The sequence below is a fragment of the Jaculus jaculus genome, chromosome 19 (genome assembly GCF_020740685.1).
Source record: "Jaculus jaculus isolate mJacJac1 chromosome 19, mJacJac1.mat.Y.cur, whole genome shotgun sequence".
In the NCBI taxonomy this organism is placed as follows: Eukaryota; Metazoa; Chordata; class Mammalia; order Rodentia; family Dipodidae; genus Jaculus; species Jaculus jaculus.
Window position 1 is genome coordinate 41,846,134 of NC_059120.1, and position 144,179 is coordinate 41,990,312.

The 144,179-nt window shown below is 40.9% G+C and overlaps 3 protein-coding genes and 1 pseudogene across 15 annotated transcripts; 2 read left to right on the forward strand and 2 right to left on the reverse strand.

Moving 5' to 3' along the window:
- Positions 1 to 4,215: 4,215 nt before the first annotated feature.
- Dennd2d (DENN domain containing 2D) lies at positions 4,216 to 22,130 on the forward strand. 6 transcript variants are annotated; one of them, XM_004658997.2, is made up of 12 exons: positions 4,216 to 4,286; positions 8,509 to 8,684; positions 9,471 to 9,583; positions 10,424 to 10,493; positions 11,935 to 12,012; positions 12,909 to 13,049; positions 14,087 to 14,235; positions 16,658 to 16,835; positions 19,504 to 19,545; positions 19,914 to 19,998; positions 20,704 to 20,943; positions 21,658 to 22,130. In XM_004658997.2, exons 1-12 carry the CDS (start codon positions 4,229 to 4,231, stop codon positions 21,726 to 21,728), a joined length of 1,401 nt encoding a protein of 466 aa, XP_004659054.2. In that variant the 5' UTR covers positions 4,216 to 4,228; the 3' UTR covers positions 21,729 to 22,130. The 6 variants fall into 6 exon arrangements, with proteins under 6 accessions (XP_004659054.2, XP_044994417.1, XP_044994418.1 ...); XM_045138480.1 differs by lacking the exon at positions 4,216 to 4,286 and adding an exon at positions 7,577 to 7,906; XM_045138482.1 differs by lacking the exon at positions 21,658 to 22,130 and having other exon boundaries at positions 20,704 to 21,646.
- Positions 22,131 to 25,762: 3,632 nt separating this feature from the next.
- On the reverse strand, positions 25,763 to 70,277 carry Cept1 (choline/ethanolamine phosphotransferase 1). Of its 3 annotated transcripts, none has more exons than XM_004658998.3 (9): positions 70,204 to 70,277; positions 62,911 to 63,317; positions 55,233 to 55,380; positions 50,436 to 50,577; positions 35,780 to 35,864; positions 28,312 to 28,443; positions 27,703 to 27,861; positions 27,105 to 27,230; positions 25,763 to 26,554 (listed from the first exon to the last, which is right to left on the reverse strand). In XM_004658998.3, exons 2-9 carry the CDS (start codon positions 63,247 to 63,249, stop codon positions 26,435 to 26,437), a joined length of 1,251 nt encoding a protein of 416 aa, XP_004659055.2. In that variant the 5' UTR covers positions 63,250 to 63,317; positions 70,204 to 70,277; the 3' UTR covers positions 25,763 to 26,434. The 3 variants fall into 3 exon arrangements, with proteins under 3 accessions (XP_004659055.2, XP_012804378.2, XP_044994696.1); XM_012948924.2 differs by lacking the exon at positions 35,780 to 35,864 and adding an exon at positions 42,923 to 43,007; XM_045138761.1 differs by having other exon boundaries at positions 70,178 to 70,244.
- A 37-nt stretch (positions 70,278 to 70,314) lies between these two features.
- Positions 70,315 to 99,656, forward strand: Dram2 (DNA damage regulated autophagy modulator 2). Of its 6 annotated transcripts, XM_045138627.1 has the most exons (11): positions 70,315 to 70,403; positions 72,307 to 72,377; positions 74,524 to 74,667; positions 78,411 to 78,482; positions 79,656 to 79,800; positions 86,944 to 87,011; positions 88,275 to 88,414; positions 93,955 to 94,132; positions 94,711 to 94,793; positions 96,465 to 96,557; positions 97,183 to 99,656. In XM_045138627.1, exons 5-11 carry the CDS (start codon positions 79,670 to 79,672, stop codon positions 97,288 to 97,290), a joined length of 801 nt encoding a protein of 266 aa, XP_044994562.1. In that variant the 5' UTR covers positions 70,315 to 70,403; positions 72,307 to 72,377; positions 74,524 to 74,667; positions 78,411 to 78,482; positions 79,656 to 79,669; the 3' UTR covers positions 97,291 to 99,656. The 6 variants fall into 6 exon arrangements, with proteins under 6 accessions (XP_044994562.1, XP_044994560.1, XP_044994564.1 ...); XM_045138625.1 differs by lacking the exon at positions 78,411 to 78,482; XM_045138626.1 differs by lacking the exons at positions 70,315 to 70,403; positions 78,411 to 78,482 and adding an exon at positions 71,682 to 71,708.
- Positions 99,657 to 137,374: 37,718 nt separating this feature from the next.
- On the reverse strand, positions 137,375 to 137,540 carry LOC123456186 (annotated as a pseudogene).
- Between the last annotated feature and the right edge of the window lie 6,639 nt (positions 137,541 to 144,179).

Below are 144,179 nucleotides of genomic sequence, written 5' to 3' on the forward strand. Positions count from 1 at the left end.
TACTTTCTTTTAACCTGACATCCCAGGTTTTACTCTTCAATATCTATGTAAAGGTAGATGCACAGAGTGGTGCATGCATCTGGAGTTCATTTGCAGCAACAAAAGGCTCTAGTGCATCATTCTCATCCTCCTTTCTCTCTGCTTGCAAATAAATAAATAAAGGCCAGGTGTGGTGGCACATGCCTTTAATCCCAGCACTTGCAAAGCAGAGGTAAGAGGATTTCCATGAGTTCAAGGCCACCCTGAGACTATATAGTTAATTCCAGGTCAGCCTGGGCTAGAGCAAGGCCCTACCTCAAAAAACCAAAACCAAACAAGCAAACAGAAATGCCATACACACAGAAAGAGGATCGCCAAAGCAGATTGTTAAATACCAGATGAAAGGCGGAGACCTCTGTCTGGGAAAGAGATCTTAAATTTGCTCCCTCAGGAGCTCTTTGTGGCAACATGAAAGGTCATCTTTGCTTCTAACATTCAGATGTTCTTTCCTAGTCTGTGATATCATTGCTTGTTCCTGGCAGATTGTATAGGGCATTGTTCAAACTGTTTCTCACAGATCAGAAGCTAAGAAGTAGAAAGGCCTGAAGGATACATTGCTTTGACTTCTGTTCATCTCAAGATAAAGAGGAATAGTACAAGTCTATTAATGGTGTCACTGAACCCTGGCACTTCATGGTGGCGGCGGGGGGGGGGGGGGGGAGCAGGTGGTGGGAAAGCAGCATTGTTTTCACTGTTGTCCTGGTTATTTGCGAAAGGATCCTATAAGATGGGGTTTTCTTCAACCTAATAAATACTGCCATTGTGAGTCATCCTGGAATATGTGAATATTGAAGCAGGGTTGAGCTCAAAGATATCCCCACTAGACTAAGTCAGCTGGTCCCTGCCACATGTGGTTAGGTCAAGGGGTTGGCAGTGGCCAGAACGACACCTGTGAGTCCCCAAGAGCAGCGAGACTTCCTCTTCAAGTTCTCTGCTACGTGGTGCTTCTCTTATCACAAAGCAAACACTTAAATCCTTAACAAACTTATTCTTAGTCCACTGTGTGGAACTGAAAGTTAGGCAAAATGACACAGAAGAGACCCGTCAAAGTCTTTCTCAAGACAAAAGTGTTTAACTGCAGGAGTCAAAAATAATAGTTTTGGAGCTGAGCATGGTGGTTCATGCCTTTAATCCCATCATTCTGGAGGCTGAGGTAAGAGGATTGCTATACATTCAAAGCCAGGGGCTGCAGAGTGAGTTCCAGGTCAACCAGCCCTAAATCAAATATTTTAAAAAAGAAACCCTAGGGCTGGAGAGATGGCTTAGCAGTTAAGCGCTTGCCTGTGAAGCCTAAAGACCCCGGTTCGAGGCTCAGTTCCCCAGGTCCCACGTTAGCCAGCTGCACAAGGGGGCGCACGCGTCTGGAGTTCGTTTGCAGAGGCTGGAAGCCCTGGCGCGCCCATTCTCTCTCTCTATCTGTCTTTCTCTCTGTGTCTGTCGCTCTCAAATAAATAAATAAATAAAAATACTTAAAAAAAAAAGAAACCCTAATGCAATACCTGACATTCTGAAACTACTACCTATCCTGTGTTCCCAGCACCATTTGTTAAAAGAGGCTATCCTTTCTCCAATGTATGTTTTTGATATTTCAACAAAGGTATTTTGATACCTTTGTTGAAAAAAAGGTTGCTGATGCTATGTGTATAGACTAATGAAGTAGAATAGGGAAACCAAAAATAAACATATGTAGCTTGAGTTGAAACTTACACATGTCTCCTTTGTTTCCGTTTTCTTTGCTCAATATTATGTTTATGCATCATAAGCATACATAAAGGGTTTGTTCCATTTTACTGGTGCATAGTACTCCACTGTACAAAGATACCATACTCATCCATTTTATTGTTAATGGGCATGTGAGGTTGTTTCCATGTTGAGGAGTTTCAAATACAGTTGCCATGAACATTCTTGTCCTTGTCCTCTGGGTGCACATGGGCAGTCCTCTTCATCTGTTTCTAAAAGGAAGAAAGTAGTCTGGTTGGGAACCCCATAAAACAGGTTGGAGAAATTAAGACATGATAATAGTCAACCAGTTGGACAAACTTATCATGGCCAACTCCTGCTCTTATACAGAGATACATAAGCCATGGGTCCCACCAAGAGAAGCTTCTTGGGGACAGATGTATCCTTGCCTGCAGGAACTCAGAAAGCATGAAACAGAAATGGACTATATAATTAAGTGTACAGTTGCCTACACCCAAAGTAGGCAACTTTTAGAACCTCTGGATTCAAAGTAGACAGTTTAATACTAGGGCTGGCTTCCCTATTCCTCCCCGCCTATAGAGTTTAGGGCTCTGGAGTTGTCTGGAGGACAGGCCTGGGGAGATGGAAGAGAGCTGTAAATTTGGGACTCATTTCCATGGATCCCAATATATGTCTGCCAGTCTCCACTTCTCTTTGTTTCCCACTCGAACCGGAGGCTAAGACCGTGGTGAGTGTAGAACGTCCAGGGGACTCTGCCTATCCAGACCCTACAGGTATCTGCCCGAGGAGGAGGGGAGCCAGGACAGACCTCTCAGGAGCAAGCAGTGCATATCAAAATGTCATGGTCGATAATGGAGCTGGAGAGATGGTATAGTGGTTAAGGCATTTGCCTGCAACACCAAAGCACTCAGGTTCAATTCCCCCAGGACACACATAAGCCAGATACACAAGGTGGAGCATGTATCTGGAGTTCATTTGCAGTTGCTGGAGGCCTTAGCACGCCCATATTCATCTTCTCTCTATCTCTCTCTGCCTCTCTACTCTCTCAAATAAATAAATAAAAATAAAATACAAAAAATGTCATGGTTGATAATGAAAATTTTTGTTATTATTGTTTTATTTATTTATTTATTAGAGTCAGAGAGAGAGAGCAGGAGTGAGAATAGGCACCCCAGGGCCTCCAGTCACTGCAAACGAACTCCAGATGCATGTGTCCCTTTGTGCATCTGGCTAACGTGGGTCCTGGGGAACTGAACCTGGGTCCTCTGGCTTTGCAGGCAAGTGACTCAATGGCTAAGCCATCCCTCCAGCCCTATTATTGTTGTTTTTGAGACAGGATTTCATGTAGTCCCAGGCTGACCTCCAAGGAGGATCTTGAATTTCTTTTTTCTTTTAATAAACTTATCTAAAGATATTTTTAATTATACTAATTTGAGTGTGTGTGTGTGTGTGTGTGTGTGTGTTTCTTGCTGCTGCAAACGAACTCTAGATACATGGAAACTGGACCCAGACCCCATTAAGTAAGCACCTTTACACACTGAACCATCCTCCTAGCCCTGACCTTGAATTTCTGACTCGCCTGCTTCTACCTCCCGGGTGGACAGCAGGCGCACGCGGTGTTGGGAGCCAGCTCACAGCTGTCTGCATGCTAGGCAAGCCCTCTGCCTACTGAGTTACATCCAAAGCCTGAAAACTGAAGGTTTTCTGTTTCTCCCTCCCTCCCTCCCTCCCTCCCTCCCTCCCTCCCTCCCTCCCTCCCTCCCTCCCTCCCTCCCTCCCTCCCTCCCTCCTTCCTTCCTTCCTTCCTTCCTTCCTTCCTTTTCTTTCTATCTGTCTGTTTGCCTGTCAGTCTGGGCATATTTAAACAGTCAGTGAAGGTGAGAAGTGGGAAGGGCTGAAAGGCTTCATTGCTGTCTGGGGTTAAGAGGAGGGAGACAGACACAAGGATGGCAAGAACCCCTTCGATTTGTATCACATGACTGCTTACAAGAAGCTTTTTATTGTCTGACTTCTCGACTCTCTGGGATGGGGGCAGGGATTGCTCTCATTTGTGTATCTGTGCAAGAGCGCAGTTGAATGAAGTCTGGGTCGGCACCTTAACCCATCCTGAAGTATTGGCACCTTTGTGGGTGTTCCTCTGCAGGCACCTCCGAGGTGCCCCTCCTAGCCCTTGCCCTGGAGGTAGGGCGTCCCTGTCAGGCACTACCCCGTGGGCTTCCAAAAGTGAAGTTTCACAGCGGTGGGATGGAGGTGGCACTGCCCCTCCAGGACGCGCGTCGGGCGCCCTCTGCCACCCCAAGCCTCCCTTGCCAGCGGCCGGGGCGCAGCGGCCCGCCCAGGTGCGCCAGGGGTTGGGCAGGAGCCCGGAAGGTGCCCGCCCTGCCCCGCTCCCCCTCCCCCGCGTGAAAGTGAAAGTGCCGGTCCGCGGAGGTCGGGCGGGGGCGGGGCCGGCGCGGAGCTGGAGCGGGCGCCGGGCACTCGAGGGGCCATGGACGGGCTCGGCCGCCGCCTCCGAGCCAGCCTGAGACTGAAGCGCGGCCACGGGGGTTAGTGCCGGCGTGGGCGCGCGGGGCGCGGGCGCAGGGGGACCCCGGGGACCAGCGCCGGGCGGCGGGCGGACGGGTCAGCATCTGGGTGGGCTGGGCGGGAGGCAGGTGAACCGCAGGTAGAGGTGGAACAGGTCCGTGGAGGGGCACGGCCCGAGGGGACACCCGGAAGGCTGCATGCCAGAAGAAACCCGTGTGGGGCCCCAGGGCCACGTGTCCTTCCATCCAGGAAGCCTGTGGTGCAGCCGCAGCGAACTTGCAGCGCCCGGGCTGCGGTGGTGCCCTGGGGAGGCGATGCCCCGCCCCATGTCACTGCCTGGGACTCCAGGGCGGCCTTTGCTAAGTTGCTGGGAGCCATGCTAACTCCTGCCCCACAGATAGCCGAAGACCACAAAAACTGGTCTCCTGGACCTGCGGACACCAGTACCTGCCCAGGGGTGGCAGGTGGCCCCGGGCGCCCTGATGGTTGGAGTAGACCATCTCAGTGCGTCCTCCTCACCGTTTCCTCAGTGTGTCCCAGACTCCTGTGCTTATCCTACCCCTGAGCTCCCACCTACGATAGGGATCATTTCCCTCTCCACCAAGGATGTGTGTAAAGGCGGGGATTAAATGCGAAACATTCTCAGTTTCTTTTCATTCTTTTTAGCTGGAGCGCTGGGCTTCGGAGGGAAGGCAATTGGGATTTCATTAATAAGTGCCCGTTCGTGCAACAAGCGTTTGTTGTTGTTTATGGCTAGCCAGCGCTATATGGCTCAGCAGCCAGTGCTGACATGGCCCAGGCGGAGGCCCTGCTCCTTTCTGAGCAGAAGAGAGGACTGAAAGGTTTGCAGGAGTCGTTCCCATACAGGTCACTCTTTCCAACACTGTCCAGTGGAGAGGTCAGACAGCCCTTCTATAATGCCTCAGAGTTGGGAAGACCCCAGGAGTCAGTGCAGTGGACCACAGTGGCCCCCTCCCCCTGTCGTTTGCCTGGTCCTGCCACCCTTGCTCCTTTGCAGTCCTGGCTGTTCCACCTGCAGGGAGGGGGGAGGTCTGGGTCTATGCAGTGTCCTCTCTTCTATAGAGAGCGCTAGGCTGGTTTGCCCTGGCCCTAGCCAGTCCCTGGAAGGGCTGGGGTCTGTTCCTTGTGGCTCAGATGACACACTGTAGTAATCTCCGCACCCCACCCCACTGCACCCTGTCCCAACAGATGGCTAGTGACTGTGTTTGCAGGAGCTTCCTGGTGGTTGAGGAAGCAGAAGCTTTCTATATGCCTGTCCTGAGAGGGTTAGAACCTGTCAGGCCAGGTGGGTGTGTCTTCATCGGTTCATGCCTTCCATGTCCTGGTTTTGGAGGTGGGGGTGTTACTCTTACCTCTTTGACCTCCCTCCTCTCTCTCTCTCTCTCTCTCTCTCTCTCTCTCTCTCTCTCTCTCTGTGTGTGTGTGTGTGTGTGTGTGTGTGTGTGTGTGTGTGTGTGTCGTGGGAAGCAGTACTGTGGTGGTCCTGGGTTGACATCAGTTCAGCCAAAGAGCTTTTGAAAGGTCCAGCTTTCCAGATCAAGTTCCAACCAAAAAGTCCCCGCTCACGTGTTCCAGAGCTGTGGGATTTCAGTCAGGTGGCTTTGGGAGAGGCTTTCCTGGTAGAGGAACAAGTGGAACCAGACTCAACTTCCCTGAAAAAGGTGGCTCCCTCCTCAAATAAAATGGGATAATTCCTTTTCAAAGCATCGGGGATTGAGATGCATATAAAAAACATATAAACTTAGAGGCTGGAGGGATAGCTTAGCAGTTAAGGTGCTTGTTGCAGAGCCAAAGGACCCAACTTTGATTCCCCAGGACTCACGTAAGCCAGTTGCATAAGGTGACATATGCGTCTTGAGTTCATTTGCAGTGGCTGCAGGTCATGGTGTGCCCATTCTCTCTCTGTGTCTCTCACAAATAAATAAATAAATAAATAAACATGTGAGTTTAAAGGATATTAGTTTTCCTTATGCTTTTCTGTTGGCATCCCCTATTGAAAGAGGGCCACAGCAGTCTTTTGCTAGATTTCTTGGGCCTCAGCCCAAAAATCTAGTTACTTTTTATTTTTGTCAAGGATTTCTGACTTTGCTGTTCTCTTGTGTCTTCTGATAAAGCAGGAAGAAATGGGCTGAAAATGCTGCCCAAGGGCTTTAGGAAAGGACATGATTTCCTGAGGTCCGGACTGACCAGGGGAAAGTTGCTGGTTTCCCAAAGGCCTCTGCAAACCTGCGTGCTATGTTTTCTGGGGAATACACCCAGTCTGAATGTGGAGCCTTCATACTCCCCACTTCAATAGATCCTGTTAATTTTGTTTTCATTTTTAAAATTTATTTATTTGCAAGCAGAGGGAGAGAGAGAGAGAGAGAGAATGGGTGCGCCAGTGCCTCCAGCCACTGCAAAGGAAGCCTAGGAGCGTGCACAATGCACCCTATGCATTTCCTTATAAAGGAGTTTCTGTGAGAACCCTAGGTTGTCAATTGCTACCTTGCCCCTATTCCTCAGTCTGCAGACATAGCACTGGGCTAGCAGCTGCACTTGCTGACCTGACCCAACAAGGAGAAAGGCTGGGTGGGGCTGAGGGTGGGGGTAATCACCTGGATGTTTGTCACTCTCACTGCTGGCTGCTTATTCAACTCCCCCCCCCCCCACCACCACATACACACACTCTAGGCTGGGGACAGTCTCTTGAGTCACTCTTGGAACAGTTTTAATGAAAAAAAAAAAAAAAAACCTGTTTCAGCCTAATCATGTTGCAGGGGAGTGTCATCATTGTTGTTATTCTAGAAATCAGGACTCTCAGAGATGAGCTTCGTGCTTCACCATGAGGAGGCTCTTTGGGGTCCATATTGCTGTCTAGTGATCCAGCTCCTGCTAGAGTTAGTCCATTGAAAAATTAGTGTCAAGTCTACTTATCTTAACGGCACTGCCATCTTGGCTGCAGGAAGCGTTTGGTCCTGGCTCTGTGCTCTTGCTTGAGGTCCTGAAGCGGTAGATGCTCTAGAGCGCGGCAGGTGGCTTGATGGGAGTGTGCAGCTTCTGTTGGCCAAGTTCAAGAGTGAATGGTGAGCAATCAAAAGTTGTGGGATGGAAGATCCCTGCTCTGAAACACACGAGGTTCCAGTGCCCACGGTCTGATGCCATCGGGCATTCCTCACTGCCCTGAGGTTATAAATAGACTCTTGGGCACAGTCTGCAGCCTGGAATTCAAAGCCCTTAGCCCAGAAGCAGCTGGGCCTCAAGATGTTTGCTCAAGACTTTTTTTTTTCCTCACCACACCCTGGGGCTCCTGGGAGGAGCTGAGAGCTGAGCGGCAGTGCCAGGATGCTGCCTCTGTCAGTGCCCACATTCGGCTGGCTCCTGAGTCCCATCACATCCTTCTTGCTCAGCGACGGGGTGCACAGGATGGCAACTGCTCTCCCCCACTGGAGATAGCGCATGCGTGCGGCATGGTTTCTTAGAGTTGTGGCTGGAGAACATTGCAGCACGCCTTCTCAGACCTTCGGTAGCCAACTTGAAGGGCAAAGAGCACTCATGCCCAGAAGGCACAGAACCATGGAAGGACAAGGGGTAGGCCGGGCCCTCGGGCTCTTCCGAAACTGGTTGCCTCGACCCAGAGCAGGTCAGGACTGGATTGCCTACTTCCTTCTATTTTTGAGGGTGATCCTCTAAAGTGGGCTGTTTCCTCTTGGAGGCTGCTCCTCCCTTTTTCCCCTTGATATGCTGACCTGCCTGCACATGGTTTTCACCATGTGACTGGGCCTGAAGGATTCCCCTGCTGGTTTATAGATAGATAGTCATGACCTTTGGGCATGGGGGCTCGGTATCACAGTCATATGATATGCCCCATGGGCCTGTTTAATTACTTTATATAAGTTTATTTGGGGCTCAGAACATACTGCCCAAGACTTCCCAGATAGAAAGACTGCAATAGCTGGCACCTGTCCTCCAGGAGCCTCTGAAGTACATTTCCTGGGCTACCAATCAGTGTTGTTTTTTTTTTTCCTTCCCTCTGGCTCTCCATGGTTTCAAGTTTCTCAGGTCGGGTGTGGAAACTACCCACTTGGCTCCGGTCCTGTTTGGTGACCGGAGGAGCTGGTCAGGCTTCAGGTTTCTCAGCACTGGCATGGTGGCCTTGAGATGCGGAAGTCGCCCAGATTCTCACACAGACATCAAGGCATGGAAGGGTGAGATACTAAAGGGACCCTTGCATTTCGATTTCAGGACCTTCACAGAACAATCTTGGGGAAGCAGTAACAGAACCAGAAAGGACCCAGGATTACTCTCTGCCCAGCTTTGCTGGGGGGCAGCACTTCTTTGAATACCTTTTGGTAGTTTCTCTTAAAAAAAAACATTCAGGAGATGACTATGAACCCACTATCACCTACCAATTTCCCAAGGTAAGGACTGACAGAGATAATGGAGATGGGAGCAAATGGATGTTTGAATCGTGGTGGGGGCTTCTGCTTTCTGCGTCACCCCACAGTCGGGGTTGAGGTCTGAGTTCATTTTCATTTCCTTAGCTCAGCCCTCATTTTCTGTTATCGCTCACAGAATCTAGGTCTGACTGCTTTGAGAGGGACGACTGAGCCTCTGTAGCAGGAAAAGCGGGCTACTGTTCTTAGCCCTCTTGGGACCTCCTGATACTTCTAAATTCCACCACACTCACCTTTTTCTGCAAAGAAGCTACCTCACCTTCTGCCAGACCTCCTAAGAAGCGAAGGCTGCACCTTAGCTCTGTGAGGAGAGTGCTGGCAAGCCCAGGGCTCAACCACGGATCAAGCATGAGATTTCTTGAGCCCCCAGCTCCTTGTCTGATCCTATGTTGGGTGACTGGGAGACACCAGGGCACCCTTCTTGTTCACCTCTCACATAAACATGTGCAGTAGCTGGAGAAGTTGTTTCCTTCTCTGATGGGGGACCTCTGGTCTCACCCTCGGGCCTTTCTGACCTCCTTCATGAATATGCAAATTTCCAGGATGCTGAAGTTCATGTTGATATGGGGGGCTGGGGTGGGGGGGATTGTTTGGATTCATTCAGCTAGATCCAGAATGTATATTGCATGGAATACCAGCCAAAGGATGTCTTTGCCTCCAATGCCAATAGAAAAGCTTGCCCTCAAGTAGCTGTAAAGCTTCAGAAGAAGCCTGACAGCCTTCTGACCTTTCCTTGTCTTTTCCTCCTAGCGAGAAAACCTGCTTCGAGGCCAGCAGGAGGAGGAGGAGCGGCTGCTTAAAGCCATCCCTTTGTTCTGCTTCCCAGATGGGAATGAGTGGGCACCGCGCACTGAGTATCCAAGGTGACTGTTCACCCTGGGGCAAGGGCAGCAGATTGGGGAGAAGGGCAAATACAAACCTGTGGTTCTGTGGCCCTTCCCTTCCTGGAATACATGCTGAGTTCCTGCCAGGGAGGCATGACTGGGGGTTCTTAACTCCTAAGATTTTAGGTGTGACTTGCTATCTGTCCAAAGACTCCTGAGAATCTCTTACCTATCCCAAAAGCAATAGTCTTTCTTTTTTTTCTTCTTCCTCTCCTTCTTCTTCCTCTCCTTCTCCTTCTCCTTCTCCTTCTCCTTCTTCTTTTCTTTCTCTTTGGTTTTTTGAGGTAGGGTCTCACTCTCTAGCCCAGGCTGACCTGGAATTCAATATGTAGTCTCAGGGTGCCCTTGAACGCACAGTGATCCTCTTACCTCTGCCTCCCAAGTGCTGGGATTAAAGGCGTGCACCACCATACTTGGCCTAACAGTCATTTTTCATTCTGTTACTGGTAGAAGCTGGACTCAGCTGAAAGTCTTTGGCCTCTAAGAAGGCAATATAACAAAAGTCCTTATGTCATGGTTCCTGGAAGTTGAGTGGAAGTTTGAATTTTGGCCCTGGGTAAGAAATACCCTCTCAAAGCCTTAGTTCCTTCATCTTTAAAGTGGGAGTAATAACCTCCTTTATAAGGTTATTTTGAGAAGCAAGTGAGGTGATGAATTTAGGGCTTGACACCACCAAGCACTTAATAGGTTACTGGTGTCATTACTCCCATGATTAATCAGCAGCTCCCCTTTGCACTCCTCTCTGCTCCTCTGATACCGATCACCTTCCTGTTTTCGTGACCATGAGAAAATGACCAACCCTTGTCTGCTTTTTCTTAGGGAGACCTTCTCCTTTGTTCTGACCAATGTGGATGGCAGCAGGAAGATTGGATACTGCAGGCGCCTCTTGGTCAGTGCTTCTCGGAATTCCCCTTCTCTCTGCAGCCTCCTCAGCTCCACATAGGGGCTTGGCCAAGCCTCAGCGACATAACCCTGGGCTCTGTGGCAGTGATGGTTGGTTGTAGGGAAAGCACAGCTCAGCCCCTGCTGCCATGTCAGTGACACCCCCCCCAAAAACCCTCAGGCATGAAGAAGACACAATCCCTGCTCTCCCACTTCAGGAACCTTGGCTGGCCTCTGCTTTCCCTAGCTTATTATTCCACACACTGCAAGAGGCTCCAACCCTACTCCTCTTCCTGTCTTCTCTAGTAAGCTCGCTTGCTTTAGCCCCTGGGACCTCCCACAAGAGGCTGAGATGATAACTAGGTTCAGTTCTTGGGTCCTTAGCCATAGCCTCATGTCAAGATCTCTCTCTCTCTCTCTCTCCCTATCTGCCCTTCAGCTCACATTGATCCTAAGGCCTTGACTCTGGCCCTCAAAACTGCCACAGTCTGCTCTCCCTCTCATCTTGTTATGGTTCTTCTGTTTGATTCATTGTAAAAGATAATGTCCTTCATTATGTTTTTTTGTGCATGCATATCATATATTTAGATCATATTCTTCCCCATTATCCTTTCTTTTTTTTAAAAAATTATTTATTTATTTGACAGAGGGAGGGAGATGAAGAGGCAGATAGTGAGAATGGGAATGCCAGGGCCTCCAGCCAATGCAAATGAACTCCAGATGCATGCACCACCTTGGCTTACATGGGCACTGGGGAATTGAACCTGGGTCTTTAGGCTTTGCATACAAGCACCTCAACCACTAAGCCATCTCTCCAGCTCCCATTACCCTTTCTTATCTCAACATTTTTGGTACTCTTCTGCTACCCAAATGTTACTCCTACCTTCATGTCTTATTATTTTAAAAGCTGTCTTTTTCCCCCCCAAGGTAGGGCCTCTCTCTAGCCCAGGCTGACCTGGAATTCACTCTGTAGCTTCAGGTTGGCCTTGAACTCACAGCAATCTTCCTACCTCTGCCTCCTGAGCACTAGGACTAAAGGCATGCACTATCACGCCCAGCTAAACGCTACATTTAGCATATGAAGGAAAATAATGCTATTTTTCTTTCTCTGCTTGGCTGATTTTGCTTGATTACCAGTTCCATCCGTTTTCCTTCAGATGTCATAATTTCATTCTTCTTAATGGCTAATACTCCATTGTGTCTCTGTGTGTGTCATGTCTTCTTCAACCATTCATCTGTTGATGGACATCTAGGCTGTTTGCATAATTTGGCTATTCTAAACAGTAAGGCCATCTTCTTTTGACCTAGATTCCCATTTCCTGCTGCCTGTTCCATGAATAGACCTCTGTATAGTCAGGCCTTTCTTCATCCAGTCCATTAACTCAGCCCCAGGCGGAAGAAACCCCTGGAGAGGCTGCAGCCCTTATGGAAGCCCTGTCTCCCTGCAGCCTGCTGGCCCAGGCCCCCGCCTTCCCAAGGTGTACTGCATCATCAGCTGCGTCGGCTGCTTCGGCTTGTTCTCCAAGGTAGGGCCAGGGCTGGGATCCGCGGGCCTGTTCAGTCTCTGGGCTCTGCCTGTGCAACCTGAGCCCTTAGTGGAGCTTCTTCCCAACAGCCTGGCCAACATCAAGGACATGTGGAAAACCTGAGGCAGGGGGAGACTTGGGCTTGACCCAAGTTCAAGGAGATCTACTGCAGAGAGTCTTTGTCCCTCCCCACTGGCCAACGAAGAAAAGCAGTTGAAGCTGGACAAGGAGAAGAGCTTCAGGCCTTGAGTTTCAGTTTCCTCATCTGTCAAATAGATGTGATGATCTCTCACCTCCCTGTCTCCTGGGCTAGTGAGAGGTTCAAGGAGGTGACATGATAAGGCTCTTCATAAAAGGCAATCATGATGCAGTAAGAGCCTCAAACTCACTTCTAAGGTTGAAAAAGGTCCTGGGGGTAGTTAGAGTCAGAATCAGAGCAGAGTCCCTCAGAATGGACCAAGCAGATCTTAGTGGCCATAAGGACCCTTGGAAGAGAATTCCACCAGCACCTGCTTGGGTGGAGCTGTCATCTGTGCTGATTGCTGAGGGCCCGAGCCAGCCCTGACCCTGGAGGACAGTGACACCCAGCAAGTTAGGTGTCTAGGCTCTCACTCTAGACACTTCCTTCATAGACGATGACTTTCTGGAATCAGCAGGTTTTTGTTGGTGTTAGGGAGAAGGAAAGAATGTGGATTTGTAGAGACAGGATGGAAAGAAGGTTTGGCAAAAAGCAAATCTTGCTCAGGAGATGGAAAGCAGAGTATGTAGCATGAGACCATTCTCTGCTGGGAGGGGGAGTCTGGAAGATACCCGAGAATAAGCAGGACCAGTGTGAGAGTCTTAGGATGCTTGGTAGCATCCTTCTTAGCCTTCTTCCTGTGGTCCCTCATCTGCAGATCCTGGATGAAGTAGAGAAGAGGCATCAAATCTCCATGGCTATCATTTACCCATTCATGCAGGGGCTCCGAGAGGCAGCCTTCCCTGCACCCGGAAAGACCGTCACCCTCAAAAGCTTTATTCCCGACTCAGGCACAGAGGTGGGTTAGCAAGTGGGTGACACTCCACCTGGTTGGAATGGATGGGTTTCTGTGACACCGCTCACCACTGTCCTCCCATCCACTAGTATAGGGAAACTGAGCCAAGCACTGAAATTATTGGCACGGGTGAAAATCGGTTTGAATTTGCTGGTCCTGCCAGCGTCGAGCTACTGTTCAGTCCACTGAGTTTTGTTTGTGATGAACACATCATACAAGTTGAGGGGCCTGGTGCTGTTTGTTCCCAACCTCTACACTTCTTGTCTCCACCCTCTACCCTTGTCCTCCATCTGTTTACCTCTCGTTATCTGTCCCCACCTGTGACTCCTCACTCATGTCCCATGGGCTATGATTGTTCTAAGTCACTAAGCAGATGGAACTTGTTCTAAGAATTATGGTCCCAACACCTGGAGCTCTGAAGAGTTTGCGTGCACCTCTGAACCTTGGCTTCCCCACAGAAGAATAGAGGATGGCTAGTATTTTTTAGTTATTTAACAAGTACTGAATTACTCACTATGTGTCAAGCCATGTTATTTTCCGGGTTCACAGTGGTAACCAAAGGGGACATGACCCCAGAACACATGGAGCTAAAAGCCTGATGGTGGGGTGGGGGAGCACACTAAACAAGTCAGCACACCAGTGAATATTCAGTTAAAAAACGGGGCAGTTGCAGTGAAAGAAAAAGCAGGGTGCAACATGAGAAAATGGTGAGTTTTAACATGGCCTCAGTGGGCCTCTGGGGCCTGAAAGAGGATAATGAGTCAGGGGAGGGCTGACTGTGAGGGGCTCCAGGAAGTAAAGCTCACTCTGTTCTGGAACAGAGGGGCACATGGTGAAGCATGCTGGGTGGGGGGCTAGGATGGATGGACCTCCTGGGCCATGCCATCCTCACAGCAGGGGGAGCCACCAGTGGGCTTTTCGCACAGTAGAAGAGCCAGAATCAGGTGTTTTCCATGGAGAGAATGAGTGTGGCTGGTCTAGCATTCTGTGGTCTCTGATTCTGCACTGTGATGACACCTCCCTCTCTGGTTTTCCCATAGTTCATCTCATTGACACGACCCCTGGACTCTCACCTTGAGCATGTGGATTTTAGTTCTCTATTGCGCTGTCTCCATTTTGAACAGATTATTCAGATATTTGCTTCTGCGGTGCTGGAAAGAAAAATCATCTTCCTGGCAGAAGGTCTGAGGTGGGTCCAGCCGCTGACTGTCCACACTGGCCTGTTCCTTGGGTTCAAGGGAATGCACGGGGGGTTCTCAAAGGCAGTAGACTAGGACCCATGTGCCCATCCTAGGCTTACAGAGTCTGTATCTGCACTGTAGGCCTAGAGAAACAGCTACCACAACTGCCCTGTCCTGTCTCCGAGCTTGATAGCTGCCTGGCCTTGAAGAAGGTGCCTAAGCTCTGAGCAGGACATGAGATGTTCCTGTGCAATCTGGGCAGGGCCAGTGGGGGGGAATGCCGACATGATTCTGTCCTTGCAAGGCGAGGCCAAGGGAGGTAAAGGGTGGAGAACAGGAAAGGGAGGCGTATACTGGTATGGAGGATAAGCTCATCTACCCATTTATTCACTCATTCAACAAACATTTATCCTGTGTCAGCTGTTTGCCAGATGCCAGGCACTGGGAAGATAGTATTGTGACTTAGTGTTTTCCCCTGAGGGGTTAGATGAGATTTACTGGATGGTTGTAAACATATGTACTGAAATCAGTGGAATCAGTTTCCAATCCAGTTCTTCCACCTTTGGCTATGTGGTTTCCCTTCAGTCAATTTCTTAACCTCTTTTAAAAAGTATATATTTATTTACTTATTTGCAAGAAGAGAGAGGAAGAGACAATGAATGGGTGCTCCAGGGCCTCTAGCCACTGCAAATGAACTCCAGATGCACACACCACTTTGTGCATCTGGCTTTATATGGGTACTGGAGAATTGAACTCGGGGGGTGGGCATCTAGCTTTGCAAGCAAGCACCTTTAACTGCTGAGCCATCTCTAATCTCTTAGCTTCTTCTATAGAATGGGAATGGTTGGATTTACTGGCAGGGTTGTGGCAGGGATTAAAGGAAATGATATACCATAGACACGTAGCATCCTGGCAGGTGTATATTGGTTAGGACGAGCTGCTGCTCTCAGCCTGTTCATAGCCGAGTCTCCCTGTGTGTGGGAGAAGTGGGGTGCTGCCTTTCTTGTCTTGGTTTCCATTTGTGGGGGCTTTCAAGTATGAAAAGGACATGGGGATCATGTGACAGGCAGAGAAGAAAAGAAATTATAAAACATTAGGGGGTTGACCCTGTATTCCTCTTTGTGGAGGGTGAGAACCAGTGGTATTGGGATGACAACTCTGGTCCTGCCTTTGGGGAAGAAGGAGAAAAAAAGGAAGCCAGGGATCCAACAGAGGTCAGAGGGACAGGTGAATGTCACAGGTCTCAGAGGAAAGGAAGTTGGACAGACATTTGACTTTATTGAAAAGTCTAAGGAAATCAGTGAAAACCAAAATGGAACTAATCATAGGCTAATTCCCCTAGGGAGCAACATCATCTTTCGCTTTGAAAAGTGGCTCTTCCACTCCCAGCTATGTGGAAACAAGTTTCTGCTACAGCTGGGCTTGATGTTTGAGAAGAGAAGGCTGGTGCTTTACCTCTCGAGAGAGCGCCAGAACTTTCTCCAGAGAAACATCACCACTTCCCAATTCCTTTCCACATGTAGTTTTCGGATCCCTAAGGTTCCGGCTGGGAGGGGACTTCCAGTCAGCACGCTGTAGCTAGGCACTCAGCGACGATCTTCCTAACTCAGGAAGTGCTAACTTGATACCAAGGTTTCCACATCCGTGTTTTTATTGGCTTTGGCTTGGGGGGCAGTTTGGCCGGACAAATGAAGCAGCAAGAAAGCTAAAGGAGAACAGAGAAGCCAGAGGAGGGTCGCCGCGTGCACGCGTGTGAGTGTGCGTGCATAGCATGGTGGGGTCTCACTTGTGACTTGGGCAATGACATGAGGGAGGCTTTGTGACACAGCCTAGAGGAGCCACCTCGATGGGACTTTCCGTGGAGGAATCTCTGGGCAGTGATTCCTGGAACCTAGGAATTTCCCAAGCTAACTCAAGCACCAACAACCTGGTAACCTCAAGTGGCCCTGGGAGCCATGTGAGGTCAAGGCTGGGCATGAGGGTGGGTAGACACAAGAGGACGAGGCTTGCCTCCACCCAGGCCTGCTGGGGACAGGTTGTCTCTTCATTATACCGTGAGTTCCTTTGAAGCAGGGCCGGTGTGTTATCCTCCTGGGTATGTGTCCTTTGCCCAGTTATGAGTTTGGAGCAGGGGCTTCTCTGACTGAATGAAAGCATCTCTTCCTCCCTCCCCTCTTCTGAGCCAGTCTTATTTTTAGCCAGAGAAGACTAGCTGGGAAAAGAGATCAAAGGAGGCCCCACCCTACTTAGTGAAGCCTCAGCTCTCCTGGTTTCTTCCTTTCCCCTCCTAGTGACAAGTAACTACAGGCCCTGAGACCAGCGTGGCTCTCAGACATGCCCTTTTGCCCCATCACAGAGAGCAGTGGCAAGAACCTCTGTAGGGGTGTGTAGCTATAGGGGTCCCACTGACTCCATCTCTGTCTGTCCCAGTACTCTGTCTCAGTGCATCCACGCTGCTGCGGCGCTGCTCTACCCCTTCAGCTGGGCACACACCTACATCCCAGTTGTCCCCGAGAGCCTTCTGGCCACTGTCTGCTGCCCCACTCCCTTCATGGTTGGAGTACAAACGCGCTTCCTGCAAGAGGTCATGGACAGCCCCATGGAAGAGGTATGCTGTGGCATGAGTGCGTGGGTCTGGATCTCAGCTCTGCAGTACTAACAGCTGTGTGATGTGGAGCAAGTTACTTCATCTTTGTGAGCCCGAGCTTCCCCATCAGTACAACAGGGGATGACAGCATTCAGTTGTAAGCTCCTAGCCTGGCACCTGAACCATAGTGTGTGCTCAGGATGTGTAGGCTCTTCCCTCCTCAAGTGCTCTCTGGGCTTAGGGGACAGGATGTGGCTTATTCGGGCGTCACAAGACTGTCCTACTGGCTATCCCCAGTGAACAGCCTCAAGTGCCCTGTCTCTCAGCTCAGTGAGTGGCCACAGCTGGTCCATACAATACACACTCCACTGGAATTCATGTAGAGTCCCTGGAAGTGAGCCCTCTGTAAACTGAGTCTTGCAAATGCAGGGATTTTTTTTAAAAAAAAAAAACATTTTATTTTTATTTATCTATTTGAGAGGGTGGGGGGAGAGAATGGGCATGCCAAGGCCTCCAGCTGCTGCCAACAAACTCCAGACACATGGGACATCTCATACATCTCATTTACATGGGTCCTAGGAGATTGAACCTGGGTCCTTTGGCTTTGTAGACAAGTCCCTTAACCACTAAACCATCCCTCCAGCCCCAGGTTTTTTTTTGTTTTGTTTTTTGTTTTTAAACAATAAACACCTTGTATAGGTGATAAGTGAGGTTCAGAGAATCAAGTTACTTAGACGAGTGGAACTGAGCTGAGCATAGATGAGGTCCAAAGTCCTTCTGTAGACAGTGTTGATTGGGAGGAGAGAGTCAGGCTGAATTGCTTTTGCTTGTCCAGCTCTTTCCCTTCCTTGTTGCTGACTGAGTACACATGCCCTTTGAACCACCCTTAGCGTTTAACTAACTAGGGCAGAGTATTATAATGCCTGAAGTTTAGTAATAAAACTTAAAATGTCTCAACCCTAGAAGTTATGAAACTTCCCTCCTCGGAAGCTGGGGCTCCTCCTGTAATGGTCAGGCAGAAAGACAACTGAAGGCCAGTGAGCCTTGTCATATTTATCCCTCAGCAGCTGCTCTGAGAAGTGGGAGGGGGTGAGAAAGGAGGAGGGCCATGTGGCATGTGACTGTGTGTGTGTGTGTGTAAGAGAGAGAGAGAGAGAGAGATTCTCTCCAGATAAATTCTCTGAAAGGAATTACTCTATACACAACATTTCCGAATACTGAAAAGATTTCTGGGACACACACACACACACACACACACACACACACACACTCTCTCTCTCTCTTTCCTCCCAACTTCCCAAAATGGACAGGTTTCCCTGCATGAAGGCATCTGAGCCTAAACACACAAGTGGTTTCAGGCCTGGGCTTGCTCAATGTTTCTGTCCCGATGATGGGTAATTACTGTGTATGCTGTTTTGGCATGCTTTCCAGCTCCTCTTTCCTTATATTTGGAACATGTAGGGTTCCTTAACCCTATTGTGAAGACCTAGACCACAAACTAAAAAGAGATTCCCAACACAGGCCCCTAAATGCCTAGCATAGGATTTGGGGAGGGATAGTACATTGGTGACCATATGCCCTGCCTATAGGTAACTGAATGTTGCCCTTTAATATAAGGAATAGCCCATAAAAATGGAATGTGGTGGCTCTTGCCTATAATCCCACTACTTGAGAGGCAAGAGGCACGATGATTAGGAATTTGAAGCCAGCCTGTGCTTATGTGAGACGCCATTTCAAAATTAAATAAATAGGGCTGGAGAGATGGCTTAGTAGTTAAGGCACTTGCCTGTGAAGCCAAAGGACCCAGGTTTGATTCCTCAGAACTCACGTCAGCCAGATGTACAAGGGGGCACATGCATCTGTAGTTAGTTTGCAGGGGCTAGAGGCCCTGGCGTGCCCATTCTCTCTGTGTTTCTCCTCTCTATCTCTCCCTGTGCTTGCAAATAAATAAATAAAAATAATTTTAAAAAATTAAGTAAATAAAATATGAAAGAGTGTTAGAAACCATGACTTTATAGAAGTAAAAAAAATCCATCTCGGAGGTGGCCTACTGATTAAGGCACCTGCCTGCAAAGCCAAAGGACCCAGGCTTAATTCCCCAGGCCCCATGTAAGCCAGATGCACAAAGTGGAGCATGTGCCTGGAGTCTGTTTGCAGCGGCTGGAGGCTCTGGAGATCTCCTTCTCTATCTGTCTCTGATAAATAAATAAAAATAAAATACACACACACACAAAATACTCTGAGGACCAAAGAAACAGATCTGTTGGTTAGAATCAGCAATAGCATGCTTAAAACTCATGGCAATCCTCCTGCCTCCATCTATGAGTGCTGGCATTATTGGCATTACAGGTGTGTGCCACCATGCCCGGCATGATCAGTGTTTTATGCAGGGAGAGTAACTGGCTGTGGATTCCCTGAATTGTGCTCCCTTTCTGCCTTGGCTCTTTCTTCTGCCATCTCCCCTTTTTTTCTGCCTCCCTTTCTATATATACACCCTTATCCCAGTCAAGGAATTCATATTTCCAGAGAAAAATAGAAAGGAATGAGGAGGATACTAGATAGAAAATAACAGTTGAAAACGCTGATGTTTTTGTTACCTGGGCCTGAAGGTATAGCCAAGTGCAGAGATGGTGTTAGTATGTGCTCGCAGGATCTAAGAAGAGATAAAGCCATTCTGTGTTTACTTCAGGTCCTGTTGGTGAATCTTTGTGAAGGAACCTTCTTATTGTCAGTAAGTATCTGGGGTCAGGGACCCTGCAGGCCTACCACCAACTCAACCTCTGTAGGCTCCTCATATTCCACTGGTTTGGACACACACATTGAGAACTTGTGCTGCTGCCAGAAAAGGCCCAGGAACTTAAGACAGCTGGTGCCGTTGTCGCTATAGTGAGGGGTTGAAATCAAGTCTACAGGCACCGAAAGGCTTCCTTGCTAATGTCTGAACTCAAACATACATCATCTGTTGTCTTTTCCTATGTAGAATGGTGATTTGGGGGTAGAGTGGGGATATGAATTTGTGCCCCCCTCCCACTCTTCTGTGTCCCCTCATGCTACACCTCCTGACTACTTGACCTCTGAGTCAATTCTGTCCTGTCCTAGGTTGGTGATGAAAAAGACATTATCCCACCGAAACTTCAGGATGACATCTTAGACTCTCTTGGTCAGGGAATCAATGAGCGAATGAGTAAGTTCTAGAGCCCTCTTCTTTTGGATTTCTCCAGGGAGCCTGAGGGCTTAACTCCCAACCATTTCCTCCTAGAGCTAAAATGAACTCATTCCGTAGTCCTAGGCCAGATCTGGAGGCCTAGATCCTGAATATAAGATTCTGTTTTTCCTAAGCAATGGCAGAGAACCCATATATAGGTTCTCATTTTTTGTCTATTATTCATTTGCAAGGAAAGAGAGAAAGAGGTGGAGAGAGAAAGGCAGAGGGAGAGAGAGGAGATAGGCATGCCAGGAGGGCCTCTTGCCACTGCAAATGAACTCGACACATTTGGCTTTATGTGGGCACTAGGGATTTGAACCTAGGCCATCAGACTTTGCAGGCAAATGCCTTTAACTGACGAGCCATCTCTCCAGCCAAGGGGATAAGGATTTTTTATTTTTTGAGACAGGTCTCACACTGCAGGCCAGGTTGGTATGAAACTGTATATCCAGGCTGGCCTCAAGCTCATGCTAATCCTCCTGTCCCAGCCTCCTTGGTGCTGGCATTATAGGTATAATCCACTGCACTGGGGTCAGGTTTCCATTTCAGTCAGCTATTAGTAACCCTTCCCTAATGTTTTCTCTGGGAGTTTTTGGCCTACAATGGAAGCTGTAATTAGATGTGAATTTGGGTAATTTCATCCTTTTGTTCCTTTCTGAGATGGCTTTTCTGTGTCTCCTCCAGCTTCAGAACAAGTCAACGAGCATGTTTCAGGTCCTTTTGTAAAGTTCTTTGTCAAGACAGTGGGCCACTATGCTTCCTACATCAAGCGGGACGCTAATGGACAAGGCCACTTCCAAGAACGGCCCTTCTGTAAGGCTCTAACCTCCAAGACAAACCGCCGGTTTGTGAAAAAGTTTGTGAAGACACAACTCTTTTCCCTGTTCATCCAGGAGGCCGAGAAGAGCAGGAATCCTCCTGCAGGTACAGAGGTCACCTCTAGGATGAAGAGGTCTGGGACAGAATATCTCTGCAGTGGCTCACAGAACAGGTGTAAATTATACTAGTGGGGTGGAAAGGAAGGAGCCTGAACCATAAGAAAATATCTGAGGAAGATAGTTTGTAAAAATAATTTTATTTTTTCACCAATCAGCTGGACAGGGCACTTTTGTTTTATTTTAGAGCTAATTCTTGCTATTGCTTGTAGGCCTCCTTTTTTGTGCCAAACTGAATACTATGAGTGCCAGGAATCCTGGTCACACACACACACACACACACACAGGTGGTGGTGGTGGTAGAGAGAATGGACTATAGAATATATTTTTCTATTTTTTCTATTCTTTTTGGAAACAGGGTTTCATTATGTTGCTCCAGCTGGCTTCAAGGTTAGGATTCTTCTGCCTCAGTCTCCCAAGTGCTAGGATTATGGACAAGGGCCACCACTCCCAGTCCGTTGACTTTTTTGCATGTGTGTGTATGCATGTCCATATGCACCTGGGTGCAGGTGTGTATGTGTGTGTGGAAGCCAGTTAATGTTGGATGTCTTCCTCAATTGCTCTCCACCTTAGTTTTTGAGCCAGGATCCTGTTACTGGACTTAGCAATCCACTCGACTAGCTAGCCAGCAAGACCTGGGGATCATCCTGTGCCTGCGCCAAGCCAGTTTAGGTGCCACTAACATCTGTACTTGACCCCATAGGCTATTTTCAACAGAAAATACGTGAATATGAGGAACAGAAGAAACAGAAGAAATCAAGGGAAAAAAGATAAAAACTGTGGTGCGCAGGAGTGTGTACAACTAAGGCCAGTTTGGACTTTCACCCATGCCAGTATGACTCGCTGTCCCTGGAACCCACAGTCCCTTTCCAAGCCCTGGTGACCTGGTCTTGCTTCAAACTGGTGGGATGGCTGGTATCAGCTCTTGCAGGACTTCGAGTGTGCTGACTCCAAGTTCACATGACTGACCTTAAAGCTGCATTTTTGGCAGCTGATACAGCGGGAAATAGTAGTTCAGGTCCTGGGAGTGCTTGGTGAGAAGTCGCTGCAACTGCCACCTTCTGGGAACCATTATGACATAAACTTCACAACGAAGGCCACTGGAGCCCAAACGCTTGGCTCCCTATTCACAAAAGTGGGCCATGAACATGTGAGAATAATAAAAGTGAAAATCTTTTTTTTTTTTTTTTGTGGTGTGTGAGTGCGGGCACACCCTTGCAGCATGTGTGTGGATGTCAGAGGACAACTTTTGAATGCCAGTCCTTTCGCCTTGTCTGAAGCAGGGCCTCTTGCCTACTGCTCTGTTTCTAGGCAAACTGGTCTGCAAACTTCTGGCAGAGTCTCTGTCTGTGCGTCCCTGCTTGTGGTGTGCTAGGATTACAGATGGCTGTTAGAGCATCCGCCTTTTTACAGTTGCTAGGAATCCACATTCAAGCACTCACACATGCCTACGTCCTTTACCCTCGAGCCATCTCCCCAGCCCTGAAAATCTTATTTATGTGTCAACATATGCAGGCAAGGATAAACTGCATTAGAAGTGGAGGACTTGGTCATGGTGGTCTGTTTTGGAGTCACAGAATCACAGGGGTCAGCAAGTCCACTTTCAGTAGGAAGGGTAAGAGATCCTGGTGAAAGTAGACACTCCACCAGACAAAACAGGCTTTGGTCCTGCTCAGATGTACTTTCCCTAAATTAAAAACAAACAAACAAACAAAACAACCAAAAAAAATACAAAACAAACAAACAACTGGCTGCAGGTTGGCAGGAGGCAGCTGCAGCCCAGGATACCTTGAGGGGAGAATTGTCAGTTGGCAGAAGCCCTTGGAAGAGCACTCCATTGCTTCTGCAGAGGCTGGCCTATTGCTTTCTGTCCTGAACACTCTTCAGCTGGTTACTGCTTTGAGAAGCCCATCTTGATTCTTTAGCTAAAGGTGGGGGGATACCTGCACTGACACTTTTTATTTTGGGAAACAGAATTAAGACTCTACAGTGTTTAGTGGCCAGTTCCTCATCTTTCTACACATCTATTCAAGGCTTCTGTTTTTCTTATAATATTTATTTATTTATAAGTGCAGAGAGAGAATGAGAATGAGCAAGAGAGAATGAGTGTGCCAGGAGGCCTCTGCCACTGCAAACTCCAGTTGCATGCACCACTTTGTGCATCTACTTTTATGCGGTACTGGGGGATCGAACCTAGACGATCAGGCTTTGCAAGTAAGTGCCTTTACCAGATGAGCTATCTCCCTGCTGGAAGGCTTCTGTTTAAACATGGCTGGAGATGGGAAACACCTTTAGAAGCGTATTGTTCTTCAAGATTGCTACATTTTAGTTTTTTTTTTTTTTCCAGTGTGACCCTAAGGTTTCTAACTCTATACAAAAGATTATAAATGTTTTTGGAGGGTGGAATAAGAGGTTGGGCTACCAAATTGAAGTTAAAGTGATATACTCTGGTTTGGAAAATGTAAGTCTTCCTGCAGGTGGCCAAAGTTCTACTGTTCACATTCCATACCTAATTAATCTGCAATTCTTCAGTTTTTACAAGTTCTTCCTTACATCTCTATAGGTAGTATATAACATGGGTCTTAAACCTAGTTAGACCTTGAAAAGTTTCGAGCAAGGAACCAGAATCAGTCCTACGAAGCTTATAAAAATCCCAAGGCTCCATTTTACATCTAACAAATCATCTTTAGAGGTAGAACTTGGAAAACCTGTTGCCTTGGCACACACCTACAATCCCAACATTCAGGTGGCTAAATTGAGAGGATTGTGAGTTCAAGGGCAGCCTTGTGCAGAAAAGAAAAAAAAAATAGACCCTGGAAATCTGTATTTTTCTAAGTGTTGGGTGTTTTTTTTGCTTGTTTTGTTTTCAATTGTTGTTTTTTTAAATAAACGGTTTGAGTTTGTTTTTTTTTTAAAGTTGGTAAATTTGTATGTGTGTATATTACAGGTATGCCAAGGTCTCTTGCCACTGCAAAGAAGTGCCCATACAGCTTTACGTAGGTACTAGGAAATTAAAACTAGGCTGGCAGGCTTGTAAACATACACCTATAACCATTGACCCATCATCTCTCTCTCTCTCTCTCTATATATATATATATGTATATATACATATATATGTATGTATGTATGTGTGTGTATGTGTGTGTGTGTATATGTATGTATGTGTGTGTGTATGTGTGTGTATATATATATATATATATATATATATATTTTTTTTTTTTTTTTTGAGGCAGGGTCTCATCTCATTGGGTCTAGTTCAAGCTGGCCTCAAACTTAGAACAATCCTCCTACCTCAGCCTCCTAAGTGCTAGGCTTCAAGACGTAAGGCTCACACCTGGCTCATGCTGGGTGTTTCTGATACTCCACTAGTTATATAAACACAGTAATCAGGACCATGATGATGTACAGGGTTGAGTGAAGCACACAGAATGCTTTTCAGAGTCCTTTTATGCTGCAAAAAGTTCTAGAACACATGTGTTTATTTCAACTAGCTTTCAAGATCTAAGTTTACAGCTTTGGTCCAGTATGGTATAGAAAACACTGGGCAGAATCCACAAACATTTCAACTGCAGGTAATAAACACCTGCTGTATTTGTTCAAATATCAAATGAAACTACATATATGTATATCTGCACTAAAAGAGTTTCTCTTTTCAAAACTTAATCTGTCCAGCATTTTCTTGTAATTTATTCCAAATGTTTAAGTTGCTAGGAAAGTTAATTGAAGACTTCCTTCTCTACTATGACCTAGCAAAAAATAAAAAAATTAGCTGTCATTGTGAATAAAGAGCTACAATGAAATGATGGAACCGTTAACAGTTCAAGAAAGCACAGTTGGCTATAAGACAAGGTAATGCAGCTGTTTATTCCTCATTATGGAACAAGCTATGAAGAAGCCATTAAGATTCCTTGTTCAACATAGTGGCCTCTGCTTATCATCAATCCCAGAACTTGAGACCGAGGCAAAAGAATCAGGAATTCAATGCTATCTTCTGCTACATGAGACCCTGTCTCAACAGTATCTTATTCTGCCCCTAAACTTTACTGCTGTCAACCCTCTTCATTAATGAAACAGAACAACTAAACAACTGTATATATTCAATGGAACAGATCTGGTTCACAGAGGATATGTGACTTATTTCAAACCATGCATACATACTGAAAAGGAAAATACAATGTGACCCCCTCCCCTGCCAACCAAGAATATCACACAATGACTGAAAATGTGGGGAAGGGTCTGAGATTCCAAATGACTGATACCCACAAGGGAAAATAAACCTAATTCCCCTTTTTGCAAAAGTTAAGTGATTTTGACAAGATAGGAAGGTCATATATCATGACAACACAGCTTACCAAAGTTCCTTACTAAAAAAAAAAAAAAACACAAATAAATTTTACTTATTTGAGAGGAAGAGAGATAGATAGAGAATGATAATGGAAGCACCAGAGCCTTCAGCTGCTGCAAACAAACCTCAGACACGTGCCACCTTGTGCATCTGACTTAGGTGGGTCCTAGGGAATGAAACTTGGGTCCTTTGGCTTTGTAGGCAAGTGCCTTAACCACTGAGCCATCTCTCCAGCCCCGGACATAAATTTTAAGGACTGGAGAGATGGCTCAGCGGTTAAGACACTTGCCTGTGAAGCCTAACAATCTAGGTTTAATTCCCCTATACTCATTGTAGCCAGATGCAAAAAGTGGCACATGCATCTGGAGTTTGTGGCAGCTGGAGGCCCTGGAGCATCCATTCTCTAATTAAAATAAAGATATTTAAAACTTAGCTTATCTTTGAATAACACTGAGAAAAACACTGGCTTTTATATCATATATTTATTTAAAAAAATAAAATGGATTGACAAAGTTACCACATTATTCTGCATGCTAACAGAATTTCTCAAGGCCATGAGAAACACCATTTCTTGATCAATAGTAAAATTACTTCCTCAACAATATAAAGATAGGAAACCTTTCAATCCAAATTCAAGTTCTTTATCACTCTTTCACCTCACAAGCTAGTGGGATCTATCTGTCACAAGCTGAGCTCCTTACTAAAGAAAGCTCAAGAAGACATAAACAAGGATGTTACTAAAAGATGATTTGTTAAAATTATAAAGCAGCCATCTTTTGGTCTGCAAATACTTTACTTTAGAAATACCCACAACTGGGAATCTGCTCCTTTTGACAGGTTCACCATGAATCCAAGATAATCACAAACACATGGCTTTTTTTTTTTTTTTTTTGTTCTGCTGCATGCTTTCTTGTGTCAAACCCTGTTTGATAACACATTCAATTTACAGGATAGGATTTGAAATCCCCATTCTCACACAGGATAGTTAGGGAGCATTACCAATAACAAAGAATAAAAGTTATACAACATTGATTATTATAAATTATATTTGTTCTTATCCACCCCCATTTTCCTTAGTATGCTCGGATTCTTTCCTGCAGAAAACATGAGTTTCCTATAGAACACAACCACATCATTAGTGATGATTAGAATGAGCTGTGGAGACCTTGATTCGGAAGACATGTATGTGCAGGTGAGATGCAATCTGATTGCAAACGCTGACACAGTATCGGATCAAATCAAAGAATGAGAAGACCTGGAAAGAGAAGAGACCATTAGCTTCTCAACACCTGCTCAGGCCTTCCCTAAGCTTCCTGAAAGGGCAGAGGGGTAAAGCTGATTTTCTTCTCTCTTCAGATTTACCTTCTAGTCTATACAATTGCGTAACTCAATTTCCTCAGGGCCTGTCCTTCATACCAAGGATCAACAAACTCTTCCTTAGAGGGGCAGTAAGTATTTTAAGCTTTGTGGGCCATAGTGCCAGACACAGCTCTCAATTCTGACACAGCAGCATGAAAGCAAGGATAGACAGTTCATAAAGGAATGGCTATGGCTGGTTTGATGGGCTGTGAACCTGCAAAGTGTCTGAATTTCTGATACACAATTGGAAATTTGGGATTTATGGGTTTTCATGAGGCAGGACAAATAACACATGTAGAGCCTAAAATATGAAATCATAAAGACCCTAAGTATGTGGATTTCTGACATTTCCAGTCATTACTATCATTCTATGACCACTTCTCAGGAGTGACTCACTGAAACAAGTAGCTTGCAAATAATGAAATAAGACATGGTGCAATACTTACCAGGGCAATCCAAAGTACAATGTATTCATCAATGAAACTGTTAAAATATTGGTCCAGAAACAAAAGTGCCGGGCCTATGAACGCTGTGTCATGCAGGTGCATTTCACTTTTTGTCATGTGTGCAACCTATGAGTAGAACAAAATCAGTGCTATGGCATTTTCATATGAAAACTGTGAGCAACAAAGGAAACCACTATTGTGCTCAAGTATCAAATTTCAAGGATGATTTAGCAACAGTTGTGAAATTTCCACAGCTAACCCTCCTCCCCATACACGGTTAAAACTGCATGGGAAAGGTATATATCATGTCAACTAAGATGATGAAAAATGCTTTTTATAAGGGGGCTTAATGTAAGTATTCTGGCAAAGACTGAAGTGTAGAAATAAACTGACCACTGTTGTGTGGACATAATGGCAAAAAGCTGTACAAGCTCAAAGAACTTAGGGCATACTAAAAATGATTAGCTCCCATGTTGTTACTAAGAGATTTTTACTACAAGTTCTAGGATTACTTAGGAAGCTGAAGAAGGAGCCAGGTCCAGAAAACCAAAATAAAAGGAACATGAAAAACAACACAAGTGAAAACTGAAGAGCTTACCACAAGCTTATTAGTGATTTTAGCTGACACAAAACCAAAGGTCAGTATATAAAGACAGGGATGCTTTTCAAAAAGCTGAACGGCTGATTTCTTGTAGATCATAACAGCTAATGTAATCACTGATCCAATATGGAGAAAAGGAGAAAGGACACTTGTTCCCTGTACAGAGCAAAGAGTTAATAGTATTTAATACTTGTCAGATACTACATAGATCTACCATTAAACACTTCAACCCAAACTTTCTAGAACCACATGGTGCTTGCCAGCTAACAATTTCTGTAAGTTCAGACACTAATGAAAAGATGCACTATGAATTGGTTAGGCACAAACCAATGACTGCAGTTGACAGGCCAGGCTTATTTTTATACAGCAGACCAAACTTTCTAAAAGTATTAAGTGCATTATAAATGGTTGAGCGTACACAAAAATGTGCACATATAAGCTAATAAAAGTATGTATGAATACATAAAATAGATTATGGATATTTTATTAAAGGCCAAGTAGGAATTTTAAATTAACAAATGATTTTATACCTTTTAAACGAAAACCAAAGTAACCACAAAACAAGTCCTAGTTTAAAAATCACTGGACATCTTAAGATATACTCACTGCTATTGTTGATCCATTTTTGCCAACACCACCTGTGAAGATTACACGGAAGTAATTTGTACAGGAAAATATGGTCCCTGCCACAGTACAAAGTGCAGGAAAAAGTTTCATTTGAATATTCAGCACTGGAATCTTTAATGGGTAAAGAGAAAGAGCAATTAAAATCTAGATGAAGTCAAAGAAGGAAACAGTACAATCAAATATTAATATTTATACATGTTCCCAAATAGTCTTCATTCCTGCTAGTTTAGTTAATGTGATGGAAATTTCCTTCTCCTCTTCATTATAAACTAAGTAACAAGGCTCAAGAAATGAGAATTATCTTTGACATAAACCTTAAAAAATACAACTCTACTAATTTGCATCATATGCTAAATAAAGCTTCATTAATGCATCCCAGAGGTCTGGAAACAGTGAACTAGGCCACCTTCTGGCCTTAAAGGGGTGCCTTGCCCCTTTCTTTCTTTGTGAATTTTTTGAATTGTACCTCAAATCTGTAGATATTCCTAGTTGTTGTGGGAAAGAAAGAATAAAGCATAAAATAAAAGAATGCAAGAGATGTTCTATTCAGAAAAGTTCCTGACTCCAAACCTATCATGAAACAGGTGGCTAGTAAAAGCCGAGGACAACTGCAGTGACATTCATATTTAGCATAAGAAACACACCAAGCACACCCAAACCAGCACAGTTTTACAACTGCATGGCCCAAATTTTAACATACTTATTTCACGTTTCAGTAAGTAATATATGGGTACATGAGTGTATACTGAAAATGTGATTTACCTAAAGGGGGGCCTTGACTACACTGATAATGAACATTTCATTCTGCAAGCATTCCACCTATCATTTAAAATAAAAGATATGTGCATTACATTTTTAAAGTCACAGAAGTTTCTTTTGTATACCCCTCCTTTTGCTTTCCTCTTTTCAAAATTTGTTCACATGGATTGAAAGGATAATGTGAGATGAATTATGATATATTCTAATAATAAAAATAAGTGGTTATAAAACAAAAATAAATATACCCACAATGGCTTGCTAGACAATGAGTTACAATGGAAACATTTTAATCAGGACTATTTACACTATTCTGGACAGTTATTTGCCTGTAGCTTAAAAAATGGGTACAAGACATTTTTTTCTTTGTAATACAAAAACCCTAGTAAAACTGGCAAATGCAAATCTTTTTCTTTTACTTTCTTTTTTTTTTTTCAAGGTAGGATCTCACTCTAGCTCAGGCTGACCTGGAATTCACTATGGAGTCTCAGTGTGGCCTCGAACTCACGGCAATCCTCCTACCTCTGCCTCCTGAATCCTTGGATTAAAGGCGTGTGCCACCACTCCCAGCACAAGCAAATCTTTTTTTTTTATAAAACTATTTTTTAAATTTTTTTGTTTATTTATTTATTTGAGAGCAACAGATGGAGAGAGAAAGAGGCAGAGAGAGAGAGAGAGAGAGAGACAGACAGACAATGGGCGCGCCAGGACCTCCAGCCACCACAAACTCCAGATGCGTGTGCCCCCTTGTGCATCTGGTTAATGTGGGTCCCGGGGAATCGAGCCTTGAACCGGTGTCCTTAGGCTTCACAGGCAAGCGCTTAACCGCTAAGCCATCTCTCCAGCCCAAAAGCAAATCTTAATGCTTGGATACTCAATTTTTTCAAAACTCTTAAGAACTCAACTTTGTTTACACAATTCTATGACCTCTTGCAAAACTGCTGCCCTAAGAAGAAAATGGAAATCAACTGCTCAAATTTCAAGTTGTACTGTAGCAGTATTTGATTTTTTAATATGAAAAAAGGTTTAACATCAACTCCAGAACTTTACACAGCACCCTAATAGTCCCTTTTCTTCTCTGGTATCAAACCCTACAGACAAGTTGAAAACTTGTTTTCAAAAAAGGAGATCAACACCATGGCTGCTATGAACTGCAAAAGATTTTTGTGTTCTAGTTTAGAAAACAGGGACATAAGGAATTGGGAACTTAGCTCAGTGGATGAGCACAAGCACAAGGCCCTGATTTTAGCCTTCAGCATGGAAAAAACAAACAAACAAACAAAAGACATCCTAAACCAAACCAACCAAGTAAACAAAAACTCCAAAACCCCAAGGGAACTAGAAAACAGGGACATTACAATCTAAGTCTGATGCGCTGGGCTGCAACTCAATATTCTGCCTAGTTTCCTCTTCCAGGTCTCCAGCTACCCCTCCTACTTCTCCTGCTAGAAACAAAGGGCCTTTCTGGCAAAGGGAGAACCACTACACCTGCCCCAATTCTTAAGGAAGTGGAATGTTACTCCGTATTACAGTATTCCCATATTAGGGACAGAGTACTGAAGGAGTACCCCGAAAGAACCAATTGTGTCTATCAGTCATCTATGTGTCACACCTAAATTGACTGATAATGATAACTGTATTTATAATTTGGGGCAACTGGTTTTGGATCATGAAAATTGCTGATCTTTGAAAGAAAGAATAAATACAAACACTAGAAGAGCCAGGCAAATTAGTACATGGCTCAGGTCACAAAGGAAGCAAGCAGTGTAAGCCCTCTCATTTAGACCCTCTCATCATTCTGTCATGTGTGTTAGCTCTAGTCATCAAGACAGAAGTTCCTGCTATTGTAGGTTTTTATTTGAATTGAGTTTGGGATTATTTCTTGGATCTTGGTTATTGTTGGTGCTAAGCATATACTTGCTAAGTGAAGATTCAGATCTTGCCTCTTCCTCTGCATTTGCCAAACTTCCTGTTTGAATTATAAGAAAAGGTGAGACAAAGTAAGGGAAAGCTGCAGTCAGAAAAAAAATCCCAAGTCTTAACTAGGTGATCCCTTAAAAACTGACACAAAACAAACCACTTACAAAAAGTACTGCCAGTGCTATTATTTTTACCTCACATTCAAGTTTAAGGAGGTGGACATACGCTATCTTTCCCAATCTTTTTCTGCCATCATCTTACTGGCATACATTAAAGGCAGTCAAAGCCATATTACTCTATAGACATAGGCAAACAGCCATCTTGAAAATATCTCATCTCAAGCCTGCCTAGGGTTTCAGTAGTCTTGAAGGTCTGGGGAAATTAAGAATTTCCTCAGGTTATGATATCTTTTCGATAGTTAGGAGACAAGATGTTCTGGACCTGTGACATTAATGAATCTTCCCAAGAAACATCAGCAAAACATAATCCATTTTAAAAAGGTTACAGATAAAAAAATTATATCCACAGTATTTCCACTGGATTATAATGGCCATGTTTTTATTTAGGTTAGATTAATGCAGGCTTTGTAGTTTAACATGTAATTTAGCAGGTTTTGTAGAAATAGAAAATATCATTTTAAGATTAGGTATTTTATTCTATACAGCTTGTTTGTAAATCATTTCTGTTTGTTCTAGGCTGACCTTGAATTCACAAAGATTTTACTTCAGCCTCCCCAGTGCTGTGATTAAAGGTGTGAACCACCATACTCATTTTAATACAAATAAATTGTAAATCATTTTCATACAAGTGAATTATGTGAAATACAGTAGATACAATGTTCACCAAGTACTTAAGAAAAATCATCACCATGCCTGAATTATTAAGAACAGCATTTTTAAAAGTTTTTAGTTCAAGAGGTAGGAATGTAGCTCAGTGGTAGAATTCTTGAGAAGCATTGAGTCTGACCCTTAAACATTGCAAAAAAAAAACCATCTTTTACTTCAAGAGATAAATAATCTATACTGCATAAAGGCTCCAGTCTTGCAGAAACTTTCTGAAACTTCAGCTGCAGTAGGCTCACCTAGGTGCTTTAACTGAACTCTAAGGGGAGTGTCTCGTGACTCCAAATGTTTCATCAATGACTACACTGGAAAGATTCAAACATCCGTGAAAGTAACCATGAGTAAATTACATGTGGGTCTCTTCCAAAGGAAGGTTTTTTTTTTTTTCTTCATATTTTCTTTCTCTCAGTTCCAATACATCCCAAAAGGATATATTCTTTGGGGAGAAGCAATACCCATTTTTGTAATGTTGAAATTCTGTACCAACTTTTGTGCGTGGAACATTTTCTTTTTTAAAAAACAGAAAGAGGAGTTAGGGAGACAGCTCAGACAGTGTAAGGACCTGGGTTCAGACCCCCAGCACTCTTACAAATGCTACATGCCTAGAATTTAGTGCATGTGAAACCAACAGAAAGATCCCTGGAGCAAGATGGCGAGCCAAACTAGACAAATCTTGGAGCAAGATGGCTAGCCAGACTAGGCAAATCTGTGGGTTGTGAGTTCAGAGGGAGACCCTGTCTCAATAAATAAGGCGGAAAGAAATAAAAGAAGAAAGCCGACACCGCCCTCTGGTTTCCATACACATGTGCATGTGTAGACAGACAGACACACACACACTTGCAGACATATGTGCCCACATACTATGAACATGCATAGACACATGCACACACATTCACATACAAACCCTCCCAACAGAAAGAAAACAAAATAAAACCCCAGCAAACAGCAATAATGTTAACTATAGTCTTTAGTAAAAGCCCATCTCTTTGGAGAAAGTGATAAGGAATGGGTCATCCATATACAATACATGGAAATCACTTACCTTTGCAAAAGAGCTAATCCTTTAGAATCAACCTTAGGAAGACATTTGATTTGTAGTTTTTGCTTGTTTGTTCTTTTACCATAAATTTGCTTTCTAAATATCAGTAAAATCTTTTCATTTAACAAGGATTTAGAAACTGAGATCATACCTCAAAAAGAGACTACCAAAAACAAAACAAAACAAAACAAAAAAAAACAACTTTTCTCCACCTTGGCACACAAATGGGAACACTGTATGCAATGACTGTTTCTGAACTACCATAACAAAATTCAAGGCAACACACACACTAGTGAACCCATAATCTGAGGTAAAAGAAAACCAAAATACAAGGTTGGACACTCCCAATCCTCAAATCGTAACTCCCAAACTTGAGGCTCAAGACTTTTGAATTTTGTTACATTTCAGATTTCAAGCTTAAAGTTAGGAATATTCAACTTAAAAAGTTCTGCAAGTATTCCAAAACCAAGGATGATCCAAAATATTAGTTATGTACAACTTACTTGTACAAATCCTACTGCAAAAGGTAAAACACACCTAAAACAACTTACTGTCAGCTACTTTAAGAAATAAAGCTAGCAGCATGACATGAGTATAATTTGTTTAAAACCATGTTCCATATTAAAGAATAATTAGCAAATAAATCAGGTGCTAAGTCTGTTTTCAAAAGATCAAGCCAGAATTCTCATGCTTTGCAAGCTAGTATGTTAAACCTTTAGGTATTCTTTATGTGTTCAAGATATTCAAAATAATTTATTTGGGGAAATTCTGGTAAATGCAAAACTTACAAAATAATAATCAATACAGACAAGTGGGAGTTAAGTAGAACCTGGGTTTTATGACCTGGTTTTAGAAAAACAAATCTATTCTTTTGCTTCTACAAGATTAAACTGGGGAAAGAAAAAAAAAGAAAGGGGAAAAAAAGGGGGGAGGAAAAAGTAGCTAATATATTAAAGGATAAAGCCAATGAAATTCCTCTCTCTACACATTAATCTCAAAAGTCAATAGGGGTCCTCTATAGTGACATCTAAGATGAGTGAATAGTGGTATTATGAGCCTGAATGATCACTTTCAGGATTTTCCAGGTTGCCTGTTTTGGTAGTTTGAATGGCTGTCCCCCAATAGATTTGTGAATTCATTAAAGTTTCCAGCCTAGACTGGTGGAGGTGTCACTGTGAGTGGATCCTAGGGTCCAGCCCTAAAGTGTTACTGGGGGTGGATCTGAAATCCAGTCTAAAGATATGCAGAGAGCTTGAGTTATGCCTCGGGTTCCTGATGGTGCTGCTGGTGGTATTTCTCTCTGTGTGGACCTGTGAAAGGTGGCCAGATTCTTCCGCAAAGAACTCCCACTGGATTGGTAAATTTCAAGTAAATGCCCATTCCTCCCATAAACTTTGTCTGGTTTGGAGGTTCATCCCAGCTACATGCAGCTGGCTATGACACCTGTGGATTAGTTTTATTCCCTTATCTCTCTCTTTACAAGCCCATCCTCCCAACAAAAGGCAATTCATGTTTGGCAATATTTAGGGATTACATCAATTCCACTTTCTGAAGCATCTAATTTACCATCATAAAATGATTTAGGTAAGGGGAGTCTTCTCAGTAAATTTCCCTTCTACTTTCAAATTCTGAAGTGTAAGAATTGTTTATTTATTTAGACTTACTAAATGTTCTTGTTAGGAGCTCCTCAAGTAAATACTGAAGGAACAGTGTTGACCAGCAGTTAACTGATAATCCAAGGAGTAAAAACACTACTTTGGGCCCAAATCTTGAACAATATATTCAAACTATAAGGTAAAAGGGGTGCTAGAGTTTGAGGCACAAAAATATTAACTTCAAGCCTGGCTCTATCTCCAAAGACAAAACAAAACAAATCAAATAAAAAAAAAAAAAAAAACCAAGCAGAAATTAAACTGTGTGAGAGCAACATCAGTTTTTACCACATGCTTATTTGGTAAGCATTACTCTACGTGCTTTTCACATATATACTCGTTTAGTCCACAAAATAACTTGATGAGACTGGTCCTGTTCTTACCCTCATTTTGCACAGGAGGAAACTAAGCCAGACAGAGTAACCCAATAGATTAAGTTTGCACAGTGGGAATACAGGCTGGACCAAGTATAGGTAACCTGGTTCCAAAGCTAATACTCCTTCTTTTCAGAGGGTCATAGGGGGAAAAAAGTCAAAGTCCTGGCTTTAAAAATAATCCTATGGGGCTGGAGAGATGGCTTAGCGGTTAAGCGCTTGCCTGTGAAGCCTAAGGACCCTGGTTCGAGGCTTGGTTCCCCAGGTCCCACGTTAGCCAGATGCACAAGGGGGCGCATGCGTCTGGAGTTCGTTTGCAGAGTCTGGAAGCCCTGGCGCGCCCATTCTCTCTCTCTCTCTATCTGTCTTTCTCTCTGTGTCTGTCGCTTTCAAATAAATAAATAAAAATTAAAAAAAAAATAATCCTATGGCAGAGATTTCATTCAACATACATTTATTCTTTTTCTTTTCCACTTTTGGTACCAGCAATGTATAATCTCAAATTCATTATTCATCTTTAAGTATAGAAACCAGTAGACTCAGAGTTTAGAAAGAATAAAATGTAACTTAATTGTATCACTGTTTAACTTGTTACATTACCTGCTGTTTCTTTCTATGAAAATAGGATGACAATAATTACCATTCATATTCCAAATGGCCTTCAAAACAGACTGAATGTACACAACTCCAAACAGTAAATTCCACATGATCAAAAGAGAAGCTTGAGTCTTATTGTTCACATAACTTTTCATTTTCAGAAACAAAAATAATTTTAAACATTACCCTTGAACTAGACGATTGTTGATTAGAACACACAAGCACAAAACATGCATTATAGAGGATGGACACAATGTGAACAGTTACCATAGACTGCCAAAAAGGTGGTCCTCCAATCACTGCCAGCAAGTGCATGATTATTATGAAGATTTGCACTTCAGTCACATCAATTCTGATTAGGTATAAAAAGCCAAAAAAGCAGAATTACTCAAAACAATTTCAAGTGAATTATTTGCAAGCAAAGCAGCATTCCTCTATCATGCACAATATAAAATAAATCTTAAATATGGAGCAAAGGGGAAAAGGAGGCATCAAAAATTTTTATGAACTTTGATAAATTTTCAGAGCAATAAAAACCCCTCCTTTCCAAAAGAAATTTTTCAAAGTTTAACCTTTCCCACCAAGAAAAACATGTCTATATGTGCTAAATTTCGAGTATCAAGCAGAGAATTCATTACAATGCACTGCCATATCATATAAAATCTGGAAACAAGCTCTGTAGTGTCAATGAAAAGAAATGGTGAGTTTTCATTGAAGTAACATAAATCATTGAGACCTTGTAAAATGTAGTGCCCTTTAAAAATATTCATCTAATATTTGTCACGCTATGAATGTGGAAAAATAATCATCCAACTCATAAATTCTTATTCTTAGTAGGTTAATGAGCCTCACATTTCTGGAGATATACCTGAAAGCAGCCAAGAATTAGCTTTGAGATGGCTGAAAACAACCTTAGTGCCAAGAGACTTACACCATGCAAAAAGAGGGCAAAAGAATTCAGAAGCCCGAAAGTCTGGGGAAAAAGAACAGGAGCAAAAAGACTGAGGAGCAAGGCATGTGCATGTTTTCTTCTGTGTACTACACATGAATAACTTTGAGGTTATCACTCTTACTTCCTGGATCCAAACGTGCTTTAATGCTGGGTGTTTATCTTATAGATACACTTGTTTAGGCAAGGTAACCCACTAAAGAATTACTAATGATAGGAAAAAAAAATCTCTTGATGAGGGAGTGGTTATGTAAGTTACAGTATTCCATATAATGGAATATGCACAGCTTTTAGAGGTGGGGCAGAACAGCTCCCTAAATAATGATATGGGAAAGCAGAAAACATATTAAGTGAATGAAGAGTTGTAGAATATGTTTAGCCTACATTTTCTGAACTCAAGAAAACATTCTCCTCACCAATAACATCATAGCTCATTTCTGGAAGTAGACATTGCCAATTAAGAAAAGTGGTTACTTATTGGGGAAGACAAAGTGGAAACTGGACAGCTGGGAAAAAAGGACAAGGGGATTTTTTTTTTTTTCACTCTACAAACAAGTAAGTAAGTTATTAACAGTAACCAGTCTGAGAAAAGCTGGTATCAACAGTAAGGGGACTAATTTCTACATAACAGCTCATTTCTTAAGCTGATATTTAAAGTACATAATTTTTTAAAAAATTTTTTTTCAAGGTAGGGCCTTGCTCTATCCCAGGCTGACCTGGAATTCACTATGTATTCTCAGGGTGGGATAGAACTCATGGCGCTCCTCCTACCTCTGCCTCCAGAGTGTTGGGATTAAAGGCATGCACCACCATGCCCAGCTAAAGTACACAATTTTTAATGTGAATTTAGGATATGTAAGCTTTTATGCCTATAAGTAATTGGCTTAAAACCAGTCTTTTCCAACTAAAAATACTGATCTTTATTTGCTCAAGAATGTTTTTTAAAATAGATGTGTATTTAGCTGCAAACACTGATGTAATTATCTTGACATATACATTTACTAAATAAAAAATGGACTGAAATAAGCTAAAAAGAATCTGTAGAGCTGACCTGGTGAGTGGTGTTGCCAATAAGGGGAATTACACAGTAGCAGACTCAGGAGACTAAGCAGGTAGGTGTGTCAAAGATGATCGACTCTGTCTTGGGTGGAGGAGGGCAGACATCTTACAACATTTTGCTGGACATATGAAGTAGCCTTTTGGAGGGGAAGGGCCAGAAGTATAGAATTACAAAATGAAAATGGAGGGAACCTCATATAATTAATTTTTGTACCATGGATGACCATAAAAAATGAAGAAACATGAAACAGCTATAGTTTCAAAGTGAGATTCCTAGGGATTTTGTTTTTGGAAATTTTGGAAGACAAAATTTTCTAAACTATTCATTATGGTAACTGAATTTATATCAACAATGCATTAATGGTTAGAGGGAAAGCTAGGGAAAACTTACTTACCAATTGGTAGGTAGTTAGGAATATGTTTTCCTATTTGCTTATCTGGTTTATAGCTATCCTGTGAGCTCCCTTCATGAAAACTGTCTACTACTGCTTATAACTTCCAGTTTTACTGAGAATTGAGCAGGATGTAGTACAAAGCTATGCCTCCCCCCCCCCAGCACTGGAAACTACAGCAAGCAGAGAGACAGGTGGCAGGAATGATAAACAACAAATAAAAGGCAAAACGATTGTGTTTAGGAGACAGCCACTGCATGACAGTCCATTCTGCACCTTTCTCTAAAAGTGGGCTCAATTTACTGTGACAGTTATTAAGAAAGGGTTCATTTGAATATTTTTGTCCATGCAGGAAAGAACAGTCTCTAAATGGAAATTTATTTATAGGCATCAATTTGACATTTGTTATCACTTTCTTGTCCTTTTTATTATCTTAGAAAATGGAGAACAAGGGGTGATAATAGTCCCAAATGTTGAGACGAAAAAACAAAAACAAAGAAACTGACCATCACTTGAAGTCCTTCAAGTCAAGGACATGCCATATAATACCCAAAACACTAAAAGTGTTTTCTTTAGGGAAAAAAAAAAAAAAAAAAAGAAAAACAGAATTAAAAATAAAAACAAAAAGGAAAACCAATTTCTAATTTGTAGCATTAGATTTCCACAGTTAATGCTTTATAGGGAAAAAATATTTTCCTTATTCATAGATTTGTAGGCATTCCTTGACTAGTAGGTCTACTAAATTTAAGTACAAGTTGTCAAAGGACAGAGACAATTCTCCCAGTGGCTATGGACAACCCAAAATGTAGACTCTAGTCAAAACATTTAAATTACTACAAACTAGAAACATTGTTCAGATGGCCATCACAAAAGGAAGAGTAAATAAACAGCAAAACAAGCAATTAGTTGTAGAGTTCAAATTTTCCCACTTTTCTGATATGCTGTTGAGGGTGGCAGTCCAAGGTCACAATCACTTTTGACACTAATACAAACTCAAGGTTCTAAACCCAGGGCCAATCACTCCTTATGGCACCATTCTAATGGCCTACTGTTTAAGAATAGGCGAGAATAAACCAGGTATGGTGGCATAGACCTACAATCCTAGCACTCAAAGAGGAGTCAGTTTAAGACCCCAAATGTAAAGAAAACAACATGTCTTCAAATAAATATTAGGAATTTTTAACTTCTGACCCAGGGAACAGTCAATCTCTGTCAAGAGGAAGACTCTAAGGGCTCCAATTCCATATACAGTTGAGCAGGGCAGTTACTAAAGGGCCTTTAAAAGTGGTAACTTTGAATTGTGTAAGCTAGCTGAATATTAAAATTTCTGACTTCTCTCTCTCTGGAGGGCTGATCATAAACCCAGGACCTAACCCAAGTAAGGCAAACATTCTATCACTGAGCTACATCCTATACTGTGATGCCCTTGCAAGTTCCTTTCTTATTTCTCAGCCTTTAGAGGGATACCTAGTAAATGCACAAATGCATCTAGTTTGAATTCTAGATTTTTTTTTTTTTTTTTTTTTTTTTTTTTTTTTTTTGGTTTTTCGAGGTAGGGTCTCACTCTGGTCCAGGCTGACCTGTAATTAACTCTGTAGTCTCAGGGTGGCCTTGAACTCACGGCGATCCTCCTACCTCTGCCTCCCAAGTGCTAGGATTAAAGGCGTGCACCACCACGCCCAGCCTTTGAATTCTAATTCAATATCTAATGGGGGATATAAAAGTATTTGTAAGAGCATGTAAATCTTTTTTTTTCTTCAGAATTCTTAATGTGCCTTTTCCCTCTAAAATGAGAGAAGATAATTTAATCTTGCCTTCTACATGGGACATAAGCATCTTAAAGATATACTTACAGTTAATTTGTAAGTATAACCACTTCTGCTAAACCTTAAGTAGAAAATGACACTGTTTTATAATTTGGGTTAACAGAGAATTTGTAGTAGGAACAGACTCGCAATGTTAAAGAAACTCAGTTGGTACTATTTTACTGGAAAGCATCAATTTGAAGGAACCATATTCAAAGATTAGGTTACTACTAACTATAGATTTCTTTGTAAATGTATGTGAATTTCTAGGGAACTTCCGAATGACTAGAGCATGGCACTCATATCCTCATCACACTACAGGTGGGTGGAAGGGTTAATGGACTGAAGAAATTTAACATGTTCTAATTTTTTACTTCCTACCCCTGGTAAGAGGAAAACTGGGCATGACAAGCTTTGATAAATGTTAAACAATGCTGTTCATACAGCTCAATCATAACAAAGTATTTTTAGTTTTCTCTTTTTTCCAAGGTAGGGTCTCACTCTAGCCCAGGCTGACCTGGAATTCATGTAGTCTCAGTGGGGCCTTGAAGTCATGGCGATCCTGATCCTCCTATCTCTGCCTTCCTAGTGCTGGGATTAAAGGTGTCTATCACCATGCCTGGCACGAAGTACTTTTAACTCAAAAATTTATAGAGAGAACAGTCTAAGTGTTTATTAAAAGCAGTATCATCTACCACACGTCTGGATCCTCAGATTTTCTGAGAAAACTAAAAGGAGAAAGGCCCATTGAGTATGTGGAAAAAAAGTCTTCTAAAAGCAGAGGAACTAGAGTAAAGCTCTCCATTTGTAGGAACAGCCTATCCTTATTACCTTTGGAAACAAAACTAAATCCTTTCAACTCACTTAGCATCAGTCATGTATTTAACGGAATTACCGATATATTCTTCCTCTCTATCAATCAACTGCAGACTTTTGCAAACTACCAGAGTTCCAACAAAGGTCCTAACCCTATTCACCCTTTCTCTAGGAGTTAGGAAATACTATCACCATTTTGGACAAGGACACTTGTTCAAAAAAGCTAACTTTTTCTAAGTCATAGAGATAATAAGAAGCAGAACTCTGACAAGACAAAGGGAATGTTGTTCCTATGTGCTACAAATCAATCAGGACAGACATTTGTCTTGATTTTCTATTGCTAAGATATTATACAGTTTAAAATGATGCTTGTGTCTTTGAACACATTTTTATGAAAAATACTAGGTGCAACAGGCAACAGCTGACAGTTTAAATGCTGATAAACTAAATTCCTTTAGAAACAAACAAGTAACAACTATTTTCTTCCAACTTTGTAAAAAAGAAATGAGTATACCTGCACACTTATCTCAGTGATCAAAGTCATAAAAAAAATCTATGCTAGTTAGTATCTAATAAAAGTGAAGAGAGTATATCTGGAGAAAGCACAGCATATTTTGAAAACATTTTTAAGATGCTAAAGTGCATTACTTTCCAGAAACATTTTAACACAAAAGGCTTTGTAAATTTAGGATACTCCCTCCCTTTTTATTAGTGGTGGCAATCAAACTCAAGGCTTTGAACATGACAGTCAAGGATTCTACCAATTGCTATACTATGAGCCCAAAGGTTGGATATTTTGTTTATATAAAGAAACAAGCCAGACATGGTAGCACATGTCTTTAATCCCAATACTGAGGAGGCAGTGGTAGTAGGATCCTTTGAGTTGAAGGCCACCATGGGACTAAATAGTGAATTCCAGGTCAGCCTGGGCTAGACTGAAACCTTCTCTTGAAAAGCAAAAAACAAAACAAACAATAAAATGGAAGTGAAAAATACTGTCAATATTCTAAGTGTTCATTATTAGAATACAGGTAAAGATGTGTGCTCAGCTTAATGAGCAAAAATAAAAAATAAGTTATTAAAATTATAAATCTAGACAATTACACTGATGAGAAAGATCCAAGTCTTTGGAAAAAGTACTAGGGTTAGGATAAAGATAAGGAAAGGCAGAGTGAATTCCATAAATAATTATGCAAACACATTGTAAATTCAATTGAAAGTGTCATTTGTTTTTCTCCTGAAACGTTTCTAAAGTACTTTTCAGAATCTGCTAGGGTTATTCTGAGAAAGAAACAGTATACCCTCTACTAGCTGTCTCCAATACCATGGCCACTAAGTAACTGGGTTTATAATGCTGCAATGGATGTTTCAAAAAATATTCTGCTAATAAGGGATTTACTATTTCTATTTTATTACTGAAGCAGTACTAAAATGTCTACAGTTTTCTTTAGAAAAGTATTGCTGCCTATATGGTATGAATGATTTGTCAAGTTTTTGGTGGACAGCTCTCCAACATTCCCTGACATGCAAAATAACATGAATTTAAGCTCCACTTTTTCTTATAAATAAACTTCCCTATTATAGTTTGAAGGATTCTGGATTATCTTACTGGGAAAACATTTCACAAGTAAATGTTTTGAACTTCTAAAAGTCGTAAGTTCAAAATTACAATTCTAATATGAGAAGAAACCATGAATTTACACTTGCTTCTCTGGGGAAAAATAGATTTGCTATAAAAAGGATGAAAAGGTCAGGTATTCAAAGGATGACAATGGTGATATGAAAAACTAAAGATATTGAGTTTTAGAAGCACAACTAAAGGTGGAAAATGTTAAAACAAACAGAAATGAGAACAGCTTCTAGCATAATTTTTTTTTTTTGTAACACCAAGATCATTGTTAATCCAAGCAGAACGAGAATGCTTAAAGGACATGCAAAACAACAACAACAACAAAAAAAAAAATCAAGAAAATAAGCAGAATCTTTTTTATATTAGTAACATTTTCTCAACTCATTTATGTAAAACAAACAAAACACTCTGCTTGCTTTATTCTGATTCCAAATATAAGTACAAAAATTTTCTAATGGTGGAAAGGCTTTTGTCATAAAAATGTATTACATGGAGTAAAAACAATATTAGGCACTATAAGTACATGGAAGAGAGAACTGACATTAGCATCAAATCACCAGATATATTACATTTTGAAAAAATTTGTTATATGCATAGGGTGGATTTTTATTGCCCTATTATATTAATTATAATAAATTTATAAAATACCACCAAAAGACTTGATTTTCATTTTAAAATTACTCTGTGCATGACAAAGGTGCTGTCTTTATTGAGTTCACACCATTGTTCATTAGACAGCAGGAATATTCTAGCAGTTACCGTGAAGTTCCAGAACCAAGGCCCCAGGGTTCCGGAGAGAAGCTGGCATATTATAATTATGATCTGGGACTCTGTAACATCGAATCTATGCATAAGGAAACAAACATTTCAAAATAACTTTACTTAGAGCTTTTTCTAAAGAGCCCTAATAAAACAGGTAGCAAAAACTAGATTTCCAAGGAAACATTTCCTTATAAGAAAGACACCTACATTACAATATAATTCATGTGCTATTACACTATCTTTCTATATGCATCAACACTTTTTTTCAAATCAAATTATTAGGAAAGTTTTAACTGTAACACATTGAAAAAGTGACTTAAAAGTAGGCAACTGGAAACATTTCCACTAAACACATAGTCAACTCTCAATTAATTTCAATACTATTTGCCAAACAATTACACTATTTCACAGTGTGGGAACCTATGCAGACTTTCCTGTAGAAAGGAACTACAGCCCCAGATTCTAACTATTCTCCAGGTTCCATTTTTATTTCAGGGTTGAGATATCTAATGCATTTGGTTTGAATTCTAATAGATTACTTAATAAGGAATATGAAGGGGTGTAAATGATACTTTGTGAACACTGACATGCATGTTAATCATCTTCATCTAGAATCTTATTTGTCTCCCTACCTCCTAATGTTGAACATCAAACCCTGGGTCTCACGCATGCTAAGCAAGCACTATACCACTGGACTATATCCCTGTCCCTTTTCCAGAGTTTATTTGAAAAATCTTTCAGAGCACCTTAGGTTGGCCTCAAATTTATGGTTCTTCTGCCTGTGTATCACTGTGTATAGAGTACCATGACTGGAATCCCTCATCATTCCCCCCTCCTCGCCCAACACACACCACAACACAGTCTCCAGCCCATGCTGGCCTGGAACTTCACATGCAGCTGAGGATGACCTTGTATTACTGATTCTCCTGTCTCTACTTCCTGCATGCTGGGATTATAGACATGTACCACGATGCCTGGTTTATGTGGTGCTGGGGACTGAATCTATGGTTTCATGCAATGCTAGGTAAGCACTCCATTAACTAAGCTATATATCCCCCAAAAGTAAGAAAGGGGCTGGTAAGATAGTTCAGCGGTTAAGGCACTTACCTATGAAGCCTAATGACCTGGTTTGACTCTCCAGTTCCCACATAAAACCAGATACACAAAGTGATACATGCATCTGGAGTTTGTTTGCAGTGGATGGAGGCCCTGCACACCCATTCTGTCTGTCTACCTTCTATCTTTCTCTGCTTGCAAATTAATGAATAAAGTATTTTTTAAAAATTAAGAAAGAAAAGATAACTTAGGAATGTTTTTCTTTCCTGAAATAATAACAAACCAATGTTCTGACAGCTGCGGTGGCACTAATTCTATACTATAATCCCAGTACTTAAGAGCCTGAGGCAGGGGGATCACCATGAATTTGAGAACTGCCTGGGCTACCACTGGAGTTCCAGGCAAACCTGTGCTACAGAGTAGGACCATATCTCAAACAAATAATCAACAAAACCAAAGAACCCCAAACCCCAACAACAAAAACAAAACCATAAAACCTAAAACTAACTCCCCAACTCCAAGCCCCCAAATAAGCCTAGTGGTATATAATAGTAGTATTCCTAGCACCTGGGAGGTAGAGGAAGAGGATCAGAAAGTTCAAAATCGTCGTCACCTACAGGGTGATTTCAGAGCTAGCTTGGGCTACATAAGACTTGTCTCAACCTCACGAAAGAGAAAAAGATTGGCTTTTGTAGTATATAAGATTTTTTTAAGGCCCATGTACCCAAGAAAACATATTATTAAAAGACTGCTTAAATGATTTCTAGGCATTTCATTTGTAAAATGATTGCATAGAAACATTTATTACTTGAATCTAAAAATACTTAAATATCGAGGGTTTAGGACTTAAGCAGTAGAAATATGAACTTTCCATTTAGTGTGGTCCATAATCATTTTAAAGAATACTTTATAAAGAATGGTTGCACCAGGGCCTCCAGCCACTGCAAAGGAACTCCAGACATATGCACCCCTTTGTTCATCTGGCTAACGTGGGTCCTGGGGAATCGAACCTGGGTCCTTTGGCTTTGCAGGCAAACACCTTAACCTCTAAGCCATCCCTCCAGCCCAGAGATCTTGTTCAAGAAACAATGAACAAACTCAAAATAGGAATTAGAACAACTTGATAGAGACTAAGAACAAAACATCTTTTTTCTTTTTATTTTTTTTATTTTTTAAATTTTTATTTATTTCTTTGTGAGCGACAGACACAGAGAGAAAGACAGATAGAGGGAGAGAGAGAGAATGGGCGCGCCAGGGCTTCCAGCGTCTGCAAACGAACTCCAGACGCGTGCGCCCCCTTGTGCATCTGGCTAACATGGGACCTGGGGAACCGAGCCTTGAACCGGGGTCCTTAGGCTTCACAGGCAAGCGCTTAACCACTAAGCCATCTCTCCAGCCCATCTTTTTAAAAATTGTTCGTGCGTGCATGCCAGAGTATCTTGCTGCTCTAATCCCACCAGGCTTTGCAAGCAAGCACCTTTAACTGCTGAACCATCTCCCCAGGCCCAACTGTTATTCTCTCTCTCTCTCTCTGGAGATTGTCACTAGGTAGCCTAGGCTGGTTCTGAACTTATGATCTTTTCTTAGCCACCAGCATTCACCACCATGCCCTACTCTAAAAAGTTTATTTCATAATCATTCTATTTTATAAGGCTATTGAAAGTATAATAACTTGAATTTATTACATGTAAAGAAGTAATTCTAAGGACCGTTTTCATGTATGTGTGTAAACATCAAACTAACACTACTGAAATGTGTTTTATAAATCATATGCCTCATCTTCTTTACTCTGCTTTTACTTTCTCAGAGTAAAAGTCATATTTAAAACTTCCTTTGGGGCTGGAGAGATGGCTTAGGATTTAAGGTGTATGCCTGTGAAGCCCAAGGACCCAGGTTCAATTCTCCAGGTCCCACATAAGCCAGATGCACATGGTGGTGCAGGTGTCTGGAGTTCATTTGCAGTGACTAGAATTCCTGGCATGCCCATTCTCACTCTCTTCCCCTCTCCCTCTCTGTCTCTAATAAATAAATAAATAATTTTTTAAAAAAGCTTCCTTTGCTCTACAGTTGAGTTGACCATCTTCTTTATTAAGCAAACTAAATTTTGATACTCTCCTCCATGCATATAAAAGTTATTTGAATTTAGCATGTCATATACATTTATTATATATACTCTTGAAAAACACCTGAACTCTAATGTTTTTAAAGCTATCATTAAGACTCTAGGGTTATATTTATGTATTCTACATACCTCCACTATATTGGCATTTTGATGACTATCTCCTTAAATATACCTGTGGCATAGTTATATGAATGTTGTAGCCTTTTAATTTAAAGGAAATTCAGTATAAGTAGGATTTCTAAACATTGTATACAACTTCCTATATCAAAAGTCCACCCCTTATATTTAATTTACATTCAGATTATAATGTAAACTGGTCTTAATTGCTAGATTTTTTTAAAAAAAACAATTATTTAATTTAATTTATTTGTGAGAAGAAAGGAGGGGTGGGAGAGAAAGAGAGAAAGAATAAATGAATGACTAGGCACACTAGGGCATTCAGCTGCTGTAAACAAACCCCAGACACATGCGACCCCTTATGCATCTGGCTTATGTGGGGCCTGGGGAATTGAACCTGGGTTCTTTGGCTTTTCAGGCAAACATCTTAACTGCTAAGCCATCTCTCTAGCCCAATATTGCTAGATTTTTAAAATAAATATTTTATTTATCTTATTTGAGTGAAGAAGGGAGGAAGGGAGAGAGAAATGGGCACGCAAGAGCCTCTAGCCACTGCAAACAAACTCCAGACACATGTGCCACCTTATGCATCTGGCTTACACAGGTACTGGGGACCCAACCTGGGTCCTTTGGCTTTGCAGGCAAGCACCTTAACTGCTAAGCCATCTCTCCAGCCCTTCTTCTTCTTTTTGTGGTAAAGTCTCACTCTAGCCCAGGATCACCTGAAATTCACTCTAGTCCCAGGCTGACCCTCGTACCTTCATGAGTGATAGAACTGAAGGCATGTACCATCAAACCTGGCTCAGTATTGCTACATTTTTAAGCTTAACTATAATGAAATTTTTGGTGGTTCTGGTGATCAAATCCAGGGCTTCAAGCATGTTATGCAAGCACTCTACCACTGAGTTATATCCCACATGGATAACTCTAGGTCTTGTATCTTCAGCTATCTTGCTCCACAAAACATCCTTGTTCCCTCTTTCTCTCAGGGACTTTAATCTGTTTTCCAGGTAGGGGAGATGGCTTAGCAGTTAAAAGCCTGCTGGACCAGGTTCAACTCCTCAGTACCATGTAAAACACAAAACTGTACATGTGTCTGGAGTTTGCAGTGGGAAAAGGTCCTGGCATGCCCATTCTCTCTGTCTCTCTCAAATTAATAAAATATTTTTAATAAACCAATCTGCTTTCTAGGCTCATTTTTAAAAATCAAAAGACCCCCTTTCAACCTATATTCTCTTCTCCAATCAATTCCTTGCTCTTTTCCATCAGTCACAGATTTCATAAGTAATCTTATATAAGGTATAAGTAGCTTATTTATCCCACCTATTACAATCTGGTTTATTTTCTTGCACCACATAGAAACAATAGATGGCTGATACCGCCAAATTTCACTATATATTTTTCTGTACCCATTTTGAGTGTTGATACCACTTAACTGCTTTTAAAATTTATCCCTCGGGCTGGAGAGATGGCTTAGCGCTTAAGCACTTGCCTGTGAAGCCTAAGGACCCCAGTTCGAGGCTCGGTTCCCCAGGTCCCACGTTAGCCAGATGCACAAGGGGGCGCATGCGTCTGGAGTTCGTTTGCAGAGGCTGGAAGCCCTGGCGCGCCCATTCTCTCTCTCTCCCTCTATCTGTCTTTCTCTCTGTCTGTCACTCTCAAATAAATAAATAAATATTAAAAAAAAAATTATCCCTCTTCTGGTTTTCATCCCAGCATGAATCCTCCTATTCCGCTGTTCAGTAATTCTCATGTGCTTCTTCCCAAGCTTCCTTTCTTAAGTTTTCTGCCATTCTCATTCTATTTGGATATTCAGTATTCCTTGTATGTATTTTCTGGGTAGAACCTTCCTTTCACATAGGCTCCTTTTCTAGTAGTGCCTTTCTCCACCTTCAATGCAACTTCGTAAGGAAAGAGCTGTGGGAGTCTTTCTAGTCTGGACCCTCATTCTTTCTCTACACCTAAACAGACTATATACTATGGTTTCTCTCCAACAGCGCTGCTATCCTGTTAGTGCATCAGGCAGCGTCACTGCTCCTTACATTCATTACACTGAGCCCTTCTTTTTTTGTTATTAAGTAGAAACTTTGTGTGGACAGAGCATGTGTTGGTACCAACATTTCCCTCTTCCCTGCACCCACTCCACTGAGGGCCCTCCTCAGTGGGATTGCTGGTGCTACCATGGAGTCGTGGGTTTTGAGTTGTGAGAGCAGCAGTCAGTCATTGTGGGATAGTGGTGGTAGAGGAAATGCCTCTGATCTCTGGATATTCCCTCCCACCCTGTGGCTCTTACAGTCCTAACACCCCCATCTTCCACAACATTCCCTGTATGTGCTTTAAGTCTATTTTGGTGTTTAGCTTTCAGCAACTTCTGGATTTCTGCTTTGGAGCATTCTGAGTGTCCTCATTGTCTTGCTTCTGTTACAACCTACAGCAGCTCGCCCTCTGCCTTGCTTCCAGAGTGATTATCTAAAAGGTACTTTGTTATTTCCCAGCTTTGGATCTTGCTACAGTTCTCTAAAATTTGGCATAAAAGCCCTTATCCTTGACAGAGCACAGAAAGTCCCTGATTTTCTGAATCCTAGCTGGCCTTATCTCTTCCTTACAAGCAGTTTATGATTTAACTGTATGGGCCTGCTTGTGGATCTCTAAAATACATACTTTATCACAGGAAACATCATAAGGGAAATTCTAAGAAATAAAAGACACAAAACTGTGATTTCAAATCACTCCTAAGAGTACTGTTTTAACCCACCCACCCCTACTTCATGGCTAATTTTCTTTTTCCTTTAATTCTCACAGCACATGAATGGTTTTGTATTACTTGGAGGAGAAAGAAAATACATTAGGACTGAGTGGTAAATAAGCTTGGAAATTAACTGTGACATTCAATTCCCAGGAGGGAAAAAAATAAAAATCCCAAACTGTAACAAAAGACCTGTGAGATAATAAGCAATGAAACATAAATGATGTAAAATCTAAGCATAATAAATCCTACCATTTCTAAAAACAAGCATCACTAAAAATTAAAATTTAATTAAGAAAAAACAAATGATGATATATTTTTAGCATTTTGTGGTTTTATGAAGACTATGAAAACAATACTGAGAACAACTGTCTACATATTCAGCATTGTTTTCTATCAGAACTCTAACAAGTTTCTGAGCAGTGGTCACTTTATAAATAGGTGATGAAGCACAGACACATAACTTCTGCTCTCTAACAAGGATACCAACTTCAGGAAGGCCTTAAACATATTCTCTAAATCCCTTTGTTTTGAAATGATTCCAGGAAATTCTTTCTAGTTATGATCTATAATATAAGCTTTACTCAATTATTGCTATAAGGCTTTCTTAAGTTCTATTTAAATAAATTTAGCAAAAATCGGAGCTAAGCATGTAAAGAACAACTATTTCTAAGGAGCCTAGCTTTCTCTTACCAGGGATGTGGAGTTCACTATGTAGTCTCAGGGTGGCCTTGAACTCATGGCGATCATCCTACCTCTGCCTCCCAAGTGCTGGGATTAAAGGCGTGCGCCACCACGCCTAGCTTCTCAATTAATCTGACTCCACGAAGATTAACTTAAGTGGTATAAGTAGGATCTTTGATAATTCGTTAAAAACCATCTGGTGAATGCCATTCTTAACCACATTCCAAGACTGGTTTAGTTTACTTACTAATCCTTACAGAAAGGTACTGGCCAACAGTGTAGGACTCTCCATTTGGAGTTCAAAAGACATTTGTATTTGATTTTTAAAACTAGACATTTTGTTGGTAATAACTTCAGGGTGTGTCAACCGAATAAATAAAATGACAAAAACAAAACCTAACTATGATATTTAAAGATGAAACTTTATTTTTCCTTTCACTATGTTATCGTCCTGAAAATACATTTTTCTTTGTCCTGTTAACTAAAACAGAACTAAACTGAAAAATAATAGGGGAAAAAAGTATTAGGAAAGACCAATGAAGATAAATGAGAAGAAGCTACTGCTTTCCATATTACTTTAAAAGTACTGGCTGGAAAGTTCTGATATTTCCTTAAAAAAAAAGTTTAGGAGGTTTATGACAAACAAAAAGTGGTTTTAAATAATAGTTTAATTTTTAAAAAGTAAGCCAGTGTGGTGACTTGACCAATTCCTAATACATAATCCTTATAAGCACATTCTCCATATTTGAAAGCAAAAACAAAATCACCAGTGTCATGTTACTTACATTCCAAATCGCAACGTTCCAGAAACGTAAGTTTGCCAATGTGCACAATAGAACATGAATGTCCCAGCAAAACAACAAAAGAACATCCAATCAGGATTTGTGCCAAGTTGTACTGCAATACAAGTTCCAAGAACCACAAAAACTGTAGAAAAAAAGAATCAACGAAAATGGAACAACATGATTAACAGATATTAACTGAGCTGGTAATGATTTTAGAAGAGATAAAAGATACACTGTGATACAGTTTGTGCTATGTAATTGTTTTAAAACTTTTTATTTACTATTTGAGACAGAGAAGTAGAAGGAGAGAGAAAGAGGCAGAGAGAGACAAAGAATGGGCACACCAGGGCCTCCAGCCACTGTAAACAAACTCCAGACACATGCAGCACCTTGTGCATCTGGCTCATGTGGATACTGGGGAATGGAATCTGGTCCTTTGACTTTGCAGGCAAGCACCTTAACTGCTAAGCCATTTCTCCAGTACCCACATGCTATGTATGTAATCTTTTATAAGCACCACAATTTTAATATCTTTTTTCATTACATCACTTAATAGAAGTTTTCATTTGTTTGGTTTTTGAGGCAGGTCTCACTCTAGCCCAGGCTGACCTAGAATTCACAATATAGTCTCAGAGTGGCCTTGAACTCATGGTGATCCTCCTACCTCTGCCTCCCAAGGGCTGGGATTAAAGGCATGCACCACCATTGCTCAGCCTTTGAACTAAAGTTTTGAAAGCAACTATAAAAATACTATGGCATTTTTTCCAGTTATTCACCTAATTTCATGATAGTGGGTACTAATGAGCAGCAAAATGGTACAGGATAGCTGACTGTGCTAGCATATCTAATTTCAGAACTTGGGAGATTAAGGTAGGAGTATAAAGGGCTCAAGGACAATCTTCCAAGGTATACTAAAAGAGCTTGTCTTAACAAATAAAAAATGTTACAGGATAGTGTCAAAGGTAGAAGCAAAACCAAAATCAACAGCAATTAAAAAAAAAACAAGCAGGGGCTGGAGGGATGGCTTAGTGGTTAAGTGCTTGCCTGTGAAGCCTAAGGACCCTGGTTCGAGGCTGGATTCTCTAGGACCCACGTTAGCCAGATGCACGAGGGGGGGCATACATCTGGAGTTCGTTTGCAGTGGCTGGAAGCCCTGGCCCGCCCATTCCCTCTCTGTCACTCTCAAATAAATAAATAAAAATGAACAACAACAACAACAACAAAGCAGGTTGTTTAAAAGTACCTACTTGGGCTGGAGAGATGGCTTAGCGGTTAAGTGCTTGCCTGTGAAGCCTAAGGACCCTGGTTCGAGGCTCGGTTCCCCAGGTCCCACGTTAGCCATATGCACAAGGGGGCGCACGCATCTGGAGTTCGTTTGCAGAGGCTGGAAGCCCTGGCGCGCCCATTCTCTCCTCTCCCTCTATCTGTCTTTCTCTCTGTGTCTGTCGCTCTCAAATAAATAAATAAATAAATAAAAGTAAAAAAATAAATAAAAGTACCTACTTGCTTCAGACTGGTTAACTATCATTTCATATTAAGTAACTATCTGTCATGGGTGGGTGACATATGGAAAAAAGACGTCTATAAAAGCTTAGAATTCAGACTATAATGAGAATGGAATATCACTGCAAAAAATAAAGGTTGTAGGGGAAGGAGAGGAGAGAAATTACTGGCATTCTAAAGTTACCTTCCTTTCAAGCTACCCAACTAGCTTTTCATTCAGTGAAAATTTTATTTTTCTTATCTTGACTTAAAAGTTGTAAGAAGCACTTAAAAAAAGAAGAAAAATATTGTAAGAGCTTACTTAGCTGCTTTCCTAACAAGCAAGCTGTTGTCAGTATATACTGAAGTAATGATTTTGACATGGACCTACACCTGCAAACTTAGACTCACATAAAATTATCAGTTTTAAAAAAATTTAATTTATTTATTTGAAAGAGAGAGAGAGAGAGAGGGGAGGGAGGGAGGGGAGAACGGGCATGCCAGGGCCTTCAGCCACTGCAAAGGAACTCCAGTTGCATGCTCCACCTTGTACATCTGGCTTACATGGGTCCTGGGGAATCAAACCTCAGTCCTTTGGCTTTGCAGGCAAGGGCCTTAGCCCCTAACCCATTCCTCCAGCCCTATCAGTTTTTTTTTTTTTTAAAGAGTATTTTACAAGCTGTGCCAAATGATAAAACAACTGAGGAACAATTAAGGCAGGTGATATTTCTGTTAAGAAGACTAGTTAGAAAGAAATTTACCCTATTATGAAGCCTATGTTGGTAGGGGAAAAAAGAAATAAATTCATTTCTTTTGTCAATTACCTGTTTTGAGGTAATATCTTGTTATGTAGACTAGGCTGGCCTTGAACTTGCATTCTTCCTGCCTCAGCTTTGTGAGTGCTAGAATTATTTATAAGTGTACACCACCAAGTCCAGCTCAACTAAGTTAATTTCTAAATTTTTCTTTTTAAAAAGAAATACATGCAAGTATTATTATTGTGTGTGTGTACGTGTTTTTCAATGAGTGCAGGTATACCTCCGCATGGGTGTGGTCAGAGAACAATTTCAGGTATTGGTCCTTGCTCTCTACCTTGCTTCAGATCCCTTATTCAGAATGCATTTGCTAAGCAATCTGGTCCCCAAGCTTTCAGTATATAGTGTTGTCTCTGCCTCCCTTTTCACTGTAGGCATGCTGAGATTACGGTGGTTAGTCTTACAGTGTTAAGCTTTACATGGGTTCGGGGGATGTAAATTCAGGTACTTATGATGGCACCAATCATCTTACCCACCGACTCATCATCTCCCCAACCAACAAATTTTTATTATTTATTTGAGTGAGAGACAGAAGAGAGAAGAGAGGAGAGAGAGAGAGAGAATGGGTGCACCAGGGTCTCTAGACACAATAAATGAACTCCAGATGCATACGTCACCTTGTGCATCTAGCTTTATGTGGTTACTGGGGACTCAAACCTGGGTCCTTAGGCTTCCCAGGCAGGCACCTTAACTGGTAAGTCATCTCTCCAGTCCCCCACAAGCATTATTTGAAAAACATCTAATATAGTATAAATAAAGACATATGACCTACGCTTCAACTATAGTAACACATCCATTATTAGCACTGTTTTTTTTTTCCTAGTCTTTTTTCAAAATTGTATATACTTAAGTCATATAATATATTGCTTGGATATAGTGAAATGGTCACTACAGTTAACATAACTTACTCATCAACTTCCATAGTTACCTTTTACCATGTGGTGGGAACATATAAAATCTGCTCATCAAATTTTCAATATACAATTCAGTATTACTGTCATAGAACTAATGCTATATGTTAGTGCTCCAGGCTCATTCATCCTAATCTCTTTTATCTAAGTCCCTACCACATATTTATAAACCAAGTCTATAGTATAACCTTGAATGTCTATAAAGCTCATTTACATACAAAAGCCATGAATTACTAGTCTGCTACTGTTGTATTCCTATCCCTAATTATGACAGTTTTTTTTTTCCCCCTGAGGTAGGGCCTCACTCTAGCCCAGGCTAACCTGGAATTTAGTATGTAGTCTCAGTCCTCCTACCTCTGCTTAACCACGTACTGAGAATAATGATGTGCACCACCATGCCCACCTCTTTTTTTTAATATCTTAAAGCATAATTGCTTTAATCAAAAAATCTCTTAATTAGGACCGGGCCTGGTGGCACATACCTTTAATCCCAGCATTCAGGAGGCAGAGGTAGGAGGATCACCATGAGTTCAAGGCCACCCTGACAGTATATTCCAGGTCAGCCAGAGGTACAGTGAGACCCTACCTTGAAAAAACAAAATGAAATGGGGCTGGGATGGAGAGATGCCTTAGTAGTTAAGGTCTGTAAAGCCAAAGGACACAGGTTCAATTTCCCAGAAACCACGTAAAGCTAGATGCACAAGGAGTTCATCTGTAGTGGCTTGAGACCCTGGCATACTAATCCGTCTTCTCCCACCGACTCACTCTCTCCTCCTATCTCTTTTTCTCAAACAAATTAATAGGGTATTTTGATAATAATAATAATAATGATAATAATAACAACAACAACGAAAGAGGAGCCGGGTGTGGTGGAGCCTGCCTTTAATCCCAGCACTCAAGAGGCAGAGGTAGAAGGATTGCCATGAGTTCAAGGCCACCCTGAGACTCCATAGTGAATTCCAGTTACAGTGAGACCCTACCTTGAAAAACCAACAACAACAAAATAATAATAATAAAAGAGAGGGGCTGGAGAAATGGAGACATGGTTCAGTGGTTGAAGGTGCTTGCTGGCAAAGTTTGATAGCCGAGATCTGATTTTCCGGAATCCAGGTAAAGTCAGATGCAGCAAGTGGCTCATGTATCTGGTGCTCGTTTACAGTGCCAAGAGGCCCTGGCACACCCCCCCCCTCATTCCCTCTCTCAAGAGGCCCTGGCACACCCACTCCCCCTCTCATTCCCTCTCTCTGCTTGCAAATGAACAGATAAAAAGAACTGATGCAAGGCTGCTGATGTAGCTCAGTAGTAGTAGTAAAGAGTAGGTGGCTAGCCTAGTACATGCAAGGCCTTGGGTTTGATCTCCAGGCAAGAAAAAAAAAAAAAAAAAGCCAAAATCAAAACTTAAAGAGTTAAAAGTATAAATCAATTTATTTCCCTTAAAAATATTAATCTGATCCATCTTGAAAAATACTGTAATTTCATATAAAATTACTTGTTTTGAAAACAAACTACTTATTTACCTTAACAGTGGTTTATTATGTTTTATTAGTTAATAATAATAATAATAATTAACGTTAAAAATGCACCAATACCTGTTGAAAGTGAATCACAGCCATGATCAAAAAGCTCTCCCAAAGGAGAACTACTGTTGGTCCTTCTTGCCTGTTTCCCGTCTATTGCATCCAAAGACTGGTAAATGAAAAGGCCACATGCACAAGCAATATATGCCCACAGAGGTGCCTGCGAAATAAAATTAGACAGGCAAGAGCATTTAGATATGTCAGCTACTGTGAATGGCTAACACTTTTTTTTTTTTAACCTGCAGCTATTTTGCCTCCATTTTCTGGAAGTACTGATGGAAGAAAGCTGTGGCAGAGATGACCAAGGTTGCTACAATATGAGGAACTTACTGAACTACTTAGGATTGCTATAAAGTTCCTGCTTTTAGGGGTGTTCAAGTGGATGGTGATTAATTAAGTATATCCTCCATATCAAACTAAACCACTGAATCTGAAAACAAAAAATAATTTTTAAAAAAGGGCTGAGGAAATAGCTCAGTGAATAAGAGCATTTGATGAAAGCATGAGGACCAGAGACCACCTGAGTTTGACTACCCAGGACCCAGGTAAACAACTGGGAACCCCAGACCTGTGGGGAGCAGAGAGCAGAGAATCAGAGATTTGTTCGGGCTCATAAAAGCATCATACCACTTTCACAGACTCATCTCAATGAAATATGTGAATGAGCAATAGAGGAAGGACACCCAACATTAACCCCTGGACTCTATGCACAATGCATGTGCAAACATGTGAATATAGACCACACACAGAGCTGACACATACTACTTAAATACTTAAACGACTTTTAAAATTATTTAATTAAATAACACATGTACCTACTAGTTAAACTGGCATTTTCATTGTGTTAGATATTCTAAGTGACCTAGAGCTAGTTCACAGGCTATGGAAGGATACGTGTAGGCTGTATGCAAGCACTACCCATTTTCATAGCACCAAAGCATCTATAGAGTCTGGAATTTGTAGAAGGTTCTGGAACTAATCCCTCAGGAAATGACTGTACTTTCCAGGTTTTGTAGAAATTTCATGAGATTAGGTTATTGTCTCTAAATCCCTCCCAACATTTAGGTCTCAGGAGTGAATAAACAATCTAGCTAGGGATGGGCGCAGTCCACCTGTAATCCCAGCCCCTGGAACGTGGAGGCAGGAGGACCAGGTGCTCAAGGTCATCCTCAGCTACATAGGTACTTCATGGCTAGCCAAGGTCAGAGAACTCCTTGTCTTGTCTTGTCTTTTGTCTTGTCTTTTGTCTTGTCTTGTCTCTTGTCTTGTCGTCTTGTCTCTTGTCTTGTCGTCTTGTCTTGTCTTGTCGTCTTGTCTTGTCTTGTCGTCTTGTCTTTCTTTCTTTCTTTCTTTCTTTCTTTCTTTCTTTCTTTTTTGGTTTTTCGAGGTAGGGTTTCACTCTAACCCAGGCTGATCTGAAATTCACTATGGAGTCTCAGGGTGGCCTCGAACTCATGGCAATCCTCCTATCTCTGCCTCCCAAGTGCTGGGATTAAAGGCATGTGCTACCATGCCCGGCCTTCTTCTTTCTTTTTTTGTCTTATTATGTTTTTGAAACAGGGCCTCATGTAGCCTAGGCTGGCTTCAAGCTTGCTATGTAACAGCCAAAGCTGGCCCCGTATTCCTGATCTTCTCGCTCTACTTCCCAAGTGTTGAGGTTAGAAGCCTGTGCAGCCATATCTCAATATTTTTATTATTATTATTACTACAATTATTATTATTGGAGATAGGGACTCATGTAGTCTAGGCCGGTCTTGAAATCACTATGTATCTCAGAGCAGTCTTAAATTCCTGATCCTTTTGCCACAAATTCCTAAATGCTAGGATTATAGGAGTGTGCTGCCATGCCTAGTGATTTTGCCTAAAAAATTTTTATTTTAATTTTTAGTGTATTGAGGTAGTGTCTTGCTCTAGTCCAGGCTGATCTGGAATTCACTATGTAGTCTCAGGGTAGCCTTGAACTTATATCAGTCTTCCTACCTCTGCCTCCCTAGTGCTGGGATTAAAGGTGTGTGCTACATCTTGCATTTTTTTTTTTCTTCTAAAGGCTAGGGAGACTGCACAGTGCCTGAAATTACCCACACAAGATCAGTATAGTAGGGGGAAAATGATGACATTAAAATAGAAAAGAGACTCACTGGAAAGAAGAGATTCAGTGGAGAAAGGTTTGAGAGGGGGAAAATGGAGGGTTGTATATAATATTTAGTATATTCTGTACTGAGGAGGGATTTATCACTGCTAGAGATTTATTGATAATTTAGTATTAAAATATGATTTTCTCAAACACTTTCTTCATGTTCCATACTTCAGAATACCAAGGCAATAATTGTGGCTCAGTAACCATGTGTAACATGCAGGCACAATGAAATGGTGAACTAACCCTAACGACTAAATGTTCCTTTTTCCCTGGGCCTTAGATTTATTGTTTCTTATCCCTCAAAGAATGCAGTAACTCTAGGGTTGCACTGTGCTATATACGAACCATAAGCCTTGTGTTTGTTACTCATTGCTGGGACCACATACTTTATAGGAAGTAGCATAAAGGATAGGGTTCATTCTGGCTTAAGGGATTCAAGGGGGATACATTACATCATGGTAGGGATGACATAGCAACAGGTGGACAGGAGGGAGTCTGGTCACAAACTGCAGCTACCGTCAGGAAGTGGAAAATGAACAGGGAGCATAACCAGCTATAAACTTCAATGCCCACCCCCAAAGACCAATTTCCTTTTAAGAGGCTCCACATCCTAAAAGTTCCATATCCTTCCCAAATAGCACTAACAGTTGGGGTCCAAGTGCTGAAACACAGGAGCCTAAGAAGGACACTTCACATTCAAACCACAATACTATGTATAACTATTTTAGTTTAAATTAAGCAAAATCATCACATGTGGCTCCCAACCATAATAATCATACAAACATAGAATACTTCTACCATCACAAAAATTCTACTGAATCTACAGAACTAAAATAATAGCTGAGCTTTCTTATGGCTTATGCTTAGGGTTTTAATGGGCTGCAGTGTTACTATGAAAACAGAAGTGACTTCAACTATTAGCATACACAGAATCCCAGGAAACAGCAAAATAATTGTATATATAAAAATATAAGATAAAGTTTTGTTTCTTTTATTTTCCATTTTTCCCGTAAATCTATAGAATATCTAATATTAACATACTTTCTCCTTCCATGATTGCACAAGTTTCAGGGATGTTTTGTAAGAAAAGCCTTCTAATTCAAAAAGTATAATCTCAACTAAGTTAAGAGCCTGACCAAGATAGTGAATGAACACATGTATCTGTTGGATATCTATCATTAACTCATACAGATGAATGTGGAAAAAAAAACCAACTTGCAAAATCTTAAAAGAGATATTCTTACGTGCGTCAACTCAGAAGAAAATACAGTTTTACTGAAATTTTTCAAGCAGAACTGAAGGCTTTATATAATACAAACATACGTGTGTTGGTAAGGCAGCTTTTGGTTGTTTCTCAGATGCATATATCAAACCTTTAAACATTGTCATGTCTGAGGAGAGGGACTAAGGAATATGTAGGAAGAAAAGGAATGGGTGATGGTTCATCTTCACTATTTCTCCAGAAAGGCTTAACAGGGTGGGAAGACCCACGCTGCATGTGGGCAGCACATCTGGCGGGCTGAGGTCCCAGGCTGAATAAGAAGAAAGAGAGCTGAGCACTAGCGTTCACCCTGCTTCCTGACTGCAGCTGCAATGTGCCCAGCTGCCTCACAGTCCTCCAGAGCTCCCTCCATGAGGGATTGTTCCCTCAAACTATGAACCAAAATAAACCTTCCTTCCTGGCTTGGTCATGTATTTTGTTCTAGCAACGAGAAAAGTAATACAACAGGTTAAGAAAAATAAATTACTTCTTACTTGAATTTTTCTATATAATGTTTTCTTTTGTGAATACCAATAGAAATGATTATGCATAGAGATAATGGGTATTGCAGTATTTTATTTTTCATTTTTCTATGTCAAAAAAGTCACACATTATCTTTTAAACCAAAAGCACTAAACTTAGCAATATAAAGATAAAACAAAGATCATTTAAAACTTTATAAAGTTACAAACTTTATATTTAAAATTTAACAAGAACTTGTGACCACCACACCCTGCACAGCACATGTCGGATCCTACCTAAGCATGATAGTTCACACTTGTAATCCTATCACTTTGACTACAAAGCAAAGGTAGGGGGACTGAGAACATTCAAAGTCTTCAGAATGAGCTTAAGGCCATTTGGGACACAGTAAAATGCTGACTCAAACAAATAAACAAAACAACAAAAATAAAATAAAACAAAAAAGTTGAGTGTGAAGCCCTGCCTCAAAAAAAAAAAAAAAAAATCCAGCCAGGCATGGAGGCATATGCCTTTAATCCCAGCACTCAGGAGGCAGAGGTAGAAGAATCACTGTGAGTTCAAGGCCACCGTGAAACTATAGTGAATTCCAGGTCAGCGTGGACCAGACTGAGATCCTACCTCAACAAACAAACAAACAAAAATTCATGAGCTTATTTGCTGATAAAGTTTAAATACTTAGTAACTAATAGATCAAGAGGATATTTTGGTCCATCTGTAGAGTAAGAAGTCAGTATTTCTTTTCTTTTTTTGGTTTTTTGAGGTTGGGTCTCGCTCTAGCCCAAGCTGACCTGGAATTCACTATGTAGTTCAGGCTGGCCTTGAACTCATGGTGATCCTTGTACCTATGCCTCCTGCATGCTGGCCACCATGCCTGGCGAGAAGTCAACATTTCTATCTGTGGAATTTGAAAAATATGGTTTAATTTTCTTTACTATCTACTAGAAATTTCTTTTTTCTAACAACAGCAACAAAAATCAAGCTGAAACCATCCAAAAATGAACTACCTTTTCAATTAGAAACACTGGTATCAGAAAAGCTGATCTATTTAAAAAAATATATAGAAACATTTTATTACAGAGGAAGCCAGGAATGGAAGGGGATTGTAGGGAAGAACAGGTGCTATACTTTTTTTTAAACCCGTGAAACAATAACCATTTTTATCTATTGAGCACTATATGCTTGGCATCATCAGCATGAACTTTCTTAATTCTCGCAATACTACAAAATAAGATTATGAAAAATAAAATGTGACTTACTGAAAATCACAAAGATGACAGGGGGCCCATAATATTAGGAAGACAGCCATGACCTGCTTTAAGGCATTCTGAACTGAGCCTAGCAAGAATTTCTACAACTGTAAAAGCATCCAGACATCCTTTGGAGAATATTATCTTCTGTTGTAGAGCACCAAACAGCAATACAGTCATTTGTCACCTTGATTTTTCTTGTTACCAATTCTGAAAAGACCCCTGAGGTTAAGTATTTCTATTTAGAAAATCCCCCCAAAGGTTTAAGTGATTCTAGGGTGGCTCCAATAATTCAAGTCACTTAACAACAATGGCCAAAGAAAAATATTTTAGGAAAACATAGTTACTTAGAATACACTGGGGTGTTCAATGGATGATGATTAATGGCTGGCTGGACTACCTTTAAACCTCTCACTCCCCAGTTTGCTTCCTAGATCCTGTTTAGGACTATTGGAAGATTTCCAGTGAAATCAACCCTACCTCCCTGCTGTAAGGTAGGTAAGGTGCAGACCAAACTCTTCCACATGTAGGAGTCAGGGCTTTAGGTAACCCCAGGTGAAATGTTATGTGTTTCCACAACTGCATTGTTTTTTGTACTATAAGTGTCCTGACTGATGTACAGGAAGATGCTTGGGGCGGGGGGAGAGCCAAATTTGTTGGCGCACACCTGTAATTATTGGATAAGAGTCCTGAATATGAAGCCATCCTGGACTATACAACAAGACTCTGCCTCCCCCAACCTCTTTCAAAAAAGACAAAAAGAAATGAGTGAAGCTAAAAAACATTCTATATAACCCCTATTTGCATAATAAAAGAGGACTTAAAATACAAGATGGCTGAGGGAAATCCTGGAAGACAAAAATCTTTTATAAAATATAAATCTTTTATAAAAACCTTTTATAAGACAACTGTGACTTTCAATAACATCTGCTTTAAGAGATATATACAAAAATAAATGAATTGATGAAAACAGAATAGAGAATTGGATGTAGTACTTTTATCTCTAAGGACAAATCATCTGAAAAGACTACCTTTAAAATGGTTTTGAATATTATTGCAAGATTAAAACAAGGTAAGGAATGCTGGGGCACTTAGAATTTCATATTGTGCAGAGTGACTCTGACATCTTTAGCTGAAGATCACTTGCTACTTTCTTGGTTTACCTAAAACTGATTTGATTTAATAGAGAACAAATGTTTCTGATTTTCTTCAATCTACTTACATTGGCTTACTTTTTGTTGTCGAAACAGGATCTCTCTCTCTCTCAAACCTCATTGCTCAGGCCTCACCCTCTTGAATACTGGGATTATAGGTGTGCATCACCACACCAATTTCATTTATGTCTTGACAAGAAAAATTGATTATCTCTTTATTTTTTTGTGGTTTTTCAAAGCACGGTCTCTCTTAAGCCCAGGCTTTCCTGAAATTCACTATGTACTCTCATGGTGAACTTATAGCAATCCTATCTTTGCCTCCCAATTACTGAGATTAAAGGTGTGTGCCACCACAGCAGTGTAAATTTTATTTTTATTTGAGAGAAAGAGGCAACTAGAGACAGAGAGACAGAGACAGAGCGAGGAGAGGGGAGGGAAGGGGAGGGGAGGGGAGGGGAGGAAAGGAGAGGAGAATCGGCATGCCAGGGCCTCCAGCCACTGCAAACTAACTCCAGATGCATGTGCAACCTTGAACATCTGGTTTACATGGATCCTATAGAATCAAACCTGGGTCCTTTGGCTTTGCAGGCAAGTGCCTTAACTGCTAAGCCATCTCTCCAGCCCAAGAAAAATTTAAAATCAAAGAAATAAACATCAACTCATCCATTTTAATGTTTTAGATTAGCTTTCACATAATGAGTATAGACAGTAATAGACAGAGCAAGTCATGCAACAGAAAATGTGCTATTTAAAAAAAAAATTTCCTTTGCCCTTTTTAAAACAATAGTGATATACCTGAAGTCTATTAGCCACACATGGTAACAGGGAAGGAAAAGAGATACTCAACAATTCATGAAATAAGAGAGAAAAACTTTTGGCTTGTGTTTATTTTTCAGACAAGGTCTCACTAGATAGCACAGGCTGGCCTTAAACTTACTATGAATCCCTGGGTAGCCTCTAATTCTTGATCTTTTCATTTTAGTCTCAGCCTTCCAAGGCTCTAGGATTACAGGCATGTGCCTCCAAGCCCAGCTGAGATAGACACTTTTGTTAAGACTTGTTTACAGTCATGCTGTTTCAAACACCAATGACACTGATCATTTTAAACTTTACTAAAACTTCATTCACCCATCTCTAAAATTAAGGAATAAAACCCTAATAAAGAAAAGGTTGATAACACTATTTACCTATTAGAATCAAAATATACCCTTTACTTCTGGTTTGTAGTAAGCTACAGTCATATGAAATAGGTTATACTCATGTGACTTATTATAGCGTATGTGATAGGATATTCAATAGTTAACAGATAGCTGTGAGAGTGTGTTACCTTTACTTAAAATGACTCCACAATTCCAGTAACAATCTTTCTGGAATATAATAAGTGTTGCTGTAAAGAAATTCCTCTTACCTGCTCTGTAGCTGTAGGGCAGTAGAACACTAACAAAATAGTTGTACAGATGTTTATCGACAGTCCAATGATGGTGATGAGATTTGGGGCAATCCATGAAGGTACTCTTCCAACTAGCCATTCCCAATATCCTTGCATTAAGGGTTCTAGCAGGGACCGTCCAGCACTCTGATATCTGTGTTCTTCCAGCCGCTTTAGTTGGTGTCGTGATAATGGTGGTGTTGGTAACTGAAACAATTTATTTAATACACACCCTGTAGTACTCATGTGCCCGAAGCCCACAGGGGACTCCGGGTGAGAATCTCCACATCTTTTCCTCGTTGACCGATGCCCACTCATGGGTTTTGGTTTTCTTTTATTTGGAGATAGCAATCTATCTTGTCTTGTGGCCTTTTGTGGCTATTTACCTGAAAAATAAGATATATTTGTGGGTCTGGAGAGATGGCTTAGTGGTTAAGGCACTTGACTGTGAAGCCTAAGGACCCAGGTTTGACTCCCCACTACCCATGTAAGCCAGATGTGTAAGGTGGCACATGCATCTGGAGTTTGTTTGCAGTGGTTAGAGGCCCTAGAGTGCCCATCCTCTAATCTGTCTCTTTCTCTTAAATAAAAAATATTTTACTACTTATATAATCAGTACATTAAAAAAAAAAGTCACCTTGCTACCAGAATACCAAACAGCAATCAGAACTAGGAATTCAACTTTGGTTCTAGTTTTTATTAAAATTATATAAACTTACCTGTAAGTGAAAATTATTAAAGAGACTTTTATAGTTATATGTTTACCTTGTAATTTGAGTTTGCAACTTATCCTCTTTTCCTCTCACAGTGCTTCCAATTGACAATGAAACAAATGTTGGAAATGGTTTAGATACTTTTTACCTATTCACAGACATACCCAGACACACACACCCATAAGCTAGAAAATTACTATTAATATCAAAGGAATAACTGAGTTGAAATCTGTCTTAACTACATTTTCTTTTTTCTTTTTGGTGGTACTGGTAATTAGAACCCAGGACCTTATTTATGAATGCTATATTCCTAAGCCCCCTTTACAATACATTTTTACTTACTAATAATAATTTACATTTATTAAACACCTATACCCCAAAACTAAGCACCTTTTACAAATTAATTTCGCCCTCACAACAACTCTAGAAGAGAATATGAATTATCCACATATTTACAGAAAAGAATTTAAAACAGAGAAGCTAGTTAACTTGCCCCAATCATATAACTGGTAAGTGGCATTCAAACAAACTCAGGGTTTGTAATTAAGCTAAGTCAAAAGATAAACTTCCTTACTGGTGGAAAGGGATACACATGGTATCCTAGGTGAGGATAAACAGAAACAGAAAAAGTTAACTTTACAGACCAGTACTGTACATGTGTTATCAGCAGACTGTTCTGACAACTGCAGTAGTAAGGAAACAAAGATAAGTGAATTAAGTGATAACTGCTGCTAGATTTGAGCATTTAATTTCAGACAAGACTAAAGATAACAATTATTATAAGTAACTAAGCAGTATAAGAAAATAATTATAAGAGCATTTTCAAGATTAATATAACAGCTACATATACATGTTATTCAGAAGAGAAAATAGTAAGAACAATTAAAAATTAGCAGATGAAGCCAGGCGTGGTGGTGCATGCCTTTAATCCTAGCACTTGGGAGGCAGAAGTAGGAGGATCGCCATGAGTTTGATGCTACCTTGAGACTACATAGTAAATTCCAGGTCAGCTTGAGCTGCAGCCAGACCCTACCTTGAAGCCTCCCAACCCCCTGCCAAAAAAAAAAATAAAATAAAATAAAAAATAAAAAAAAAATTAGCAGATGAGGAGCTGGAGGAATGGCTTAGTGGTTAAGCCACTTGCCTGCAAAGCCAAAGGACCCAGGTTCGATTTCCCAGGACCCATGGCACCTATGCCCTTTCTCTCACTCTCTGTTAAGTAAACAAACAATTTATATTAAAAAGGTTAGCAGATGAGGGCTGGGAGAGATGGCTAAGAGGTTAAGGCACTAGCCTGCAAAACCTAAGGACCAGAGTTCGATTCCCTAGTACTCACGTAAGCCAGATGTGCAAGGGGGCACATGCATCTGGAGTTTATTTCCAGTGCCTAGACACCCTGGTGCATTCTCTTTCTACATGGCCCCCCTCTCAAATATATAAACAAACAAAAATATTTCAAAAAACAGTAGATGATCTCAACATGGTTACATACTCTCCAGAAGTCATGTGTAATTCCCAGATGTGGTACATTATCAAAGTAAAGAATGTGATATTGGGCTGTGGTAGCTTTACAGTGGCATTCCTATGAAAACATGATCAAATGTCCTTGTTTTTAATTTTCTGTAGTAAGATCCAGAGTGGTAGGTGCTACCTTGTACACCGGGTGGAGTGAGACATGGATGGGTAAATTGGAGGTGGGGAGGTAGCACAGGTTAGAAAACCACCCAGACATGACTGGACTGGACATGTGGATACAATGTTGGTGTCACACACAGACCAGAGCTTCCTCCCTATATCCACACAAATATACAGTTCTCATTTTTTAAAAAAGATTTATTTATTTATTGGAGACAGAAAGTGGGAGAGAAAGAGAATGAGAATGAAAGAGAATAGGCATCCCAGGGCCTCCAGCCATTGCAAAGGAACTCCAGATGTATGTGCCACCATGTGCATCTGGCTAATGTGGGACCTTAGGCTCTACAGGCATGTGCCTTAACCACTAAGCCATCTCTCCAGACCACAATTCTAAAATTTTCATGCTACTTATGTCTTAAGGTGGTATTCAAAACCGTTTCAGAAAATAGTCATTGCAGTCAAGCTAATTTCCTTAAGTAAATTACTATACCCCTCAAAAGAATAATAACCACAATTAGGAACAATATTTATGTAATGTTAAATAACTGATGAATGTTATTACATCAAATGACTGATAATCACCCTACTCTATAGTAGCCAAATTTATGTTAATATTCCAGCCTCAGCTTCTTGAGCACTGGAATTACAGACATGTGCTACACTGTCTAGCTATAGTAACCTAATTTTTATAGTCAAAGTGAATGATGCATTTTCATGTTTGGCAAGCTTAAATCTGCTATTAAGAGAATTACACTTGAAAGAGGAAAAAAAAGTTTAGTCAATCCCATTTGCATTTTGTTGTAGAGTTCCACTCTGTTTTATAAAAAATATTTTTTTATTTGAGACAGGGAGGGGGCAGATAAAAACAGAGAATGAGCATGCCAGGGCCTCTAGCCACAGCAAACAAACTCTAGACACATGTGCCACCTGGAGCACCTGGCTTACGTGGGTACTGGGGAATCAAGCCTGGATCCTTAGGCTTTGCAGGCAAGGGCCTTAACACTAAGCTATCTCTCCAGTCCCTACCCCCTTTTTAAGGTGATACACTGAGGGTACAAAGCTATTTTTGGCATTCAACAGCTACAAGCAACTGATCCTAATGGTTTTAGGTTTGAGTATTTGGCAGGATCAGCTGACAAACTGATACTTTCCTCCTCAGTTTTTCCCCTCATGACCTAATTTTTTAAACATTTATTGCTCATTAAAAGAAATACACATTTTAACAAAATGTTTTAGATCTAGCAGTCATATACATCACACAAAGAAAGAGACAATGATTTATGAAAGTTTTCCCTGCCAATCCGTAACACTGTGTCCATGATGCTATCAGCAGCAACACTGTATACGTAAATTCAGGCACATGCAGTCCCTGACATACTTTACTTCCCATATGTGGTAACACCCAGACAGGTTGTTGACATTGCCACAGGCCCATCTCCACTCTTCCTCTCATGAGAGAGAAACTGACATTAATACTACCTAAAACAACACACACACAGAGCTTCTCAATTTTAGCAATGGAAAGTAATTACATGTTAAGGAAGCAAAGCTAGAAGACTCAGGACAGCAAGGGGGAAAACAGGATGTGAGAATGGAAATATGGAAAGGCAGTACAAAAATGTTGGGGAAATTATTTTTTAAAAATATTTTTTAAATTTATTTATGAGAGAGAGAGGCAGATAGAGAGAAACAGAGAAATGGGTGCGCCGGGGCTTTTAGCCACTGTAAACAAACTCCAGATGCATGCTCCCCTTTGTACATCTGGCTTATGTGTGTCCTGGGGAATCTGGGGTCTTTAAGCTTCACAGACAAACACCTTAACTGCCCTTAACTGCTAAGCCATTTCACTAGCTGGGGAAAATTATTTTAACTGAGATTTTTATAGAGTTAGTCCTTTCTTACTACAATATTATTAAAAACAAACACAGCTAATACTTGAATGTAATGAACAAGACAGACATGGTTCCAGCTCCCACATCTGGTTGGGAACTAAATAATGGTAATTACAGGGTATGATAGACATGGTACAGAAAACAGTGTTGAGCCAGAAAACAGTTGGGAACACACATTTTAAGAGTGGTTAAAAACTCTGAAGAGCTTTTAGACTAAATCCAGTGGAAAAAAAGAAACCAGACATTTTAAGAGCAGGAGGAAGAATATCCAAAATGGGGTATGAGGCAGAAAAGTGTGCCTTGTTCAGGTACCTGAGATCAAAGACAGGGCAACAGAAAACCAGATGGAAGAGGGCCAGTGTGATAAAGTCTGCAGACAATGAAGAGGTGTGTAGACTACACTGCAAGTGAAGATTTTATTCTTAGGTAATAGAAAACCAACAATGAGCTTACAACAAACCCTACACTTTTGGAGCACAACCTGTTAGCTTGGAATAGGTTCTCATAAATTCATACCAGTACTTTATAAACAGTAAAAATTCCGTTGGAATTAGTCTGTAATATTGATAACTATTGCAACGGTATTCATCCTGTTTGTTTTGGCTCTAATGCCCTGCTCAGTTCTGTAGTCCTTTCCAACTTTTGAATTTTGTCTGTTTGCAGACTTTAAAAAAAATTATCCCCACAGTGCTCTGTAAGATCCATGAGTGGAAGGACCATGCTTGTTTTGTTAACATTCTTTGTACTTTGTTAACATGTACTTTGTACTTACTTTGCATCCATTCTCATACCATACTGAGCACTAGGTAGGAAATGAGTACTTACTGAGTGATGAACAAATATAATTCATCTACTATTTAATGAGCACTTAGCTGTTCTGGAAAGATTCAAATAAGCCAATCCATTCTCTCATGGCACTTAGAAGGTGGGGGAGATGACTAGTAAATAGCCTGTCAATAACCTTTTGAGAGTCTAAAAGAGAATACATACAGTTTGACAATGGCATGAACGTATTTGTGAAAATTCCAATGAAGGTACAAAACTAGATCTTTAATGAATACACTTACTAAGGTTACATTAATTTGTGGGCTTTCAAGTCTATCTATCATGTAGAACTATCTAACAGCATAGTTATCTTGTTCCTGCCATGGATTCCGCATGAGGAAAATCTGACTTATATCACATTGAAAACACAGGCACACAACAAAGCTCAGAGAACTCCAACTGCTGAGCCGACAATAAGGCAAACTTACACAATATCCAACCTGTTGTGTGAAATTCCAGAATTTCTATTCCTCCCCCCCATGTGTAAAGGTGCCAAGTTTTTATCTGCACTGATTCAGCAGTATGTTTACAAGCTTTCTACAGGGAAGGGGTTGGTACACAGCTGTTTCTCACCTCTGCCACCATTAAAGCAAAACACTAACAATTGACACTATTGGGGTGGGGGACACATTATCATTAAAAAAAAAAAAAAAGGAAGAACAAAGCGACCAAGAAAAGAAAAACCAACAGGGTCACAGGATTAAATTCAGCATTATTTAACAAATGACAAACAAAACAAGTTTACGAAAACAAAAGCCTTTTTTTGTGGATTTGGAAGCAACAAGAGTACTGTGTAATATAATTGGGAGCTAGTTTTTCTCTGAAGTGAAACCTCTGGTTCCTTAAAAAAACGAAAATGACTTTAAACTGGCGGAGGAAAACAAAACTTGGCGTCTTATCCGACTTTTTTTTTTTTTTTTTCTGTTCTCTCAAAAGAACACAGCATGACCCTCAAAAAGAACACCACCGGTACTTTGGGCCAGTGTGAAGAGCAAACATATAGCACAGAAAAGAAATGGCAATGCACCAAGATGTAACCGGTGTTAACAAGAGGCAGATTTATCTAATTTACTTCTTACAAGGGCTGCAATGACAAGTTGTCCAAGGAGTGTTAACTCGTTTTCCTAAGCACACAGGGAATATGCGGGAATATACAGCCACACGCTTCCAGAACATCAATCTCTGGAATTTTGTGCGAATGCCAGTAGCTCGAAACTGATAACGCTCCAAATGCCTTATCGCGGTTGTCCTTGTATTTTGAGTCAGCCACTTTAATACACAAGTATTTGCACACATCGCTGACAGTTTTCGGAGCAGGGACGAAGTATTCTGATCATTTGCAGGGAACGAACCGAACCTTGTTGGAAAGCCACTGTGAACTTGCCTACTACAATAACAGGGATTCTCTGGTGAACTAAATAAAAAAAAAAAGTTTAAACAAAACGACGTACTCGACAACAATGGTGCAGAATGGACAAAACGATACACAACTACCAAACACCGAAGTGCAGAAAGCCAAATACAGCTCCATGTAACACTTCCACTTCAAGCGGGTTTATTTTTTTTGGGGGGGGGGAAGGGACTGGGGAGTACACAGCAGAAAACCGCAGCTCTCCTCGGAGTCCTTCCTCCTTCTAAGAACACCGCCGAACTCAACCCTAGCTGGCAATCTCGGAGCCTGCGACGATGGGCTGAAATTTCTAGAAAAAGTTGCTGACCAAGAAGAGTGGCCCAGGCACGAACCCAGCACCACCACCGCACCATGGCCTTCCAAAGGGAAGGCCGAGCCCGCCACACGCGCGGTGGACCTGGCGGCGCCGGCCGGGCCGAGGAGGGTGTGGACCTCATCGGCAAGGTCGGTTGGTTCGGCGCGGGCAGCGCCCCAGCCTGCCGCTCGTCGCAGGCTGGCCAGCCGCGGGGCCCGGCCCCGTGAGCCCGAGGGTCGCTCCGGGCTCCTTCGCCCCGGGGGCCGAGCAGCGCCCCGCCGCCCCTCGCCTGGCCCACAAGCCCGCGCGCCAGGCCGCCGGTGCGCGCGGAAGGACGGCGTCCGCCTCCGCGAGCCTCCCCGTCATGCCCATCCTAGAGCAGGGCAGCACCCTCTCCCTCGCTCTCTCTCAAACGCCCCCGCCACCGCGACCTTGACTTCCCGCCCCCGCCCCAGACCGGTCCCGGCAGCCTTACCGCGGAGAACCCCCACAACCACACACCTAGAAATAGCAACTCTTGACTCCAGCCGACTGAGTGTCGGAACGGAGGCAGCAGCGCGCTCGCGACACTGTCGCGACTGCCGTAAAGAGAGGTGGGGGAAGCGGGGGCGAGCGCTCCCAGAGGGGCGCTGCTCGGGAGCGCGCCGCACGGCTCCGCCCTGGCCCCTGAGGCTGGCAGCTCGGCGGTACCAGTCTGTCAGGTAAGGAGGCCGCCGAAAGGTGGGGTGTGGGGAGCAACCGGAGGCTCCGCAGGCTGGAGGATGCGTCGGGGGTGGGACGGCGCGGCCTGAGGGAGGGGGCCCAGCTTGCAGCCGCTCCGGGCTCCCCGGCGCCCGTGACCGTCCGCGCCCCGTGACGAGCTAGAGACATGAGCCGGGTTCGAGTCCCGGCGCCCCACGTCTCCGTCTTTTTTTTTTTCCCTCCTGCGCTTCCGCCGCCAGCAGGTCCCACAGGGTGCTTAGTGCCAAGCTCGCTGTCTCTGGTCTTTCCCTAGCCCCGGGCAAGGCAAAGCCGAGGCGTTATCTCGACCACCAGTGGCCTAAAAGAAGAAGGAAAATCCAGCTGCGATCTAAGTGTTCAAACGGCCAAGGGGGACCTAAGCCCGTGTCCCACAAAGGCTACCACTAGAGTACATGTCCCTTTTTGTCATTGCTGGGCATTTGTGCATTGACGGTGGGGCCTGGGAGGAGTTTGAGGGTGAGAAGCTTGGTGACCTTGTGGCTCTCGGAGCTCAGTCTGCTCCCCAGAATTGTATCGCGGGGAGTGGCCTCAGGCTAAAAGGAAACTGCGAGTCCCGTGTATCCTCACAGCCCGGCTGTTCACACTGTAGGATGCTTGTGGAAAAGCAAAGAAGACACAACACAGAGATAATTTCTACGGTTCTTCCCTATTTTAATTTATAAAGTAGTACCACTCTAATTTGTGTTGCCTTGTCAAATTCTCATTTCTCTTCCATGTGACTGCTCTTTAGGATTTAGCTATTAGAAAATACTACTTTGGCTGGAGGCCATGTTAGGTTTTAGGAAAATAGCATTTTCTTTTGTGCTTTGTGTCAGATGACCCTCTGCACTTCTGAAAGAAGCTCAGGGCTTTCTGTTTGTTCACTTTGGACATCCATAGTTTACTTTCTTATTATTCCTTAGTACTCACCACTTAATTTTTAGAAAGGACAACATAAAGAAGTTTATCCAGATACCAGTAGCTTATAAATACTTGTGAAAAGAATTGTAACCGGAGTTCGAAGAAAAACAGAGAAGATGGGTGAGATGCAAGAAGTTTTGTTAAGCATTCCTACTGCTATGTGAAGTTTATTTCTGCATATTTTCAAGTATTTTAAAAGGCTTCTTTCTTTTTGGTACTGGAGATTGAACCTAAAGTCTTGAGCTTGCTAACACTCCACTGTTGAACTATATCCCCGGTCCACTTAAAAGAGTTTTTGAATTATTAATCGTTAACATTCTAATTTTGTCTGTCTTCTAGGTTTCCAAGGTGAAAATGCATAGAAAGTTAGTATTTCTCACCTTTTATGTATGCTTCCGTTTTTCAGTTGTTATCAAAGTGTTAAACTGAATTGTGTCCCACTTTGCCTCTGAATTGTCGGTTTCAGCAACTAGAACCCTCACAACCTAAGCAGATACACATACATTATACCTGGAAAGAACTCATACATAGAGATTGTATCCCGTGAAGGGGGGCTAGTTATGACAACAGAGTTAATAAATCAGATGTGATTGTATTTCTGTTTACTGTTTCACTGTAAGAAACAACCCTTTGAAGGAGTGCTCTGTTTCACACATTAAAACACTGTAACTCAGAAGTTAAGTTACTTGCCTGAAATCCAATAGCTGGAAAGTGGTAATGATGGTTGGAAGTTTTTAAATATTCATTTACTTATTTATTTTGGTCTGTTTTGGGGCCAAAGAAAGGTGAAAAAGGTCTGAAAAATAATCTAAGGGGCTAGGAAGAGGGCTTAAGTGGTTAAAAGCACTTGACTGCAAAAAAATACTCTATTCATAATGCTATAATCTGTTGTTCATTGGTACATTGGCCAAAAATTAATTCAATTATGTGAACTGAATAAATTTTTATTTTCTTTTTATGTAGATTTCAAGATTTGCAAAAGGTACAGGTTTGGGAAGTTCTGAAGACTGAAATTTGGTGACCTCATAAAATAGGTAATTTATTTTTCAGGTTCTAAAAGGGGAACAAGTGTTCATTGACTACATATGATAGTATCTAAGTATCTAGTATCTATGTTATGTCATCTAGCCTTTGAATAAACTTCATTGAAGCAGCTGTTATTTTCAGCTATCTAACAAATAATCATTAAAGGATACTGTTTATTATATATCAGCAGTGTGTAGGGTTTTGCTCACTGCTATCACTACAACCCCTCTAATCACTGCCTAGCAGTCTGATGGAAGTTTTCCATGATATAGATATGCCTGTATTTTTATCGTCCTATTGGTAGCCACTAGACACTTGTGGTTTTGAGCAATTGCATTGTGGAAGATAAAACAGAGAAAGTAAAAATTTTTAATTTTTTAAAATTTAGGTAGCTGTATGTACCTACTAGGTCTATATGGATGGTTCAATCTGTGCTGATAATACTCCCATTTTTCTGTCTCTAAAATTATCATTTATTTATGTGTATGTGTGTGCCAGAATCTTTTGTTGCTAAGAAAAAAGATGGTCTGGCTGTACATGGATGGCTGGGGAATTGAACCCAGGCTGATAGGCTTTGTAGGCAAGTACTTTTAATGCTGAGCCCTCTCTCCAGCCTCAATATTCCCATTTTCAAAAGAGAAATGGGTTCAGATAAGATGTGAAGCTTATCAAGATCATACATTTTTACTGTAGGAAACGTTTTAGGTGGAAGCATATTTGTTAATTTGGCAATACAGATATAATGGATGAAGGGAAGAAAAGCAGTTAGGTCAAGAGAATTGAAAATCTGAATTGAACTGTACACTGGGAAGAAAGATGGTTGTAAATGACTTTGTAGAAATAGAACTGTCATTGTTTGGAGACAGACTGTAAGGGCTTTGGAGAGAGCCTACTCTGAGAGAGTTATGTTCAAATCCAAGAATCTGAGTAACTTAGGGGGAATTGATGGTCTTACTAACTGATATTGGAAAACCAAGGCTACTTATGAGAATTAAGAGGACTTGGTGTTAGTTGTTGGTTCATTCAACATATATTGAGTGATTACTATGAATAAGATCCTTTGTTCTGTGTTAGGGAGAGTCTCTCTATTCACTTTAGATACTCTTAAATTTTCATTCCATGAAGAGCTATCACACATATGCAAGTTACATGTTCTCAGACGAAGGGATTCTTCCAGATACAAATAGGTTAGTGACTGCTGTAGATGGAAGACAACATTTATCCCCTGTTTTTAAAAGTGGGAAGGATCTAGAGGGGTGGGCAAAATGATTTGATTTGAAAATATCTGTTACCAAAATGCCTAAATGCTGAGGAGGTTATATTAGCTTTTCAAAATATTTTATTTATTTACTTATGAGGTAGAGAGAGAGAAGGGACATGCCAGGGCCTCTAACCATAGCAATCAACTCCACATGCATGTGCCACCTTGTACATCTGGCTTACATGGGTCCTGGGCAATCAAACCTGGGTCCTTAGTCTTCATAGGCAAGCAGCTTAACCACTAAGCCATTGCTCCAGCCCTCTATTAGCTTTTTAAATACACAGCACATTTTGTGGGAAAAAAGAGGGACAGATGGCTCATGCTTGTAATTCCAGCATTTGTGAGACCAAGGCAGGAACATCAAGTTTGAGATTACCTTAGACTATGGAGTATATCCCAGGCTAGTCTACAGTATATTATAGTAAGACACTGCCCTAGCCTCCCATCTTTTGAAACAAGAAAACAAGCAAAAATGATAAATCCTCAAGGCTGAAAAGTCAAGCTGTGAGCTGAAACCAGAGAAGTACACTGACAGCATTTGGCTGATGGAGAATGTGGCACAGTGGGAGGCAAGAGAAAGGCCCCCTGCTTCCTAGAGAGTAGGAACATAAAATTCCTACCCCTGTTATCTCCCACACAACTCTGGTAGGTACCATTCTCGTGGTAGCTTGTACAAATAGTGCCTGTGTTTCAGTGAGTAACATTTTCATCATAGAGAATGTCAGTATTTCTACTTGAAATTGCACAACTCATATCCTCAGAGAATTACTTCTTCTCTAGTTCACCAAGAATCTCAAGAGTCAATATACACACTCAGTGAAAGGAGGACCAGGAAAATCTCTCCCTTTGGGCAAAGAGAGATCACAAAGAAAGTTTGTCTGTTTTTACCACAGGGCCAGGGAAAGCGTAATGATTCCATCTGAGCATATGAAGCTGTGTACAGCACAGCCTGCCATCACTGCGATTCATGGCTCAAGTTAACATTCTACATGGTCTGAAAAACTGGAAGCCCAGGAATTAGTACAAAGTTGACCCAGGTTAGTAATGTGCCAAAGATCTTGACAAAAACAAATATAGACTCTCCCTGGAATAATTTACCCTTAAGTCTTTTAGAATAAGTCTTCCTAAACTTTTGCCATTCAACTACCTTTTCTTGCTTGAGAAATTATATACCATCTGGGCCATATTAGGCTATGAAATAGGCTTACAAATCAAATATTTTCTGATAGTCATAAGGAAATTTACTTTGAAACCATTCTTTTAAACTGGGCATGATGGCACATGCCTTCACCAGTACTTGGGAGGTGGAGGCAGGAGGCTCAAAAGTTCAAGATGATTCTTAGCTACATAGCAAATTCAAGGCTAGCCTGGACTACAGGAGCTCCTATCTTTAAAAAAGCAATTCTTTTGTATTCTGATCTGGTTCCTAGATCCAGATATGGGTTCCTATCCATGGAGAGGATCTCTTAGCCAATCTAAAAGTCATTGGTTACCCAGTGCCACCATTGCACTGGTATGTACTTCTTGTCAGGGTGTTTGCTTTTGAGTAGCTTAGAACTCTGGTTGCTCACACCGTTGTTGGCCATTTTCCACCAGTAGCTCATCCAGTACTTCCAGCACTAGATGGGCTAACAGGGGACTGGCTCTCTTCCAGATTCCAGGCAGGTCTCTCTGTGTTCTGTGTTGGCAACATACGTCTTCAGCAATGGTGTTTAGAAGCAAAACTGTAGTGAAGTTGTCCAATGTAACATGGGCGAGCACTGCTGAAAACAGCTTGTGGTTGGTTTTGAATTAATTTTTGGTGATTGTGCATTCAGAAACCTTTTACTATTGCCAGATTTTTTGTGACTCCTCTTACACATTATGTAGGCTATATGATCCACAGTTTAAGAAGCTGGGCTTTGGAATACTTCCAGGTTAAGAGCACAGTTGAAAACCATAAAACACATGCAAGGAGCCTGGGGCCAGGCACGTAGCTCAGTTGATTGTGTACTTGCTTACACGCAGGGAGCCCTGGGCTGGATCCCCAGTACTGCATAAACTGGGTGTGGTAGCACACACCTGTAATTCTAGCATTTAGACAATACAGGTAGGAGGTTCCGAAGTTCATTCTTGGCTATATAGCAAGTTCTAGGCTAGGCCCGGCCAGGACACATGAAACCCTGTCTCAAAGGAAAAAAAAAAAGTACTATATAGGATGTGCAGTTCTATTCAAGTTATACATTTCTAAGAGTTCAAATATTAAAAATAAATAACAAAAGCTGGGCGGGGTGGCGCACACCTTTAATCCCAGCACTCGGGAGGCAGATGTAAGAAGATCATTGTGAGTTAGAGGCCACCCTGAGACTACATAGTGAGTTACAGGTCAGCCTGGGCTAGAATGAGACCCAACCTCAAGGTAAGTAAATAAAATATAATGAGTTCCTCAGTGGAACTGAATTCTTAGGAACTTGAGATAGGAATTACTGGAAACAGAAGTTAAAATAATATTTAAAGAGAGAACAGAGGAAGAAAATTAAAGATTTTTAGAAGCACTTTAAACTTTGTCCAAATTAAGGAATATTCTCCCAAACACCTGTGCTGGAGAACGTACACCTTTAAGATCTTGACAAAGAATTGCCAAGATTAAATAGATCAAACAGTGAAAATGTTGATGGGATATTAAGGACTGGCCAAAGAAACAAAAGAAATTATGTTAATTTAGGCAGGAAATTATTCATACTGAACCTTCAGTGTTGACTTTTAGGGAGAAAGGAAGAGAAACTTATTTAGCAAGAAGTAAATATACTTGTTTAGCAACTAGTCATAAATGAAGCATATGACAAGTAAATGTGGAGATTTCATCACGTTGGAAGGTCAGTCTGAGATGAGCAAGTTGATAACAGTGAAAGATGGTGGATAGTAGGGATGGTAAGGGGTATGTACAAAGTTAATGGGCAATAACTAGATTCAATTATTGTAATTAAAAAATATTTTAAAAAATTAAACTTCAAAAAATTAAATGAAGATGTGGTATCTACTGCTTCACATTATTAACTTACGTAACATCTTCAGTCTGGAATTTAAGAAAGAAAGTGATATGTACTATATATGTACTTGGGTCACATAAAGACCCACTTGCATTGTTTATTTATTGTGTGTGTGCACGTGTACACTTCCACTGTGCCTGTGGTGATCAGAGGATGGGTCTTGGGGTCCATCCTTGCCTTCTTTGAGGCAGTTCTCTCCTGTTCACTCTGGAAACTTCTCCAATTCCCACCTCTCTTTTCACTGTAGATGCACTGGATTAGAGAATCCCACCAGAACCTCCAGCTTTGATGTGGAGTCTGGGGATCTGAACTTGGGTACTCAGGGTTAAGGAGCAAGCACTGTCTGCTGAGCCATCTCCTTAGCCTAGGGATTTTTGTTTTTTATGCTTCATGTTGGAACTGGAAACACAGTGGTGAGCAGAACAGTTGTTTCTTGTTCATCAAGCTTAAGTGAGGAAGTACAAGGTGCTTTCTGGAAACAGCAGGGACACTGAAGATTGGAACTTGAAAGCTAGATAGGTGTCAATGGGGAAGGTAGTGGGTAGTTAATCAAACAGCAGTGCACATGACGGTCTAAAGGCACGCAAGGGAGCACAGCACATAGGATCAGATTGCTTGAGTGTGAATTCTGTCTGTGCTATATTCTAGCCCTATGGCTTTAGGGAGTGTAGTGAGATCATGTATGGACAGTGTTTAGTAACATTACTAACACATAGTAGGCATTGCTCAGTTTTGGTCACATTAATGGACATGAGCATGGCTAGAGCAAGGAATTGGGAATAAAGACTAGCTAGAGGTGAATGTAGAAGAGTAAATAGAGATCTGCTGATGCAGAGACATTATGGACCATGTTAAGAAGCAAAGGCAGTGTGTAAGTTCTCAGGGGAATCACTGAAGGATTCTTTGCAGGAGACATAAGCTGTTCGGTTGGTATTTCAGAATTAGACTCTCTCAGGTTTTATGGTGGAGTCTAACTCGGTTCTGATCAAGATGGAGAAAGACTAAGCAATACAGGAAACAATAACAACAACAAAATCCACAACAGCCAACATAAATAGTTCTCTGGTTACCAAGAAGTGTGGGGATTTCTCTCCACTACAACCATTGAGTCCGTTTGATATCAGATACAAGCTTTTGTCTTTGGATCCAACTCTGACAATATACCCAGAGATAGCATTGGCTCTCATAGGCTGGAGGCTCAGCCCCAGAAGACTGCCCGTTTCCAGTGCTGGCAGAAGCCCCAACTCGTTTTACCTACACTTCTGACCAAATGTCTATATAAATGAGGGTTTCCGTGGTTCCCTCTGTGGGTTTGATGAATTTGCTAGAGTATCTCACAAAACTCAAGAAAACACATGTATCCCTTATTATAAATGATAGTACAAAGAATATAGAAAACATAAGCACAGGAGTGGGAGCTTGAATGCCTTATCAGAGTGTATCTTCCTCCAGGAACCCTCACATGTTCACGTATCTAGAAGCTATGCAAGCCTAATTCTTCTGAGTTGATGTTTGTGTTGGATAACATGTATATGTGTGTGGTATGCGTGCATATGTGTATAGTTGTGTGTGCACACAGGTATGCATGCACAGACATGGGAAGACAGAGGTTGACTTTGGGTGTCTTCCTTGATCACTCTCCCCCTTACTGCTGCAAAGCCTCTCAGTTGAACCCAGGGATTGCTGATTCAGCCAGTCTAGCTAGCTACCTACCTAGCTGACCCATGGACCCCTTCTCTTTGCTTTCCAAGCACTGCCATTACAGGACCTGTCCAGCATTGGTGGGTGCTAAGGATACAAATTTTGCTCCTCACTCTTGCACAGTAAGTGCTTTTCCCAATTAGCAATCTCTCCAGCCTCTTAGTTAGGTTTTTTTGTTGTTGTTTGTTTGCTTGTTTTGTTTTTTGAGACAGTATAGCCTGGAACTTAATATGTAGCCCAGGCTGACTTTAAACTTGTGGCAGTCCTCCTGCCTCAGCCTTCTGAGTGCTAAGACTGCCAGTGAGAGCTATCATGTTTGGCTTATTTTCTTTTTGTTTGGGGTAGGGTTTCACTATAACCCAGGGTGATCTGAAATTAACTATGTAGTCTCAGGCTGGCTTTGAACTCATAATGATTCTTCTACCTCTGCCTTCCAAGTGCTGGCATTAAAGGTGTGTGCCACTTGGCAGCTTGTTTATTTTTAAAATTTTTATTGTTTATTTATTTGAGAAAGAAAGAGAGAGAGAATGGACACACCAGGGCCTCCAGACCCTGCAAATGAACTCCAGACATATGTACCATCTTATGCATCTGGCCTATGTAGGTCCTGGAGAATTGAACCTGGATCCTTTGGCTTTGCAGGCAAATACCTTAACCACAAAGCCATCTCTCCTGCCCTTAATTTATTTTTATTATTAATTTTTTGTGTATCAACATGGCTTCAAAAAAGATTCATCTATATTGAAAATACACAGATATTTTTCTTGTTATTTTATAAATAGTACAATATTAACAACTGCCTACTTACACTTATATTATTATAGATATACTAGGCATAACTAATCTAGAGATGACTTAAAGTATATGAGAAAGGTATGTATGGATTGTAATAAAAGTCCTGTGCCATATTAAGAAGAGACATGAGTATCTTTGTATTTTGGTATCAGTGATGTGACTTGGAACCATTTCCCCTAGGATACAGAGAGATTGCTGTATATTTAGCAGTATCACAGTAGCCATTTAGAATCTGGCCAAGGTTATGTTGGTTTAGGTAGAGTAGTGGGGAAGAGAGGAGAGAGATATCATTAGTTAGTAGTTTCTGATAGTGACCAGTCAAATCATGGTTCCATTTACTGAAAAAAGTAAAGAAAAGGTGTTGTGATGTTGTGGGGAATGCTTGCTTTGGGGAACAGCTCAGAGTGAGAAGTCCAAGGTTGTGGTAGTAGATGGCTAAAGTGGAGTGGAAGAATCATACACATTATTGTTTCTGATATGGTTTTTTTTTTCTACTTTAGAAGATCTGTTTGAAATGTGGTGGTTCCAGCAAGGCCTCAGTTTCCTTCCATCAGCCCTTGTAATATGGACATTTTCTGCTTTCATATTTTCATACATTACTGCAATAACACTCCATCATGTCGATCCTGTACTGCCTTATATCAGGTCAGTGAAAATATGTTCATTATATGGGAGAGTCTTCTCTTTTCCCTTTTTCTTTTCTCAGTACTGGGGATTGAACCTATGGCTTCACACATGCTAGGCAAGTACTCTGCCACTAAACTACATCCCAATCTATGGCGATTCTTTGTGGTTTACTTACAGTTTGTATTACATTTCACATCTGCAATTTAAAATTCAAATTTTTATGCTGGGATTGCAACAAATAAAACATAAAGTGGAACTTGTATGTCTGATTTTGTGTAATAGAGAAGTGTGGAGAGTGGATGTGAGAGTCAGTGAATTGGTTAATTGTGAATTCTTGGTGCTTGTCTTACAAATAAGTGTCTGTAGGCACCTCAGATCCTAGAATTGGAATTGTTCTCCTTTTAAAACTTAAAAACAGGGCTGGAGAGATGGCTTAGCGGTTAAGCGCTTGCCTGTGAAGCCTAAGGACCCCGGTTCAAGGCTCGGTTCCCCAGGTCCCACGTTAGCCAGATGCACAAGGGGGCGCATGCATCTGGAGTTCGTTTGCAGAGGCTGGAAGCCCTGACGCGCCCATTCTCTCTCTCCCTCTATCTGTCTTTCTCTCTGTGTCTATAACCCTCAGATAAATAAAAATAAAAAAAAAAATTAAAAAAAAACTTAAAAACACTCTAAACATTTTCTAAATAATAGGAAAATATACTAGTATTTACAAACACTTATTGATCTACTTAGTGTGAATAAGATAATGTTCTGAAATATTCTTCATGCCTTAGATAACTGGATCCTTACAACAACCCCCCCCATTTGGGGGGGTGATGAGGCATTAGTTGGCTTTTAGTTCAATTTATAAAGGAAAAAGGCTTATGTTGACTCATACTTATAGGCATTTCAGTTCATAATCAATTGGTCCCATTGCCTTGGCCTGTGACAAGGCAAAGCATCTTGGCAACAGGAGGAAAAAGCACTACTTCATGACCTGGAAGCAAGGAAGGAGGAACCAGGGTTTTGTAACCCGCCTCAGGGGCACACACCCAGTGATTTAAAGACCTCACAGTAGGCCTCACTTAAAGATTCCACCACCTAATGGTGCCTTCCTGGATACAAAACATCCAAAACATTCAAGACCTATATTATAGAAGTGAAGCCTACGAAGGTTAGGATTTGCTCAGTCGTGTACAGTCTAGTATTTGTACTTGCACTGTTTTGCTCCATGGCCTGTGTCCTTGCTCTTTGTGACATGCTCATTTGTGATTTTTGACACATTAAGTATTAGTAGTTTTCAGAAAATATTTCTGAAATCTCAACATAAATAACATTTTAAGGATTGGTATTCAGTTACATGTGCTATGTTTGACCTTTTTTTTCAATAAAAAGAAATGAGTAATTATTACAACAATTTTTTAAAGGTTCATGATTAGTTTTACATGATTTTTAGATATTGTCGCTGTTGTACTCTGGGTACACTCTAGGTATTTTTAAAATTATTATCATGAATATATTTTGTATGGACACATCATGCATTGATACATCAGTTCCCTCTTCCCTGTCCCCATTTGGCTGAGGTCCCTCCTCAGTGGGATTGTTGGTATTCCCCATGGGGTTGTGAGTTATGCATGGTGAAAGCAGCAGTCAGTCATCGAGGAAGGGCCAATGCCTCTGGGTAAGCTGTCCCAACCTGTGGTTTATAATTGTTCCACCCCTTCTTAGCCAGTCAGAGAGCCATCGTTTACCCACCAAGGCTGTGTGCCACCATTGCGCTGATACATACATTTTGTCAGGCTGGTTGCTTCTGAGGATCTTTGGCCCCTGCTTACTCACACCATTATTGGATACTTTCCCCTAGTAGCTCATTAGTGCTTTCCAGCACTAAATGGGCTAGCCATCTGGTGACTGTCTCCCTTCCAGATTCTAGCCTGGTCTCTTGGTGTTCTGTGTCTTCAGCACTAGGGTCTTGCCTTTTACCTCAGGTGGGTAATCAAGTGCTTTGACAGAAGCCTGTCTTGTTTGGGGGACCTTGTCAATCTCCCATCACCAATTCAATGTAGGTAGCAATGGATTTTGGGTACTGGGAATTACAGGCATTTAGTTTTGTGTTTATTTTCCCCCAACCTCCCTTTCCCCTCCCCGCAAACTTTCCCATCCCTATTGTCTGGGCCTTGAGTTTCCTGTCAAGTATGGCAACAACTTAAGCTATTCCATGTTAGGAACCATAGATGAGTAAAAACATCTGGTGTTTGTCTTTCTGATTATGTGAGTTCACTCTGAATGATCTGTTCCAAGTCCGTCCATTTACCTACAACTTTCATTATATCATTTTTTCTTACAGCTGAGTAGAATTCTGTTCTGTAAATGTACCACATCTTCATTATACATTTGTCCAGTGATGGGCATCTGGGTTGATTCCAGTTCTTAGCTATTAGGAACTGAGCAGCTGTAAACATGGTTGAGCAAGTACCTCTGCAGTAAAGTGTGTAGCCTTTAGGGTAGATGCCCAGTAGGGGAATAACTGGGTCTGTTTAGAACACATTTTCAATGATACAGTAGTGCTTATAAAAATAAAGTGAGAGGCTGGAATAATGGCTCAGTGGCTAAGGCACCTGTCTGCAAAGCCTAAGGACCTGAGCTCAAGTCACCATTCTCTTTCTTTTATCTCTCTGCTTAAAAAAATAAACAAAATAAAAATATTTTTAAAAAGATAAAGTAAGAGGCTAGAGAGGTGACTCAGCAGTTAAAGGTGCTTGCTTGCAAAGCCTGATGGCCCAGGTTTGATTCCCCAGTACCCATATAAAGCCAGATGCAACAAGTGGTGCAGGCATCTGGAGTTTGTTTGTAGTGGCAAGAGGCCCTGGTGTGCCCTGAACTCTCAATAGAGCCATTGTGATGTCATGCACTCTGAGGAGACATAGCCTCATCCTCACTAGATCTACTTTCATGACATCACTGTGAGGAGACACTGACTGGGCTCTGTGAAGCAATGCACTATGTTCACTCTGTCTGCCTCTTTTCTCTGTCTCTCAAATAAATAAATACAGTGGAAGGCCCTTCCTCGCTCTTCAAGTTTCTGCTCCAGAGGTGATAAATGGTTTTGTAGCTTTCCTTCCAGAGTTTGTTTTGTCATACATGTCTATATGACATTTCCCCCCTGACCCCCATTTTTGTTTAAGGTAGGTGTCACTGTAGCCCAGACAGACATGAAGCTTATCAGTAGTCTCAGGCTATTCTCGAGCTCACAGTGATCCTCCTATGTCTGCCTCCGGAGTGCTGAGATTAAAGGTGTACACCACCATGCCTGGCTTTCTTCTTTCCTTTCTTCTTATTTTTAACATGTTTATAGGTTCTTAATTTTCATTTATTAAAAAGTACTAACATATTTGTTTACATAATGCTTGTTTATCCCCTCCCCATTTGAGCTCTTAGAAATAAAACATCAATAAGGACCCCAGGGCATAACATTACACACTTGTACTGCTGGTTAGTGTGTACTGAGGTATACATGCAGACTTGGAGGTGTTGGATAGGTAATAGAATAAGAACACTATTCAATGTCTAAAACTTTGTATCAGTTGTGTATTTTGAAAGAGAATATGAGAAATACCACAATACTCATGATTGGTTACTGAAATATTAAGCTTTAAACTTTTATGTAACAGTGAAGAAAGCCAGGATTGGCGGTTCACACCATTAGTCCTTGCACTTGGAAGGCTGAGGTAGGAGTGCCATGAGTTACAGGTCAACCTAGGCTAGAGTGAGACCCTGTCTCAGCATAAAGAGAGAGAGAGAGGGAGAGAGGTAATACAGACAGTTATAGAATTAGATTATTAAAGGTGATTCAGCACCCCCCCCCCCATGTTTTCATATAAAGGATTCTACCTGAAATATAGTAAGAAATAACCACCACTCCACAGAGACGGAATAAATTGCCTCTCTCCTTTATTTTTTTTAAACTGAATAGTGTACTTTGTTTTGTGTTTATTATAGTTGTTCCAGTTACTCATTTGACAGTCACCACTGTGAAGTCAGACAATTCCTTCGTAACTCCAGAGAAGGTGCATGTTGAAGGCTCATGAGGCCCATCAGTATTTCTAGTTCCCCTTCTTTGAACTTGTCCCCTTTCACTTTAAAGAGCTTTCAGTAATTTAGGAGCCACTGAGTTAGTTCTTTTTATAGTTCCAGTTCTGCTGGTATTGCATGTGATTTTCCAATAGAATCCTGGCTACTTCCTTTTCCTCCTTCCGCCTCTGCTTTCATTTTTCTGCAAACTTGGTATTGCTCTGGTGTTCTTTCTTTAGCATTTAAAAATACTTAAAATTTAGTTCCTACACTTCTCTTCATTTCCTTGATCTGCTTAAAAAAAAAAAAAAAAACCAAAAAACTAGATATTCTGCCAGAGGATTTCCTCTGTTTGTAGTTGTTATACTCCCAAGCATATAACAAAGTGAAAATTTCACTTCAAAGGCTATTGTTAGCACAAGTGTGTTTCAGGTGTTCTCTTTGTTTAAAGTGGTGGATGTTCAAGTGGGATATGTAAGACTAGCTGCTGGGATTTAAAAAGAAAACATTAACATGTCTATATTTCTTCATTGAAAATACTCGAATATTACCAATATTTAAGTTATGGAATAATTATAATAAACACAAGTATTTTGAAGTTAAGTGGTCAGACTTATTTTTGTGACAGTATCTTAATCTGATTTGGTGACTGTTGGGTTGAAGTTCCCTGTTAGTAAAGTATACACATGGCTATTAGAGCCATATATCTGATTTCTCCATCTGAATGAGCCAACAACAGTCTTGAAAATGCATGCTATTACTTAGATATGGAGCATGTTAGTTCCTTTTCGTGTTGCTGTGGTCAGATACCTGGCAAGAAGCAACTGTAAGGAAAAGGGCTTATTTTGGCTGACAGTTGAAGGAGATACAGTCCGTTGTGCTGGGGAGGTGTGGCAGCAGGGCTGGAAGCAGTTAATCCCATTCAGTCTGCAGTCAGAAAGCAGATGGTGACAATTTCTGGTGCCCAGCCTGCTTTCTCTCTCTTTTTTTTATTTTTTTGAGGCAGGGTCTCACTCTGTTGCTCTAGGATGGCTTTGAACTCATGGTGTTCCTCCTATCTCTGCCTCCAAAGTGCTGGGATTAAAGACGTGTGCTACCACATCTGGCTGCTTTCCCCTTTTTATTCAGTCCTTGACCCCAGCCTATGGGATGGTGCTGCCCACATGTAGGGTAGATCTTCCACCTGAATTAACCTGATCTAGAAACTCTCACAGACATGCCCCCCAAGTTTTTCCTCTTGATGTTTCCTGATCCTGTTTAGTTGACAGTATGAACCATCATGTGGAGAAATTCTAAACAGGGTCATCACTTGGAATACACTAGTAAGAGGAGGGCATTTGCTCCCTTTTGATTATAGCCTTGGTTCATGTCCAGTATAGAAAACTTAGAAGGTGGAAGAAACAAAGTGACTCTATAACCCCTATTCCAGAAAAGCTTCAAAGCTTAAAAGATATGTTTGGGGGCTGGCGAGCTGGCTCAGTGGTTAAATGCACTTGCTTATGGAGCCTGTCATCCCAGGTTAATTTCCCTATTATCCACATAAAGCCAGACATGCAGCATGCATCTAAAGTTTATTTGCAAGGGCGGGAGGGATGGCTTAGCAGTTAAGGTGTTTGCCTGCAAAGCCAAAGGATCCAGGTTTGATTTCCCCAGGACCTACATTAGCACAAGGTGGTGCATGTGTCTGGAGTTCACTTGCAGTGACTGGAGACTCTGGGACACCCGTTCTCTCTCTCTTTCTTGCTCTCTCTGCCTCTTCCTCTCTGTCAAATAAATAAATATGTACATAAATAAAATATTTAATGTTCATTTGCAGTGACAAGAGGCCCCAATGCATCTATTCCCCCTTTCCTTGCGAATGCATAAAAATACAACAGTATGAAAATATGTTTTTGATATTTTATTATTTTAGGTTTACAGAAAAAAGACTCATGGAGCTATATAATTTGAAGAAATAATGCTTAGAATTTTTGTTTGATCCTTTCCTTTTTCTAAACCCCCATTCTAGATGGTCACCAAACCTTAATTCAATACCAAAGATGTACAGTAATTGAGGTAAAGGAAAGGAGGTAATTTTTATGGGTGGCTCCGCTCTGTTAGACAGCTTATATATTATCTCACATTTTATTCCATCCTTATATTGACCCAACAAGGCCAGGATTAAATGGCTTGTTCTGTTTTGTAGATGAAAGAATAGTCTTAGGGAGGGGAGAGAATGTGCCTAAGGCTCCAAAGTTAATATGTGGTTGGTTTTCTCTCTTGGCCCAAGTGTTCCTTGATTCCATGAAAAACCAGCATATGAACAGATGCAGTGCAGTGCAGTGTGGTACGTGGGTTTGGAACGTCTGGACAGAGTGCTGTCAGTCATCTCCTAGAAGGATGGTCTGAGGCTGGTGAGAGGAGGATGCTTACAACTGGTCTTAAATGCCAGCTCCATGAGGGCAGGGGCTTCGTAGGATTTCTTTCTGTCTGTATCCCTCTCCTAGAAATGATGCCTGACAAATGGTAACTGCTTGATAAGTGTTTTTAATTGATCAGTAGGTGAACAGGAATTAATTGAAATACAGACAGTATCAATAACAGGTGCAAAAAGATAAGAGGTGTGAAAGGGCTTATAGTGTTTAGAGAATATTCTGGTAAGACAGATACATACTTATATTGTATTTTTTGGTAAATCTTTAACATAGTCTTAAAAACATATCAAAGATAGTCTTTTTTCTGTTAAGTGGAAAGGAAAAGATTGCAAATGATAGAAAAAAATTGGGCAAATATTTATAAGCTTAAATTATGTTCTCTTTATAAGTGTTTTAAGAGTTGAGGTCAAGGGCTTTTAAAAGTTAAAGGTTTGAAACATCTCCTGTTACTACTTAAATATTTGAACAAATACACATGGCTCTCTAGTATCAGAAATTCATACACTTTTTTTTTTTTTTTTTTTTGGTTTTTTTGGAGGTAGGGTCTCACTCTAGCCAAGGCTGACCTGGAATTCACTATGTAGTTTCATGTTGGCCTCGAACTCACAGCAATCCTTCTACCTCTGCCTCCTGAGTACTGGGATTAAAAGTGTGCACCACCACAGCCAGCTTCATACACTTTCTTTTTGTCTTTCAGTGATACTGGTACAGTAGCTCCAGAAAAATGCCTGTTTGGAGTAATGCTAAATATTACTGCAGTTTTAGGTAAGTAATGAGAGTAGTTTTAACAATCAAAATTCATAGCTAACTTGTTATTTTCTTCTTTAAGCCCTATCATGACTTATTATCTAGTTATGAAAATTGTATCACTAAATTATGCATCATAGTTATTTTCTATTGAAAAGAAAACAAAACTTTTGTAAAAATGCCACATTATAGAAATGCATCCTGAAGAAATATCAGTAGGGTTGTTTGGTTACTTACCCAAACAGGTTGTAAGCACAACCAAGTATTCTTAGAAACCTTAGGTGGACTTCTTAAACAACCAACAGGAAACCAAGAACTGACCACACGTAAATTCTTTTAGGATAACAATTTAGAAGCTTAAGAATAAAGGTGGAACTGTGTTTTCATTTTTGATTACCATTCTAATTTCAAGAAACCTACAACCATGTTTTGTGGTTCTGTTCATTTGTTTTTTAACAAATTTTTTATTGATTTACTAAAATATTTTTTCATTGTCAAATGTGGTTGTCAAATGTGGTTGTCCATACAATATATATTCTTTGCTTGTATAAGAAACAGAAATTAAGAAGAAATCATTCCATTCCCAAAAATTTCTTTCATAACTAAGTTCTTAAGAAACATTTGTTATGTTTCCTAGCCTCCTGACTTCTTTGACAATATTTCGGCAGTGGAAAGTTTAACTTGATGCTTTCTTGAAAACTGCATATAGGAATATGGGTTATATTTTTTTGTCTAATATTCTTCTCTATCTGATTGAACCTAGTAGTAGTAATTTTAATAAAATGTGTGAGTTTAGCTGGGTGTGGTGGCACACGCCTTTAATCCCAGCACTCGGGAGGCAGAGGTAGGAGGATCACCGAGAGTTCGAGGCCACCCTGAGACTACAGAGTGAATTCCAGGTCAGCCTGAGCCAGAGTGAGACCCTACCTTGTAAAACAATAAATAAATAAATAAATAAATAAATAAATTGAGTGAGGCAAAAAAATTTTTTTTGGTTGCCTGTATTTACTGGCAAAGTTACCTGTAAAGTTTTATACCAAGTATTTATAGATATGAGACCCAAAGAAGACAAATGACTTGCCTAGGCAAACAGAGACATCAGTAGTTCTGTGATACAACCATTAATATTGATTAAAACTCCATGACTGTTTCTTTGTTACTTTTGAATTAACTTTAAAAAAAGTCTGCTTCTGGATAGCAGCTGCCCTTTATGAACTCTTCACTGATCTTATCTTCCTGGCTATTCATTACTTTGTTATTTTTTGGATTGTCTCTTCACAGGCATTGCTACCATGTATGTTCGTTATAAACAAGTTCATGCTCTGAATCCTGAAGAGAATCTTATCATCAAATTAAACAAGGCTGGCCTTGTACTTGGAATACTGAGTTGCTTAGGACTTTCTCTTGTGGCAAATTTCCAGGTTTGTCTTTTGGCCTACTATAGGTATTTTGCTTGAGTGTGTAAGTATACATGTCAAAAGCAAAGCAGTAACATGCTGTTACTGTTTCTTTATATTAACAGAAAGAAACATACTGCTATTATAGTATTTATATTCAATAATCTGAACAAATATGTACTATTGTAATCTTTTCAGGATCCACAGACAATTCTGAGACTTAATTACAACTTTGTTGGAGGTTATTTCAAGCCAAAGAATTAGTATAAATTAGACTTCATTACTACATTGTTTGGTTGAGAATTAATATAAATTATCCATATGCCACTAGCCGTACACTAGAATTAACATAAATTACAAGGGACACAATTGCAGATTTCAACCTGGTTGGTTGTTTTTAACATGCCAAACAACCAGTAGTCTTTCACCTATGTTATACAGTTACTTGGATGTTTCCATTAACTGCCTACATTGATGGCATCCTCTTATGTCCATGTGGAAGTAAAGGAGGTTCAGTACCTTTTCCAGCTTTTTCTCAGGGAATTCATTAAAATAATAGTCAACCTTCACCAAGTACAGTCAAATAGAGCGTAATGACATGAATGCTTTCGAGAAAGATGTTTGCAGTTTTGTTGTACAAAATGTATATGCTAAGATGACTGTGATATCATTAGGCAATATACTCAAAGGAACTGCCATTTTAGATGCAGTCCATCATTGAGGGAAGTATCACTGTAGTACCCCTTGATGATTTAAAAACTTTATACCTTGCTGTCAGTGATTTTTCAAGAGTCATTGGTGGGGCTGGGGAAATGCGTTAGTAGTTAAGGTGCTTGCCTGCAAAGCCAGAGGTTCCAAGTTTGATTCCCCAGTACCCATGTAAGCCAGATGCACAAGGTGGGTCGTGCATCTGGAGTTTGTTTGCAGTGTCCCTGGTGTGCCCATGCTCTTTCTTTCTTTCTCTCTCTCCCTCAAGTAGATAATAAATAAATAAATAAGCCATGCACCACCATGCCCAGCCAGGAGTTTTTTTTTTTTAATTCATTGGTAATATTGGCCATATATTTGGTATATGGTGCTCTTTGATGAGTCTCATTTCAGTTTAGACACTTGATAACCTGCTTACCACCTAAGAACTATTGAAATATGAAATTACCCATTATATAAATGTACATGTGGGTGTATTCTGTGTCTGTTTAGTATCTTATCCTGTACTTCATCTTGGCCAAAAGACCAAGAAGCAATTAGCATCTTATTTTGTTTCTGATGTAGTATCTCCTATTTTTTTTTTAAAGTAATGGTTAGTATTTCTTACCCAGAATAGTTAGGATCAAAAGTGGTGTTCAGAAATTTTGGATTTTGGAACATGTGAATTTCTGGTTTTTTAGATTAGGGATGCTCAACCTAGAGTGGTTACTGTAAGTATGATCCAAATGGATATTAAGTAGGGTAATAATAATTGCTATAACAGCGCTCAATTTTCAGGTTATCACAGTAGTAATTTATTTCCTGATATATACATCATGAACTTTTTTTTATTGTTCTTTTGGTTGAAAGTTATCTCTTTTCAGTGACTACAAGCTCAGCCTCTACCCATCTTTGGACTGTGTCATGCCTTAGGGCCTAATTGTCTTTTATATCCACCTCTCTGAAACAGTAAAAGAGATGTAAAATTCTCATCTGCTTCTTAAAAACCTCAACCTATATCAAAAATATTATTTTAGGGTGTGGTGGTGCACGTCTTTAATCCCAGCACTCGGGAAGCAGAGGTAGGAGGATCACTGTGAGTTTGAGGACACCCTGAGACTCCATAGTGAATTCCAGGTCAGCCTGGACTAGAGTGAGACCCTACCTCAAAAACAACAACAACAACAACAACAAATACACACACACACACACACACACACACACACACACACATATATATAATTTTGTGATACTTACTAAAGAGTGGCTTGGGCTGATTTTTTTAGGACTATCTTTTTTTTAGGTAGAGTCTTTTTTATTTAACATTTTTATTTGTTTATTTGACAGAGAAAGAGGCAGAGAGTGAGTGAGAGAAAGGGAATGGGCACACCAGGGCCTCCAGCTGCTGCAAACAAACTCCAGATGCATGAGCCCCCTTGTGTGTCTGGCTTACATGAGTCCTGAGGAACCAAACCTGGGTCCTTTGGCCTTGCAGGCAAGTGCCTTAACTGCTTAGCCATCCCTCCAGCCCAAGGTAGAGTCTTTTGAGGTAGTTCCAGGCTGGCCTCAAACTCACAGTGCTCCTCCTACCCATGCCTCCAAGTGCTGAGATTAAAGATGTGTGCCACCATGCCTGGCATTTAGGACCATCTTGATAGATGAAGGGACCACTACTAAGGGAATGAAAAAGGGAGATTGGGCTCAACTTTGAATGCAAAGAAAAATAAATGAGAATTTATAGCCAAGAACCAGTGAGGCCAGAGGGTAGGAAATGACTAAGAACAAACATGAGGGGTAAGAAGGGATTCTGACTGAAAGTGACTGAGAACAGACTCCAGGGGTAAGGAGGGATTCTGACTGAAAGTGACTGAGAACAGACTCCAGGGGTAAGAAGGGATTCTGACTGAAAGTGACTGAGAACAGACTCCAGGGGTAAGGAGGGATTCTGACTGAAAGTGACTGAGAACAGACTCCAGGGCTAAGAAGGGATTCTGACTGAAAGTGACTGAGAACAGACTCCAGGGGTAAGGAGGGATTCTGACTGAAAGTGACTGAGAACAGACTCCAGGGGTAAGGAGGGATTCTGACTGAAAGTGACTGAGAACAGACTCCAGGGGTAAGGAGGGATTCTGACTGAAAGTGACTGAGAACAGACTCCAGGGCTAAGAAGGGAGTCTGACTGAAAGTGACTGAGAACAGACTCAAGGGCTAAGAAGGGATTCTGACTGAAAGAGGGCCAGGGTGGTTAGGCTTCATAGGGTTGTTGGGGGGAGGGGGTTAGCGGCTGAAGCATCCAGTCTCTAACCAAGTTGATTTAAGCAAGATTCATGCTGAAATTAGACAACAAAGAGATGAGCCTTTAACACTACAAGTCTTGCCTAATTTACAGTGGCGTTCAGAGGAACTCCAGTAGGACTTGATCAAGAAGAGATTCTGGGCTAGAGAGATTACTCAGTGGTCAAAAGGACTTGCTTGCAAAACCTGATGACCTGGGTTCATTTCTCAAGTACCCATTTAAAAGCAAGATGCACAAAGTGACACATGCATCTGGAGTTTGTTTGCAGAGGCAAGAGATCCTGGTGCACCCATATTCTATCCTTATCTTTTCTTCCTCTATCTCTTTCAAGTAAATTTTAAAAAAGAGAGAGAGACTTGGTTACCTAACAGTAGTTCTAGTCCCACTAATGGTCTCTTGCTTGAGAGTGTGACGTGGATGGGAGTGATGTGAAGCTGTGGTTTTGTTGGGCACTAGTGTCAAGTACTAGTCCTGTGCTATAGAAGAACTGGAGTTTCTGTGGACAGTAGGCGAGTTGGCTATGATAGAAATAGAACCCTGCTTTCCCTAGTAAGTTTCTGTAGCTTACTGTGAGAAATTTTTAATGTAGTTTTCAAGGGTATAAATAGTGTTTTATTTTGTAGTTGTCCTTTGTGCAGTTTGATGTTATCTATCACCTATGTGGTAAAACTGATCTCAAATGTATACTCAGCGCAGTAAATTCCAGTTGGAGTTCCTGATTATATCCACATGAGCTGTCTTTCTCTACCTTTCTCTCATTTGTCTACCAAGTCTTCATATTTTGGTGTTTTGTTTTCACTGTTCATTCTATTGTATGTTTACTATAGGAGTCCTAATTTGTCTTACAGTTTTGGGTTAGATTATTTTCTCCCTTGATTACATCTCTTCCCTCAATTTTGGAAGTCCACTGGATCTTTCACTGAAGGCTTCCTTGCTGGCCCTATTAGTCAGAGACCAAGATGGCAGCTTGCTCCCCTGTTCTCATGTAAGCTTTTTGGTAGAATGAAGTGGTGGTTTCATTGCCTACTTTTCCTCTCCTCCCTTTGTAGAGACAAATTCTAGTTGATTTATATGGAAAGACTGAACATGAACTAAGTCTACAGATGGCTTGCAATGGCTGTGTCATGGCTTGGAAAAGAATCTAGCACTGTGTTTTAGACAGAATGAGGATTTATTGGTTTCCTCTTAAATATTTCTTCAATAAATCCACTTTCCCTGTTTCCATCTTTACTTGCTTCTCTGCCTTCTCCTTTTGAATGAATTTATATTTCATCATTTATTACCTGGATCAGTCCCATTACCTCCTCAGTGGTTCATCTGTATTCTTCCTTTCTTTTTCCTTCCTTCCCCCCTTTCCCTCTCTCTTTCTCTTCCTTTTTTTCTTTATCCATTTATTTTATTTATTTTGAGATAGAGTCTCAAAGATGACCTTGAACTTCTTTTTTTGCTGTTGGTTTGTTTTTAGAGTTAGAATCTCACTCTTGCCCTGGCTAACCTGGAATTCACTGTGTAGTCACAGGCTGGCATTGAACTCACAATGATCCTGCTGCCTCTGCCTCCAAGTGTTAGTTAGGATTAAACACCTAGCTGACCTTGAACATTTGATCCTACTGACTCTATCTCCCATATGCTTGGATTACAAATATACACTACCATATCTGGTTTATGGTGCTGAGGACCAAACTCCTCAGGGCTTTGTGCATATTAAGTAAACACTCTAACCAGCTGAGCTCATTCCCCCCCTCACAACAAACCCATCTCTTAGGTTTTTCCTTATATTAGTTATTCATATTGTAGTCATATCTTGTGAAAATGTGTCTATATATCTTACCCATTTCATTGTAGTCTGGCTTAAAACTCTATGAAACTTACATAACACAAAGCAAGAGGAAAAGGCAATTTGATATTTTATAATTCAAGAAATTATATAATCTGGTTCTCCTTAGCCTCTTCCTCCCTCATTCCTCTTCTTAGTGTTTCCTTAATATGCAGCAATGCCCTTTTGTTATTGTTGTTCATTACATAAGACAAGTTTATGTAACCCTTTTCATAAGCTATTGGATATGCTACAAGCCCTACGCCTAAGTAGATTTAGGCATCTTAGTTTTCAGTGCAGACCATATTTCCTTAAGAAGTCTTTTCTGTCAGCAACTGCTGTAATATGTTTTGTGTTTTACTTTTGTGTTGTCTAGCCTCTGAAAACTAATTCTTCATAGCTCTAATTATAGTCCAATTTTATATCAGTAGCTGTTTATATTTACTTCTTTAAAATTTTTTTTAATTTAGTGTGTGTGTGTGTGTGTGTGTGAGAGAGAGAGAGAGAGAGAGAGAGAGAGAGAGAGAGAGAGAGAGAATGAGCACACCAGAGCCTCTAGCCACTTTTGTACATGTCTCAAAGATTTAACTGAACTTATTAATGCATGATGGAAATAGCATATATGATCAACCAGTTGAAAAGAATAGCATTTGAGGTAAAGGGAATGTTAGAATGAACTGCAGAGCTCTACTCAATGATTGTCCCATTGAAATGTTAATGTGTTGCATTTTTCTTACTGACTGACTTCTTTTTTCTAACACTCAGAAAACAACCCTGCTTATCGCACATTTATGTGGAGCCATACTTACCTTTGGTATGGGTTCATTATATATGTTTGTTCAGACCATCCTTTCCTACAAAATGCAGCCCAAAATTCACAGCAAACAAGTCTTCTGGATCAGATTCGTGTTGGGTATCTGGTGTGGAGTAAGTGCATTTAGCAGTATCCTTTGTTGTAAAGTGCAGCTACAACTGGAGAGGAGCTGAACAACAAAACGTGGGTGAACACAAGCGGTGCATCATAAGTAGCTTTGTGGGAGCGTGTCTTAGGTGAGCAACCCTAGGCTGAGGGGCTTGACACAAGAAATGCATATTGAAATTTAGTAATGGCTAGGAATAAAACACAATATTTTGTATGATAATAATAAATAAATAATATTAAACAATAATAAATAATTTAGTAAAAGAAATTATCATAAAAATAAATAATAATAATACTTCAAAGAAATGAAGAAGTAATACCCTCCCTACAAATGATCAGTTTTTCAGTAGAAGTTTTTGATGGCACTGCTGATTTTTCAAGTAAAGAAGGAAGGGAATGACTGAGGTCTGACTCATAGTGACCCTCTGGGTACAACTTTAGTTTAGTTTAACTGCTATGTGACATAAATCCTTTAAGGAAATGGATGTGGACCTTTACAAAAGACTTGTGAGTTAATCTTTAAAGTGGTGTTTGGTTTGGATCTGAAACTTGAACTTACAGGTCTTCTCTGAGAGTCTTCCTTGACTCAGTTTTCATAGTGCTGATTTGCTCTTCAATTTTGCACAGTGGTCATTTTGGTAACGATTTAGCACGGAAACTGCACTGGAACCCCGAGGACAAAGTAAGAGCTTGATGTCTACAAAATATGTACATACATGCAGGCACACACACAAAGGATTTTTTAAGTTAGCATACGAAGTATTGGATTTCACTGTGGTATTTTTCATGTATACATATTACTGTACTTTTAACTTTATTTTTTAAAAATACTTTATTTATTTATTTGAGAGAGAGGGAGAGAGAGAGGAAGAGGCATATATAGAGACAGAGAGAATGGGTGTGCCAGGGCCTCTAGCCACTGCAAATGAACTCCAGACACCTGTGCCCCCTTGTACATCTGGCTTATGTGGGTCCTGGGGAATCAAACCAGAGTCCTTAGGCTTGCAGGCAAACACCTTAACCACTAAGCCCCTTTTAACTTTATTTTTATATTAAAGATGACTATTTTGGTTGGTTTTATTTTTTTTCATTTTCATACATTTTGAATATTTTTACCACCTGCTGTGCCAAGGTTTTATTTTTCTAATTTATTTGTAAGGAGAGAGAGGCTGAAAGGGAGAGAGAGAGAGAGAGAGAAAGAGAATGGGCACGCCAAGGCTTCTTGCCACTGAAACTGAATTCCAGAAGCATATGCCACTTTGTGCATCTGGCTATACATAGGTACTAGGGACTCAAACCCAGACAGGCAGGCTGAGCCATTTCTCTAGCCCACAAAATTTTATTTTACTTGGTCCAAAGCCTGGGAGGGGCTCCAGGACAAATATAAAACTGCCTAGTGGATGGAGAGGCTTAGGCAGAGAAACCCCTGGAAGGTGTTGGTATACCTAGGGAGCTTTGAGTTTTTGATACCAGGCCTCAAAAGCCTTGGCATTCTTTAAACTCACTGTGTAGCCCAGCTGGCCTTAAACTATGGCTATCCTCCTGCCAAGTTCTGGGATTATAGATGCTAGCTTATAGTATCTAGCTTTATTACATGGGTTCTGGAGACCCAAACTCAGGTACTGGCTTTATCTCCAGAGATTCCTCAGCCCCACATAAAAAAGATTATTATTAAAGATCATGCTATAAGGGATTAAACCCAGAGTTTTCACATGCTGTGTACAACATATTTTTAAAATTTTTCAGAGAAGCAAGTTGGAGAGATAATGGTTAAGACGCTTGCCAGCAAAGCCTAAGGACCCAGGTTTAATTCCCCAGTACCCACGTGAAGCCAGATGCACAAGGTGGCACTTGTATCTGGAGTTTGTTTTCAGGGGTTAGACGCCTTGGTGTACAAATTCCCCCTCCCTCCCCCCCTCTCTCTATCTCTCTGCTTAGAAACAAATAAATGAAATGTTTAAAAAAAACTCAGCAACAGCTCCTCACTATGTTGGCCTTGAATTTGCAGTCCTCCTGCCTTAGCCTCCCAAGTACAAGGATCATCAGTATGGACCACTATGCCCAGCTTAATAATCTTAGGGCTTTGGGAAAAGCCATAACTCCTTGGGTGTAGAGTAGAAATTATGTTTGGTCTTAGTTATTTAGTGGAAACATTATGTGTTCTAAGTGAAACTGAAATAGCATCATTCAGGTGGCACTCTCAACATCTCTTCTTCAGTTCTCAAGATAGGTTCAATAAAGCAGGAGTTAAGTTTCAGAAGGCTGAATGGTCTGTTAAGACTTTGTTTTACTAGAGAAATATAGTTTATTGAAATAACACTTTACAAAACTGTTCTTTTCTCTGTCACTCAAGGGCTATGTGCTTCATATGGTCACTACTGCAGCAGAATGGTCTATGTCATTTTCCTTCTTTGGTTTTTTCCTGACTTATATTCGTGACTTTCAGGTAAGAAAATATATGGTTAGATTTCTACAGTGCAGTATCTGTGAATTGGAGCAACAAAACTTTTTCTTGGAAAGTTTCTAGTCTTTAAAAATGGTGTACTATCTGGCACCATAGAGAGTGACACAAGAAGACTGGTTTCTCCAGTGACAGTGTTTGTGAGTTTGGGGAGGTAGTGTGTTGCCAGCAAGGTTCACCCTTGATGATGGAGCTGGAAAGCATAATTTGAAGAAATACTCTCATAGACTTTTAATACTCTGTGTATATAGGCCAGCCTTAACATTTAGTTTTACATGGGTCTTAATTTAAAAAAGAAAGAAGAAAGAAAGGAAAAGAAAGAAAGAAAGAAAGAAAGAAAGAAAGAAGGAAGGAAGGAAGGAAGGAAGGAAGGAAGGAAGGAAGGAAGGAAGGAAGGAAGGAAGGAAGGAAGGAAAAAACCAGGGGATTTTGTGAAAGAAGAAACTGGCTTTCCCATATCGTCTGGTCTCCGGATGGTGCCTTTGGCATTGTAGCAGCTCTTACTCTTGTCATGCAGTGGGATGCTGTATTCATATAAGGTATGGAACATAAGAAGAAGTGATTTCTCCAGGACCCAAACTTCCCTATATAATTTTCTTTTCTGTTCCAGAAAATTTCTTTACGCGTGGAAGCCAATTTACATGGATTAACCCTCTATGACACTGCTCCTTGCCCTGTTAGCAATGAACGAACACCACTGCTTTCCAGAGATTTTTAATGAAAGAATGAAACATTTCTATTATGATTATGATTCTCAGGGATTGGAGAAATGCTCACAAAGATTGCTTATTGTACTCGAAAGTTTTTAACCAGCTAATCAAGGTTGATGGTGACATTAATGAAGAGTGATAATCACAGGACATGAAATAAGCCATTTGATAAGTTATCTTAAACTGTGTCATCAAGAGGACTATTGAAAAACACTTATGCCTATACTTTTTTATCTCAGAAAATAAAGCCAAAGGACTATAGCATTGTAGTTTTTTTTTTAACCTCATTGAAGAGAAATAGCTTGAAGTGTGTACCAAGTAGTCTGTGTAACCCAACCTTACACACTTCCTAGGTCATGTAAAAACATCATTTGTTAGAAGCTCTTTTTTGAGTGACATTGTCCATGACCCAAATCATCCACGTCATCAGATCATTCCATTAGGTTTGAAATTAAAGTTTTGCCATATTAATATACTTAATATAGTGCCTAAATTTTTGTTGTTGTTCTGAAATCTCTCTGTTAGTAGGACATGACCTGAATTCATGTGAATTCTTTAGTGGCTTAAATTTTGTAGTAGGCATTCAATAGGTATTGATTTGATTCTGTCCACCAGGGCCAGGTACTATAGTAACTGGTCTGTCATACATACTTATAATAAATTCATAAAGATTAGTCCCTCAGATGAGATTTTTACTTACCAGTAAAAATTACCAGAGTGGTACTATAGTAAATTTTTCTCATCATGCGTTATATGTAAAATAAAGGTTAATATTCTTAACTAAGATTGACAAGTTTGTGAAAAACAACAGACATGTTTAATAACAAACAAAAGTCACCCTAGACTAGTTGAGATACTCTTGGATTTACATGTATAGCACATTATAATTATTAGTAAAAAGTAGTCTTAAGCAAGTGAATATTTAGTCTTTCTAATGGAATATGATCTTTTTAGAATGTGCATTCTGGAGAAAATTTTCAGAAATTCAAAAACAATAAAAACTGAGGTACAAGATATAGTGACACAGGACACTATCAAAACAGTTTTCTCTGACCACAGAAATGACTCTCTGTGTAGATGAAGAATGGCTTGTGGATCCCCAATAAAACTGACAGCAAGAGGATGCTGACCTCGAAAGTGCCAGTTTCAAAAGTGTTTGTAAAACCAACTGAAGAATATTAAGCTAGTTTGTATTTTTAGAAGAGATAGGTTCAAGGTCAGAAAAAAAGATGGCAAGAAAAAGTCTAAACTGTAAAAAGAAGCAATTAAATGAAAAATATTGACATGATGGAACTATAGTCTTTAAATAAGCTGCATGCAGTAATTGGTAACTTTCTGAAGAAATCCTCTAGAGTAATAGAAAGAAATTTCAAGCCATGATGAGTATGGGAGATACTTCAGTAAACATGAATGTGACTGGAGGGGTGGGGGACTTAAGAAAAACTATCATGTTTTTGAAATTCATGATGCAATCACACATAGAAAGCATCTAGTTGTGCTTGCTATCCATCAAGAAATTAATTAAGTGTCCACAATATGGTGAAAGGAAGTTGGTAGAATTAAAATTCATAAACATCTAGAAAGTGGTTCAGGAAAAAATATAACTTGGTTTATATTGTCTGCTCCTAGAACACTGATCTTAGAGTATGTACTACACATTAAAGCTGTTGTTTTAAAACAAAGGGGGTTGGTAGAAGATAGCTCAGAGGGTAAGATGCCTGCTTCACAAGCCCAAAGACCTGAGTTCAATTCTCATTGCTTACATAAGAAAATGCTGGGCATGGTAGTCAAGAATAGCATCCCTGAAGATAGTACCCGAGTGCACAACACACACATACATACACACACACACACACACACACACACACACACACACACACATGCAAAAGTTAATTAAAGCATTAAAAAAGACAAGGTATTACTGTGATTATGTTTAAATTCCATTAGTTAGCCTTTACCCTTAGAAATAACAGACAGAAAGTAGCAATAGGTTTAAAGAAAGGATTATAAATCAAGAGAAATAAGGAATGTGTGTTCATTATTAACCTTAAGGCTGAACTTATGGTAGGCAATGGTACTCCTCCAAAACATCCCTTGCCTCTATTGTCCAGTTCAGTAGTTTGGATGAACAGATAAGATCCTTTGTTTAATTCAATCAATATTTCTGTGTTGAATGTTTAGCTTTCCAAGTAAGGGGTCTTAAATTAATGAAATTGATGAGTTAGAAAAATCTTATTTCCTCTTTTTCTTGGTTACACAGAATGACTACATTTCCTAGCTTTCTTTGTAACTATGTACACACGAAACTTCAGTGTAGAAAATGTGATGAAAGTGTTACATATTTTTATAGTAATGCATTAAAAATAGAAATGTGCCCTTCCAGTGTTTTCTTTTTGTGTGTCTTGAATACTGATAACAACACTGTAAAGGCTAGCAAATAGCTAGGCAAAATTAGCCCAGACTAGTCCACTTTTGGCCAAATTTTAGAATATTAAACCTTAGGACTGATATAATTTAGGAATTTAATATTTACTCCTGGGGGTTACTAATACTGTATTGTATATTTCTTGAGTGGTATATGTTGTAGATGCTCAATGCATGACAGAAATTTTTCTTGCCTCTTCTACAGTGACCAGTATAGGCTCCCTACAGACTGACAGCTCAGTAAATACTAGCTTATGAGTATCATGTAAGTCTCATGATGTATATATAGCTTGTTTTCATCTAGCTCTACTGATGTTAGAAGAGGTATATGCATCTATTAGGAATGTAGAACAGACCAGGCCTGGGGTGATGGTTCAGTGGTTTAAGACCCTTGCTTGCTTGCAAAACCTGCTGCCTCAGTACCCATGTACAAGCCAAATAGCTATTCTATTGCATCTGGGCATGTGCATGCACACATACACACACACACACACACACACACACACACACACACACACACAAATAAATAATTTTAACAGTGTTGGATATGGGCTGGGAGATGACTGAGCAGTTAAAGGTGTCTGGCTTGCAAAGCCTGCTGTCTTGGATTCAATTCCCCAGTACCCATGCAAAGCCAGATGTATAGAGGGACACATACCTGGAGTACATTTGCAGTAGCAAGAAGCCCTGGTGTGCCCATATGCACTCACTCCCTATCTTTTCTTACAAATAAGTAAATAAAAATATTTTTTGAAAAGAATGTAGAACATGATAAAACAAAGGAAAACTCTGAAGGTTTTTTTTTTTCTTTCGTTTTTTTTTTTTTTTTCATTTTTTTTCCTGAGGCAGGGTCTTTCTAGCCCAGACTGACCTGGAACACACTCTATAGTCTAATGCTGGCCTTGAATTCATGACAGTCCTCCTACCTTACCCTCCTGAGTGCTGGGATTAATAGCATGAATCACCATGCCCAGCTGGATTTTTCATTTTTAAGACAAGAGTTTGGTTTGCAATCTAAGCTGATTTTAAACTTGTTATGTAGCCCAGACTGGTGTCAACTCACAATTCTGCTGTAGCCTCCCAGATGCTAAAACTAGAGGTGTGTGCTGCCATACCTGGCTATTCAGAGTTTTATTTTATTTAAAATTCTTTGTGTATATATGTGTGTGTGCATGTACATGTGTGTGTTTGAGGCCTCTTACAATTGCAAATGAACAACATACTTGTACCACTTTATTACTTATTTATTTATTTGAGAGAGAGAGAGAAAGAATGGGCATGCTAGGGCCTCTAGCCATTGCAAATGAACTCCAGGCACATATGTCACCTCGTGCATCTAGCTTTACATGGGTACTGAGGAATTGAACCTGGGTTCCTTGGCTTTTCTGGCAACTACCTTAACCACTAAGCTATGTACACTATGTACTCTAGTCTGCCACTTTTTGCATCCAGCTTACACAGTTGTCTTGGGAGTTGAACCCTGGACATCAAGCTTTGCAAGCAAGCACCATTAACCACTTGGCGATCGTCCTAGGCCCCCACCCTAGGGTTTTTTTTTTTTTTTTTTTTCTGAGGTAGGGTCTCACTCTAGCTCAGGCTGACCTGGAATTCACTATGTAGTCTCTGGGTGGCCTCGAACTCCTGGAAATCCTCCTACCTCTGCTTCCCAAGTGCTAGGATTAAAGGCGTGCACCACCACGCCCAACTGACCACCCTAGTTTTTTAATAGTATAAGCAACTGTATCATCAAAGGGCATGCTACTTGACTAAGACAATTACCCAGAGGCACAGAAACCAAAGACACGAGTACATTATAAAGAGAATGCCCCACATATCCTCAAATGTGCAACAGGGATGTGATGCAGATGGACGTTAATTGTTGAGAAAGCTGGCGGTTCAGCTGAAAAGCAGATTCCACTAGAACTTTACCCATTCTCACTCAGATGCTGATGCCTGCTGAAGGGAAAGCCAGTGCAAGAATTCAGAATAATTGAAGGGAAGGATACAGTGAATCAAAGTAGCTGCAACAAAGTCCAACACCTTCTCAAGTGCAGAACAGATTGGTTGACCTCTCACTCCAAGCCTGACAAAAAAAGGGGTATGCTATTTTCTGGAGGTAATAATTAACCTCTTTTCCTTCTGTAAAAAAAGATATCCAGCACACAGTAAAACACTGTAAGGCATGTGCAATAGGAGGGAAAAATGATCTGTAAAGGAAATAGATGAAAACTCAGAGATTACCCAGATGTTTGAATTATCAGAGGATGATAACAGTGCTGAAAGATGTAGAAAAAACTGTGTATGAAGCAGTACAAAATTTTACCAGAAACATGGAAACTTCAAAACAAAACACAGGAAAAAAGTATGGAATTGGATATATTCTAAAACAACACAGAGAAATTAGTCAATAATCTTGAAGACAGGACATTTGAAAATACAAAAAAAAAAAAAACCCACAAAGGAAAAGGAATGGAAATGCAATTCATAAAACATCTGAACATTGAAGGCAATGATAAAAATGGCCTATTAATCTTACAATTGATTCGCAGAAGGAAGAAATTGAAAGAATGGTATAGGGATTTGAAGTGATCTTGAGTAAGATTTTTGTTGAAATTGATGGAAATTAACACAAAAGTCAACATGAAGAGTGGGTTTCAAAAGTTATTAAAATTGACAGGGTGTGGTGGCACATACGTTTAATCGCAGCACTTGGAAGCTGGGATAGGAGAACCACTGTGAGTTCAAAGCCAACCTAGACCTACAGAATGAAATCCAGGTAAGTCTTGGCCAGGTAAGACTCTGTCTTGTAAAACAAGTTGATGAACACAGTAATACTAAGTAGTATCTCTCCCCAAATTTTATGGCCATTTGGAGGGTGACTTTGAAAATTTAACTAGTTAAGTTTACACAATATTAGAGTGCACCCTCAACTCAGTGACTGGTATCCATGTAAGAAGGTTCTGTGAAGATGGGACAGAGGAGTGAGGTAGCAAAACAAGGAATGCCAAAGATTTCCCACAGATGGTAGGTAGAGGCAAGGGAGTTTCTTATAGTGCTATCCAAATCCACTTTGATTTTGGACTGCTACCTGCAAAAGCAGATTGCTTTCTGTTGCTGTAAGCCATCCACTTTATCGTGATTTGATATAGCAGCTGAAAACAAGAAAACTGGTCAAGCTAAAGGGGGAAAGCAAATTATGATTGTGTTTGGCAATGTTCTGTACAGGAACAGAACCTATAGACTGTCTATATAAAATTTGATCTAGAAAGGAAACAAAAGGGGATCTCTTCCAATTTACATTGTAGCTGGGTTGCCCAGCAATAACCATTTGCATGCTAGAGGCTGGAGAACCCAGTAGCTGCTCAAGTCCACCAAACAGAATATCTCAGAAGCCCTAAAGTAGCCGAAATTCTAAAGATTTTAGGAGAGTTGGTGGTTTTCAGTCTACATTGGAAGGCTGGAGAAGCTGGAGTCTCATGTCAGGAATGTAACAACTAAAATACAGGCAGAGCAAGCACTGGTATTCCTCAGACCTTTATTCTTGGGCTTCCCAGTAGAAGGTGCTGCCTACTCTGGGCGAGTCTTCTCAGTTAATCCTTCCCAGAGGCATCTGTCTTTGTTGATTTCAGAACCCATCAAGTTGAAAATCAATTCAGGGGGACATCTCTTCATAGCTTATTTATATATGTTATGAACCACATTATGCCAATAGACTTAATAACTTACATGAGTTGGATAAATGGTGTTTGAAATATAGCTAGTCAAAAACATTGTAAGAGTAAATTGAAAAACCTAAAAATACACTATATTTAGTGTGGATGAACTGGGAATATTTCTTATGGACCTTACAGATAACTTTTCTGAGATTATTGCTGGGAGATGCTAAATTCCTTATGTGTTACTTGTCTAGAAGTTAATCTCACAACTATCTAATCTGCCTGCTTAAAGCAGTGTGACTACATCTCCTCAGCCTTGGTGTACCTTCAGCCTGAAAAGCGCAGGTGACTAATGTTAACAAGCAGTGTTCTGTTTTCTGTGTTTGTTTTTTGAGGTAGGGTCTCACTCTAGCCCAGGCTGATCTGAGATTCACTATGTAGTCTCAGGCTGGCTTCAAACTCACAGCAGTCCTCCTATCTCAGCCTCCTCAGTGCTGTGATTAAAGGTATGCACCACCTTGCCAGGCTGACAAGTAATGTGTAAAGATACTAACTTGGAGCTGGAGAGATGGCTTAATGTTTAAGGGACTTGCTATGAAGCCTCAGAACCCAGGTTCAATTCCCCAGAACCCACATAAGCCAGATGCACATGGTGGCACATGTGTCTGGAGTTTGTTTGCAGTGGCTAGAGGCCCTGGCATGCCCAAACTCTCTCCTTCTCTTTCTAATAAATAAAACTAAAATATTTAAAGATGGTGACTTCCTGTAAGCCATGCTCATTGCCCACTTTATACAGTGACCTGATTGGACTCTTGTCTCAGCAAACATACATACATGAGAAGTGCTGACTGTAGCACTGAAGACAATGAGATTAGTAACTATGGGCATACAAATATGGTGAAGGCAACAGGTGGACTTACTGTGATTATGTTTGTGATCAGATTGTACATGTGTTCTGGATCAGCAGAATCCAGCAGGTCATACCCCTAAATTCTTTCCTTTAACAAATGTTAAGGATTATCCAAAGTCAAAAGTACCTTACCTTTACTTGTATAATGTACTACTTATTCATGCACTACTGGTGTAGTGGACAGTTCCAGGTTGCTGGGACCAACATACAACCAAACACAGTGTTATGGGAGGAAAAGATTTATATCAAGCTTACAAATCCAGGGGACGTTTCATCAGTTGTGGAAGAAGCTGGCTGTCATTCATAAATCCAAGCAGAGAGAAACCACCAGCAGCCAGCAAAGGACCCCCATAGCTGAGACCTCTCTGCAAACCTTCAGGCTCGAATTCAGATCCACCCCCCCCCCGTGACACCTTGGACTGGACTCCAGGATCCACCCATAGTGATACCTCCTCCAGGTGACTGTAGATCCAAGTTGCAAGCTTAATTTTAACACCTGAGTCAATGGAAGACATACATTCAAACTGCCACAACTGGTTTTTGGCTGTTGAATAAAAATGCCAATGACCCTACCTTGAAAAACAAAACATCAACAAAAAATGCCAATGAGGGCTGGAGAGATGGCTTAGTGGTTAAGCGCTTGCCTGTGAAGCCTAAGGATCCTGGTTCAAGGCTCGATTCCCCAAGACCCACATTAGCCAGATGTATGAGGGGGCACATGCATCTGGAGTTCATTTGCAGTGGCTAGAAGCCCTCTATCTGCCTCTTTCTCTGTCACTTTCAAATAAATAAATAAAAATAAAATACACTTTTAGAAGTGCCAGTGAGTACTTGTGTGCAGAAGAAGCCAGAGGAAGATCAGAACAGTGGTGGCAGCAGATGCAGTGGGTTGCTAGTGGCTTGAACTAACTTCTCCTCAGGCTTCTGAATCCATCTGCCCACCTTTGAGTATAAAAATAATAAAAATTAGTCTGTTTCTCAGGCTCTGCCCTAGAAGCAGTTTGCCTACTCCTGGGTAGAAAAATTCCAAAAGTCAGTCTTCTCTAAATCCCTAGCTCTGTCCCACAAATAGGACATTTACTGAAATAACTGAATTGTTAATTACAAACTTTGCCCAAAGGAAAATTTTAAGCTCTCATGACTTCACTGGAAAATTCTGTCAAATACCTAGGTTATAAATAATAAACTACAAACTTGTTTAAAAAGCAGAGAAGCCGGGCGTGGTGGCACATGCCTTTAGTCCCAGCACTCGGGAGGCAGAGGTGGGAGGATCACTGTGAGTTGGAGGCCACCCTGAGACTACATAGTGAATTCCAGGTCAGCCTGAGCTAGAGTAAAACCCTACCTAATAAATAAATAAATAAATATTAAAAGTAGAGAAGACAATTTTTAATTTGTTGTATAAGATCAGCATAGCACCATAAGAATGCTTAACAGAAATATAAGATAGAATATAAACAGGAATATAAAAGGAAATTAAAAGTCTGTGGGATGACTCAGTGGGTAAAATGCTGTAAAGCTGAGTACCTGAGTTTAGATTCCCATACCACGCAGAAGCCAGAAGCTATAGCGGCTTCTGTAATCCCTGTATGCCTACTGAAAGAAGGAAGGTGGAGACAAGAGAATTTCCTGAAAGCTCCTGAATGGAGCAGTGAGCCACAGTAAGGGACCCTGCCTCAAATGAGGTGGAAGGCAAAGACTAGCCTGAAAGTTGACCTCTGCATTTTCATCATAGCATACATGTTCCTGCTCTCATGAACACAAAACATATACACAAACAAACCAAGCAAATGAAGATAAAACTTTTTTTTTTTTTTTTGACGTAGGGTCCCACTCTAGCCCAGGCCGACATGGAATTCACTATGTAATCTCAGGGAGACCTCGAATTCTCAGCAATCCTCTGGTAAAACTTTTTTGAAATAAAGATTAATATCCCTTGTGAATATGTATAAAAATTCTTAAAACTAAGATTTTTAACAGTATAAGAAAGGTTGATAATAGCTAAGTGTGGTGGCTTATGCCTATAATCCCAGCCCTCAAGTGGCTGAAGTAGGAAGATGGCTGTGAGTTTTGGGCCAGCCTGTGCTACAGAGTGGGTATAATTAAATTGTAATATAAATAATATAAATAAGACAAGTGAGCCTTAACCTAGCAATATAATTTAATTAAAGACATGTAGTTTATGATCAGATCTGTATTAGTTCCTTTCCTCATTGCTCTGGCAAAAGCAACTTAGGAAAGGAATGGTTTATTTTGGCTTATGGTTTGAGAGGTCCAGTCCATCTAGGCAGGGTATTAATGGCATTAGGAATGTGATATGATTGGTTACATTGCATGTGCAGTCAGGAAGCAGAGATTGAGTGCTGGTGTTTAGTTGGCTTTCTCCTTATTCCCTTTACAGTCTGGAACACCAGCCTACAGGATGGTGCTGCCCCCACTCAGGGTAGTGTTTCCCTCAGTGAATGCTATCTGGAGGTACCTTTATAGGTACTCCCAAATCTGTGTCTCCTAGGTGATTCCAAATCCAGTGAAGGTTAACCATCACAAGTCCACCTCTTGTCAACTTATCAAACACCTCACTTCTTTCAAGTATAGAATTCCTCCTCTGGTTCTCAAAGACTCATGACCAACTCATAATACAATTTTTATTAATGTATAATTTTATTTTTATTTATTTGAGAGAGTGAGAGAGAAAGGCAGACACAGAGAGAAGGAGAGAACGGGTGCGCGAGGGCCTCCAGCCACTGCAAATGAACTCCAGACGCGTGCGCCCTCTTGCGCCTCTGGTCGTGAGGAATAGAACCAAGGTCCTTTGGCTTTGAAGACAAATACCTTAACTACTAAGTTATCTCTCCAGCCCATCATAATACAATTTTAAAAAATATTTATTTATTTATTTATTTATTTTAAGAGAGAGAGAAAGATACATAGAGAGAGAATGGGTTTGCCAGGGCCTCTGGTCACTGCAAATGAACTCCAGATGCATGCACCCCTTGTGCATCTGGTTTATGTGGGCACTGGGGATTTGAACTTGAGTCCTTTGGCTTTGCAGGCAGTTGCCTTAACTGCTAAACCATCTCTCCAGCCCCAATACAAAAAATTTTAATTCATCTGTAAGTGTCCTCAAAATCTTAGCAGTTCTAAAAATTCTCAGAAGCTCAAAGTCCAAAATATTTTCTGAAACTCAAGGCAGTCTCTTTAACTGTGAGTTCCTGTAAAATAAAATAAAGGTGGCATGCATGCATATACTATATAATGCCACAGAGTAAACATACCAAAAGGGATGAATGAAGATGGCAGGGAAATCCCAGGCCAATGTGATACTGAAACCCAGGAGAACAAACAGCCCTATAACTCCAGCTCAGGTCTAGGGCTCATAGTGGGAGCATCTGGTCTATCTTGGTGTTGGGCAAGGCCGGACCTCCAGTTTTGCCACCTGTAGCACATGTAGCCTCTTGACCTGACTCCATTCAGCAGATGTCCCACAGTCCTGGAATTTCCGACATCCTGGAGTATCTGCTGGCCTTCATCTTCACTGCTTTATGTAGTGGCCTCTCAAGGCTTCCATGCAAAGAATCTGACTGTGTCCCAAATTGACTGTTCTCAGTGGGTTTGTGGAACCTCGGTATAAGCCTTCACGATCACTCACAGCCCTTGTATTTTGCATGCCTGCAAAACCATGACCATGCTGCCAGCTTGAGATGTAGTCGGGCTCTCGGTAACTTCTAGGTGCCTTGCCAGCAGAACCTGGAAAATGCTTTCCTAGGAAATCATTTTCTAGCAGGGATGACTGGTAGTGGCATTCTCAATTGAGACTCTTAGTTTTTACACCTTGCAGCCTTCAGTGGATGGGGTCTGGCCCTCCTGGCATCTTTTACATGGCTTCAGTGAAGAGTACAGGGTGCTTTGTTTATAAATTGGTTCTTTTAACAATGACAGTTGCTTTGTATGCATCTGTCTTGTTTGCATCTTTAAATTTCCTCATACTTTTCCTCACCAAAATTGCACATCTTTCATATCTACTCTCTCCTTGTATTTCTAAGAGCAACGAGCAGTAACCATGCCATGATCTAAATGTTAATCTGTCTTGACATTTCCTCCACTAAACAACGTAGTCCATTACTTTGAAGTTCATTCTCATTCAAATTTTCAGGACACAAGTAGAGTATACCTAGATGGTTTGCCATAATGTAATATTCATGGCCTCCAGGTCAATTTACATTCAAGTAAGGACAGATTTCAAAGTAGAAGGATAATATTAGGAAATAGAATGGGGACCAGCAGAAAGTGAAAAGAGGCACAAGAGGGTAACGGGGGTGAATAAAATCAAAGCACATGATATATATGCATAAGAATGTCATGAAACCCATTATTTTGTATGAAGATGTTCTATAATAAAACATTTATAGAAAGGGCATGGAAATCTTCAAAGAATTAAAATAAAAGTCAGTGTTATAAGACAAGTGTTTTTCTAATAGCAACAGTAGAAATTTGAGGACAATAGTGTAAAACATTTAAAGATACAAGCTTTCCAACTCGGGGTTGGGTCAGTGGCTCAGTTGGTAGAGTGCTTGTCTATCATACATGTTTTGGGTTAGATCACTAGCACCACATAAACTTGGCACGGTGGTACTGAGGAGATGAAAGCCAGATCAGAGTCCTCCTTGGCTACATATCAAATTCAAGGCCAAGTTGGGCTACATAAGACCTGGTCTTGGGGGGAGGGAGGTAGACGAGGGCTGGAGTGATGGCTCACCAGTGCTTCCTGTGCAAGCATGAGGGTCTGAGGGGCCCTGAAACAGCCCAAGTTCAAATTTCCAGATCCCACCTACACTGCTGGGCATCCTCACAAGTATACGTAACCCCAGTCCTGCAAAGGGGAGTAAAGGCCAAGGAATTGCCCAGGCTTGCAAAACTGCCAAGCTCTAGTATCATCAGTAAGAGACTCGAGCTCCAAGTAAGAATAGGAAGAAGAGCAACAGAGCAGGACACTCAGTATTCTGCTGTGGCCCCTGACGTCAAGCACCAGCCCCTCAGGCAAGCTCATGGAGCACTGCAGGAGTACACACGTTACACACCGCATTACAGAATCAGGCCAGAAAAGAGGTTCTGGACAGTAAGTGCTTGCGTGCAAAACCTGACATTCCCAGTATCCACGTAAAGCCAGTTACACAACGTGGCACATGCGTTTCGAGTTTGTTTGCAGTGATAGATGGTCCTGCTATGTCCTTTCTTTCTGATTCTCTCCCTCATCTCCTCTCCTCTCTTTGCAAATAAATGCATAATTTTAAAAAAACGAAAACAAAAAAAGAGAGAAAGAAAACCAAAGAATACAACTTAAGACAAAGGTAACTTTCAGATCTACAAGTGCTAAGAACTTTTCACAATTTGGCTCTCAAAGTTGGAAACATTAAAGGATATTCAAGGAGGGTAATATGCTCAGAAAACATAAATTGTAATTTGGAAAATTTCAGTGCCAGGGGTGGGATATCTTCCAGCCAATTGGTCAGGGTGGCTCTTGATGCCCCTAAAACATTGCAGGCCTTTGCAAGTCTTTTTGTTGCCCAAAAGAACTACCTGGCAAGACCCTGTTGCTGAAGACTCCACATATATGGGCTGCAGGTCACAGAGAAATCAAGCTGGAGATGAGCTGGAAGCCTCTGCCCTGTTGTAGCTGTCATAATACTAGAAAGAGCCAACCAGCTGTTAGGGTAAAAAGTCATCAATGGTCTTAACTTGTAGTAGACTCTACAAGCTTTATGGCTGGACAGCCAGGCCAGATATACCAGGTGGTGCAATGGTGGCATATCTGTATCAGAGGAAACAACTGCCTTCTGACTAGACTTGAGGCCCACTCCATGAGAGGACATTCCTGCCTAGTACTTGAAAAGCTAATCAACAGCCTATTTCTTGGGAGGTCATAATTTCTAAGGGGCAAAGTACTACTACTGTCTGGATAAATGGAATATTATGCCCATCAAAATGCCCTCTAAGTACTTGTGTTTATGCTCTTGGCTAGAGAAGCTTCTTTATTTTCAGATGGTGGTGACCACTGCATGACCCAAAACTCACTTAAGTGTGAGAAGTGGCAGTGGAGTTTTCAGCACTGGATGAGATATCTCTATCTCACAATTTTTTTTAATACAAGAATTTATTTGCAAATTAAGAGAGAGAAGAGAGAGAATGTGAGCACCAGGGCCTCCAGCCATTGTAAACAAACTCCAGACACATGCACCACTTTGTGCATCTTGCTTTAAATGGGTACTGGGGAATCAAACTCAGGTCATTAGGCTTTGCAGGCATCTACCCTAGTCCTTGAGAAATCTCTTCAGCCCTATTGGTCATTTTTTTTGAAATAGGGTCTCACTCTAGCCCTGGCTGACCTGGAATTCACTATGTAGTCTCAGGGTGACCCCGAACTCACAGCAATCCTTCTACCTCTGCCTGAAAGGCGTGTGCCAATACACCCAGCTCGGACAATTTTTTAATTGAAGAATAGTTTAAATACAATCTGGCATAGTCTTTAAAAATGTGAGAGTCCTAAACTTATATCTCTGAATAGAATCTCAGATCTTAGAAGCTCAGTGGTCCCATCTCAACAACTCACAACACACACACACACACACACACACACACACACACACACACACACACACTAGAATATTTTAAAACATGGTGTATGTCCAGAGAACAGAGAGCTACAAAAACAATGAGTAACAGAAGAGTTGGAATTGCAGCCAAAGAATGCTCATGCTATTACTCTTCCTACTCATTGCCTAATTTTACTCATGAACAATGTGATTAGTTTTGCACAACGTGACTGGTGCAGAAATGAGACACAAGCAAGCTTCTAACATTTGACTAAAATACAGCAGCATATTGGAAAATTGAGGTACCCCACATGCATTCTATACCAATTACTGATACAACAACTAGAACAAAAATATTGGGATATGAACATTTGAACATGTTTCATAAAATCAATGTAATTAACATATGAAAGCTGTATCTAACAACTTGAAATGTAAGTTTATTCCACATGAATACAGACAATTTATGAACATAGACAATATATTGAGTCATAAAAACAAGTTTTGGGGTGGAGAGATGGCTTAGCATTTAAATGCTTGCCTGTAAAGCCTAAGGACCCCGGTTAGTGGCTCCATTCCCCAGGACCCATGTTAGCCAGATGCACAAGGGGATGCATGCATCTGGAGTCCATTTGCAGTGGCTGGAGGCCCTGGCACGCCCATTCTCCTCTCTCTGTCTGTCTCTGCCTCTTTCTCTCTCTGTCACTCTCAAATAAATAAATAAAAATGAACAAAAGAAAAATAAAACCAAGTTTCATGATTATCCCTAAAAACTGCAAAGTAAGTCTACCAAAGAAGGCAAATGGCTGTTAAATATAACAGGAAGTAGAACATGTACAGTTAAACCACTACCTAGGTTTCTCAGCATAATAAATTATCAGAGTATAACATAAATCAATAGAAGATAATGCAAACTGAAGCACATAGAGAAAATGTAGAAAATAGTCTAAAAGATGTGAACAATAGTCAGGCAATATAGTGTACACAGGAAAGAGTGAAATGGACAGAAGTAACGTTTTATAAGGGTAAATTATACTCGAATAATGACAACATCAAGTACAATACATTTATAAGGATTTGAAGCCAGTTACAGTGGCACACACCTTTAATGCCAGCATGCAGGAGACTGAGATAGGAGGACTGCCAGCCGGAGTTACAGAGTGAGTTCTGGGTAAACTTGAACTAGAATGAAAGTATGCATAAAAAAGAGTTTGATTTATTAAAGCACTGAAAATAAGCACTTGTCAGGTGCTTAGCACTAAGTGAGATATCTCTATTGTGTCTTCTAAGGCTTATGGAACATGCAGGAGAGCGGACAGAATATAAAGCCAGAGGGTTGGAAAGCAAACTGTGGAATGTTGTCTTTCAGACATGACATGGTTATTGTATTATTACCTCACAGCAATGTCTACCCGCACAAATTTTGCAAAAAATTGGGACCACCAACATTCCATTGTGGATGGTATTGCAGTCAGGTTCACATTGCTGGTAGAAATCACCCAACCAAGAGCAGCCTGTGGTAAAAAGATGTTTAGTTTGGCTTACAGGCTCGAGGGGAAGCTCCATCATGGCAGGAGGAAATGATGGTATGAGCAGAGGGTGGACATCACCCCCTGGCCCACATAAGGTGGACAACAGGGACAGGAGAGTGTGACAAACACTGGCAAGGGGAAACTGGCTATAACACCCATAGCCTGCCCCCATACACTGCCTCCAAAAGGTGTTAATTCCCAACTCTCCATCAGCTGGGAGCCTAGCATTCAGAACACCTAAGTTTATGGGGGACACCTGAATCAAACCACCACATTCTGCCCCGGCCCCCATAAACTGATATCCATACATGATATAAAATATAATGCATTGAGTCTAACTTTAAAAGCCCCCATGGTTTTTGTTAATTCCAGTGATGTTCATACATCCTCATAATCCAAGGTCTTTTAAATGAGCCATTTACCAAAGCCATTTACCTCAAAAAAAATAATAATAATAATGGCACAAAATAAGCATTCACACACTGCAAAAGATGACATTGGGCAGAACAAAGAAATATTCAACTAATACAATATTTAAAACAACCAGGGCAAACACCAAACTCTGTAGCTTCAAATCCAATAACTCTAGCCAGTGACAAATCTCCAAGTTCAAGAATTCTAAGCTGGGCATGGTGGCGCGCGCCTTTAATCCCAGCACTTGGGAGGCAGAGGTGGGAGGATTGCCGTGAGTCCGAGGCCACCCTGAGACTCTGTAGTGAATTTCAGGTCAGCCTGGGCTAGAGTGAGACCCCACCTCGAAAAACCAAAAAAAAAAAAAAAAGAATTCTAACCAGCAACAAGTCTCTGGCTTTCCCATTCCACCCCTCCAGCTAGGCTACTCACAGTCCTGGAGAACTTCATCTGGGACGGCAGCTCTCCATAGCAGCCATCTCGTGGTCCTGGCATCTCCACTGGGTCTTCACTGCAATCCACACTTCATCCTCATGGCCCCATGGGGTCTCCATGCAGGCATCCAGCAAATCTGCTTCACACTGCCCATGGCCATTTCCAAAATGCAAGACTGTGTTGAAAACTCAATGACCCTCTCTTTCCTGCATTTCTTGTACTCCACAATTCCGGGTAGGGTACCAGTTTATTAATCCAGGGGGGAATAAAATAGACTTTAAAGAACAGGACTCCTCTTGAGCACTCAGAGTCTACATTTTTCCTGTTGCCCCAGTGCAGGTCAGCTGGCCCAGTTTCAAAGGTTTCAATCTTTCAATTGCAGCTAAATGGGCAGCAGGTTACCGAAAGATTTTTCTTTCTGTGCCATATCCCTCTGCTCACACCAGTTTGTCCTATGCAAAGCAACCCTGCACAACTTCTCAGGACACAGGTATAACAGCAAACTTCTCACACAAACTGCCAGCCCAGTCTATGCAAAGCTCTTTCTCACCCTCATAAGCCAAACCTCACAGTCCATAGTTCTTACTGCATTCACGTCTTTCAACTCTGACCAGAATAGTCCAGCAAGCTGTGCTTACAGCACTGCAAGGCATCTCTTCGGCCAATGTTTCAAATCTTTCCACATTCCTCTTGCAAATCATCTCCAAAAGGCCAAAGCCACACAGTCAGGTGTCTAGCAGCAGTCCCACTCCTTGGTACCACTTTACTGTTGCAGTCAGATTCACATTGCTGGTAGAAATCACTCAATCAAGAGCAGCCTGTGGGAAAAAGAGGTTTATTTTGGCTTATAGACTCAAGGTAAAGCTCTACGATGGCAGGGGAAAATGATGGCATGAGCAGAGGATGGACATCATCCCCAGGCCCACATAAGGTGGACAACAGGAATGGGGGAGCTGGCTGTAACACCCATGAGCCCACCCCCAACAATACACTGCCTCTAGGAGGTGTTAATTCCCAAATCTCCATCATCTGGGAACCTAGCATTCAGAACACCTAAGTTTATGGGGAACACCTGAATCAAACCACCACAGATGGTGAAGGAGGGTAAATATAGTCACCAAAGAAGAAGCGATCAGATGGAAAGAAGGGGTTCAAAGGCTGGAGAAATAGCTCCGCAGTTAAAGCACTTGTCTGCACAGCCTAATGACCCGAATTCAATTATCCAGTACCCAAGTAAAAGCCAGATACACAAAGTGGCACATGCATTGGAGTTTGTTTGCAGTTGTGGGAAGCCCTGGCATGCCCATTCTCTCTGTCTGTCTTTCTGTCTCTCTCTATCTCTCTCTGATTACAAATAAATTTAAAAGGAAGGGGCTCAGTAGAAGGGGTGGGGAGGAAGAGGGCAAGGGAAGGTAATAGGAGACAATTATGATAAAAATACATGTAGGAATATTGTCAATCAGTTTAAATTTTTAAAAATTTGAGGGTTAGAAAGATCCCTTGCTTGCAAGGACTGATAGCATAGGTTCAAGTCTGTAGTACCCACATGGACCCAGATGTACAGGGTGGCACATGTGTCTGGAGTTTGCTTCCAGTGGCAGAGGGCCCAGCATGACCATAATATATCTCTCTCTCAAATTAAAATATTAAAAATAATAAAATAAAAAACATTCTGAATTATGCCCAAGAGATAAAAATCTATACATAGACAAAATAGTTAAATTATTGAAAACTAAATAAAAAGAGAAAAATCTTAAAATCAGATGGAAAGTTGGGTGTGGTGGCAGCTCATGATTTTACTTCCAGCACTTGGAGGATTGCCAAGAGTTTGGGGCTAGCCTGGGCTACAAGGTGAATTCTAGGTCAGCCTAGGCGTAGGCTGGAGTGAGACCCTACCTCAAAAAAATCAGATGGATAAGAGATAGTATCTTCAAAGGAACAATGCAAAGATTTTCAACTGACTTTTATTAAAATGAATAAAAGTCACAAACAATGATAGAACATAATTTTAAATAGCTTCTATTGTAATGTGCTGATGTGTGCAATGTTGTTTTGTTGTTTGAACTATCTCAACAAAGATGCTTCAGACTTTCCTGTGTTCATCCCTTTTCATTTATCTTGAGAAAATATCTAAAATTTTGTTATAAGACAGTATACTTACAACTTTATAGTATACTATAAGAGCAATTTCCAGAGGGATTTTACCCTGTCACCAGCAGTGTATTGAAGCTTCAGTTGCTAAACGTGTTTCTAACCACCATTGGTATTTATCTATAGAGCAGTTTGTTTGAATATCAAAACCCTGTATTTCTTGGGCTGGGGAGATGACTCAGCAATTAAAGGTACTTGCTTGCAAAACCTGCTGGTCCAGGTTTGATTTTCCTGTACCCATGTAAAGCCAGATACACAAAAAGGCACATGTATCTGGAGTTTGTTTGCAACATCCAGAGGCCTTGGCACACCCATTGCCACTTCTGTCTTTCTCTGTCTCTCTTAAGTAAATAAATAAAACAAAAACATTTGAAAACCTACATTTAGCATTTCATGTAACTAAAGGAAATATTGATTAAATTGAAGAAATAAACCTTAGTATAATAATATTGACCTGAAAATACGTCTTATTTCACTAGGTGCTACACTAACTTTAAAAAAAAGAATTATTATTTGACAGAGAAAGAAGGAGAGAGAGAGAGAGAATGGGTGTGCCAGGGCCTACAACCACTGCAAACAAATTCCAGACACATGCTCCCCCTTGTGCATCTGGCTAATGTGGATCTTGGGGAATTGAATCTGGGTCCTTTGGCTTTGTAGGCGAACGTCTTAACTGCTAAGCCATCCCTCCAGCCCCTACCAATAACATTTTTCTGTTTTAAGATCTAACCTAGGATCCTGTTACCATTAATTCATCTTGTCCCCTTAGAGATATGGTGAGGATAAAAATAAAATAAGGGACTGAGGAGATGGCTCAGTGGGCAAGAGTTCTTGCTGTGGAAACATGAGGACCTGGGAAGGCCTTATTTGCCCTGCGTTAAATTTCCAGGACCCATGTGTCCTCTGGGTACAGAGACGAAAGAATCACTTGGAATCACTCTCGAGCAGTCTGACAACACGTTCCACCTTCAGGTTCAGTGAGAGATTCCATCTCAAGGAAACAAGCAGAAAAGTAGTGCAAGAGGACATCTGACCCTCTGGCCACCACAGGCATGCATATGGGGTTGTACATATACGCATCTACCACTCACAGAAAAGTGAAAATAACACAGTCAAATAAATACGATAACCTTCCAATCTTCCATTTGCTTTCCAAAATTTTAGGCTCCCATGGTCAACTGTGGTCAGAAAACATTTCATATGAAAAATACCAGCAATAAACAATTTGTAACTTTTTAATTTTTCACTGAGCAGTGTAATGAAATCTTCTTTTTCTTTACTTTTTTGTTAAGAATATGCTTTGTATGGACACATCATGTATTGGTATCATCATTCCTCCTCCCTGCCCCCAATCTGCTGAGAGCCCTCCTCAGTGGGGTTGCTGGTATTCCCCATGGGGTTGTGGGTTATTCATTGTGAAAGCAGAAGCCAGTCATGGGAGGGGAAAATACTTCTGGGTATGCCCTCCTGACCTGTGGCTCTTACAATCTTTCTGCCCCCTCTTCTGCAAAATTTCCTGAGCCACGGTGGGTGTGTTTTAAGTCTACTTCAGTGTTAATCTCTCAGGAGCTCCTGGATTTCTACTTTGGTAGGTGTTTAGTATCCTTAGCGTCTATCTCCTTTAACCTGGTGCAGATTGTCAGGCTCACCATGGAAACAGCACTCTTGTTCATCTCACCAAGTCCTCTGTGGTTTCACCTGGACCTTGGCTGAAGTGTCGGGGGTAGTCTTCTGAAAAAGAAGAACAGATTCTCTGATGGAGAATAAACTCAACATCAGTAAATGGGACAAGCATTGTTAATTTAGGTTTTGATGGATGTAGTCCCACTTTGGGCCAAGACTAGTGGGAGCTTGTCATTGGAGACCATAATCTTGGTCTCCATGTGGTTTTGACCTGGTTCTTAGTTCCAGATATGGGGTTCCTTTCCAGTGAGCAGATCTCTTAGCCAATCAGAAAGCTATTGGTTACCCACCAAGGCTGTGTGCCACTGTGTGTGTACATCTTGTCAGGCTGGTTGCTTTTGAGTAGCTGTTACTCCTGCTTGCTCACAACATGGTTGGCCACGTTCCCCAGTAGCCCATGTAGTGCTTTCCAGAACTAGATGGTCTAGACATCTAGAGACTGGCTCTCTTCTGGATTCCAGCAGGTGACTCAGTGTTCAGTGCTGGCAGTATGTGGTGTCTTCAGAAATAGGGTCTTGCCTTTTATCTCAGGTGGCTCGCTCTTTGTCAGAAAGCTGCCTTGTTTTGGGGACCTTGTAGGTCTTTTCAATCAACAGCTCAATGTGGGTAGCAACCAATTTCTGATACTAGGTGTTACAGGTCAGAGCTAAATATTTTAAGGTTAGGCTTCATCCCATCTTCTCCAGAGCCCTTCTTACCAGATGATCCTCCCATACTCCTGTTGAGTGTTACAACCTTTAGGTCACTATCAAGGAGAAAGCTTTCTATAGTACCATTTCATTTTGGGCTTAGTTTTGTGTTTATTCCCCCCCCCAAAAAAAAAACACCATTCCCTCACCCTGGACCCTTCCATCTCTATTGTCTGGCCCTTGAGTTGCCTTTCAGATATTCCAGTAGCTCAAACTGTTCCAGGTTAAGAACCACAGACAAGTGAGAACATACGGCATTTATGTGTTTGTGTAAGTTTGCTGAGTGTGATCTGTTCTAAGTCTGTCCACTTTCCTACAAATTACGTTATATCATTTTTTTACTTTTGAATTGTTTGCCTGAAATTTTATATAATTTATTATTATTGGAATTTATTACTGTGGATTAATAATTGTTATTTTATTATATTTTATTGGGGTTGTTTTTGTTTGTTTTTAGAGGTAGGGTCTCACTCTAGCCCAGGCTGACCTGGAATTCAAGGCTAAGATGACCTGGAACTCACTCTGTAACCATGGCTGGCCTTCTGAGTCCTGGGATTAAAGGCATGTACCACCACATCCAGCTTTGAATTAAATTCTAAAGGTGATATGTTGCTTTTATTTATTTTTTATTAGTTATGGACATATTCAGTATGTAAACAGCACATATTGGTACCATCCTTACCCTCATCCCTGCTTCCCCCCAGAAGGGACCCTCCTTGTTGGGGATGCTGATTATCCCCATGGGGATTGTGGGTCATGCATTGTGGGGGTAGCCATCAGTTATGGGGAAGAGGAAATGGCTCTGTGCATAATGTCCCAACTTATGGCTCTAACAATCTTTCTACTCCCTCTTCCATGAATTTCCCTGAGCCATGCTGGGTTTGTTTTAGGTCTGCTTAAGTGATGGGCTCTTTGGAGCCTCTGTGTCTCTGGATCTCTGATTGGTAGGAGTTGAGTGTCCTCTGTGTCTATCTCCTTCACTCTTGTGCTAATATGAGGTTCACCAAGAAAGCAGAACTCTTGTTTATTTCCCCAATTATTCTATGGTTTCAGCTGGGCCCCTGGTGAAGTATGATGGGCTGAGTTCCTCCTCAGGTCCTGTGTCCATCTGAAAAAGAGAAGCAGACACTCTAACAAAGAGTAAAGTCAGAACTGGTTAAGTGGGATAACCATTGTTAGTTTAGAGAGAATTTAAATAGGTGTAGGCCCTTTTGTAGCCTGAGATTGATGGGAGATTGTTTGGATATGATTTTGACTTTTTTCCCAGTTCCAGCTATGGGTTCTGTTCCACTGAGCAGATCTGCTAGCCAATCCAAGAGCAGTTGATTGCCCACAATGGCTGTGTGCCACTATTGCACTTGGGTAAGCTCTTATTTTTCATGGATTTTTTTGGTTGTTTTTGTGTTAGGATTTGTACTCATGAGGATAGGTCATTGGCTGAATTTTAAATATTTAAGCCATCTTTATTCTTTCACTGGAGGTGTTAGCAATATTCAAGAGAGAACACGTTATAATATGGTTGAAGTGCCATTTTCCTCTTTTATACTAGTGTTTTGGAAACCTGTCTTGATATCCAGTACTCTCCCAGGAATACAAAGCTGTCTGCAACAACAATTACTATAAAGGGGTTGACTCACTGTGAAAATATAGTCATAGTCAAATATAAGCAATAACCCCTTAGGTACCAATCATTTTAGAACGTAAAGGTGCTCATACTTCTGCATTCAATGCTATATTAGTTACTTTGTGTATGAGCAGCAAGGAAAAAGTGTAGGCTTAGGCAAGTAATAAGTATCGGGCTGATAAAAAGTAGAGGTGAGGAGCATAAATATAAAGGGAAATGTTAGATGAGAGACAGTTAGGGAGTTTTGGCTACACTTATACTGAAAAGAAAGAGGTGGAAATTGAAATCAGATACTGTAGAATGGTTCCAGCTCTAAAGGAGTTCCAAAAACTAGACCAGTTGAGATTCTTTAAGGAAAGAGTAAGAAGAAAAAACCGAAAGGTAAAAAGAAGAGATATAAGCGAGGACCAGAGCAGGACCAAGCTGCCCTGATAAATTGATGATATAAAGGAGGAATCAATGTGAGGGAGAAAGAGCAGGGTTGAGATAAAACATGAGTGCTATCTGGCCTAAATACTAGTTTCATTCTGTGTTAAATTTCTAGGTGTTCTTTTTCCTTGCCCCCAGAATCCTGTCTCAGCACTAGGTATCTCTTTCCATTTCAGGTTTCATACCCTGTTTAGCCCTGTCCTCATTTCTTTTTTTTTTTCTTAATTTTTATTAACATTTTCCATGATTATAAAAAATATCCCATGGTAATTCCCTCTCTCCCCATCCCCACACTTTCTCCTTTGAAATTCCATTCTCCATCATATTACTTCCCTATTACAATCATTGTACTTACATATATACAATATCAACCTATTAAGTACCCTCCTCCCTTCCTTTCTCTTTCCTTTATGTCTCCTTTTAAACTTACTGGCCTCTGCTACTAAGTACTTTCATTCTCACGCAGAAGCCCAATCATCTGTAGCTAGTATCCACATATGAGAGAGAACATGTGGCGCTTGGCTTTCTGGGCCTGGGTTACCTCACTTAGTATAATCCTTTCCAGGTCCATCCATTTTTCTGCAAATTTCATAACTTCATTTTTCTTTACTGCTGAGTAGAACTCCATTGTATAAATTTGCCACATCTTCATTATCCACTCATCAGTTGAGGGACATCTAGGCTGGTTCCATTTCCCAGCTCTTATAAATTGAGCAGCAATAAACATGGTAGAGCACGTACTTCTAAGGAAATGAGATGAGTCCTTTGGATATATGCCTAGGAGTGCTATAGCTGGGTCATATGGTAGATCAATCTTTAGCTGTTTTAGGAACCTGCACACTGTTTTCCATAATGGCTGGACCAGATTGCATTCTCACCAGCAGTGTAGAAAGGTTCCTCTTTTTCCACATCCCCGCCAATATTTATGATCATTTGTTTTCATGATAGTGGCCAATCTGACAGGAGTGAGATGGAATCTCAATGTGGTTTTAATCTGCATTTCCCTGATGACTAGTGACGTAGAACATTTTTTTAGATGCTTATGTGCCATTTGTATTTCTTCCTTTGAGAATGCGCTATTTAGCTCCGTAGACCATTTTTTGATTGGCTTGTTTGATTCCTTATTATTTAACTTTTTGAGTTCTTTGTATATCCTAGATATTAATCCTCTATCAGATATATAGCTGGCGAAGATTTTTTCCCATTCTGTAGGTTGCCTCTTTGCTTTTTACACTGTGTCCTTTGCAGTGCAAAATATTTGTAATTTCATGAGGTCCCAGTGATTAATCTGTGGTTTTATTGTCTGAGCAATTGGGGTTGTATTCAGAAAGTCTTTGCCAAGACCAATATGTTGAAGGGTTTCCCCTACTTTTTCCTCTAGCACTTTCAGAGTTTCAGGTCTGATGTTAAGGTCTGTAATCCATTTGGACTTAATTCTTGTGCATGGAGAGAGAGAACAATCTATTTTCATCCTTCTGCAGATATATATCCAGTTTTCAAAACACCATTTACTGAAGAGGCTGTCTCATCTCCAATGAGTATTTTGGGAATTTTTATCAAATATCAGGTGGCTATAGCTACTTGGGCTTACATCTGGGTCCTCTATTCTGTTCCACTGATCTACATGTCTGTTTTTGTGCCAGTACCATGCTGTTTTTGTTACTATGGCTCTGTAGTATAGGTTAAAATCAGGTATGGTGATACCACCAGCCTTATTATTGTTGCTCAGTATTATTTTAGATATTCGAGGTTTTTTTGTGATTCCAAATGAATTTTTGGATTGTTTTTTCTATTTCCATGAAGAAAGCCTTTGGAATTTTGATAGGGATTGCATTAAATGTGTAGATTGCTTTTGGTAAGATTGCTATTTTCACAATATTGATTCTTCCAATCCAGGAACAAGGGATGTTTCTCCACTTTCTAGTGTCTTCTGCAATTTCTCGCTTGAGTGTTTTAAAGTTCTCATTGTAGAGATTCTTTACTTCCTTGGCTAGGTTTATTCCAAGGTACTTTATTTTTTTTTTTTTTGATGCAATTGTGAATGGGAATGATTCTCTGATTTCATCCTCTGTGTGTTTGTTGTTAGCATATATGAAGGCTACTGACTTCTGTGTATTTATTTTGTATCCTGCTACATTGCTGTAGGTTTTGATCAGCTCTATCAGTTTGCTAGTAGAGTCTTTAGGGTCCTTTATGTATAGAATCAGGTCATCTGCAAATAATGATAACTTTTCTCTTCCATTACAGTTTGTATCCCTTTTATGTGTGGTTCTTGCCTTATTGCTATGGCTAAGACTTCCAAAACTATATTAAATAAAAGTGGGGACATTGCACACCCTTGTCTTGTTCCTGATTTTTAGTGGAAAAGCTTCCAGTTTTCCCCCATTTAGTAATATGTTGGCTGTAGGCTTGTCATAAATAGCCTTTATTATGTTGAGATATGTTCCTTCTATTCCCAGTCTCTGTAGGACTTTTATCATGAAGGGATGTTGCTTTCTCTGTATCTAATGAGATGATCATGTCATTTTTGTCCTTCAACCTGTTTATGTAATGTATTACATTTATAGATTTGCGTATGTTGAACCATCCCTGCATGTCTGGGATAAAGCCTACTTGGTCAGGGTGAATGATTTTTTGATATACTCTTCTATTCTGTTTGCCAATATTTTGTTGAGAATTTTTGCATCTATGTTCATGAGGGAGATTGGTCTGTAATTTTCTTTTTTTGTTCTATCTTTGCCTGGTTTTGGTATCAGGGTGATGTTGGTCTCATAGAAGGAGTTTGGTAGAATTCCTTCTTTTTCTATTTCCTGGAAAAGCTTAAGAAGCAATGGTGTTAGCTCTTCCTTAAAGGTCTGGTAAAATTCAGCAGTGAATCCATCTGGGCCTGGGCTTTTTTTAGTTGGGAGATTATTGATAACTGTTCGAATCTCCATGTTTTTTATAGGTCTATTTAAGTGATTAATCTCATTTTGATTTAATTTAGGTAGGTCATATAAATCAAGGAAATCATCCATTTCTTTCAGATTTTCATACTTTGTGGAGTATATGCTTTTATAGTATGCCCCTATGATTTTTTGAATTTCTCTGGAATCTGTTGTGATGTTACCTTGTTCATCTCTGATTTTATTAATTTGTGTCTCTTCTCTCTTTCTTTTGGTCAGATTTGCTAAGGGTTTATCAATCTTGTTTATCCTTTCATAGAACCAACTTTGTTTCATTAATTCTTTGGATTGTTTTTTTTGTTTGTTTGTTTCTATTTCATTAATTTCTGCCCTAATCTTTATTATTTCTTCCCATCTACTGATTTTTGGTTTGCCTTGTTCTTCTTTTTCCAAGGCTTTAAGGTGAAGCATTAGGTCATTTACTTGCGACCTTTCTAATTTCTTAATATAGGCACTTAAGGCTATAAATTTACCTCTTAGAACTGCCTTCATTGTGTCCCAGAGATTTTGGTATGTTGCGTTCTCATTATCGTTTAACGCTATAAATTTTTGGGTTTCCTTCTTGATTTCTTCATTGACCCATTCATCATTTAGTAGTGTATTGTTTAGTTTCCATGATTTTGTGTATGCTCTATAGCCTTTCTTGCTACTGATTTGTAGTTTAATTCCATTGTGGTCAGATAGAATGCAAGGAATTATTTCAATTTTCCTGTATTTGTTAAGATTTGCTTTGTGTTCTAATATATGGTCTATTTTAGAGAATGTTCTGTGTGCTGCTGAAAAGAATGTATATTCTGCAGCCTTTGGATGAAATGTCCTGTATATATCTGTTAGGTCCATTCCTTCTATGACCTCATTTAGTCCAGATGCCTCTCTGTTTATTTTTTCCCAGGATGACCTGTCAATTGATGAGAGTGGGGTGTTAGTCACCCACCACCACTGTGTTTGGTGTTTTCTGTGACCTTAGTTCTAATAGTGTTTGTTTGATGAATTTGGGAGCCCCCATGTTAGGTGCATATATGTTTAGGATTGTAATGTCCTCCTGTTGGAGTGTGCCCTTAATCAATATAAAGTGACCTTCCTTATCTTTCTTGACTAACGTTGGACTAAAGTCTACCTTGTCCGATATTAGGATAGCAACCCCTGCTTATTTTCTAGGCCCATTTGCTTGAAACACCGTCTTCCAACCTTTCACCCTAAGATAATGTCTATCCTTTGTAGAAAGGTGAGTTTCTTGGAGACAACAAATTGTAGGATCCTGCTTTTTTTACCCAGTCTGCAAACCTATGTCTTTTCGTTGGGGCATTGAGGCCATTGATATTAGGAGATATTATTGAAAGGTGTGTATTTATGTTTGCCATTTTTTTTTTTTTTTTTGTGGTTCTGGTTCTACCTGTGCTCTCTTGTGTTAACTAGTATTTGAGTATTGCTTGTTTTTTCTAGGTTCCTTATATGTGTGCTTTTCCTTTTCTTCAGCATGGAGGATTCTATCAAGTATTTTCTATACAGCTGGTTTTGTCTTCAAATACTCCTTTAACATGCTTTTGTCATGGAATGTCCTTATTTCTCTGTCTATTTGAATGGATAACGTTGCAGGATAAGGTAACCTTGGTTGACAGTTGTTATCTTTCAGAACTTGGAATATATCACTCCAAGCCCTTCTGGCTTTAAAAGTTTGTGCTGAATAATCTGCCATAATCCTGATGGGCTTGCTTTTGTAGGTAACTTGATTTTTCTCTCTAACTGCTTTCAGTATTTTTTCTTTGGTGTGTGTGTTTGGAAGTTTGATTATAATATGGCGAGGAGAGGTTCTTTCCAGTTTTTGTCTGGCTGGGGTTCTAAAGGCTTCCTGTATCTGCATTGGCACCTCTTTCCCAATTTGGGGGAAATTTTCTTCTATGATTTTGTTGAAGACACCTACTATGCCTTTGGAGTGGAATTCTCTTTCTACTATGCCCTGGATTCTTATATTTGATCTTTTCATAGGATCCCGAATATCTTGAAATTCCCACTCATACTTTTCTATAAGTTTGTCTTTCTCTTTGTTGGCCTGTATTAGATCTGCCACCTGTTCTCTAGCTTAGATATTCTGTCCTCTCCCTCATCCATCCTACTGGTGAGATTTTTCTACAGAGTTTTTTATTTCATTAACTGTGTTCTTCATTGCTAGTAATTCTGACTGGCTTTTCTGTATTGTTTCTATTTCCTTATTTCTGTCTTGTATTGCATTCTTTATTTCATTAAATTGGTGTCCTGTGTCTTCTTTGATTACTTTGATTTCCTCTTTGATTCTTTTGATTTGTTCTTTGACCTCTTTGAACATATTTATAATCATTCTTTTGAACTCTTTCTCAGGCATTTCCTCTAACTCGTTCTCCCTGGAGGACATTTCTGATGCATTAATACTTTTAGGTGGATTTATATCGTCTTGCTTTTTAGTGTTTCTTGTGTTATAATGTATATATTTTTGCATCTTGGATTAAGTTAATGCTTGGATTTTCTAGCTAGCTGGGTATTCTTAGCTGTATCAATTGATTTGATGTTATATATTTTCAGGGTAGGAGCTTAAGGTGTTAGGTGTGGCTCTTAAGACTCTCAGAGTATTTACAAAGGTGTTCCTAGGGGTTGAGTTTCCCTACTATGGGAGTATTCAAGCAGGCTGAGTGGAATAAAATACAGGTAGATTCTAAAGTTTAACTAAACACTGTACCCATTCAGTCAAAAACAGCCCCAAGTATGTATGCAAGAGTAGTTATTATAATGACCAGATCCTCTATCAACAAAGAGGTTAAGATTTCTGGTCTGTTGAGGGATCCAAGTCAGCTTGCGACCAAGTGAGACACTTCCCTGGTGCAAATCCCAGTTACCTTGGATGATTTTGGTCTCAGTCAAGTTGCTTCCTGGGTCGTCAGGCTGCTGTTCTGATTTCTGAAGCTGAGCACTGGCTTTTCCTGTGGGGCAAACCGAGCCTGGAAAGTGTGGCCCTGCAGATCAGCACCCCTGCTCTGGAACTGCTGCTGCTAAAGCTGCTGCTCCTGGGTCTGTAGCCACTGCTGCTGAAGCTGCTGCTGCTGGGCCCACCACTGCTGCTGCCTCTGCTGTTGCTGTAGCTGGCACAGCTGGAGCCACCACTGCTGCTGAAGCTGCTGCTGCTGTGTCCACTGCCACTGCTGCCACTGAAGCTGCTGCTGCGGGATCTGCCGCTGCTGCCCCTCCTGGGTCTGCTGCTGCTGGGTCTGCCACTGCTGCTGCAACTGGAGCTGCTACTGCTGTACCGCTGTTACTGTTGCCGGAGCCGCTGATGTTGCTGCTGAACTCTGCTCCTGCTTGGGTTCCGCTGTCGGCTCAAGTTGGTGCGTCCGGGTCCCGGGACCGCTGCTCTGTTCACCGGAGCTGGGCTCAGGTGGTGGGGGAGGGGAGGGAGCCACAGCTGCTCTGCATCTCTTGCTGTTCCACGTGTTCTTCTACCTCGTGGTCTGCTCCTCCGTTGCTCACTGCCACTCTCCCTTCACGTTTCCTGAGCTGCAGAGCGTGCCAGTGTGAGTGGAAAATCCCCGCACCTGGCTCTTCCTGTGGCTGGAGCCGAGCCTGGCCACTTTCTGGTGTGCCACTGCCGCCACGGTTCGCAGAGCTGCCGGGGCCGCTTTTGCCGGCCTGTGCGGGCTCTGGATGCTCTGGATCACTTCTACTTCTCCGCTGCTGCTTCAATTTCCTATACACCTCACTTTTTAGTAAAAGTGTGTATTTTGCTGAGAGTTTTTGGTCTTTTTTCCCCCCTAGGCTGCTTTGGTGTGGTAACTACGCCACCATCTTCCCTGTCCCCATTTCTATAGAGGATCCAGGTTTCAGATGCTGGTTCAATCCATGGGCAGCACTTCACAGGTGAAATCTCAGACACTAGTCACACCTCTGAATGGTCTTTAGTAGTCTGGTTGTGACTGCTTGCCCTGTCCTGTGATACTTCCTGTTGTCCATGGTGCTGGTTGGACTCTACATGAAGGCTCCTCTGCAAGCTCTGGCTCTGATCAAGTTTCAGCTCTGTGAATACTGTGGTTTGATTCAACACTTCTTCCTTGTGGTCTAGAAATATTCTTCTGGCACAATATCATCCCATGGCACATATTTTGAGTTTCTGAGAATGCAGCTTACAGAGAGTCTCAGGCTGCCAAGCTGCTAATGCATCAAGCTTTTTTTATTGTTAATTTTTAAAATCAGTTTTTTATTCAGCAAATACAGGCAGTTTGGTACCATTATTAGGCTCATCTCTGACCTACCCTTTCCCCATTGGCCCCTCTTTGCTGAGGTATATGGGTCGTGCATTGTGGAGTTAGCCCACAGTTATGAGTAAGATAAATGTCTCTGCATATCATGACCCAACATGTGGCTCTGACATTCTTTCCGCCCCCTCTTCCGCAAAGTTTCCCTGAGCCATGTTTGGTCCATTTTTGGTCTGCTTCATTGATGAGGTGTTGGGGACCTCTGAGGCTCTGGCTCTCTCTGATTTGCTAGGAGTTGATTTTTCTCTGTGTTGGTCTCCTTCCCCCTTGTGCTGGTATCTGGTTCATCAGGAAAACATCACCCTTGCTTGCTTTGCCAATTTTCCTTAGTTTCAGCCAGGGCCCTTTTGAGGTATGATGGGGTGGCTCTCTCCTTAGGATCTACATCTATCTGGAAAAGAGAAGCAGATTCTCCAACAGAGAGTAAGTTAGCACCAGGACAAATGAGATAACCCTTACTTTTTTTTTTTTTTTATAGAGACTTTAATAGGTGTAGGCCTTCTTGTAGCCCATGATTGATGGTAGCTTGATAATGGAGAGCAGGCTTATGTTTGGATATGGTTCTGACTTGTTTCCCAGTTCCAGCTATGGGTCCCATACCACTGAGGGGATCAGTTAGCCAAATCAAGAGCAGTTGGTTCCCCACCATGGTTGTGTGCCACTATTGCACTTGTGTGAGCATCACACCAGGTTATTTGTTGCAAAGTAGGTTAGACCATGAGTTGCTTGGACAGATATTGGTCATTTCCCCCAGTCACCCATGTAGCACCTTCTGGCACTAGACACATGACTGTCTGGGGACTGACTCTGTCCTGGCTTCCAGCCGTGCCATTCCATTTTATTGTCAGCTGTATATGGTGTCTTCAGCAATAGGGTCTTACCACTAATCTTTGGTGGGTCATCAAGTACTCTGACAGAAATTTGTCATTCGTTTAGGAAATCTTGTAGGTTTCTCTGATCAAAATCTCATTGTGGATGATAGCCCCATGCTGGTACTGGGAGTTACAGGTCAGTGCCCACTAAGAAAATGAGGAAAAAGATAACTAATATGCAAGAGTTAGAGAGATGAGAAAAAGAGGGAGATTGAGAGGGAGGGAGATAAGATGTAGAAGATTTAGGTTAGACTTAATCCTACCCTCTCCAGTGTCTTGTGGTTCAGGTGTTTCCTGTAAGGGCCTGGTGAAGGTTCAGCCATTTGGTCTGCCTTTTAGGAAGTAGAATTTTATGGTACCATTGCCGTTTAGGTCTAGATTAGTGTTTCCCACCCCATTGATGCCCCCCCCATCCATCCTATTAAAAATATTTTGTAATGGCATCTTGTGGGTCCTCAATGGAGTTCTGAGTGCCAAGAACCATGATTTTAAAAACATTTTATTTATTTATTTATTTGACAAAGAAAGAGGGAAAGAGAGAATGGATGAACCAGGGCCTCCAGCCACTGCAAATAAACTCGAGATGCATGCACCCCCTTGTGCATCTGGTAACGTGCGTGCTGGGGAATCAAACCTGGGTCCTTTGGCTTTGCAGGCAAATGCCTTAACCACTGAGTTATTCCTACAGCCCAAGCACCAAGTTTTGATCACCCATTGCCAAGGAGACTTCCAGGATTGCTTTATGCCAGTGCCACTACTACCTATGTCCATCTCTTTTTATACTCTTTAGAAAATTCAATAACTGAAGTTACAGTGAAGATTTCATAAGCTTGTCAGGCTCCTGCAGTATATGGTTGGTACTCCTTCTCTCCAGGAATGAGGACTTTTCCAAACTGACCCAGTCCTTTTTGAACAGAGACTTTATCTAGTTCGTTGTTAAGTTCTCAGTTTTACTTTTCTATGTAAGACATATGCAGGTGCCACCACCTCTTCGAATAGCTGTTATTCAGCTTCTCCTAGGTTGTTCCTGGGAACTCTGGGAGATCATGACTGGGCATCACCTCCATCTTCCATTTCCCTATTTTACTTCTTTCAACCAGATTCTATTAGTTCTCTTGTACACATTGCTTTTTTGTTACTTATTAATTCGTTTGTTTGAGAGAGTGATAGAGGGAGAGGGAGGGAGAGGGAGAGAAATAAAGAAAGAGGGAGAGAGGATATGGAAGCCACACCCCAGGGCCTCTTGTGTTGCAAATGAACTCCAGATGCATGGACTGTGGTAAATTGAATCCAGGTTGTTAGGCTTTGCAAGCAAGTGCCTTTCACTGCTGATCCATCTCTCCAACCCACTCTTGCACACATTTAATGGTTACTTTGAAATCTTTCCTTTTTGGATGCAACATCTAATCATTTTCATAGGTACTTGCATTTTCTCTTTAGATTTGTTTCCATTGCATGATCTAGTTTTTCATGTTTCCTTGTATGCTTTGTAACTCTTTTTATCTTGGAAATTGTAATGTTTTATGTATTTATTTAACTTTTTATCAACAACTTTTTTTACGTATACCATGATCAAATTTCCTTCCCACCACCCTTTATTTATCCCCTTCACAGAATCCCTTCTTCTTTCTAACAAGACTGTCTTCTATTTAGATGTCACCAGTTTTACCTACTATTACACAGGTCTTGTGTAGGTAGCATCAGCCATTGCGGGGCCATGAATACTCTTTTCTTTACTCTTATATTCTTTTTTTATTATCAGGTATAGACATATTTTGATTGTAAACATCACATGTTGGTACCATCCTTTCCCTCCTCCTTGCCCTTTTTCTGAAGAGGCCTTCCTCATTGGGAATGCAGGTCAACCCCATGGGTATTGTGGGTCATGCATTATGGGGGCAGCAGTCAGTTATGGGGGAGAGGCAATGGCTGTGTGCAAAATATCCCAACTTGTGGCTCTTACAGTCTTTCTGCCCCCTCTTCTGTAAAATTCCCTGAACCATGCTGGGAGCATTTAAGTCTACTTCAGTGATGGGCACTTAGGAGCATCTGGATCTCTGGTTTAGTAGGTGTTGAGTGTCTTCAGTATCTTTCTCTGTCACCCTTGTGCTGATATCAGCTTAACTAAGAGAGCAGCATTCTTGCTCATTTCCTCAATTCCTCTGTGGTTTCAGCTGGGGCCAGGGTTGAGTATGCGGGTCATTTATCTGAAGTCCAGTTTCCATCTGAAAAAGAGAAGCAGATTCTCCAATGGAGAGTGAAATCAGCACCAGTTAAATGGGATGACCATTAATTTAAAGAGAATTAAAGGGGCTTAGACACTTTTATAGTCTAAGGTTAGTGGGAGCTTGACAATGAAAAGCAGAATCATTATCTGGATATGATTCTGACTTGTTTCCCAGTTCCAGATATGGTTTCCTTTTCACAGAGCAGATCTGTTAGCCAATCCAAGAGCAGTTGGTTACCAACCATGGCTGTGTGCCATTATTGCACTTATGTGAGCATCACATCAGGTTGTTTGCTTCTGAGTCACTTAGACTTTGAGTTGTTTGGCCAGTTTCCCCTAGTAGCTCATGTAGCACCTTCCAGCACTAGATGGGCTAATTATCTGGGGACTGGCTCTCCTCTGGATTCCAACCAGGTCTCTCCATGGTCCATCTTAGATATATATGTTCTTTCTGCCACCTATTCTGCAATAGACCCTGAGCTTTGGAGGGTATTGCAGAGATGTTTTATTTAGTGCTGAACTGTCACTTCTCAGCACTTTGGTGAGTTTTGAATCACCCCACTCATCATCACCATCTGAAAAGTGAAGCTTCTCTAACCAAAAGTGAGAGTAGCATTAATATATGGGCATAAACATAAGAATCCAGAGGGCAGTTTCATGGGAATATCATATTCATTTATCCAGACAACAGAAGTAGTTTCCCACCTAGGGCTTATGACCTCCACAGCCATAAGCTTTCAGTACCAGGCAGGAATTCCTTCTTGTGGAGCAGGCCTTAAGTCCAATCAGTCGGTTTTTGGTTTACCCCAAAGCAGACATACCACCATTGTACCAGTTGGTATATTTGGCTTGGCTGGCCAGCTGTAAAGCTTGCAGTGTCTGTTGTTGGTTAGGAACATTAATGGCTATCCCCCCCCCCACGTGCTCGCCCTCCAAACAGGCTGCATAGCTCTTTCTAGCATTCTGACAGTCAACAGGGAGGAGCCTTCCAGCTCAGCTCCAGCTTGATTTTTCAGTGACCTGCAGTCCTGGCATGTGGAGTCTTTAGCAATATCATCTTGCAGCCTAGTCCTGGCAGGCAACAAAGAGCTTTGTTGCTAGCCTGTAATGTTTGGGGGTCACAGGAGCCCCCTGGCCAAAAATTTGCTAAAATGTATTTCACCTATGGCACTGAAATTTTTCTAATAATGATCAGTGGCTTCTGGGCACAACATTATCCATCTCTACAAAATACTTCTGCCCATACTCTCTTATTTAACATATATATTATTAGCTAGGAAGTATATATCCAATGAGTTATTCATAAAATTTTAATTTTGATTATTTTTTATTTTAGAGAGAGTGAGAGACAGAGAGAAAGTGAGAGAAAGAATAGGTGTGCAAGGGCCTCAGACACTGCATTAGAACTTCAGATGCTTGTGCCATCTAATGTGTGTGAGCTTGCCCTTGCCTCACCTTTATGCAACTGGCTAACATGGGATCTGGAGAATAGCACATGAGTCCTTAGACTTTGAAAGCAAGCACCACCTTTACCACTAAGCCATCTCTCCAGTCCACATTTTAATTTTTGATTATCCTTTATCCCACCTACTCTTCTTCTCTAAAACTATAATATTTTGGTGATATATCAATTCTATGTAATGACTATTCCCTACACCTCCTTAGAAAGCATAAAACTGCTTTATCTTGTTTAATTGTACAGTGACTGGATTCTTTTAGTTGTTTCACAGCTACCCTTCCCAACCAGTGTTAAGTCTCTGATATTGATCCTGGGGATACATATTTCTAGGTATTCTCATAATCACTCTGGGATGACAGTGATACTGCTAGGCTTCTCTTTCATTTCTTCCACATCCACAACCAGCTCAAAGGTACACTATTTACTAGCCATAGGCTCTAACCCTCAAAATGGTGCTGGGACACACATTCCTCCAAAAATTAATCAAATTGCTTGTTCTCAGAATAATTTATGAAATAAATGTTTGGTATTTATTCAGACTCAAAGAAGCTGTCTCCGTCTGTCCTACTCCCAAGATCTTTCCCAAAAACTAATTTCCCTACAACCTAGACTGTACCTTTATTAAATACGCACATCTCCAAATTCATTTTCCCTCAGCATCTACAATTTTTTTTAAAAAATTCATGTGTTGGCAATTTCAAACAGGTAAGTAATGTATTTTGATGACATCCACCCATTACCCTCCCCTATCCTGCTTTCATTCCCACTAGGCCCCTTCTTTCCAACTAAGCCCCATCTGCTTTTATGAGTTAAAAATTTTCTTTTTATTGACAGTTTCCATAAGTATAGACAATGAAACCATGATAAGTCCTTCCCTCTACTCTCATCCTCCCCTCTCAAATCTGCCCTCAATCAAGCCCCCTTCCCCTTCCCATTAGTCTCTCTTTAATTTTGATACCATCATCTTTTCCTCTTATTATGAAAATCTTTTGAATAGGTTTTCAGTACCAAGCATGTATTTCCTTCCATGGGGTGGGCCTCCAGTCAAATTACAGAGCAGCTGTTTTTTCCCATAACAGAAATTCCACTATTCACTAGTTGGCATGTTTGGCCTGGTGGGCCAATCTTAGGACTTGCAAGGTTCATTGCTGTTTAACATTGTTGATGACTTCTGTCTCACATAGGGCTACATGCAGAATAGCTCTTTCCAGTTTTCTGACAGCTAGTCAACAGGGAGAAGATTTCCAGCTCAGCTCCAGCTTGATCATGACTTTTTTAAAACCATGAATTCAGCTAAGAGTTTCTTGTATGAGCATGTGAATTGGTTTATTTACTGGAACATGAGCAACATACCAGTGACTACACCCACCTAGGCAAAGCACATCCTCTCCCCCAAACAACTATTAATTGCATATAGTTCCATCATTGAGAGGTAGTGACTTACAAGCTCTTATGCTATCCATAATGGAATGTTAGTGGGCTCAGTTTTGTGTAGGCCTGTGCAGGTAACCACAACTGCTGTGATTTCATGGAGACCATGAATTGGAAAACCTAAGGCTTAACTTGTGCAATGATTATGCTGTTACAAATTAGCTTGATATCCACACTTCCCTTTTTCTTTAAAACTGGTCTGATAAACCAGACCTATTGCTGTTGCTGCCAAGTGAGTATTTTTAGGTTGATCCCTCAAACTGTACAAAGAAAAAAGTACAGACAATTAATCTAATGGCCACCAAAATGGAAGGCCAAGTATTATAAAACCAGGAAGATGGATGGAGCCAAGACAAATTGTTGGTGAAATCCTGGTGTCTTGACACAGTTGTTCTGATTATGGAAATATTGAGCAGGCATTCAGCTCTAGTCGGCTTAGAGCTGGACAGGCAGAGTGATATAACTTGACTGGCATCAAAGAGGGTGAGGCCTGTTCTTTGCAGAGCCAGGGACTCAGAGCACACATGGAAAAACAGTTCTTTGGAATCAGGCAAGAGATAAGAAAAACTTTCTTGTCCTTTTCACCCTCAGGGTTCCAGTCACCCTTATTCTATCCCCCTTTATTTTTCCCTGTCATGAGAAGACATTCTAACTGCTGTTAGGAGACAAGGACAAAGACTTCAGATCTTTACTACTTCCTGCTGAATGGGACACGAAGTGGAGACTTGTGGCAGTTAGAGAGTCTCTCACAGAGAGGGGAACTATTCTAATGGACCCTGGAGTGTAGGAAGATAGTCTTGCAAGAGAACACTGGGGAGAAAGAATAAAAGTAAAGAGTTAATGAGAAGTGAGCCCACAGCAAACTGGTCCTTTTTGAGGTTGAGGGAATCCAGGTAGACAGGCTTGGATTGTTTCAGGACCATCTGAGGATGAGCTGGCTGAGATTTTCTTCCAGAGCTGTTCATTAAATGGCACAATAGTATTGGACATAGCTTGTAAAATAGATGAGATATTAGCAGAGTTATCAGAAACATATACACACATTTAACCTTGATAATAGAGAGCCAATGGGTGCCATTGAAGGCTGTACAAATATATTTTTTTGGACTCAGAATTTATTTAGATATTCGAAATTTGAAAATAAATAACCCCTTTGACATCTATAGTTGTTTTTCTTTATTATAGAATTAGAACTATGGGGAAAAGATGTCTTAATGTTTGTTTCCCCTCTTAGAAAGCTCTTGTTGTATTACTTAATAGGCCATTCATATATTTAAGGTATTTTTATCTTTGATTATACATTTCTCCCTGAGTGTTTAAGACCATGCAGATAGCCAAAATTTAATTAAGGATTAAATTTGGAGGTCACTAATGGCTCTCCAAAGAGACTTTAGGGACCCAGGAGTAACCCTATCGCTTACTGGTGTTTTCTGTCTGTTAGGGTGAGTCAGGGCCATGCTGGCCAAGTAGTTTTCTCTTATTTGGGAAATCAGGAGGACTGATTACTCTTCAATTTTGTTTGTGTCTCCAAATCCTCCCTGCTCAGGAAGACAGGTGACTTCCCAGGGGGGCAGTGTAGAAGTATCCCATCATCTCCAGTCCTCCCTTCTTTTATACAAAAGAGGGGAAGGCCTGCTATTCAGCGGTAGGCTGCAATGCCTTTGTTTCTTCATCAGCTACTGGCAGCATGGGGAACTATTCAGCCAAGTGTACGATCCCTTGGTAGTTTAATATTAGGTGATTGATATATGGCAGTTTCTGTTTACATGGCCAAGGTTTGATTCATAGCTCCCAACATCGCTTCCCTTCTTTTATACAAAAAGAGGGGGAGGCCCGCTTTGCAGTGGTGGGTATTAACCAACTGGGGGAGTAGGGACCTGACTCCTCCCATGGGATGTCTTTTGGCCCCTGGTACCTTTTGGGAAGGGAAGGCAGGGCCTATATGGCTGGAGAGCAAGGCACAGCCTTAGTGATAATGGTTATGGTACCAACTTCCATGTAAGTCAGGTTTTTCTCTCAGGGAATCCAGAAGCAGTCAGAAAGGGACCTTCCCTTGTGGTGTTTTGCCTCGCACCCATGTTGGTACCCATATCACACTCACTTCATTGTGAGCCAACATGCATAGGTCTGGATCCTCATGCAGCTCCCATAGGAGGGGTTGCTATTTGGCCATGACAGGTAGACCGCAGTGATAGCAGAGGTGTAGAGGACAGTGGTATAGTAAATGAGTACAGAATGTACACAGTATAGTAAGTGAGTACAGAATGTAAGATCAAGGGAGAGTGACAACTGCAGGTGGTAGGTCTTCAGTGGCAACGCCTTGATCCGCCAGCTCCAGTCTGTGATAATGGACCTGTAAAGGCTGCATCTTAATGGCTTCAATCTGTTGACACTCAAAAGACATGATTTTATTTATAATAATGGGTCTGATTGTGAGTAAGAGGATTAAGATAAGTAGAGGTCCTTTCAGCTTTGTCCTGTTAGGAAAAAAGGGAGATTTTCTCAGGGAAGTGTTTCTTCCCTGGATATGTGTGATGTCACTGGAGGATCATCAGCTTGTTTTACAAGTCTCTCTGGCAGCCATCTTGCAGCATTTTCTTTGGTGTCAGACAAGCATACTGATCCTCAGCCCCAAATGAGTACTAGGTCTGGGCCATTCCATTTTAAAGTTAAAGGATCTTTCCACATGGCTTTGGCAAAGGTATTTTTTTGTATTTGTGTGCCAAAAGCAATCAGCAGCTGAATTTCCCTGAGTATCAAGGTTAAAAAGTTTAGGACAAGCAAGGCATGATGAAGGATATTTCTTGGAGAGCCTTTTATGGGATATAAATCCCCCATTTTTAACTTTTGGAGGGGAAATGGACCCAGAAGAGGGGCCCCTCTTGCCAGAACACTCTGGTGGGTATAAAGTCAGTGGCACAAATGATCAGGAGAAGAGGCTTTTTATAAGAGATAAAAGTGACCCTTTGGCTCAGAATTGTAGCCTCCACTATCTTCAGGGCCTCTAAAATTTACCACAGGTAAGCTAAATGTAAAATGCTGACAATTCTCAGGGTGTAAGGGAATTGTAAAAAAAAAGCAATCCTTTAGGTCAATAATGATTTTACAATATCCTGCAGGAATTGCTACTGGAGTGGGGAGGCCTGGTTGTAGGGCCCCCATAGGTGCCATGGCCTTATTAATTTCTCTAAGGTCTGGAGCAATCTCCATTTTCCAGACTTTTTCATTATAACAAAGATAGGAGTATTTCAAGGAGAGGTGGTAGGTTCAATATGGCCTGCAGCAAGTTGTTCCTGCACTAACATCATGGCTGTAGCTAATTTCAGAAGTTAAGGGCCATTTATACATTCAAGGTAATTTTTAAAAATCTTTGGTTACACATTTCTCTCTGAGTGTTTAAGACCATGCAGATAGCCAAAAGTTAACTAAGGGTTAGTTTTAGAGGTCATTAATGGCTCTCCAATGAGACTTTAGGGACACAGGAGTAGCCCCATAGTTTACTGGTATCTTGCCTGTTAGGATGAGTCAGGGCCATGCTGGCCAAGTAATTTTCCCTTCTTTGGGAAGTCAGGAGGGCTGATTGTTCCTCAATTGTGACTCTCCTGTTGGACTGTACACCAATTTTGTTTGGGTCTCCATATCCTCCCTGCTCAGGAAGACAGGTGACTTACCAGGGGGCCAGTGTAGAAGTGTCCCATCATCTCCAGTGGCCTCATGACGTGGGAGCACAGGCCAAAATATTGACACTTTTTACTCTAATGATTTCAATTGGCTTTGGATTCTACATAGGTGATTAACACACTCAGAAAGGAAGTTACACCAGCCTGGATGTATGTACGTATAGAGCACATTTGATTACTGAAATAGACTTAGTTAAAGAATGGCACAAGGGCTTCTAAAATCATTTTGTCCTATCTTTAAAATTTTTGTTGTACTGTGGGAGCATAAGCAATATATCTGAGACATAGGAAGTAGGCACATCTCACATTTTAAATATCTAACATTTATAAATATAGGCAGAACCTGTTACCAGTCTTGAAAACAGTACCAAATGATTTATAAACTTAACTAATTTAACCTAGAAATTATCAGGAAAGAACAAGTAAGACAGTATAAGGTCTTAGCACCTGTGTGAAAACATCTTTGATTAGTTCAGATACCTGTGTGGGTACAAGTTGCCCAGAGAACATTGGAAACAGAACCATGGAGCTTGAATTGTATATTCAGATGAGGACCATTGTTTGAGCATGAGACTGTACCCTAAAGTAGGGAATATGTCTTAAGAGTTAATTTTGTTATAAGCACTGGACTTAAGATGTAAAAATTGAGATAGTTACTTTACATACAATAGAGTAGAATCTGGTCTTTTCTGAGCCAAAATAGTTAACTAAATATTAACATAACCCAACTCTGAGCTCCAAAAATCCATTTAATGTATTGTCCTCAGATAGAGGATGTATCATATATTAAACAGATACTACACTTGATCTTAGCTAAAAGGCCAATAAGTGATTAATTATCTTTCTTATAAGGCTATTAAAAAAGTACACCAAATTGATTAATCCTATTACTAACAAGAAAGTAGTCTTAATACACTTTTATGTCATTAATACCAATAACACACTTGGAAATGATTTTATTAGAAGTAACTAAGGCAAATTGTGTTGTTATCTTGAGGCAGGCTGGCTTAGAAGTCAGATCAGTTGTCTCCTCCTTTTAAGTAACAGGACATTACAATCTTTTCTAAAATATCTGACAAATTATAAGTTACCTCTTTACAGGAAGTTTTGTTGTTTTTAATAATCCTCTATGTAAGGTGAAGTTGACCTATAAAAATATCTGGCAAATTCACTCTTGCAAAAGACATTTAACTTTTCCTTTTTAATTTCTATGCTTAGGTCTTTGATTTCCTTGAAATCATTCTCTAGATGAGAAAGGGATGTCACCTGCATCCATCTCATCTCTTTAGTTACAAACAGTCATAAACACAACACAACTAGCAAGCACAATGAGCACACATAAACACATACACACACACATATAAAAAGAACATATTCTCCTGATAAAATTAAAAAATTTGCTTAAAGAACTTGAAGCAATCTCAATTTATTGTGCTTTTAAAATCTTTTACTATGGCAATTAGCTCCTTTTTAGTCTTTGCTAAATCTTTTTTTTTTTTTTAACCTGTGTTCCTTGTGCCTTGAGAGAAATTTTAAGCCCTTCAACAATTTAGGCTTACTTAGGGTCTGTCCCATGATAGAAAAGGAAAGAGGAGAAATGCCAAGACCAGAGGGCAATGTTCCCAGTTGGAGAACTGCCACGGGGGATTCCCCAGTGGGCTTGATGTTTGCCTGTCTGTAATTTTAAGAACTGGCAGCCGCTCTAAGAGCATTTACTGGATGTTTCATAGCCAGGTTGGTTGGTAAGAAGAGAGGCTAGATAGGAGGTCTTTGCCAACACCCAAACAGGCTGTCAGGATTCTCAGAGGGAGGTAGGGGCCTTCAGCCAATGCCAGAGGGTAGCTCTGGCCAAGAGGCTTCAGTTGCCCTGTCTCTATATATCAATTTCACGTGATGGCACCAACCGAAAGTAAAAGGAGGAAAAGAAGTGCAAAAAGAAATCCCGCAGTTCTTGTGTCTTGTAAATCTGACTAAATAGTCTGCCTAAAATTCGTCACTTACCTTAATGGATCAGTATCATAGGCGGGCTTTCTGCGTCGATCATGGTGCAGGTCTGTATTACAGGTGTGGAGTGCCTGCAGTGACCTCTATGCGTACCTTCACTCACCCACCGGTGGGGTGGTGGTCCAATGGCTGGGATGGCCATCCACTTGAGCAATGTTCAGGTCTTTCTTCATACCTCGTGCCCCACGTTGGGCACCACTTGTCCCAGCCAGTGGGGAGTTGAACAAGGACATGAGGGGAAATTAACCTGAATGAAAGAAGGCAAACAGGCACAAGAAGGAAACCATGCTAGATGTTTGTCAAGGCCTCAGAGTCTTTATTTTTTACACAGTGGTTATATAGGGGAAGAAAAGTTGGTGGTGGGGGGGAATAAGCTGGCTGACATGATTTAGGGCTTTGGAATTGTCAGGAAACCTAGAGGGGATGTAATTAGGTGTTCATCTAATCTTGCCTCAATGGCTTAACATCCTGATTGCACCAGGCTTCACATCCTGACCATAAACTGGCCTTTTGCAAAAGATTCTGTAAGCAGTCTGCTGACCAACATTCCAGAAGTACCTAACAGAAAGCTGGATGGACCAGCTTTCTGAGTAATGAGTCAGCTTATGAGCAGGCCCAGGCAAAATGGAGAGGCTTTTGCTCTATGGCTCCCGACACTCCAGTGGCTTCATGACCTAGGAGCACAGGCCAAAATATTGGCCCTGTTTGCTCTGATGACTCCAATTGACTTTGGCTTCTACATAAGTAATTACCATACTTAGAAAGGAAGTTACAGCAGCCTGGATGTATGTACATATAGAGCATATTTGATTACCGAAGAAGGTTTAGCTAAAGAATGGCACAAGGGCTTCTAAAATCATTTTGTTTAATCTTTTTAATATTTGTTGTACTGTGGCAGCATAAGCCATATATCTGAGGCATAGAAAGTAGGCACTTCTCACACTTTAAATATTTAACATTTATAAAAATAGGCAGAGTCGGGCATGTTGGCACAAGCCTTTAATCCCAACACTTGGGAGGCAAAGGTAGGAGGATTGCCAGGAGTTCAAGGCCACCCTGAGACTACATAGTGAATTCCAGGTCAGCCTGGGCTAGAGTGAGACCCTACCTCAAAAAAATTAAAAATAGGGCTAGAGAGATGGCTTAGCAGTTAAGCGCTTGCCTGTGAAGTCTAAGGACCCCGGTTCGAGGCTCGGTTCCCCAGGTCCCACGTTAGCCAGATGCACAAAGGGGCGCACGCGTCTGGAGTTAGTTTGCAGAGGCTGGAAGCCCTGGTGCGCCCATTCTCTCTCTCCCCCTCTATCTGTCTTTCTCTCTGTCTGTCACTCTCAAATAAATAAAAATTTAAAAAAAGAGAAAAAAATTAAAAATAGGCAGAACCTGTTATAAGTCTTGAAAACGATACCAATTAATTTACAAACTAATTAATTTAAACTAGAAATTGTCAGAAAAGGACAAGTAAAATGGTATAAAGTTTTAGCACCTGTGTTTGAAAACATCTTTGATTAGTTCAGATACCTGTGTGGGTACCAGTTACCCAGAGAACATTGTAAACAGAACCATAGAGCTTGAATATTATTTTTTTCAGATGAAGAGCATTGTTTGAGCATGAGGCTGTACCTTCAAGTATGGAATATGTCTTAAGTGTTAATTTTGTTATAAGCACTGAACTTAACATGCCAAAAGTGAGACAGTTACTTTACATACAATAGAGTAGAATCTGATCTTTTTTTCTGAACCAAAACAGCTAGTTAAATTTTAATATAACCCTTGATAAATCTTTTTTGAAATAAAAGACACCATTTGACAACCAATGAGTTTGGCTTATTCTTGATAGCTATTGATTTCATGTACCATAGAAATTTTTATTAACATAAAACAATGTTATGTTTTACCCATGACTTAAATTTGATAAAGCTTAAGCAAGCTATCCCAACAATTTTAGCCTGAAAATTAGTTTTTTCTTCCTGAAGAGTTTGTAAACAGTTGAAAAATCTCTTAAGTTTAGGCATGGTGTTTAGGTTTAGCCTGAAAGTTTTTTCATACACATGCACATCTTTATCCACATACTTTAACATTCTGACCTAAGTATCACTCAAAAAGCATTTTTAATGAGCATTTTATGTCATAACATTGAAAAATTCCTTTCCAGTTCCTTTAATCAACTCATTTTACCCAATAATTAGCCATCTTAAAATTTTTTTGTTTATTTTTATTTATTTATTTGAGAGTGACAGGGAGAAAGGCAGAGAGAGAGAAAGAGAGAGGGGGGAGGGGAGAATGAGCACGCCAGGGCCTCTAGCCACTGCAAACAAACTCCAGTCATGTGTGCCCCCTTGTGCATCTGCTTAACATGAGTCCTGAGGAATAGAGTCTTGAACCAGGGTCCTTAGGCTTCACAGGCAAGCACTTAAGCAAATAGCCATCTCTCCAACCCTAGTCATCTTTCTTATAAGAGTATGAAGAGAATTATACCAAATTTATTAATCCTATTACTCATTGACAAGCAAGTAGACTAAAGACAATTTTATGTAATTAATACCAATAATACACCTGGAAATGATTTTATCATGATTAACTAAGGCAAATTTTGTTGCTATCTTGAGGAAGGCTGGCCTAGAAGTCAGGTCAGTTGCCTCCTCCTTTTAAGTAACAGGACATTACAATCTTTTCTTTTATTATTATTTTTAAATACCTGGCAAATTATAAGTTACCACTTCAGAAAGAATTCTGTTGTTTTCAGTAATCCTCTATGGAAGTTGAAGTTGACCTAGAATATAAAGTCAGTAATTCTATTTATGATATCATGTAACAAAGTATGGCATTGTTTATGTAAAACTTCAGTTCACCATAGGCTTTAGTTAAATGTGACTTTTTTTTTTGCTGCTTCTTGGTACCAGTGCTGTGGTGGCTGGGCAGGGCTAGCATACACCTTAGATCAGCCCTGCCCAGCTTCAGCCTCACCCAGCTCCCGGGAACTCACTCAGGGTCTGGTCTAGTACACATGGAGGTAATAGCTGAGACAGCTGCCAGAATCTGAGTCCAGCTACCTGAAGAGGAAAGAAGGGAGGGGGGGTCCCTGGGATTGTTGGGAAAAGAGGAGTCCTCCAAGGACTGCTGGAAAGCTACTGAAGAAGAAGGGGCCCATGGGGAGCCACTGGGAAAATAGGGAGTCGGGGGGCATTAGGAGAGGAAGCAGAGACATGGCGCCTGCATGGGCTGAGGCACCATTGTCTGGGCATGTGTGAGCCGGCCACCTGGCTGTGACTCAAGCCACTTTGGAATGCTTGAAAATCTGGCTTGTAGTTTTGCTGCTTAAATGGAGTGAGGGGAAATTTCCTTTCTGAACTTTACATTCCCTAGCCAGATAAGCTATGCGGGTCCACATGTCTGGGCCATGTGGATGTCCAGAAGTCATCAAGGGGGCAACCTGGAAGACTTCCTCAAAGGAGCCAGCCTCCCTCTGGGAGACCTTCGTTCCTTTAACTTTCAGAAGAGCCCATAATCTATAAATCTATGCTTCCTTTTGCTGGAGACAATATTAAAGTAAAGGAGGAAAAAGAGAAAAATAGCTTCCATCTGATGGATGAAAGAGAAATAGAGAGTTTTTGCCAACACCCAGTGGACTGTCAGGGTCCTGGCAGAGGACGGCTGGCCTTTAGTCAATATCAAAGATATGGGCCTTGGCCAAGATACACCAGTTGCCAGTTCATTGTGTCTGGTTCCATGCGATGGCATGAACTGAAAATAAAGGAGGAAAAAGAGAGACCTGCCAGCCCTCAAATACATGGAGGCAAGGCTGCATGGGCCAATGTCTCCCAGTCCTTCTAGGAGAGCACTCACCTACCCTATCTGTCTCATAAGGTCCCTGTTTGGGCGCCAGCTATAGGCTCCTGTGTCCTCCAGGGCCCGGACATGGTTCCCCCAAAGGTGCCCAGGCAACTGGGGTGGGTGAGCATGTGATGAGAGAATCACTTCTGGGAGATAGTTGAACAGCTCTCTCCATTTATTGTCAGGGAAATGGGTTTATAAGCATCTGAGGGTGGGGGGAGGACCCTAAGGGGATTGGACATACCAAGTTCATTTCTGATGCCTAATTAGCATATGGGTACATTCATTCTAGCACATAGGCAATGGCAGGGGGGTCAGGTGATCTAGGGTCTCAGGGGGATGGGCTGTGTGAAGGCTGATAAGGTGTTTCCTAGGCAACTGGCCAAAGGTCACAGGGCTATTGGCAAAGTCTAAGCTCAGGAGTGCTGTGCTTGGAGAGAGAGTGGCCTCCTGGGGGTCTTTAGCCATGCCTGGAAGCTCAGGCACCTCTCCTGAAGGCTCCATCCTGTGCCTGGCAGTGCCCGACACTTGAAGATGTTTATTAATTTTGTTCTATGTATGCTTAGGTTTTTATTAAAGATATGGGGTCATACACATGGACTTATTTCTCCAATCCCAAAGCAGTCTGGAACAGAGTGGGTTGAATTTGGTCTCCAATATATGTTATCATGATTCTGTTAGTTGTACTCAGGTTAGCAGTTTTTTGCCTATCTCATGTTGTATAGTAACGACACTCATTACATTATATACAGCTTGATATACAAAGTGTCTTGTTATAGTAGATGAAGTGACTTTTGTCACTGCCATGACAGAAGCATGTAGGATTTAAGCAGTAGTGACTATAGTGGCTATGAGCATACTCAAAACCATTTAGGTCTGTTGAAGTATTATACTAATTATTTAATTATAGTAAAAGCCTTGGATTCTTTTTTCTGGCTCAGTATAATTTACTGGGATAAGGCATAAGACTCACATCACATAATTATACTTTACTTAAGAAACAAGCAAGTAATATAGACAGCATAGTAGCAGCTGGAAGAGCATAGAATATGAAATAGATTTCCCTTTTGTATAATAGTAAAGGGATCAATAAGAATGATATATGGATGAGAATACAAAGGCAAAGTGGTCCAGTGTGGTAGCAATAGAAAGTAAGTTAAGAGACATTCTTTACTTTTGTAAATTTACTTTTCCACATTGAATAATTTTAAAAATGCAGAGCCAAGTCATCAAACAGGGGTTTGTGGATACCCTTTTCCTAAAATGTTTTGGGGGCTATAATGTAATCTTCCTCCCCATATAATAGAATCATTGTTATATACTATTGAACCACTGATAGAAGACAGAAAGACAAGGAATGATTATGTTTATCATGAATCCAATCTTTAGCACCCCAATCAATAATATAAAAACTTTCCAGCCCAGAAAGAAATTAGCAAAATTTATACATCTAATGTTAACACCTATGTTAGTGAAACTTTTATCTTGGGATTCCAATGAATATTACATTACCCAAACAAATAGTATTTATGATTTTGTGAATCATTTACTAAATCCAAAATAACATTTTTATAGGTTTTATGAAGTTAAGATTACTTAATTTATGAATATGTGCTTCAAGGCCTTTTAGTCTATCA

Bases quoted from the DNA above. Each gene is read 5' to 3' on its own strand.
- Dennd2d (XM_045138479.1), top strand. From the start codon at position 7,723: ATGCGTGCGGCATGGTTTCTTAGAGTTGTGGCTGGAGAACATTGCAGC. The intron at 10,494-11,934 runs GTCAGTGCTTCT...GTCTCCCTGCAG, and splicing joins GATACTGCAGGCGCCTCTTG to CCTGCTGGCCCAGGCCCCCG. The intron at 16,836-19,503 runs GTATGCTGTGGC...TGTTTACTTCAG, and splicing joins TGGACAGCCCCATGGAAGAG to GTCCTGTTGGTGAATCTTTG.
- Cept1 (XM_004658998.3), bottom strand. From the start codon at position 63,249: ATGAGTGGGCATCGGTCAACGAGGAAAAGATGTGGAGATTCTCACCCG. The intron at 35,865-50,435 runs GTAAGTAACATG...ATACCTAATCAG, and splicing joins GGAACGTTGCGATTTGGAAT to AATTGATGTGACTGAAGTGC. The intron at 28,444-35,779 runs GTAACTGTTCAC...TACCCATTAAAG, and splicing joins CACCTTTTTGGCAGTCTATG to ATTCCAGTGCTGAATATTCA.
- Dram2 (XM_045138627.1), top strand. From the start codon at position 79,670: ATGTGGTGGTTCCAGCAAGGCCTCAGTTTCCTTCCATCAGCCCTTGTA. The intron at 87,012-88,274 runs GTAAGTAATGAG...GTCTCTTCACAG, and splicing joins AAATATTACTGCAGTTTTAG to GCATTGCTACCATGTATGTT. The intron at 88,415-93,954 runs GTTTGTCTTTTG...TCTAACACTCAG, and splicing joins CTCTTGTGGCAAATTTCCAG to AAAACAACCCTGCTTATCGC.